At 39.6% G+C, this 121,896-nt stretch overlaps 3 protein-coding genes across 5 annotated transcripts; 2 read left to right on the top strand and 1 right to left on the bottom strand.

The window, feature by feature from the left end:
* The first annotated feature begins 27,523 nt into the window (after nucleotides 1–27,523).
* atp11c (ATPase phospholipid transporting 11C) lies at nucleotides 27,524–76,260 on the top strand. 3 transcript variants are annotated; one of them, XM_059345856.1, is made up of 31 exons: nucleotides 27,524–28,054; nucleotides 43,457–43,576; nucleotides 45,088–45,177; nucleotides 51,369–51,449; nucleotides 53,272–53,379; nucleotides 54,461–54,589; nucleotides 55,248–55,336; nucleotides 55,929–55,979; nucleotides 56,396–56,460; nucleotides 56,558–56,639; nucleotides 57,141–57,291; nucleotides 58,361–58,558; nucleotides 61,002–61,178; nucleotides 62,116–62,327; nucleotides 62,898–62,969; nucleotides 63,060–63,133; nucleotides 63,237–63,340; nucleotides 63,427–63,608; nucleotides 64,515–64,781; nucleotides 65,135–65,312; nucleotides 66,726–66,828; nucleotides 66,925–67,070; nucleotides 67,382–67,441; nucleotides 68,175–68,302; nucleotides 69,849–69,984; nucleotides 70,086–70,151; nucleotides 70,278–70,381; nucleotides 70,498–70,654; nucleotides 73,568–73,676; nucleotides 75,146–75,180; nucleotides 75,480–76,260. In XM_059345856.1, the coding sequence occupies exons 1-29, from the start codon at nucleotides 28,028–28,030 to the stop codon at nucleotides 73,670–73,672; spliced, it is 3,462 nt and encodes a 1,153-aa protein (XP_059201839.1). In that variant the 5' UTR covers nucleotides 27,524–28,027; the 3' UTR covers nucleotides 73,673–73,676; nucleotides 75,146–75,180; nucleotides 75,480–76,260. The 3 variants fall into 3 exon arrangements, with proteins under 3 accessions (XP_059201839.1, XP_059201838.1, XP_059201840.1); XM_059345855.1 differs by having other exon boundaries at nucleotides 75,146–76,260; XM_059345857.1 differs by lacking the exons at nucleotides 73,568–73,676; nucleotides 75,146–75,180 and having other exon boundaries at nucleotides 27,525–28,054.
* Nucleotides 76,261–79,155: 2,895 nt separating this feature from the next.
* mcf2a (MCF.2 cell line derived transforming sequence a) lies at nucleotides 79,156–113,251 on the top strand. The gene is made up of 30 exons (XM_059346039.1): nucleotides 79,156–79,626; nucleotides 85,995–86,063; nucleotides 86,155–86,269; nucleotides 86,662–86,752; nucleotides 88,223–88,342; nucleotides 88,817–88,933; nucleotides 90,441–90,590; nucleotides 91,249–91,364; nucleotides 91,452–91,566; nucleotides 91,729–91,848; nucleotides 92,683–92,874; nucleotides 92,965–93,156; nucleotides 93,838–94,009; nucleotides 95,947–96,023; nucleotides 97,256–97,341; nucleotides 97,454–97,520; nucleotides 97,696–97,811; nucleotides 99,409–99,478; nucleotides 99,583–99,675; nucleotides 99,938–100,030; nucleotides 101,043–101,168; nucleotides 101,273–101,494; nucleotides 102,802–102,894; nucleotides 104,723–104,801; nucleotides 105,298–105,361; nucleotides 106,665–106,765; nucleotides 107,175–107,287; nucleotides 109,429–109,541; nucleotides 110,766–110,869; nucleotides 110,974–113,251. Exons 1-30 carry the CDS (start codon nucleotides 79,512–79,514, stop codon nucleotides 111,012–111,014), a joined length of 3,342 nt encoding a protein of 1,113 aa, XP_059202022.1. The 5' UTR covers nucleotides 79,156–79,511; the 3' UTR covers nucleotides 111,015–113,251.
* Nucleotides 113,252–113,580: 329 nt separating this feature from the next.
* Nucleotides 113,581–120,682, bottom strand: f9a (coagulation factor IXa). Its single transcript, XM_059346040.1, has 8 exons — nucleotides 120,232–120,682; nucleotides 119,823–120,004; nucleotides 119,709–119,733; nucleotides 118,127–118,240; nucleotides 116,084–116,218; nucleotides 115,708–115,991; nucleotides 115,447–115,570; nucleotides 113,581–114,629 (listed from the first exon to the last, which is right to left on the bottom strand). Exons 1-8 carry the CDS (start codon nucleotides 120,338–120,340, stop codon nucleotides 114,031–114,033), a joined length of 1,572 nt encoding a protein of 523 aa, XP_059202023.1. The 5' UTR covers nucleotides 120,341–120,682; the 3' UTR covers nucleotides 113,581–114,030.
* Between the last annotated feature and the right edge of the window lie 1,214 nt (nucleotides 120,683–121,896).

The following is a 121,896-nucleotide window of genomic DNA, read 5'->3' on the forward strand; positions in this document are numbered from 1 at the left end:
GACTCTGTGTTTGTCACTCAAACTGATGTGAAGGTTTCAACAAACCCTCTTAGACACACTCTGTAGCATTGCACTTCAGAAGTCCTCAGTAAAATATCTTAGGATATACGTTGTTATACAAGCCCTTAAAAGTATTGCTATTCCTCGCATTTACTTTGAGATTTTATCACTCTCTACAGAACTTTTATACTGTAGAATAAATTATGTAGCACTAGAATAATGAGTACTGGTCTTATTACACAAATATTGTGAAGGACATTTAAGAAATAAGGTAGCAGCAGAATTTGTAGCAGAAGTTCTCGCATCCTTTACCTCCTTTTAGTAAAAGTAGGATTAAAAAAACACTAATACTTACTGTAGTTGCAAGCCACTTTAGCTTCTTAAAAATAAACAAATAACATCTTATCATCAAAATATAGTTAGTCATCAAAGGCAAAAGTTCTCATAGTGGAACAATGCTCCTCCCATTCTGTTACATTGTTTACTGTTTTATATTATTGCATAATTATTTGTACTACCTTAAGCAGTTTTTAGAATTACAGAGTTTTTAATGCATTTTAAAGACATTTTAGGATTTAAAAAAAACATTTAATGTGGTGGCAGAATTTTTTAAGAATTGAACGTTTGTTTTAAAGACATTTTTAGATTTTTTTTTTGCTGTGAAAAACTTAATAAAAACATGAGGATGCAGTGATTTGCAATTCCCTTGCAACCTACATGTAATTGAATACAGTACAAAGACAAGGTATCAAATGCTCAAACTGGGAAAGTTTTCTTTTTGTTAATATATAATTGTTCTGAATGTGATGCATTCTGTTTTTAGTTATGTTCACCCAACTTTTTTAGAATCAGGTTTGTACTCAAACCTTTTACTTTATCTTTTACAAAAGAGATATCAAAATATTAAAAGTTTACTACAAGTAAAAAATGTAAAAAAATATTGCAACAGTGCAATGGCTCCTCCTATTCTGTGTTTTATTTATTTTCTTTGCTACATTATTGTATAATTATTAGTCCTGCCTCAAGCAGCAATGTAATGTTGTAATGTGTTGCTAATTATACTTTATATGCTGTTGGGTAGTTTGATATACAACACTACATATAATATTTTATTGGATGATGGCATGTTTTGTGTCTAAATTCTGGTGGAGTGAAAAGTGCAGTATTTTTCTCAGAAGTATGATAAAAGTACAGTACAGTAAATTAATTAATTAGTAATTAGTTACTTTCCACCACCTATTGTTACTGTCATTGTTATGATTTGATTACTGATCTCTGTCTCCAGGAAATAACAAAGCATTGGACCTGCTTCAGTAGTTTGTTTGTTTCCTCAGTAAAGTGGTGAGTGATAAAAGAGGAATGAAACATGACAGAGACAGCAGTAAACAGTTATTGTTTTAAAAAGGCTCACTGGGAGGAGGGATCATTATAGCTCTCTTGGGACCCCCCCCTGTATATACATTCACATATGTGCATGGTTGTGTTTATGTATTTTTCTGTGCTCATGTAAATGCCCATATGGGTCTCTGCTATAAGCATGTGCGTCAGTTGTTGTGGGCGCTAAACTGGGCTCCCTCACTGGCTGGTGGGGTCACTCTGGGAGCCACCGGGCCCCACACAATGCCCTGGCAGCAGTGTGGCTTTTACTAGGCCTCGCGCCGCTGGCTTTACGAGAGCCAGACAGACGGATCCCCTTCACACCATAAAGCCATCAACAAGGGAACAAAGAGGGCAGGTGCTGAGGGCTGCATTGAGAGCTCACCTGCACCCAGCGGGGGAACAGACTGTGTCCAGCCAAGCCAAGAGGCCCTCCACATTCACATCCCCACTCATCAGGCACTAACAGGCTAGTGCGGAGAAACCATTTGTCTTTACAGAAGAGAAGAAGTTGATAGTGTAGACGATGACACACATGTACAGTATATGCTGCGGTAAATGATTTTGTTGAATGAATGTTGGCTGCTGTAAGACCCAAAACAGGCTACAACAGGTTGCTGCTAAACTCTGTAATTATCAGCATTTGACAGGTTGTGAGAGTGAAGGTTTCTGGGAGCCAGCCAATTAGGACTGCTTTCCAGAATTTTTTTTTAAAGAGGTAATTTTAGAGGAGGGGGAGGTGCGTTATCAGGTGTTTGTGTCTGTAAGGGTGTTAGCAGGGGTTTACATAATAAGAAAATTAAATTAGAATGGTAAAGATTAGGGGGACGTCAAGCATGCAGGGACCCCAGAGATGAGGCAGATGGTAAAGCTTAGCAGCGAACCACAGCCACAGGTAGGCATGGCGTCGGGCAGTCAGGCAGGCAGGCTGTCAGCGGGGGCAGACCAAGAGCTGCCGGCCCGGCTGAAGTGACAGATGTGTGGTGAATCTTTAACTCTGCTAGCTCCCTACTGTCACCGCATCTGTCCCCACGCTCCACAAGGTTGGCTCGGCCCCCTCCTGTGAGAAAGAGGCGACTTAAAAAAAGAGAGCCATCACTGGACTTATTGATTAGCCCAGGCTGTCCTGGCTGGCTTCATTTAATGACCTCTGGGAGTCATTATTGAAAAGTCATTGTCTTTGTGATTATTTCACACTTTCTCTTACCATATGGGAGTCCTTCTTTTTGCAACCTCAAGGGTGAAATCCGTAATGTGCTTCAGTGCAACAGAAGCGCACTTGTTGGCCGGCTGAAAATAAATCTGAAGATATTTGATTTTTGTTTACATATCTAATCCTCTTTTTTTTTTTTTAGAAAATGAGGTCATGCTGGGGGACATGTTCAAAAACAATAACATAAATAAGAGGCCAGCGTATGCTCTCAACTGAAACAGCAAGCCCTCTCATTGTCTCCATTTAAATCCTACTATAGAAAAACATATCACTGACAGTATGAATGATACATCCCACTTTATTCTCATTTATACATTTGGTCTAATCTCCTCAGACGGCCCAAATGGCAGGGACAGTGTCCCTCTCTCTTTCCCCACTCAGCCATGGCACTGGCAAGAGATGGTTTATTTTAATTGAAAATTAGCAAAACAAAACAAGGGCAAGAGGATCCCTGAATGGGGCCCCTTTCTCCGGGAGCTCCTGTGCCGTTGAATAATGCATATGGGAGAAAGTAAACAGCAGCCGCGGGCCTTGCTGGGGGAACAATGGGCCGCACACAGCCCAACCAGGGCGCCTGATTTTATTACTGGCCTGTCAATCCCCCCAGCCTGGGAACTGTGGGACCTAGGCCAGGCAGCAGCTGCTGACCGCTCCACACTGACCCAACAACCTGCAGGATAAAACTCTCACACCGCTGCATACCTCCACTGACTGCACTGTCCACTCCTAATCTGTCCCGTCACACGCTCAACATGGGTGCAGATGGAAAAAGGAAGAGGGCTGAATTGAATCCATTTCCTGTTTGATTGGATAATCCATTCAGTCTCGTTTATCTCTACTAATCTGAAGTTTTTACTGCAGGATATGACATTAGATTTAGATTAAACCAAGTTGCTGAAGTTTAATTTGCAGAACTTATTTCAAATTAAAGCAGACTTTCCTGTCAATATTATTTAATTTGCCGGGTTTTAGATCAACTTTATCCCATCTCCGAGGCAGTGGTCTGAGGTCACCGTGGCCACTTGTAAACTTTTTCCTTCCACTAGAACATTCTTTGTGTGTTCGTTCGCTCTCTGGGCATTGAGATTCTGGTCTTGCTTCTGGCTTCAGCCAAGTCCCGGTTGCCATGCCGACTGGCAACTGGTCTCCCAGGATGAGTAATGATGTGATGTGGCTGTGCTCTAAAGTCCCAACAAAGACCTTATTACCGCTGCAGCACCTCATAACACACCATTGTTGTCAAGTGCTCCTGATATTAACCTGCCTGCACCGGGGCTTCCTCCCTTCACAGAGGGAGTGTGTGTGTGTGTGTGTGTGTGTGTGTGTGCAATCGTGTAAGCATTTTGAGGGCTTCTGCTGATGAAAGTTAGTCAAAAAGAGCCACCCTCGGAAGTTTGCTCTGAATTTAGTTGATAATTTTCAATAAGATTCATCATTTTAATTTTCCCACTTGATTTATTAGGTTATTTAAATTTGACCCGTTTAAAAGATAAAATCCAGACTGCTGACACTTTTGCTTACTCATTTCATCGTACTGTCTTTTATATAATCAGTTGCTACATTTAACTTCAACTCAGTGTCAATCTTCCATATTTCAAGACCTTACCAAAAGAAATCCAGGATCTCCTCACCTCTGCAAACAGCGTCCCTGAGCCCGTGAACCGTCCACAGTGGCCAGGCCCCAGCCAAGTGTGAACTGCCATAAAGGAGAGGTTTGTATATGTGTGTGTTTGTGTGTGTGGCTGTGGACTATATAGGCAGGGTGATGCCACAGGATGTTTGAGTGTTTGACTTGGTTTAACAACATCCTCTGACAGAGACACCACAGGCTGCAGATGAGGTGAGAGATAAGAAACAACTGTGATCCAGGCCTTCACCCCCGGCCATTGTACTGCTTATCTCTAATGTAGCGCTATCTGCTAATAATGGGGAGGAGATAGAGGGAGGGGTTGTCATTGATAAAGGACAAAAACACTATTTTTTGTTAATTAAGGTGTGGTGAAGGGACACTTTACAGTAGTAGATAGCGATTTGTGCACTGTAAAACCCAATGTTGATTGTTTGTTATTATAACTAATTTTTCCTTTTCAATACAACAAATATTTGTACAAAAAGTCATTTTAACTTAAAATATTAGGTCAAATAGCAAGATTCATTTGAGTTAACTAAATTGTTTTTGTTGTCTCGACATCAAATTATTTCGCAGCATGGAAACTCAAATATTTAAGTTGAAACAAAAGTTGGGTTTTACAGTGTGCCAACACTTACTTCATAGATGGTAAAAGCAAATTTCTTTGGCAAATGTCTGCAGCAAACACACTCTTTTGCTGATATACGCACAAAATATGTATTAATTCCCAGTCATATCACATTCAAGCACTAAATATTATTTTGATGTGTGCAGATGTCTTAATGGCTTGTTTTAGAATGGAGCCCTCTTTGTTTTAGCCTGATGAGGCGTACACTCAGGTGCGTCACACAGGATGTCTTGTCCTCTCCAGTTTCCCTCATCCAGCCGAGAAGGGGTGCGCCAAGGAGGTTATCAGCACAAAATCACCACTCCAGCTCCAGACTCCACAGGCGGGGGAGGGGGAGGAGGGAACTGCGGCCCTGCGTACATCACTGTCGCCGTGGGAAACCGCATCCATCAAATAAAGTCAAGCATTTACCTGTGTGGCTCAGGTGACAGTGGGGGAGGGGCAGAGGGGGGGAGATGTAGGTGGCCCAGGGGTGAGAGAGTAACCCTGACCCTGTGGAGGTAGTGGTGAGGAGGTGAGCATGTGGGGGGTTGTGGGAGGAGGAGGGGGGTCTGCGACGGGCCAGCGCCCTGTGGCCTCTGTCCTGGAGCCAGACAGAGGATTGTGGGAATATGCCTCCTTCTAACAGGGTCAGCTGTCCCTTGGGAGACAGTCCCCTTTCCGGGAGTATCACCGCCCTCCTCCTCCTCATCTTCCCAGCATTACCACAGCAGGACTGGTCGAACAAGTTCAAACACACTAAGACTTCTTCTCTCTGTTGCACATTTACTTGTAGCATTCCAAAAAAAAAATTGTGTATAAAAAAGGGAAAGTCCTTCAGTAAACCAGCATTTATATAAGATTTCAGTGAGCACAACTAGCTGCAAAATGCATGCATGCATATTTACTTGTGTGCACTCACATGGCTGCCCGAGTCAATGAGCATTTTCATCTGTAAAATGAGCAGGGTGTGGCATTTCATCACTGGCTATGTCATATTTCATAGAAAAAGTCTTATTTCAAAATTCTTAAGGAAGTAATTAAAAATAAATCACCACCCCCACATTTATTAGAAACTCTGTTATAGATACTGTAGAAGAATTAATTACACTCCGAAGTCATTAAAAGTAGACTACGTCTCCGTTTTAATTACAATCATTCTTTAATGTGATCACTTTGAAAATTCATCATTTTGCTCATACTCTAATGAAGCTAACTTCCATCGCAAATACCGCACGATTCTTGTGACATATGACATATTATTTATATTCAGTTTCCACCTGAATAAATCACTCCTGTGACAATGCAAAACAGAGCTGAAGACACCGCGGTTGATAAGAGGGATATTTGGTTACACCTGGTGATATGTAGATAAGATTAAATTTGAGACAGAGGGATGAGGGGATGTAGGAGGAGGAGGGGGGGAGGGGATAAAGGTTTTCCTCACTAGTGCATGAAGAACAACATCTAAGGTGGTTGGGGCAGGGGCCAAGGGGCTGTCAGAAGACCTGGTCTGTGTGCAAAGGTGATGCTTGCAGCTGGGTGTTAAGGCTGTTGGTGGAGCTAATCCAGAGATTAGACAGAGACAGGCTCCAGGACAGGGACAGGGTCTGCTGAGAGCGGGGCAGAGTGGATGGCCGACGGGGTCGAAGGGTCGTGTTTACCTGCGGCAGGTATTTCCTCTGGGAACTGATAAGACTCAGGGAGGGGAAGTGCTCTGTTCCAGGTGAGTGCAGAGGGGCCCGCAAAGTGACACCATACACAATCCCTACCTGAGCCCCCTCCCCTTCAGGCTCCACCCCTGCATACACACAAACAGGACAACTTTATGCCTCATGAGCTGACCTGTTTTTTTGAAAACATACCCCGAAAACATGCTCTTCTCAACTCAACTCAACTTTATTTGTAAAGCACTTTAAAACAACCACAGCCGCAACAAAGTGCTGTACATAAACAAACAGAACAAGAGACAATGAAATAAATAAAACAGGAATAAACACTAAAATAAATAGATTCATTGCTTTTTTAAAAAACTATTTAAAAAACAATAAATAAAAACAAACCATAAAACACTAAAAACAAGAGCAGAGTCTCGTGCGTGGTTAAAAGCCAAGGAATAAAAATAGGTTTTAAGATGAGTTTTAAAAATGGACAGTGAGGAGGCTTGTCTGATGTGCAAAGGTAGCTTATTCCATAGTTTGGGGGCTGCAACAGAAAAAAAACAACACTTTATTAGAAGTATTGTAGATGTACTCTAGTTTTCACTCCCATATATGACCAGAGGCATAAATATAGACAGTTCTGCTGCACCGAGGCCTCCAACAATGTGTTAGCCCTTACAACTGACTCAGACTGCCACCTCAGAAACATACCTTTATTTCAAAGAAAAATTAATGTCAAATTAAAAAGGAAAAGTAAACCCATACTTGTCATGGTTTTCTTTACTTTTTGTTTTGTTTTTGGGTAAATATTCATAGTCAGTAGCAATCTTAACAAAGTTAAAAGCTACACGGCTGCTCATAAAGTTGGAATAAATTATTTTTTATATCTTTCCATGAAATGATTGTGTCAATGTGATTTCTTAAAGAAATAAAGTGCAAATCTTCTCAAATAAAGTGCATATCTTCTCGAAACTTTATTAACCAATCTCAAACATATCACAATGAAAATGAAACCACAATTAACAGAGGATTGTGTCCGCCTGTGTATAAAAATTATAAGTATTTTTCATTACTATAAAAAAGCTAATCAATTAAATTAATAATTGGGTATTTTTTTGTCACATACACATATGCATTGGTGATTGCTGGATAATATGTATAATGATGCCGTCTGTCTCTATATGATGATGTGACAATATGTTATACATTCCTAGTTTGGGTGCAAAATATAAACTCAAATCTGACACATTGTTGGTAAAATACTACACCTTGAACAGGATCTTCCATCATAGATAATTGCTACATCAGAACATGTGCACAGCAACTTTTACTTCAGAATGTGAACTTTTGTTTTAATGACTATGTTTTAATATGTATTCTATTTATCTTTGCACTAAATGTTGCACTATGTTTTATTTAGTTTCTATGCTGTGCATAACTAGTAACTAATGTCCACTGTGGCCCATAATAACAACGTTACATCACTGTCTATTACTGTATTTAATGCTAACTTTTTTTGTTTTTGTCCTTCGTCTGTTCAGATATCGTGTGAGGAAATAGACTGGATCCTTATCTTGCTGCTTTCACCTGCTACTGGCAGATGTTTTGCTTTGTTAATCTGTTCTTGTTACTACAAAAACCTTTTAGGATATCCTAGTAATTCCTGCTGTTAGTATCTTCTGGCACCACTTTTCTGACTCAGTGTTTTTGTTGACTGAATGAAATGAGCTGAGGTGAGTGGGCGGGTCTTCTTTCAGGTCTATCACTGGAGCAGGCAGCTGTTATATGGCTGAGGTGTCACCTTGTTTGTTTTCCTTCTCTCTTCCTCTTCCTCTTCCTCACCTGGCTCGGCTCTGAGGCCCTGCCCCCAGGTGCTGAGAGGAGTCAGTGAGGTAGAACATGTTAACAAGCACAGCCTGGACCACTGTATTGAAAGACACACACGCGCTCCCTACACAGTGGTTAACAGGCCGAGGTGGGGAGAGCTCAGGGCTGGTATTGATCATATGTCATTTTAAGGGGGCCTATTAGGCTCATTTCCAGGTTCATACTTTTAGCTTTCTACTAGACAACATGGTCTCACAGGAATCTGTGAAATAGCCACGGATTCGCTTAACTCAAAATCCGTGGAATAGCCACGGAATCACTCAAATTTCCGTGAAACTGACACAGATTTCGCTACAATGCAAGTTAATGACAGTCATATCCCGTGGCTATTCCAACATACAAAGTGATTATGTACATTCACTGAGTGAATATTTAGAAAATAAAACATATATTTCTCGCTAGAAATGTGATCAAAATCCATTTTTATGCACTTGACTTTATACTAAGTCAAAATATTGATTTTTTTCACAAAAAATGAGAGAACTGTCCTCCATGTTTTTTGTTCTGACCGCCGCGACCTTGAAAGTCACATGACTTGGAACAAACCAATAGCCACGGGATATGACTGTCATTAACTTGCATTGTAGCGAAATCCGTGTCAGTTTCACGGAAATTTGAGTGATTCCGTGGCTATTCCACGGATTTTGAGTTAAGCGAATCCGTGGCTATTTCACGGATTCCTGTGAGACCAGGTTCCAACAAGAACATATTGATATGCTTTAATATTCAGAAATCTTTCTTTTCTTCTCATTCTGATCATAGCTACTGCACCTCTATTCACCATCTATCTGAGAGGCTCTGTTGTGTCACTTTTTTTTTCAGCTCTGCTCCCACAAAAGCCCAGATTTGTCACTGTTTCCAGGTCTTCCTCATTTGTACTCTACTATCTCTGTAAGACCATCACTTCACCTGGGAATACAGCTGCACTTTCTAGGTAGCGCTCATAAAGAATGCTCCAGCAGGAATGTGATCATTTTGGGTGGAATTAACAATATTGACCACCAGATTAGCATGTAGCTACATGTAGCACTGAATGTAATGTAAACACTGCAGTGACAAGTCTGGAGCAGAGGACAATATATATAGAAACTCTGCACAAACTGATGTCAGTTTGAGCTGAGAGTTGAGAAAAATGTTGGAAATGGAGTGAACGGTGGGAAACCTGCAGTTGCTCACAGATATTACTTTTATATATGTTTACCACATAATTTAAACCAAGGACCATGTATCATATGAACATCTGACATTGTAAGATGATATACAGTACAGGACACACACCTTCTCATTCAATGCGTTTTTCTTTATTTTCATGACAATTTACATTGTAGATTCTCACTGAAGGCATCAAAACTATGAATGAACACATATGGAATTATGTACTTAACAAAAAAAGTGTGAAATAACTGAAAACATGTCTTGTATTTTAGATTCCTCAAAGTAACCACCCTTTGCTTACTAGAATATAAGACATGTTTTCAGTTATTTCACACTTTTTTGTTAAGTACATAATTCCACATGTGTTCATTAATAGTTTTGATGGATTTACAATGTCAATAGTCATGAAAATAAAGGAAACGCATTGAATGAGAAGGTGTGTCCAAACTTTTGGCCTGTACTGTATCTGACAGAAAATTGGGAAAATTATAGGTCCTCTTTAAGAAAAGGTTTAAGTTTGAATTGCCACATTTTCTGCAGTAACTAATCTGTTTATGATCAGATTTGAAGGTCTGGCCTGTTTCCTTCACCTCCTTTCAACTATTCCAATACATTTTAGTAATCACAAGTTGCTAAAAAGTATTTAGATTATGACAGCCTCAAAGGACAACAGCTTGGACAACTGTGGAGCAAAGTTGGTGCATAATGCTGCAAGTAATGTTTTGTTAAATGTTATGTGAAAATTTCAAGGACTCAAAGATGGTTATATCTCAACAGCTGCGCTCGTCAATGTGCGGCCATTGTGTTATACAAGATCTTTGGTGTGTATCTTCAAGAGTTGGCGAAGCTGTTATCAGCAGAGGAGGTGAGAGTGGTGTGTGAGGTAGGTGTGTAGTGGTACACTCCTCCTCTTTTCTCCTCTTCTCCACCTCCTCATGCCCTCTCTTCTCCTCCTCCATCTCCGCAGAAAGCCTCATTAGCGCCGAGGAGCTGCTGAGGTAGCACACGGCTGCCATTGTGGCCAATCCAAACATCAGGTCCTCTCCACCCGAGCCCCCCACTTCAGAACCCCCAACCAAATCCCATTTTCAGGCTCCGCAGCTGCCCTGCTCTGCCAGAGCACTTAGCCGTGTCATTCTATCCGGCTCTCCAGGCCTCAGAGGAAACAGGCCTGTTTTGTGCTTGGCAGTCTCTGATATGACTCCAGAAATGGAAATGAAGCCATGGATCTTCATTAGGAGAGGCAGGTGTCCACAGAGACCCAGCCCAGGTGAAGGAGCTGGGAGGGGGCTGCTCGGCGAGCGAAGGCGAAGCTGGGTGAAGGGGGAATTGGATTGGTGGGGCTTTTTTGATCCTTAAAACCCAATGATGGTTACCCCTCTATATACACACTCACATACACACTTCTTCGCCATAGCCCTCCCCACCCCACCCCGCTCCTCCACCCCAGCACTTAATTGCCCATGTAATGAGCTGCAGTGAATGGGATTACTTGTGTGGAGGCACTTGAGGACCCTGTGCATTGGGGGCACCTCCTGCAGACCCTCATCTCCAGGGAATACATTTAGGATGATGTTTTCTATGAAACGCAGGGGCAAAAACCTCAGCTCTCCTCGCTGCATCTGGCCTAGTTGCATTAGGCCCACCACAGCTTCCCGCCTGCTCCCCCACCCTCTCACCCCCTCGGGGCCTTTTGTTTCCTTAATTATTCATTACAGAGAGGTGGCCTTCGCTTTGAAACCTGTGGAGGTGGATGAGGCTTGGCGCTGACCCACGAAGCACCAGAGCATCCTAGAGCCTGAGACGTGTCTTTGTGATAGGACACCTGTTATTTCTCCATCCTCGATCAACTTGGCCCCCTTGCCTCTAACTGCACATTAACAAATCAGAGGGGAAAATAATACCCACAAGTCTTTGTGTACTTTAATGTAATACATGACACCAAGATTATGTCCATCTGTTCTTTCTATTAATTTGATATTTGCTAAAATGTTTTGTAATCACATACTTTTTAAATGATGCAAACTGAAGACACATTCAGAAGGCCGCTACTTTGGAGCTTATGCAAATGTTATTTTGTGAGTTCCACAAACAGACTGTACTTCCCCGCTAATGTGTGTGTAAAGTGTGAAGAAGCGCTCTCCATGGTGCCCAGGGCCGCTTCTCTTCTCACGCTGTTTTTGGTAAAATATTAGCCCCCGCAGCCCTGTGCAGGGCGGCTGACAAATAGAGGGCTGTTGTCCCCCTTCTCTCACAGGGCTGAGGGTTAATGATCCCAGTTTCGGGGGGTTAAAGCCTGCCAGTAGGCCTTTCTCCTGCACCCCAACAGATGTTGCTAGGACTTTAATGTGGTTATCAAATCGGAGTGCCCTCTGAGCCCCAGGAGCTCATTGTGTTTCGGTGCATTCCAGGGCCTCGCCGTGGTGACAAGGCATCCCGGGGGCCAAGCTGGGCTCCTGCTGAGTCTTCCAGCAGCCCCTCAGAGCTGACAGCTAGGGCTTCCCCTCTCCCCACACCACCTCCACCTCCGCCAGGCCCTCTCTGTTCCTGCCCCTGATCCTGTCCCCTCAGTGTCATAAAGTCATCCTCCGTCTCCCCTCGATCCCACAGTGGCCCTCTCAGTCACGCTGCTCTCACAAATAGGCCCACTCACTCTCACTAGCCCACTCACATTTTTGGTCACACACATTAAGCCCACTCAAACACACATGGGAATACGAGCAATGATTTAACGTATTTTAATACTATGTTTGCATCTCTGTGGTGAAGCGTTGTTCAAACCCACACAATTTTATATACAATTAAAGTGAAATTCTCAAAGATTGAAAACATACCAAATATGTGTAAATGTGATGCATTAAATTTGATGGAAAGATGCAGCGTTGAAAAACAAGTTGAGGGTTTGAATATTCATAATAATATATGTAAACAACATAGAGCTTTAGTGAGTAGATGGAACAAGTGTTTGTGTTTTTCAAAATTAAAGCTACTTAAGACGATAAAAATTAGAAAAAGTTCAGACTACATCTACCACAATATCATTAAACAATTATGGCCAAAAATTTCACAATAATAATATCATTGCCACCCTTATAGAAAAAATAATAATAATTACAATAAAAACTGTGTCAGTGAAATTCATCTTTAACTCTGTAGGAAGGTGAAGAGCAACAAAACTACAAAACAGAGCGAGAATGGAAAGAAATTAGAGGCACTAGTTATTATTTATACAATATAATGATATGTTTATTTTTAACATGATATTTGTATTCCATTTTTAAAATGTCATGTTTAGCGTCAAAACCAGTATATTGCCTGTATTATCATATAAATGTGTATTCTTAGCCGGCGACCTCTAATGGCCGTAGTATTTATGACGGGAGAAAAAGTCAGGTAATGTGGTATAAAGAGCGACAAAGTCCCAGCCCTGCCAAAAGAAAATAATTAAATGTATATTTCTGCAAACCCAGATACGGTTGCATGAAAAAAATGTCATTGTCTGTATGAAATGCACCAGGCTGATGGTGCATTTTTTTACGTCAGAGTCACAGTCGGTGGCGGGAGGAGGTTGTTGTGGATGAATTGGTCAAAAAGAATCAGTTTTATCATTTAAAGTTAACCTGTAAATTAACTTCTGGAAATATGTTACCTATGTCAATGAATCCAGTATTTTTTTCAAATCTTCATTGAAAATGCAAGATTCAACCTTGATATTTTTTCTTGAACTAAACCAAGTAGTTTTGTTTTAATTCACAACATTAACCATGTGTGACCGTTTAAAAATGTGTTCCCATTGGCAAACAACCATTGTTTGGGTGTGAGAACGTGTCTAAAAGTATGTTAAGGGGTTAAAGGAGGAGAAAGATAAAGATGTCCTTAAAGCTTTTGTGTCTACATGTAGGCTATACCTCCTTCTCTGGTAACTTATTTCTTAAAGAGGTGCCAAATTACACTTGTATGAATAGAATATTTAGAGCAAGTGGGAATTCACACCTTGCACGTGTGATAGTAGGCGTCTAATGATTTCTGTTTTTTAGCCTAATGATTAAAACATTTATACGCTTTATATCAATAGAGCAAACACTGCGGTAAACATATTGTGACAGCTCATTTGAAATTGTAAACAGGTCGAGTGTTCCTAGGTGTTACAAATACTTCCCAGATGAATAGGTCATGGTCTTGGAGGCGATACTGGAGCCCTGGGGTCAACCTGGGCTTTCTCTTCTCCTCTCTGCATGTACAGTATCAATGCCAGCAGCTGTGGGATTGTTTGTACACAGATGCAGGGGTGCTTGATGATAATTGCCTCGCAGCTGCACTCCGGGGATAGAACTGGGTGGGTTTTTTTCCCCCTCAGTGGCTCATATTGTCTGTGAAGCGTCAAGAGCAGGAATGTGGGAATTAAAGTATTCTGTAACTCAATTAAGGACTCTTCCCCCACGGTCCCCCCGAGCCTTAGCTGCTATCCTACACCTTGTCTGTCTATATGAGAGCCCGTGGCCTCTGCAGCCTCAGTCACCAGGCCTGGGGCCTTTACTGTTTAACTACTGTCAGGACTGGGGACATTGTAGAAAAGAGGGATTTGTTACGTGAAAATGTGAAGGTAAGAGGGTATATGAGGTGGAGAAAAGACAGTGAAGTGGAATAAATGGGGAATTACTGTTCCACAGAGTGCTGCTAACGTGGTTACCACTCAGAGGTGAGACACTCATTATAGCCATGAGTCATTTTTCATAGGCTGTTATCAACTCACTGTGCACAGAAGATGGATGGATGACAATTACGCTGATGAAAACCTCACATACTCTTATTGGCAGGAGCACTCAGCAAAATCATACCATTATTTTTGAGTTTTCAAAACAGCGGCTATTTTTTATATGAAGTGTCGAGAAAAACACATTTGAAAAACATCTTTTTTGCTTTTATAGCTTTTTCTAAATATGAGGAAAAGTGATTTTAATTGTAAGGCAAAAAAAATAAATAAAAAATATCATCGTGCCATTTCTTCTAATTTCCCCCAAACTGCTGCAGCCTGCTACTTTGAACAATGATAGGCAACAATCAAGGTGCTCAATTAACTGTATAACGATTAAGACATCAATTACCAAATTGATTGATGAGGCCAAATGATCCGATTCATTTTCTCCATCCAGCGTAAAAATTGAGAGCAGCAATATGAGAAAATTTGTTGATTAATGGTTCGAGTGTGGAAGCTCTTGGCAATGATAATATGTGCAATTTAATATGATAGAAAAACTGCTTGAAACACTTAAAAACTACTAGAATGGAATGTGCAACAGGATTAAAATATAAGAATTAAAGAGAAAACACAAACAGATTTGTAGTTTTAAAGTAGATAAAAAATAGCTCTAATGAAGTTTAAAATAGCCATTAATAGTTGAATTACTTTTCTTTAGGTTTTTTTGTCAATTAATGCTTTGATTGTATAAAAGCAGTTAATGTATCAGATGAATGTATTTCTTTTCTGTGTTGCCATTGATGCTGATGATGTTCCTCTGCCCCTCTAACAATAGCCAAAACAATGTTTGAAGAGCGCCTTGAGACCAGCTTGGACTAAGGCTTTAGTTTTTATTCTGTTCATGTTGTCAATGTGTAGAGGGATAATTGAAGCGATCCTTGACTATGGGATCTATTTATACAGAGCATAATTCCCTCTGTATTCAGGCATTATCATGGTGTCAGAACAAGCACAATGGCACAATAAGGTCAATATAATGAAACTCCAAAACAATATGGTGTCATTCGTATAATAAAAAGTGAGCCACTCCCGGTTTGTTTGGTCTTGTAACAGCGTTTAGGTTATATGGAACTTATTGCAAAAGGATCATAAACATAATTAACCATAATCATATAATATATATACACATGTATTTTGTGGTGAGATTCTAACAATTATTATAGCATCATTCCATGAATATATATATATATATAAACTCTTGTTAAAGTTTTTCTGACTTTCAGTTTAAATGTAGGAAAAATAAAACTTTTATGATTTTCTGTAATAATAATGTTTATATATATATATATATATATATATATATATATATATATATATATATATATATACATATATATATATATATATATATACATATATATATATACTACATATATATTTTTTATACTGCTTTGAGGGTTTCTTACAGTTTTTTCTTCAGTTTTGTTGTCATTTTTTATTTTTTAGCGCATTTTTGTTATATAAATATAAATCTTTTCCTGAAATCTTTTGATAATTATAAGTAGTAGTTGCAGTTATAATAGTAGTTGTTGTCTTTTTTGTTGTAGTTCTATTGTTGTAATACAATAATAATTAGCATTTTATTACTAGTACTAAACAGCCCTTATAACCTTTTTTATTTCTATTTGTGCCACTTTGACTTAATTTCTTTATTTTCAGTTTTCTGTTATACTCAACAGCATCTGGAGCCAAAATTACATCAGTTATCCGCTTTTTCCCATTAGCAATTTGACAAATACCCCCTTTATAACAGCCCCATATCATTCTGCTTGACTTTCCCCCTGGGCCTGAATTCAGTTATTGATTGCCCGTTCAGTTTCACTTGGAAAAGGTTGATAAAAGGAGGTTTTCACTTTCTCAATTCGATGTGACAGCTCCCTAACAAGAATAATGGAAAGCGCCCATTCACAGGCAAATCAAGCTAATCCAGCGTGCCCCTCCACTCTCAATGGAGAAGTCACAGTCCTTCCCGGCCCATTCCATCACAAGCCTCTCTCTTCAGAAACCTTCAAAGTTAGCCCAACTCCTCCAAAAGACAACATTGCTCTTTGTATGGCCCTCTCACTCACCATCAAATGGATAAATAGGTCGATAAATGTATACAGAGTCAGAGGGGAAACAAAACTGAAGCATATAATCGGTTTGTTTTATGTGTAATCTGATTTTACTGATTCCCACTCCTTAATCTATTTGTTGTCAGCGGCTGATAGATAAATATCATGAGACCTTTTGGTGTAAAAGAAAAAAAAAAAAAAACCCTTAACATTTGATAACCACATAATAAATAAGAATGACATGCATGATTTCATTTGCATGTAATCCTCAATTATATTTCATTTATCTTCCGATTTAGAAAACATCAGTTTAGCAAAAGTGTCTTTAGTTACAGCGGCATGTGTGATATTAGTAATAGCCCCCCTCCTCTCCTGTTCCTCACTGGAATGAGCTGTGGTTTTTCTCCTAATCCCTCTTTCTGGGCAGAAACCAGGTGACAAAGCAAAGGTGCGTGTGTGTCTGAGTGAGTCACAGTAAGTGAGTAAGAGCGCATGCATGCATGCATTTGTGTATGTAGGTGAAAAGGAAATATCCCTTAGAGAATACAGGGGTATGATTGCAACTTAAACTATGCTGTAGGTCTAAATATACTTTGTAGTTTGTAACTGTGACACTGTGGGTCTTATGTTGCACCATCAGGTGCAGCTGGGACACTAAAAAAGGCTGCAGAACAGTATAATGTAAAATATCTTTTATATATGGCGCCCACAGCAGGCTCATTAATAGAATTCTGTCAAAGCTCCCAACAAAAGGTGAAAATAGCATAAATAAACTGAGTGTAACTGATGCACATATTTACATTTTAAAGAATGCTCCAACTCATCGTCTGTTTTGCCTGCAGAGGTCTCATTCACGTTTGACTTAACAAGACAGAACAATGACTTTGTAAGACTTTGGTTAGGCCATTAAAGTGCCACAGGTTTGCTCCCATTCTGCTTTTAGAAGAGAGAAAAGGGAGATTAACATGATTTTGCTTTATCCACCACATATAAGCCTCAAAACCATAAAACACAACCCAAAGGCATCCCCGTCCTGCTCTGAATGTGCACTTGTTACTGCTCTCAATTCGGCTTTCAGTCCCCTCTAAAGAGACAAGGCCCAATCACAATATTGTCAAGGCTCTGTTGGTTTTCTGGTTCAAATCCTTGTTCACGCTGTTTGCTGAGTACTCATCTGCTGTGACAGCCTTCAGACAAACAGTGAGTCCTGAAAGAGGTCTCCCACAACCAGATCTTTCCTGCTGGGCAGCGGCTGAAACGTTCCTTTCTCTCTCCATCAAGTGGAACCCAGCCTATTGAGTTGGCCCCTGGGATCCCTCCATTGAGGTGGGCTATGGGCCAATGCTTCGCCCCTCCTTGCCCTGGGCCACCCTCATTCTTCCAGCACACCTGTACCCCTAAACCCCATCGTGGGAACCTCAACGTTGCCTCTGCCACCTGAGCTGCTCGCTGTGCCAGCTGGGCACATCTGACAACACCATTGGGAGTCAAAGCACACAGAGACCAGAGATAGTCACAGCGTGCCAGCTCGTTTGAGCTCTTAGAACTTTTTTTTTTACTGGAAAGCTGTCGTGTTTATTGAAGTCAGAGAGATTAAGGAATCTCTGCGCAAGTTATGAATCAAACTTGTGTGTCAGGTTGTGATCTATAGCAACCATTTGAGATTTGCATATCTGAAAAATACACTCACAAAAACACATTTTCATCCTCAGATCGCAGTTCTCCCTGCTTACTCACAACCTCCCTCATGCACCCCTACCCTCTAAATCTCCATGGCACACTGCAAAAAATGGCATCAATTAATCAACATTCATGAACCGTTTACTTGAGCTCCCCTTTGTGTGTTGCAGGGCCTAATCCAGACAGAGACCAGGCTGTTCTGCAGCAGTGCAGACTGCGTCACTCCACCCTTTGTGGGAGAAACCCATCAACTGGTGTTTCAGGGAAATGTCTCCCCCCACTGAGAGCTTAACCTTCCCCCTCTCTCACCCTCTTCCTCTTGTGCCCCCTCGGTACTCAGGGCAGGAAGCTCTATCTCTTAGAGGAGGCCATCCATCTATCTTGCCTCTTCCAATCCAATTCACAGCCGCTCCACATGTATGAAGACATCTGTCCATATTTGATCAGATATTCCATTTTGCTGCAAATGATCCCACCCTCCATCCCCACCCATGAGGGAGGCAGCTATTTAAATGTGCTGATACTTTGCTGCATAATAACCTGCCAATTCTTTGCCTTGCAGAAGAAGCAAGTTTAATTGGGCTGTGCATTTAGAGCCCTTCTACAATTACACAATTACAGCGGAGATGCATTTCTGCACGTTGCGATGTTTGCCCCAATTTACTGCACTTTTCATACAGTTTAACACTGGTTCCCTTTTCAGAGGATGCAAATTTGGCTCATTTGGCTTCAAATGAAGCATAATTGCTCATATTGAAATCTACACCTTTCTACAAGAGGTTCCTGCCAGTTAGTTCTCATTAAACCTAAGGAGAACAAAAATTCCCAATTCCATTTCAGCACACATGCCATCTGTATCATCTTGTGTTAAAAGCAAGGAAATTGGAGACAAAATGGATGCTGAGTGCATGGATGGAAAACTTGAAAAATCAGTTTGTTCAAGTAAGTCGGTGCAGAATAGACCTTTTTTTTCTCTCTCCCTGAAGTCTGTTTTCTAGATTTCTCACAAATAGCACCAATAGGAAATTTAGTAGAACTGTTTTAGTGAAAAAAAATAAGGTACACGGCTGATTAAAATTTAAGCTATTTTCATTGTTTTCAAATAGAGAATGTGTTTGCTGCATGCAACCTGAAAAAGCATTCAATTAAGTGCAGCCTAATTAGTTCGAAGGGCATGTACGGCTGGCCTCTCTACATTCAAAACACAGAATAGTGTGTCAACCCCGACATGTGATCACCATCAAAGTGTTTTCGACTCCTTCCTCTTCTTTTATATCACTGTCTTGAAAGTTATAGAAGAAAAAAAAACTCTTTTTCTAAAAGACCCTCTGAGTCTGAAGTGGTGGCCTGAGCCCTCTCCAAACAATGCCTTACAAGATACTGTTTAAATTCATATCCGCTCTTCCTTTCTTACAGGGAGACAACACAACAAACCACTGACCCACTGATACACAATTAGAAGTGATGCGGCAGTTAAGGCTACAAGCAACTCTGTTTAACCGTCTGTCTTTGACCCTCCACCATTGAATAAATATAATGCCCCCAATGAGAGTAAGACACTGAGGTGGAGTGAAAAGGGAGCTGGGGAAGATTTTAAGCCACACATAAGTAGTTAAAGACCTTTATAGAGTATAAAACCATTATCCCTGCTGAATAAAAATAGGATTTAGTGTTTTTTCCACTTAATTTAAATCAAAAGAGTCCCCACCTTACATATTGCACTGGTAATGTAATGGAGAGAGACCCACAAAAAAGGCTTTGTGGCTCTGACACCTCCTATAGTGGGACTGTGTTGTCCTGCGAGCAAAAGGGAGAGAAAGGTTTTTCTTCCCTGCGTTGCTATCTGCTAACACATTCTAATTGATGCTGCTGCATTCCTCCACTGGATGCATTCAGTGAATAACGAGCCTTGGACTGAATACCCATGAATTGGTCCCCACCAAGCAAAGCAGTAAAGCCTTTGGTCCCCCATCCCTCAGCCTCCCCGCACCGCCACCATCGCAACCACTACCAAGCACCACCTCCCCTCCAAACCTTCCCCAAAGCTCTACTCTAGCTTCACCGCCCATTAAAGCACGACCATTGTGCAGAGATGCAGTCCACAAAAGCTGTCAATCTCTCCGGGTCCTCCAAAGCTTGGACTCACACAGACTGGAGTGACAGACCTCCCCCCCTTCCCCTTCACCCCCAACCCACCCGTGTTCCCCCAGAAATCCTCTCCCTGAAAACTTCTCAGCTAACTATCCCCCACCACCCTCTCTCTCCCTCTCTCTCTCTCTATCCTCTCTCTCTCTCTCTCTCTCTCTCTCTCTCTCCTCTCTCTCTCTCTCTCTCTCTCTCTCTCTCTCTCTCTCCCTCTCTCTCTCTCTCTCTCTCTCTCTCCAGCCCCAGTGCACAAAGCATCAATCTGTCTTCAGCCCCAGCACCCTTGGCCCTTTGTCCCATCTGCAGGTGCCTCTGAAAGCACCCACGGTCGCCCCAGCCTCTGCGCACGCCACGCCTAGTCCAGGGACAGGAACTGCTGACAAAGGCCCAGTGTGGGAATGAGGGATGCGTGGAGGGAGGGAAGGGGGTGTCGGAGGGGGGCTGCTCTAAGACAGATGGCTGGGGAAGTCTCCCAACTCCTCCACAGGGGCTGTCAGTTTGAATTCAGAACTACGAAAGAGACTCGCAGGGGATGAACCAGTAAAGGAATGCCCACTAAATTCATCTGCTACTGTACACTTCATGAAGACCCATCTCTGGATATCAGATTCAGCTATCTGATTCCATTCATATATTTAAAAAAAATAATGATAAAATTAAAATATAAAGGTTCCCAAATTCGGGAAATAGTGGGGTAAAAACAAATTAAATTAATCTTTAGTATATCCGAAATCTGAAATTTTCAAACAAAAAGCAAAATGTATTATTCTTGTTATCCCTTGTAACTTACTTTTATTTTGATATAAAATGATCATTTTCATGCAATTGCCTTCTGATAAATATTCTGTTTTTATTACGAACACACAGATGATCATACTAAAATACCATAAAGACATATATACAGTATGCAGTATGCTTTTAGTTTGCTTTTAATTTGATCCTATTAACATGCATGACATATTTTGTTATTTATTCTATGCGGTGTCTTGTGTTGTTCTTGTCTTCTGCATTCACTTCAGGATTTGAATACTAAAATCCAATCACAACATCTGAATAACCAGACTGGATGGATGCTTTGATATTGTGTTGATGTGCAACATTTTTCATTTTCAGCCCTGAATTGCACTTCTATTATGATAATTAATCTTCAAAATTCTAAGTAAAAATCCAAGATTTCTTCCTGCTATTAACTTTATAAGAGTTTAACTGTAGTCAGCTCTGCAGACCTGCTCCACTTTTTCCCCCCAGAGCAACAAGTTAGTTACATCTCATTGATGTTACTGGGCTGCCACCATGTGGACATGCATTGAATTACAGCAACCAGTTGATAGATGAATGTATGAATGCACCAAATATTCTGTATACGCAGTACTGAATGAAGTAAGTGATCAAGTAGAAGAAAAATATCACTCTTTTTTATCACTCTAGCATTCAAATGTATTGATTTGGTGTATTTATTTATTCACATGAACAACAGCTCAAGATTCACCAACTTAATCAATGTTACTTTAACAATTACAGTACAGGCCAAAAGTTTCGACACACCTTCTCATTCAATGCGTTTCCTTTATTTTCATGACTATTTTCATTGTAAATTCATCAAAACTATTAATGAACACATGTGGAATTATGTACTTAACAAAAAAGTGTGAAATAACTGAAAACATGTCTTATATTCTAGTAAGCAAAGGGTGGCTACTTTGAGGAATCTAAAATACAAGACATGTATTCAGTTATTTCACACTTTTTTTGTTAAGTACATAATTCCATATGTGTTCATTCATAGTTTTGATGCCTTCAGTGTGAATCTACAATGTAAATAGTCATGAAAATAAAGAAAAACGCATTGAATGAGAAGGTGTGTCCAAACTTTTGGCCTGTACTGTATATCTTCACAGTTATGACAATTAAAGTGTTTTGCTTTTCTGAGCACTTGGACAGCGTGTTGTTGGATTCAAGTTTACAAAAGAATCCACATGCTCCATTTAGTAGCAGTTTTGTAGCTTTCAGTTCGTGGTCTCAAACGATTTCCTCTCCAAGGTGGTAGATGAAGCTGCTGAGGAAGATCATGTTACATGATTGAAAGTTCTTGGAAAGCTATTGAGTGAGCTCTACTTTAACTTTGTTACATTAAAGGAAGTATAAAGCTGGGCCAGAATATTCTATCATGTCAATGTCAGCCACTTTGAAAGCTTTAGAAAGTTGTAATGTGGTATTGAGTTTATATATCATATATATCTTAATGCTGTAGATTTATGCAAATATCCAGTACTCTTAGTTAAACTGTAGTTCACTCAGTGCTTTACCCTTTCTGTAAAGGATCAAGGAAAAACAGACAGTTATTCTCAAAATTCAGCAAACAATAAAATAAAATTAATTACACAATTTGGCCACATGGTAGAGCTAGAGTCCAACTTACAGCCACTTATGTTATATTTATATTGGTGATATTGGTATAGTAACTGAATATAATACAGTGAGAATTACAGCAGCAGTAGCTACAGTAATAGCCTCAATAATAATAAAATATGATTAGTTCTGATGATAGTGCATGTCAAGAAGGACCGCAGCAGCAGGCGCAGCCCCAATCTGGGCCCAATCATGATCCATGGTAATGTAGGGTAATGTAGGGTGTGTCAAGCCATATGTATATATATATATATATATATATATATATACAGTACAGGCCAAAAGTTTGGACACAACTTCTCATTCAATGCGTTTCCTTTATTTTCATGACTATTTACATTGTAGATTCATCAAAACTATTAATAAACACATGTGGAATTATGTACTTAACAAAAAAGTGTGAAATAACTGAAAACATGTCCTATATTCTAGTAAGCAAAGGGTGGCTACTTTGAGGAATCTGAAATACAAGACATGGTTTCAGTTATTTCACACTTTTTTGTTTAGTACATAATTCCATATGTGTTCATTCATAGTTTTGATGCCTTCAGTGAGAATCTACAATGTAAATAGTCATGAAAATAAAGAAAACGCATTGAATGAGAAGGTGTGTGTCCAAACTTTTGGCCTGTACTATATATATATATATATATATATATATATACACTAACAATATTAACAAGATTTTACAGCTCAAAAGGTCCAAATAACTGCCACTTACCTTACTGAACTATGTTTCAGTTTTTGACCATACTGTTTATGTAAAAACTTACAAAACAACAATCTTATCTGCTTGTGAAACTATGAAGGTCAACTGGTTTTGTTTTGAGGCTCAAAAATAGGGTGTGTTCTCACGTTTGGTTGACAAGTCATAGTTTCCACTGAGCATAGAACATAAACCACATTGATATATAAATGATCATGATCATTCTGTGTTTTGTGGTTCAGAACTACCTCACACCACACAGACACATGCAGACTCATGTTACAGCTCACTTAGCTGAGGCCATAGATAGCACAGAAAATGTTTGAAAGTTATCAATTCATATCTACAGTATATGTTGTAACTTAGGGTACCATAACTTCCTCTCTTACTTCTCTTGCCCCAGTTTTCTTTAAAATTGACCACATGTCACCAACAGGAAAGACGTCAATGAGGCAAAAATGCAAACCTGTTGCCACATGCAAATAACTGCCAGAGTTCCTCCTGCTGTGATACATGCAAAAACAAATCAGCCTGTGAGAACCACCAGAGTGTCACATTTCTGTTTTGTCAACTACAGCATGCATGCTTAAACACCATTTTCATTTCACATTGCATGTATTGCAATTCAGGATATCCTCCTTTTATGCACTTATAATATAATTTTTGATTCAAAATAATGAGAATTCACATGTAGTATTTCCAGACATTAACAAAACAGGCTAAAAGTGACCACTGTTAACCTCAGATCTCCCAGACATTACCCTTTCCTGTTCCTTATTCCACAATATTTCAGCTTATTCTGCACTTCTTTGCTTCAATTTGTGCTACAATAGCACAATTTTTTACTACATCTGCACATTATATGTGATGACTCCAGTCGACAAGACACGAATACAGCTGTGCTGCTGTATAAAAGCACAATTTCAACTTATCAGTCTACCAAAATCCATGAGGTATTCTCTCTGCATATTTAAAACTATGAGTAAGAAGTGAGACTTTTGAGGCAGAGCAGTCTGCAAACTTAGATCATTTAATTTACTTCCAACATGATACTTAAAAATGACTCCAAATGCTGAGCCCACATTTATTTCCAATTCACTTTTTGAAGGTGCACATCGGTTGGCACCAAGCTGTGTTAGACCTTAGACTTATGAGCCAAAGAACCGCTAAAGGTCCCTTTTGACTGAACAAAAGCAAACAAAACAAGAGCAGATGGACATTTGATGTCGGAGCTCAAAGATGAAGATATTTTAAGCACCAGATCAAATTTACATCAACTTGCATTTATGTAATAACCTTTTACATTTTGTTTTCGTGCTGTTTAGTCTTAGTTATTTACTTTTTTGTAAATATTTTTTATCCAAGCTTCTCTAGAAAGATGTCAATGTTGCAGCTGTTATATTAGTATGCATTATATGTTGGAACACCATCCAAATGGACCTGCTCATTTCAGGGAATCCATTATTACTCATGTTGAGGAATAATTAAAATCATATTTCTACAGGCTGTTTATTTTTTACTGACTTTATTATTAGTTATATGTCTTAGTACACACTTTATTTAAAAAAAGACTAAAACTTACTTAAATCAACTTATTTAGGCATTTAGTTTAAAAAAAAAAAATCTATTTTTACTACTTTAATTTCCCTACTGTTCAGTTGTTCTTTTACTCTTTGTACATTTATGAATGTTTTTATCTTGTGTTTAAATGAAAATTATGATTATTTATTGTGTCTTCTAATGCTACACTGTAAAGCTCTTTAAACTGCATTTTATGTATGAAAGGTGCTCTACAAATATGGTTATAATTATTATTATGACCTGTTATGTATATTTTCCAACAGCTGCATCCAGTGGTGGAATGTAACTAAGTACATTTACTCAAGTACTGTACTTGAGTAAATGAGTAAGTTTTATGCAACTTTATACTTCTACTCCACTACATTTTGAGGCAAATATTGTACTTTTAACTCCACTAGATTTAGCTGCCAGCTCTAGTTACTTTTCAGGTCAAAATTTAACATAAAAAATATTATGAATTTAAAGAGATTATACTTTTTATTTATTTATTAAACCTCATAACAGTTTATTAAGTAGTTAAAATGAGCCCTTCCTTGAGGAAGTGAATGTTGCTTATATAAATGCATCAATAATAATAACCCAATATATATTTGGAATATATACAGTACTGTGCAAAAGTCTTAGGTGTGAAAAGATGCCTAGAACAAATGATGCTGGTTTGAAGGCAAAGGGTGGGCACACCAAATAGATTTTTATTCTGTTCACTCACTTTGCATTTTGTTAATTAATAAGAATAAACATTTCTATTTTTGAAAGCATTCTTATTTTACAGCATTTTTTCACAATTTCTCTGAACCTGGATCTGAACCACCAGTGGCTGCATCTTATGGCTTTGCAGATATCGTCACACTGTTAAAACAATCGCCTATGTCATTTTTTGTCAATTTTTTTTTTGTTTGTTGCCTAAATCATCTCCTCATGACGCGGGCCACCTATGGTAAAATCACCTCCGTCCTCAGTTGATCAGATCATGTGATTTTATCCCTTTAAGATCATCACTTCTTTGACAATTTGCCACATTCATAGACATCAGATAAGAACCCAGCAAAGAAGAGCTAGAGGGAGATTGTTTAGTTATCAGTTTAGTTTAGTGTTTTATTGTTTTATTGGTAACACTTTATTTTGAAGGTGTCTACATAAGAGTGACATGAGTGTGTCATAACCCTGACATGGGATGTGTCATGAACATTAATGACACTTTGAAGTAACATTAATGCTCATGATACTTGTCATGTCATGTTTCTGACAGGCTTGTGTCTCTTATGTAGACACCTTCAAAATAAAGTGTTACCATATCTTGCTTAAGTCACAAAGGCAAATTAAAAAAATTGCCTAAGTCATTTATTTCTCTTAAGTTACATAACAAACACACAGTGTTATTACTGTGCCAATAGCCATCCTTTGCTGCATCCTTTTTGAGTGAAATGGTCAATAAATGTCATATGTTACACTTTTGGTGAAGTTTTTTGTGTTTCCTGCAAAAGAGTTAGGCGATTATTTTAACAGGGTGACGTTATATATGTATAACTTGCCACATCAGTAGCCATTTTTAAACACAGATTAAAAACCTATCTTTTCTCTACAGCATTTGGTTGAGTTGTGTGCATGTGTGGTTGTGGGAGTGGGTGCACATGTGTGAGTAAGTAAGTGTATATGTGGTGAATATGGAATAGCTTGTCTACCTGCACTCTTCAATTAATTTGTAATCGATTTTTGTTTGTTTTTTCTGTGTTTTTTGTTGTTGTTTTTCTTTAACTGTAACTATGTGTATACATTGTGAAGCACATTGAGTCTGCCTTGTGCATGAAATGCGCTCTATAAATAAAGTTGAATTGAATTGAATTGAATTGAATATAATATCCACCTAAAGCTTATTATCCTTCTTCTTATTATAAAGGGTGGGCTGTCACTCCAGGAAATCTCTCCTGCATCCTCTCATACATTCATATCAGGTTTCTTTTCAATGCTCAATCATCCTTGAAGTGCAATCAGTGGCGGTTCTACACAGGGGCCTACAGGGGCCCCTGCCCCTGTAAAGAAGCCTTTGGCCCCTGCTGTGGCCCCTGTGTCAAATTAATAATAAAATGATCAATTTATAACAATGAACAATGAAACAATTCTAACCTTTTTTTTGTTCAAACAATATCTCATTGTACACAAAAGAAACCCAGAATGTGTACATTGTATAATAGTTTAACTCTATGGAGTCTTATGGGGCTATTTTGTCCATTTTTGTATCCTTTTCATGTATTTACATGTCTTTGTAAGTCATTTTGTGTCTTTTTTGGACATTTGTGTCTTTTTTTTGGTAATTTTGTGTCTGTTGTTGTGTCATTTTTAGTTATTTTGTGTCTTTTTTTTTGTCATTTTGTGTCTTTTTTGGTCATTTTGTGTCTTTTTCAAGACATTCAAAGATTTTGAATGCTTAAATATCATCTTTGCCATTCTTTCATGTGCTAATGTGCCCCTCTGATTAAACACTGGCCCCTCATTGGCCCCCACAGTAAAATTGGTCTAGAACCGCCACTGAGTGCAATCACAAACTGCCACCTTATAGGAAAACATTGTAGTTCTTTAGATCTCAGACCACATTACCCACAATACACCGTGAGCGAAAAGTCGCCGCACCTTCCCCGGGTGGAGCTTGTGAACGTGGGAACGTCTGTGGGTTGCTGCTGCTGGAGTAAAAATTGTTTGACAGGGAGGCGAGGCGACCTGAGCAGGGGGGATTGAAGGGAGAAGTTAGTTTCTAGTGTGTCGCCGGCAGTTTGCGAGTCAACGGGAAGGCAGCCTGGAGAGCTACAAATGATTTGTACCAGTCTAAGCAACAGGGCACGGAGCGACATGTCAGGGACTGTCTCAGCCTTGAGCGGAGGGAAGCGCGACTAGTACACCGCAACGCGGAAAATATTCAGGGGGGAGAATGCGAATGGTGCGAAGATACCGAAATCAAACAAAATGGAAACGATGTAGCGTCGCTGCGGCATTTCACATAGCTAGAACTAACGTTAGAGTAGAGAATAGATAGCTAAAGGAGCTAGCAGGTCAACTAACATACATGTAAAGTTATTCCCCGGAGAAGCTGAAGCAGAGCCCGGAGGCGTCTGTTGAATCAGAAGAGTTCACCAGTGTTGCGGAAAAAAAAGAAGATAAAGAGAGGAAGATGCTACGGAGAAGGCTGAACCGTTTGGTATGTGTGCCTGGCATCAACACCACACACACACATTGTTAGCTTATGACATCCTGCTGCTCCTGCTAGCGTTTTTAACTGCAGTGATTCTCCATGAAAGAATGTCAGCCGAACATTTCCACTCATTTCCCGTTCCCTCGTTTTTTTTTTCTTTTCCCTGAATTCGTGAGAAACTTGCAACAAACTGTTACTTCACCCTGCCTGGCAACACTAAACAGCTGTTGTCCCACTTCATTGCTGCTGTTAGTGAGCCAGTCAGCTAACTGCTAGTTAGGTAAGTTCTGCCAGCCAGGAAGTCACGACAGATGCAAGAGAAGAAGAAGAAGAGTACTTTATTAATCCCACAATGGGGAAATTCAACCTCTGCATTTAACCCATTTTTTTTGTTGCCTAAATCATCTCCTCATGATGCCGGGATTTTACCCCTTTAAGATCATCACTTCTTTGACAATTTGCCACATTCATAGGCATCAAATAAGAACCCAGCAAAGAAGAGCTAGAGGGAGATTGTTTAGTTATCAGTTAGTTAGTTTATCAGTGTTGTCTAAGGTGTCTACATAACAGTGACATGTGTGTGTCATAACCCTGACATAGGATGTGTCATAAACATTAATGACACTTTGAAGTAACATTTATGCTCATGATACTTGTCATGTCATGCTTGTAACAGGCTTGTGTGACTCTTATGTAGACACCTTCAAAATAAAGTGTTACCATATCTTGCTTAAGTCACAAAGGCATGTTCAAAAAATTGCCTAAGTCATTTATTTCTCTTAAGTTACAAAACAAACACACAGTGTTATTACTATGCCAAATAGCCGTCCTTTGTTACATCCTTTTTGAGTGAAATGGTCAAAAACTAAACAGCAACACTAAACAGCTGTTGTCCCACTTCATTGCTCCTGTTAGTGACCACACCATGCAAGGAGCAGTGGGCAGCACATTACTGCGCCCGGGGAGCTGTGGAGGGGGGTTAGGTTAGGTGCCTTGCTCAAGGGCACTTCAGTCCTAGACCTGTCAGTACCGGGATTCGAACCAGCGACTCTCCAGTTACAAGCCCGATTCCTAACCTCTAGGCCACAGACTTCCCAAGTTGGTGTTAGCTTAACTCGGAGTCATAAAAACTACACTTTGAGGTCACACTCCTGTCATGTTGTCTCACAAGCCACCATGTAAAGTCACCCTCTTCACGGCCATATCATCTAATGTAAACTGAGCCCCACCTGTGTATATAAAACAAGCTGAAGCTCCATTAAGAGAGCATCTGACAGTCTCCAGTGATCTGTGGGCTGCTTATCTCTGGGGTCCCTAAAGCTAAAAATATGCACTCTATTTAAAGGCACAACGACCTGCATCAAAAGATATCCTTATGTAGCCTTTATGGTTAGAAACAGAAACAATTAGCTGATTTATCTATGAATGGATTGACAGAAAAATTATGATTAATTCACCTATTATCAGCCAAATGATTCATACATCACTGGTCTACCCTTTTAAATCAAGGGTGCACTGCTATCAGATATTGGGTTGATAGTGACTCAAGTATCAGTGACAACAAGGTTAATTTATTCAGTACAAATCCGATATTTATATACTTTTATTGACCAATTTGATGCTGCATTTAAAAGGTTTACGCTTGTAATTTTAGTATATTTATTAAGATCTACCAAGTTGCATAATTTATTATTTTAAAATGCACACAAATTCAGTAAATCAATATCTATTTGTTATATTTTGTTTTGCAAAGTTAGAAAAGCAATGGTTAAGTCCAGCCTAATGTTGCACTACACATGAAAGAATGAACCCACTGACTTCCACACACTGAGGCACACAGCTTATGAATTAAACTGGTAAAGGATCAGTAGCTCGGTATCAACCGCTGCCCAAATCCCAGGAAAAAGTCAGATAAATGCATCCCTATTATATATCTGATGATTTTCTGCTTTTCAATGTTTTAATATCAGTTTTTGATGGATTTAAAAAAAAAAAAAAAATGCTGCCCTGCTTGGGATGCGTAATAGCTGTTTGTAAAAGAGCTACAGCCCCTCTTTGCTTAAATGATACTTTGCATCCAGCCGCTTAATTTATTCAATATAAGAAGTTGGTATTGTGCCAGCGTGAACTGCTTTGACATCATATTTTACGACTGGTCAATTTAATGCTTACCCTTTTAAAGTTCACCCATTGGTTTCATTGCCCTTCTCTTGCGTTAATCAGCCATGAGTGGGCTAGTTGGAAATGGAGTAACTATCCGCAAGGCCAGGTTTATAAATGCTAAACCGCCTTTACTGCCTCTTTATCATCCTCTTATGCAGCAGTAACCTGTTGTCACCAGTGGGTTGAATCCCCCACAGGCTATGTGAGCAGTATAGATACCGACAGTGAATAAGGGGAAGCAATATAATAATTATAGTGCCTGACCCTCCTTCTAGCCTCTCTCTAAGTGTTGCCAGGTCAGCTGATTTTCCTCCTTCTGGAGAGGATTGCTGCTGTAATTTCTCTCCAGTGTGAGCTGTAAATAATATTTTGTGCGGGGCAGCCAGCCACACTGTCATTGATGCACACAGTGGCGTTATCTGAGGCTCTGGTTTTCTGCCTCCTGATTCTCACCACCCTCCCCTTTCCCATGGGGGGTACACGTGCATCATGAGGAGAGAGAGGGGGGGGTGGCTGCTCACACCAAAAGGCAGCAAGGATGCTTTATGTATCTCACTTGACTCAACCACTATGATGCACTGTGCCACTAAACCATGAGTGTGTCTTTGGAAAATCATTAAAGATGGCTGTGGGAACAAGTGGGGCTGGGCTTTTCATCAGGGGGGGAAGCTCCAGAGGTTGTAATGCTCTGACAGGAATGCAAAATCACACAGTTGCCTTTGATGTTCGCTCAAGCCCTTGAAGGCTGCAGTATGATCTGTGAGAGGTGGAGCCTGGCGGAAATGTGATAGTATTCATTGTGGGAGCCCCTGCCTTGACTGCAAGCAGAACAGCACCGGCACATGACAACACCATCACCCAGGCAGCACCTCGGTATCCTTTTTTTTTTTTTTGCACCATGGTAACCAGAAGGCCTCCTCCCACTCTCTGACTCGGTTGAAATCACACGTGTGAACTTTCTGCTTTATATTTTGATTCTGTTGTAGTAATGTAGCTCAGTAATGAAGCACAATGAAGCTCGACAGGTGCTCTTCCCCTCTGCACAAAGGCAGGAAATTGTCACGCTGACAAAAAAGGAATTGCTTTGAGTTTGGACAATACAATAATAGGACTCTGAGCTGAAATAATTAGTCATTTAAACACTTAAGCGCCCAACAAGTATTTAATTATCAGTTAATTGTTGAAGTCTTTTTATTTAGACATAAACGCCAAACATTCTCTACTTCCAGCTTCTCAGTTTTGAGGATTTGCCGAAGACTTTATATGCTACACATATTGAACTGTTTACAATTTCACAACCTTTGTTTACAAATTCTTTTATCCTCTCCTCTGTGCTCTGTGAATTTTTGTCAGATGACTTTTGGTCTCAGCTGATTCCTTCATGGCTCCCTTGCTGTGCTGAGAACAGGATCTGGTTTGTGCATATTGTTTATTTTTGGCAAAATTGTAAATGAGAACAAAGTGATTTTGATCACTAATTTTTCCAGAGGCATTGCCTGTATTTTTCCACAATGATCATTTCTTTTTTCAGTTTCTGGGTCTTATTCTGTGGAGGTGGGGGTTTATCATGTAAATCTTTGTCATGCTGATTGAGTTGTGTTTCATGGCCTGTGTATAGTGAAGTCTCATACCTTCTGCCTCTGCTCAGGGAGCAGCAGCATTCAGGTCGTCACCTCTCTCCCTTCTGCCCCCCTCTCTAGCTGTCTATCTATCCTAATGCACTGAGGCCTGCCGGTCTGAGATCTGCCTCTACTTGACTGTGACCCAAGCACTAGTAAACAGGCTCTTACCTGGCAGGAGATGTTGTTATGTGTGAGGGGTTTGAAGAATTGCATGTCAAATGCCTTTTGAAGCCCCAGGGCTCTGTAAACCTGTTTCTCAGGTCAACTAAGAGCAATCGCAAGTCTGAAATGTACACACAGACTGGCATGCTCGCTCTAACAACTAAGTGCAGAAAATGTTCATGCACACAGACTACACACACCTGCACATTAAGGTGATTTTGTGCGAACGTAAACACACAAGGTTGAATATATACTCAGAGACTTTATTTGATTTAACTCTTTTCAGGGGAAGCTGAAAAATGTTTTGTTCAACGATAAATGAGGCTGTTTTTGTACCTGGTGCTATACTACACAGTACTTCTGTCTGACCTGCAAGTGTTGGGGTAATGGATCTTCCTTTTTGTAATGTCAAATGTATCTGACGCTTTTTTCATTACTGTATTTGGCTTTGCTGCATTACCTACCATACAACAGAATGCTAAAAAATAGTATTTTTTATATTACATTCAGGTCAGTCTTCCTTCTATATTCTCCTAGCACCTGTTGTTAATGTATTAGGGGCTTTTATTAACCAGTGAGTAACAAGAGTCCTCGAACAGAGTCGTCACTCTTGGGTGAGCAGTTAGGTTAAGAGTGCCATCTGAAGGCAAGTCCATTCAAGCCATGTAGGACCATTTGATTTATCAAGGCCGTTTGATTAGGAGAGATGCGTATTGATTAGAGCTGTGCTCAGTTTTGCCGCCATCCGTCTTGCGCCGTGAATTGGCTTGCAAACAGAACTGCTTACTCTGATTTCTTTCTCTTCCTTCCTCTCTCCATTTGGTCTCCTGCACTCTGCCCAGTAATGGAAACCCAGCCAAAGGAGCTCATCTGCAACACACAGCAGGATAATAAATATATTTAGTGTGGGGAGGGAGGCAGTGTGAAGGAATAAACAGCCGGCTGAGGGATAGCGGGGCTGATGAAATATAGTGGGGGAGTACGGAAAGCCCTGCGTGACTCAAACCTGAGAAACTGGAGTGAAACCAGGGGGTGGACCTGTAGCCTCTTTGCACCTCTCCATCTCTTTCTCCACCTAATGGACAGACTCTTTCAGGCTTCAGTAGTGGCTCACATTGGAGTGGGCAGGCCAGGTTGGATACATGGGGACCACGGATGGCTTTTTGTGGCAATTTTCCACTTCCTTTTAAAAGCTAGGTTGAATTCTCAGTTTGTACCTCTAAATAATTCAGGTTGCTTCATTTATTTTGAATTCTCCTCACATAGCTCCTCCTTTTCCTGACCCACGTATCCTCGCCAGGCTAGCGGCACTCAAAATGCATCCTCGTCATCCATATATGTATAAAGGCTCATCCAGAGATTTTTTTTGTGCCATGCTCCAGCTCTAGCATTACCCAGAGAGCATTCGCAGTGAGATGTGAAGAGAATGCTGAGATGTGTGGGGGGATGTTTTTTTTTTGTCTGTGTCTATGTCTCACTCTCTGTGTCTGAGCACGGAGGAAGGAGGAGAGACGCCAGCATCTGTGATGTTCCGTCATCCCAGTTTTTTTTTTTATTGTCACCTGAAATGATAGGGTACTCGCTGACACAGAGAAGAGGAACAGCAAAGTCCATGTGAGGATTTAACGAGTGCTGGGAGACATACGAACATGCCCCCTCCCACACACGCTCGCATGAACACCTAGGTTAAACAGCCTACAATGATTATCTCCACCACAACTCCCAGCGAGGCAGGAGGTATAGCTCAGTCACAGGGAGAAAAATGAATCTTTTTAATGTGGTCACAGTTCAGTGGGAGGAAAAGCTTTGTGAGGAAAACCCAACCCCAAATCAACCATGCCCTCTGAGCAGAAGAAGGAAAGAGCCACATTGATTCTTGTCATTAGACCCGCTGCCCTCGTATGCAGTGTCTAAGGATAATTAATTGAATAGCAATTACAGCCAGTGTAGCTCGGTACATTATTAAAGATAATGTCATCAGTGGAGCTGTAGCTGAGATGGAGATTTTTTAAAGCTTGTCAGCATTAGGATGTACTGTAAATGCCTTTTTGTTGGTATTGCATGGCTCTCTGCCAGACATAGTGGAAGAGAGGGGGGGATGAAAGCCATTGTGTTTTGCAGTTTAGTTAAGTTATAGCCCATGCACTAAAGCAGCTGGATCAAGCACCTTCATCTAAGTAGCTGAATCTGGTGATTTGTCGCACACACGCACACAAAAACAGAGTACAGAGAGTATGTGCACTTGGGTGGAAAAACCATACTCCATTTATGGCTACACTACTTTAAATTCTCTTTAATTATAGATTAAAGTGTGACTAGGCTGCTGCTCGAGATGTGCTCACTTTTCCCGGTCTTAGGGCAGAAAGTGGTGGAGGTTTTCTCCACAAGAATCAAATCCACTTTTGTCATTCTCTCCAGGACTTAATAAGCTAACATGTCTTGAGGATGACGGCTATTGGGACAAAGTTCAAGCTGGAGGAGGTGGGGTAACATATAATCTCTGAAGCAAAACCAAAGCCTAACCAAATGAGTGCTTTAAGACAATAAAACCAGTTATACAATAACTTGCCTCCTGAAAACTGTTTCTAGTTTAGGCTACGTTCGTGTCTTCTATTTAGTCTATGTAAGGCTCTGTCTTGAGGAACAGCGTGTCTCACATACACAAATAACCACAGACCTCTGTCAGCAATGTGGACATGCATTTCCTGTTGTAATGTTGAAAACCATTCTTTTTAGGTTTTCACAACATTTCTTTGTTATTGTCTATGGCGTCAAACAGTAGCTAAATTAGTTAAATAGATTGTCCACAGTTCTCACGTTTTCCTCCAATGATTTACATAATCTGTATTCACATTGTAAACAGACCGAAACCTATGAGTAGTAGTGATTTTGGTGCCTTTCATTTAAAGATGTCTAGCCAGTTTATTAGCAAATATTGGCCAATCACATTCACATGCATATCTGTAACTATTGCTATCAAAGTATATTATTTCGGACATATTTATAAAACCTTAAAACCTGTAATGCAGAAAATGTTGCTTGGGGTGATTTGAACATGCTATCATATAGCTATTATTATATTTGTATTCATTCTTTATTTAAGTTGTCAGAAATTGATTGATACTGAACATGCAGTACAATTTAGTTAGTGATTTAATTCTCTTTATTTTAATTTCTTTTTTAATATCTTAATGTTTTAATTTCTAGGATTGACAATTGCAAAGTATTATGTTGTATACTAATGTTAAATATTAATTTGCCTTCCTATGTACCTCTGCATAGTCATATGGTGCAAAATTGGTGCACAATCCACATGGAAACGGTTTCATTCTTGGTAAAAAATGCTCTATATCAGCTGCCATATTGGTAATCTGTGAATATTTTCCCCTCTAAAATTGGTATTGGCATCACTCCCAAAAATGCAATCCCGTCCCTTAGTTGGACTGATCTTATGGCCACCTGTTAGATATTTCAAAATTTGTCCGCAGACTAAAGACGTTGCAATAGTAGTTAGCAAAATATGTGTCTGCGGCTTTTTGAGGCAACCAAATGATTCAGGAAGCAGCTCCCAGTACGAGGTCTAGATGAGTTTCCCCTCCTCCCCATTGTCGAGGGACACGGTGTAATGTAGGCCAGTACCAGCCCATGGTACAGTACACTCTGTGTCTCCTACAGCTGCAGGGATGCTTGTAGAACAATGAGCCTTTGCCTATCCACAACAGCTCCTTAGGATCAGCCCTCAGTTCAAGTTGGACTATTATTACTCTGTGGGGCTATTCAGCACTGTGAGCAAACAGCGGACAGAGGAGAGAGTAGCCTCTGACATGGGCTCTGCAGACTATGCCATAGGCCAAGTGTTGGTGGATGCATGATGGAGGTAACACCTGTTTTAGATTCACTGTAATGGCTCTGCTTTTCCTTGACTTGCTAGCCTCAAAGTATGGACAAGTTCTATAGCAAACCAACCCAAAACAAATTGAAATGCACCCACTTGTGAATGATGTTTGTTAGATATATTGAGGGTAAAAAAGCTCAAAGTCTCATTCTAACCGAAAGAAGCAGTATAATTAATGTTCTAAAATGTTTAACAATATTTTCCTGTGAGACAATACGGTCCTACTGTATCACGTAAGATGGTTGAAATATACTCAATTAGACTTTCTGTGTAATATCTGTTACACTTGAATAAAACAAAGGATAATTTGTGCTGAAATTAGACTAATTAGCCCATGTGAAAAAGCTTTATTAAGAACTCAGGAACTGCAACAAAGAGGTGAGTTCCTCTTGTAGTGACTGAAGTGGCAAACTTTTTTTGGCTTGACGTTAATGTGTGTCTATATTTTCTTCAAAAGGCAATGTAGCCTCTGTAAATTCTCTGCAGCCGAGGCAATGAGTGCTTGGATGTGTAATCAAAACTGAGAGAGTTACAATTAGTGAGACAGAGTGAGCATGCTGGAAGAGGACAGGCAAGTGGGCTGACAAGAAAGAGCGAATGAAAGAGAGGCGAGTGCCAGATAGAGTACTGCAGTGACTAACAGCATTGACTCAACGTGTGCATCTTTCCCCTTGCATTCAAACATTCATCACTCAACTCTATTCAGCCTGTCATAATAGCAACTTTATGTTGCAGTTAGGCTCTTTTTTTTACTGTTGTCATCAACATTTCTTGCAACGGTTTACTGGATGTTAGGCATTTATTCATTCCATTACTCTCAGAATATCATTTGATGTTTAGGCCGGGGCTTACTCTAATGTCATAGATCTTCTCCGGGGACCTTCTGTGCTGTGCTTTTTCTTCTATGTGGCGAGAGGAGAAACTGCTAATATACTGCATTAAGAGGCAGATAAGGTTGACCTGTGATGAATCCACTTAAGCTGAGAGCAACATCATAAAACCTGATAGGATAGATAAGATACAGCTGAAGCAAATGTTGTTAAGTAGTTGAGTATGATAAAGGACTAAGCCACCCACGCTCTTCAGCCCACTCTTCTCATGTGCTGCTACAACTGAATGAGGCATTAGATTGTATGCAGCTCGGCTCATTTTGTGCAGAGAATTACATGAAATGGATATAGAGGTCAAACAGGAACATGGACTTAACAACGGTTCTGTCGTTCTCAGTGTAGCGCTGAGCATTATTAGTACACGTGCAGGACATAAAGAAGTACAAGCATAGGTCCCCAGTGCTCTCTCTTCTTCACACAGCTCCCTCACACCTCATTAAATGTGTTTAAGTAGATTTTCTGAGTGGATTTCTTTAAAGCTTAATGGCACAGCTCCTGCATTCCGTACTGAATGAGCTTGTGTGTTTTTCTCCCCTGTACCCAAACCGAAACCACAAGAGCAGAGGAGCTTTAGCAGAGTGTATTCTTTTGGGCTCACTTCTTTTCAATTTGCTTCAGCACTTTTGTAGGAATAAGTTACAGCATCGATTTTGTTTGACCTCAAAATCTATTTGTGTCAGGGTAAATAACATTCCCTGTGCCGATGTCACACCTGCTGTCACTCGCCTTTTTCCTTCTGCGCATCGTGGAAGCATCTTTCTTCACGGTTTGCTTACAGAGGCTTGTCAGTTTTACTCGCCTGACAGCAAACACTCCTCGTCTGGAGATACATGTGTATGCTGCCGGAGCCACGCTTCAGTTAAACCTTGACACCAGGCTTAGCAACTAAAGATGCGAGCATTTACTGTCCAGAGCAGTCCTGAGAGGCTGAGCCACGGCACTCTGACAGACTCGCAGGCCATAAATGGCAACATGTTTATGTCAATGAAGATGGGCTACATCAAAGGAAAGGAAAGTTTTAATCATGTGTGACTCACATGTCCGTGTCACCTGAGGGTCATACATGATATGTGACCAACAAAGGTTAAAGTTCAACCTGAGTATCCACTAATCAGCAGAACTGATTGATGTCTCTCAGATGAGTGATGATCTTTGTGAATAAAAAAAATGATTTCTTATGTAATTCATTTTATTTTTAGATGCGTAATGAATCAAGTGAGTAATCCTAAAGAGTCTCACTTTATCAGTTTGTCCCTTTCACCAGCACATCTGACTGACTTACTTTGTATTTGGTTCTGTTATTTTTTTTTAGCAGATTCGTTAAACAACAGCAAATTATTGCTTATTATTTTGATACTTGATGCATTTTCTATGACATTATTTTAAAAATATGACACATTTTCCTAAATGTGTGGAAGATATTGAAGTATGATAGATATCATGATGCATATAAATTGATAACAACAAGAACATACTAACACAATGATAAATAGTTCATTCACTCAGCTTTATTGTTCGACTCATGCATGCCTAAGCCCCGAAAAATAATTTTGTTAATACTCCAGTGTAGCAAAATCAAACTATTGTCTTAATCTGATGACTTTGTATTTGTGTGCATGAATGTAAACATAGTCAGTTTATGGCTGGAAATATTTTTTTCTCTATAGTATCACTTTAAACTTCAAGTTCAATTTGTTCTTATTTAAATGAGAAAATACTTTTCATTTGCCGTGAATTTGATTTACCCAGGAGTTTACAAAAATGAACTGTACCATGTGGTTATTTCATATAGACTCTTTATCTTATCTTGAGATCCGAAATTATCTATATCAGAATAAAAGATTTTGGCATTATTACTCAGCCTTATTTGTAACTGTAGCTTTTCTCAGTTTTGACCTTTTTCTCACTATCTATGATGGATTATTTGAGAAAATAAGCCTGAGATTTGGAGCCCTACTGATATGGAATTTTTGAGACCAATGCCGATTTTAAGGGGTTGACCAGAGTTAATACAACATCTCTCTGATAGTGTCAGTTTAAACTTGTATAATATTATGTTTTTAAAAAGTTCCACAAGGTTGCTTTGTCAGAAAATCATTGTGTTGGATTGTTTTACAGTGTGCATGGCCTTGTACTTTTGTGGTTACCCAGTGTTTCTGTTCAGCTAACAGCATCCAGATTGTGACAAAGCGAGATAGTCACTGAATAGTGAGATGGTGTGACAGGACGCAGTGTCATCAGACCCGAGTCATCACTGGGACTTTGGCAGTGGCTGAATGCAGTCTTATATTACCCCCACTCTCAGTGAGGAACCTATCCCCCCGTCCCATCCTGTGCCTATTTCACAATTTGTGCATAATTTAATTTAGAGCATAATTTAATGTAAAGTCTCAGACTCACTCAATTCTCTAATGCACCATTTGTTTCTGACTTAGCAATCACGGCTCGGCTCAATTGAGCTTTGTTTGTTTGCTTTATTGATCTGCGTTCACGTTTTTGAAGCTGAAGCTTTTTCATCTGGGATGAATCTGCTGCTTGCTATTGACATACTGGCACTTGACTCTGGGCCACTTTTGCATTACTTGCTTACATCATTGGCATTGAATGCTTTGTTTGACCTTTGACAATGAGGTATAGATAATGCAATCAGTTCTATTTTTCCTTGCATTAGCATTTCTTGTTTGGCCTTTAGCGCACTATTTTTGAGATGAGCATTGCGATCACGTAAAAAATGAAGTGGGCCTCACGGTCTCACCCTCATTATGTTTTACAGTGAATTCGCCACTAAATCAATGGCCATTCAATAGTTATTTTCTTATCTTTAGGACCCCAAGACATTGGCTACTTCCTCATTTTATATAGAATCTCATTTTCAGTGTGTGTGTGTATACCAACATTTCCTTTTTCAGGCACAGTACTTGTTTATGTAGGTTTTTGCATCAATGTTGCTTGTGTATTTATCTGAAAGGCCAACGACCTTGAAACTGTGCATTAGCATGGCTCTCGCATAATCAATCCTAAAGAGATGGGCACAGGTGAAAGATTGGCACTAGCGGAAGCCAGCCAACTAATGCTTTTGACTTTCTGACCTGTAGTCCCGAATGTACAAGCCAGAGTCCTTTGCAGGTCCTTTGACTCAAGGCTAATTTGTTTTGTAAATTGTTCCGTACTTGCATTTTCTATTTTTGCGTGCACAGCCCTTTGTACATGATTGCTTTTTCTGGACCCGCATTGTCTCCTAATGTTCTATCGCTTGTTCGCTCTATTGCATTTCTGGAATGTTTGTAATACATGTGTAGATGGCATTTTTCAGAAGAAGGATAACCGCCAAAAACACTGCATCTGATTCAAATAAATGAACAAAGTAGTCCGTGGGGGTGTTGTTGGCTTCCTGCTCCTCCTGGGGGCTGCTTGTTGTTTGATAAAGAAAACCTGGATGTGCTTGTGTCCTTGGATGCTGTTGTACTTCCTTTCTCTCACTTTTTCTTCCTCCCACTCGCTCCCTTCATCCTCTGGCAGCCAGGTCCGTCCGGTCCTGCTGAAGGAGTGTCAGTGTGTGCCGCGCGGGTAGGGGATGGTAGATTTGACAGCTATACTGAGGTGTGAACATAGCTGCTCATGCATAAGGGAGCATTATGTAAGCCTGTTGGCTCCCCTCTCTAGTCTGGACTGGAGAGACGATGGGAAATATTTCGGAATTAAGGCAAGGAATTTGGCCTTTTTTGTATGTTATTTGGCTGATAATGAGGAGCAAATTATTGCATAAATTTATCTAGACTGTGTTTTTTGTCCCCACATGCATAAATTAGTCTTCCAAGTGTTCAAGTCTTTTCTTTGATCTAACCTCTTGTCAGCAACAGAGTGCGCAGCTCGCTGTCCAGGTGGCCGTAATTCACACTTTCCTTGGCGCTTGTCCAGGATCAGATGTTCATGGTAATATTTCCCCCCAACCCACATGTTGCTGGCCTTTGTATTAGTTGAGGCAGATCCCCTGCCTGCATAACCTTAATAATTTACAAGCACAGTAATAGCTGCACAACTTGTACTTGAACTAAGAGCACAACTGCATTTAAAAAGTGGTGGATAGGGTCCTAAGTTGCATGAATAGTTTGAAACATGCACAAACTGGTTTTACTGATGCTGATTCTGACTGTCAGTTTGTCACTTGTTATTGTTCAAGAGTGTTCAAGCATTTCACAATCACCATTTGAAATATTGCCTTTAACTGATGTATGTTGTTACAAACGTAGTGCGCTGAAACCCAATTTAAATACCTTGGACTCATTCACAAAGCATGCATGAACTTGCTGGTGGGAAAAAAAACAACAAATCTTCAAGTTACATTCACCAAAATGCCTCAGTGTGACTGTGACGCTTCACTGAAATCCATGTCCCATTTTCTCAGCGTAATTTAAATGTTGGCACTGGAACAAGGAGAAAAATAAAAATATGAGTTAATATCACAGCATTGCACCTTACAAGATGCAGCTTGTTTGTGGGTAGACAAGCTTATTAAAAAAATAATTTGTTCAGGTGTGCCCTCTCTGTCTCCATGAATCCACATACAACTGAAGTATTTGCCAATTTTCCCTCTGGTTGAAAACAGCAGATAGAACTCTCACCAATCAGGGACCATTTATGAAATGTACTGTCAGCAATACAATTTCCCACAAATACCTCATGTTTAATAGGACCTCATGATTCCTCTTAAAGGGACATTTTTCCAGATCTTCATAAACCTATTTCTTTCCTTAATTCATGGGAGCAACATTGAATGACAGACACATACCAGGAAATGTAGGTATGACTTTATTCAAGCACTGATCAACTGCTTATCATTGTAATATCTTGTAATGTTTATTTACTCTTGAAAGAGGTGGGAGTGGTCATCTTGCCTGTTGAGATAAGGAACATGCTTCAGGATAACAAATAAGGAGGTGAAAGCAAATTTGGTTGTCGTAGCTCTGGCTGATCCAGAATACTGGCTTTGTGGCTATCACGATCCTCCAGCCCTTGTGGCTGTCCACCCAAAGCCTCAGGATTCCTTGTGTGTGGGATGTCAGGAATAGAAATTGAGGCCATTGAGAGAACAGCATAGGCCAAGTTTTCTGGGCTACACTCTCCAGGACAGGAAATGTAGTGTGTGTGTGTGTGTGCGCTTGTGCACTGTTTGGATTAATTCAAGACTGAATGTAATGATGTTGAATTTTAATAGCACTGATGCACTAATTTGATGTAGTGGATCTTTGGTATTTCTACGTCCTTTCTTTAACAGACTCAGCATTGTTCAGGTATGACTGATCCACCTGAAGCCACTTAGAGATGGTATTTCTTTGGCATTGTTTACTTTATTTACAGGTTGATAGAGTAAAGCGAGACTATAAATGTAAAAGAGAGAAAGAAGAGTATGACATGCAGTTAAGGTCTCAAAGGACCTGGGATGTTGTCAAATGAGTTGCCTCTGATATACAATGAATGGGATATGGGACATATTTTTCCACCAGTCAGTTTGCATCCAGTGGGCATGCAGTACTGTGTCTAGCTGCAAAAACATTTTGCCAAAAAGCAAAGTATTTTCATAAACAACTTAGTTCAAGATGAACAATATATTTAAAGATTTAACAAAGTGTTCTGTATGAATGTCTTCACTTTATAGTTACGATTTGTAGTTTCAGCCTCGGGTACTTCACCCACGTAGTGCAGCAAACTGGTTATAAATTAACAAAAGAAAAGGTCCTACCTGACAATTTCCTTAGCTTCTTTTTGGGTCATCATTTATACTGGTAATTGTGACATTTTATTCAGGAGAGCTTCTGTAAAGTAAAGTTAATACAACATCCTGGCTTCCCTGTCCTGCATTGTGATTCACCCTATCTGCCTTTTATGGAAGAGGAATGTCCCGGCCACTTCATGTTGAGGCGAGTCCAGCATGTCTCTGGCTCCTCACCCGACTCCTGAAGTCTTTCCTCTGTCGGACACTTAGCTCGCGCGTGTGTGTGCGCACTTATGAGTGTGTGTGTACATATCACCCTGCCATCTGCATTACGACAAGGCAATTCAACCCATAAATCTTAGCACGGCATTTTTCTCCTGCCTGCCTGCATTTACGACTCGTTTATCATCGACGAGTGACCACCGGGGAGAGAAAAAAATAAAGTTATAGACCTCGCACAATCACCGTTTTGGCCTGTTGACCCATGTCATACTTCCTCTGTCCCCTCCCTAACTTATTGGCTTGTGCTAAATTGTAGAGTGTTTTTATTAATTTTCTGCACCATAGTAGAAATTCTAATCTTCTAATTCTTGACCTGTGGTTTGAGGTTAAGACCTCATCAGACTCAAAGACTTTTTATGGCCACAACAAATCCTTTGTGATCATTTAGGATTAACTGCACCTGAAATAACAATGCACCATAGAACAAGTCTTTTGTTTTCATTGATTTATTTTACATCCCCCATGCTGCAGATAGTGGTTCACATTTTGGCTTACCTTCAAGTAATTACTGTTTCTTGTATGATAAGCATTTTATATTTCGGTAGATTAAACTGGACTTGTTCAGCGTCTAATCCCTGTTTAAGTGGAGAGACCTACTCAGAATTACTAACATGTCCTCTCTTTCTCTTTTCATCTTTATCTCTTCCCATCTCCACCCCCCTCCGCTGCTCCGTCCTCCAGCTTGGTGGTGATGAAAGAAGAGTTGACAGTAGGACAATCTATGTTGGTCATCGGTCATCTTCCACCACTGAGGCTTTCATCCCACCCAAATTCTGTGATAACAGGATTGTGTCCTCCAAGGTAAGAAAGACACTTGCATGCACAGTCTGGCTATACACCAAGATGAAATTCATATAGTTCTGTTTGTTTCCCCCACTCCTCTGCGTATTATGTTTCACCTGCCTTCTGGCATTTTTCTCCTCTTATCTAACACTTGGAATGAACTATCCAAGAGTCCTGAGCATCCCCGTGTCTTCCCCTCTTCATTCCTCCTCCCGCTGCCTCCTCCACTTGCTTGTCTTCGCTCCCAACGGAAAGCGATTATTTGTCTGTCAGGGGAGCACTGGCTGTGGCAGTGAAATACATGGCTGCTATTAATGTTCTGGCAGTGTGGGCAATTCAGTGGTTTTCTCCCTGGGCTCTGATATACCACAGTCGCCTTCCCCCTCACCTAAATCTCACCCCTCAGTCCTGTGTCAGCGACAGGCTCAAGCAGGGGATGGCTAGCTTGCTTGCTTATGGATATGAAGGGTGAAAGTGATGAGAAGAAGGAAGCGGTGTGATAGTGAGACGGCGGTGGGATTTATAGTGGTGCAGAGGGTCCCAGTGAGGATGGGCCAATCAATTTGCTCCTGCCAGTATGTCAGGGTAAACAGCCTTTAATTACCCCGGCTGTAGTGTTTATGCTCCTCCATGCCTCTGCTCTCCATCATCCTGTTGCTTTTGCACTCCGCAATGACCAATCTCCGCCTCTTGCCTCTTTGCTCTCGTTGCTACTGCACCACCACCCTTCGCTACCGCAACCCCCCTTTTCTCATTACTTTCACTCTCTTTTCTCTCTGGCAAAATGAGATGGGCCATTCTGCTGCCGCTGCATTTCAACACTATCCCCATGCAGACATTCCCCTTTATAAACAGTGCCTTATTGCTCTTTCTGGGCAAGTGTGTGTAAGTGCGCGTGCCGGCACGTGCATGTAATTGTGTTTTTTTCACCCTGCTACTTTGTTGTATGGCACCAAGTTACCAGCAGGATGTTGTTGAGCCGTCTCTCAGGGATTTAGGCAGATAAAAGTGTCGCTTCAGACCTGATGGTATCAGCAGTCATGGCCACTTAAAAAAGAACAAAACACACAAAAACCAACCTGATAAGTTCATTGGCTGAGCATTCAAGGGTAGCCAAATTAAGGAGATAAATCACTAATCTGAATCAATAGAATACCTGTGGTCCCCCAAAGGGCCGTCTCCCTAGGCAGTACAAAGAATAGAGACTTGAAGCCATTGAAGTTGCCTCTCCTCTCCTCTCCTCTCCTCTCCTCTCCTCTCCTCTCCTCTCCTCTCCTCTCCTCTCCTCTCCTCTCCCCCCTCTTCAGCTCAGACAGAATGCACATATGCAGGAGTCTGTGAATATTGAATGCCTCTAATCTCTCTCCACTTGCCAAGCTTTCCTTTAACCTCCCTTAGTTCTGTTGAAAAATATCATGCCTGAATGGGAAAATTATACAGAAAGGAGAAGTACAAAACAAACACAAACTGTAATACCCGTTTTATTTTTTTCTTTGACTTACAGCTATATTTCCTCTTTCCTCCCACAGTATACAGTTTGGAACTTTCTACCAAAGAACCTGTTTGAACAGTTTAGAAGAATTGCCAATTTCTACTTCCTTATCATCTTCCTGGTGCAGGTGAGGAGTTTGTGTGTGTGTGTGTGTGTGTCTGTGTGTCTGTGTCTGTGTGTCTGTCTGTGTGTCTGTGTGTAAGCCTGTTTGTCATTGTCAAAAAATGACTAAATGGATGCCTGTTTGTGACTGTGCTGTTGTGTGTGTCTGTCTGATATCTTTGTAAATGAGTTAATGTGTCTCATCCAGAACCTGCGGACCTACAGGATGTGTGTGTGTCCCCTGTGTGAAAAACAAGTGTGACAAAGTGTGACCATTTGCATGTGGGCACAGCAGGTGTGAAACAGATACTGGATGTGTGAACTGTACACTGTGTGTGCAATCATAGCAGCTTTCAAAATTGTTATCACTTCTCCTTTGGCTTGAGTAGTGTGGTCGATGTGTGTTTTTTGAAGTTTTTTAAGAGAACAGATCTGGTCTTTGTTTTGCATCCCACATACTGTTTAACGTTCTGCATTTTTGCTGTTTTTATGTGGCCATTTTAAGAAAAACTATTGTTTAAAGCAGGAAATTATGCCATGGTATGAACAAAGAAAAATATGTAAGTTATTTATATATACACAACTATGAATACATGTACGTAAATCCCAATAGTTTGTCTCTATTTGTACATTCATTTAGTACAGCTGTTACTCACTTCTTCTAACATTTTCCCTTATTATCCCAGAGCCGTGATATCATGTGTGAGCCAATTAATGGATTTTTAATGGGCCTTTAGTACCAGGACTCAGGAGCATGTCGATTTTATTTTTATCTAACATGTGGGTGTGGAAATTCCCCAGAATTAGGCCACAAGGTTCAAAGGATCAGTCTGTTATTGAGGTTGTTTAATTTTGACATTTAGTGTCTCCATTAACATAAAGTTTTGGGCAATCCCCAAAACATTTGTGCAAAATAGAATTATGCCTTGAATTGCATATCAGTTTTGTTGTCATTGCTTCCGCTATTTTATGAAAAGAAAAGGTCATCTCACTAGCTTTATGTTGGTCTTATGTGGCAATCTGAAAAGTTTACATGTCTTTCACAGCCTGTGTTGGGTTGCGTGGGGTGCCCTATTCTAATGAGTGGAAACTTTGAGCTGGCGAAGAGAGCTGACTAAAATGCTTTGACTGGTATCCGTATTCCCCAGCTCTGTGCTCTAAAGTGACCTCTCCTCTCTCCTCTTTGGGATCTGGCAGTTGTTGATTGGTGTAGGGAAACAGAGAGAGACAAGATTGGTGGCTTGCATCTGTACTTGCTCTTCCATCATCCCTCTCTTTCTCTGTCCCTTTTACTGATCCATGGAGATGGAAACAACCTCTATCCTTTTAGCAGTAACCCAAACTATGGCGGCAAACAGCCCTCTAGTGTAAACAGGTGCTGGTGTTGGGTCTGCTCAGGAGGGATGTGCTCTATCTAGTCACATACTGACTGAATGAGCTCACAGAGTGAGTGCTCCCAGAAGCCTGTACTGAGAAATATCTGCTGTTGCAAAGTAATTCCATCATTCTTAAGCCAATAGCAGATCAATTGCGGTGTTTATTTCCCCCCTGACTCTTGTTTTCACCTGTATTTACAGTTGACAGTCTTTATTTTCCACTTTGTCTGCTTTAACTCCATAAGACCCTCAGCTGATGCATAACGGTGCTGGGTTTTGGACAGTTGTGATCTAATGTGTGAAATTATTGTGAGCGATGCAGAACACTTATGTGGGAGTAAACCACCAAGCATGTTTGCATCACTCCCACAAACACACAAGGATTATCAGTGTGCGATGTGTGCAGCGTAGAGTCTGTTTGTGTGTGAATGCATCGTATGTATGTGAATGCGCTTGTGCGTGTTGATGTATGACTCAGTGGGTGTCCTGGGTTTGCTGACGGTGTTTACCCAAGCTGCAGCATGGTTGGCGTTTCTCCACTAATCCAGCCTCTCTTGAGGGGCTCCTTATCCCAACCACTCAGTTGTTCCCATGCAGCCCGCTATTATATCAGAGCGAGAGGATGAGAGCGAGAAACAGGTACACAGACTCCGTGTGCACTCATTCTGCACTCGCATCTCGCAGACAGAAATAAACCTTCTCACTTCCCCTGAGAGGCTTCATGCAAATGATTTACCAAAAACCAAATGTCATGCATCCTCCAACTCTGTCCTACCCTCCTTTTGTCTCTCCCTTTGTCATTTGGTCTCATTCTTTCTGTCGTTCTTTCTCCCTTTCTCTCCCTCATTCCACCCATCTCTCTGCAGCGTTGCACTGCTGACGTCAGCAGCCAGGAAGCCCTCTGTACTTCTGAGTGCCACAAATAGACACAGGCTGATAAAAAAGCACCACTCTGCTATAAATAGCCCTGCATGTCTTTGCTTGAATTTGATCGAATGGAAATAGAGCGCAGTGAGAGAGTAAGAGAAACGGTGATGAGAGGGCAAGAGAGAAAGGGAGAGAGAGGGGGAACGAAAGGGCAAAGGGGTAGGAGGATGCGAGGGCCCACAGCGCTGCCCTGGGACCCCGGGGACCAGCTGTCTGTCGCTCACTCTGACACACTTCCCGGCTCAGATGGAGGGCTTTGTGCTGCTCCGCTCTGCAGCTCTGATATCACACCAACACATCAGCAGCAGCGCACAGTTCACTCCTATTGCTGTGATGTTTTGGCTTTCATTTGGTGCAGAGGAGGAAAGGTATTCGGCCATCTGGAAGTTTGTTGTGAATCAGCGTGGATAAACTGTGAAAGAGAAGCTCTGCAAGAATCGTGTGTTGTTTGGCAGAAGTACAGTAGCTGAAGGTTTTGTGTAGGTTTAAGTTTTCTCAGGAGGTTGCTGTTGCAGTATTTTCAACAATGATACTATTGACGCATTAAAGGGCAGTTTTCACCCTCACGCTGGTTTCAAAATTGATGGCTGTCCTTGTTACAGTTATGTCTGTGAAGTGTGCTTTCACACGGTATTTTAGTGTGAGATGAAAGAATGCATTTTTTTTTAGAATCACTGTTTATGAACTGATACTTAAAAAGGCACCACCATCATTTATCTCTTTTTATAGTTGTCTGTGGTACAGTTCCCATTGAAATTGTCATAAAAATACCAAAGATAAATCAAAAGCAAATCAATTCGTTGAAACATGGCTTTGTAAAGCATTCTCTCTCTGTGTCGTGGTCACCCTTTGTCAGGTTTGGCCATCTGGCTGCTGCATCAGAGGGACATGATGTCCTCAATCCCTCCTGCAGGTGCTTTTTTTGCTTACTGTGATCAGCCAACCTTCAATCCAGTCAAAGAACTAGGTAAAAAAAAATGCTCCATCATCTAGGGCTGGGTGATGAGGAGAAAATCATATATCACAATATTTTTTGATCAAGTACCTATATTGTGATAATTCTGCAGAGTTGCCTTTTGATGCTTTCACAAACTATTTACAATTTTAATTTTAATTTATTTGATAGGGACAATGCAGTTAGCATAGATACAGGACATGCATCTGATGTACTGCATACAGAGATATAGCTTCAGCTAATTTTCAACTCCCGTCCCTAGTTGGGCTTTTACAACTACATACAAAATCACAATACTATAAAAATCCAATATACAATTCCACCATCTACAGAATAGAATAAAATTACAAACAATTACAATATACATTTACCCTGAGAAAAAAATAAATAAATAAATAAACCCTGTATAAATATAGGTTAGAGTTTAAAATCATCATAAATCTATACAACAATAAGGAATAAAATTAGATTTTTGATAAATAATCAGGAGTAATGTGGATAAAATTACTAAGTTGGTGTTGTATTTTGCGCTTCATAATGTGCTAAACATTTGAAATGGGAGACAGGTCTGGACTATAAGTTGTTGTCTTGATGGCAGCATATGATACTATCTCAAAATTTGCAAATTACCCATGATGCCAAAGGCACTAACACACCCCCATACCATCACAGATCCCGTCTTCTGCACTTTGCACTGGTAACAATCTGGATGGTCCTTTTCCCCTTTAGCCCAGAGGACATGATGTCCATGATTTCCAAAAACAGTTTGAAATGTGGAGTCATCGGACCACAGCACACTTTTCCACTCTGTGTCCGTCCATCTCAGATAAGCTCAGTTCCCAGAGAAGTCGTGGTGTTTCTGGATGCAACAAATTGTATCCGTATTCCAAATGGTTCCAGAGCCCAGGTAGAGAGTCTCAAATATCTTTGTACAAATCAAATATATTATGTTTCAAAACGGCGTCCCACCTTTTTGCAACCAGGGTTTTGATAAAACAGCATGAACAATCTGATAAGCTCAGAAATTAAATCAGTCTTATGTTAAAACACCACTTCTTTCATATTATAACATATATTATATATACAGTACAGGCCAAAAGTTTGGACACACACCTTCTCATTCAATGCGTTTTCTTTATTTTCATGACTATTTACATTGTAGATTCTCACTGAAGGCATCAAAACTATTAATGAACACATATGGAATTATGTACTTAACAAAAAAGTGTGAAATAACTGAAAACATGTCTTGTATTTTAGATTCCTCAAAGTAACCACCCTTTGCTTACTAGAATATAAGACATGTTTTCAGTTATTTCACACTTTTTTGTTAAGTACATAATTCCACATGTGTTCATTAATAGTTTTGATGAATCTACAATGTAAATAGTCATGAAAATAAAGGAAACGCATTGAATGAGAAGGTGTGTCCAAACTTTTGGCCTGTACTGTATATATATATATATATATATATATTATATTATCCAAAATCTAAGACAATATCCAGTCTCATAATACTGATATAGTACAAATATACTGCCCAGCCTTACCATTACATTTCTTCATTTTTCATCACATCTGTGGAATGCTTTCTCCTTTAAGGATCTGGCAGAACAGTGGAAGGCTGACACGAGCAGGGTCAACTCGGGGAACAAGCTTTTCTCGAGGCATTTAATAATCCACTTGCTACATAGCCTATAGCAACGTGCAAGGTGTAATGAGTCTTTAACACAGAGCCTCATATAACATCCTCATGGACACACACCGCTCTTTTGAAGCATCGAACACTCTCACCTCTGGCTCTCTACACCTGAGGCTACTACGGCAGAATCATTACTTTTGCTTCTGTCTCACTGGAATCGCCAACCTCTACAAATATAATGCAGACTCTCCTCTGAATCTGCACTCCTCCAAATGGTCGATGTGCACCAGTCCATCCCTGCCTTGTAATTGATTTATCCTGCAGTTAATTGTAATCACAGTAAAGCTTGGGTAGGATAGCAGCCCACTGCCCTTGTACTTTTCTATGAGTGTGTGTGCATGAGTAGGTATGGATACAGAATGTGACTGTGTGTTCACGTCTGTCTGTGATTACTGGGCAAGCAGCAGGCTTTCTTTCATTCTCAGTCCACGCACAGGTGAGTAAAACACCGGAGACTGCTTCAAAACGCATCTCCTGCTCTTCCTTGAGCTGATGTCTATCTGACAGCTTGTAATGCTCCTGGTCAGAATACCAACGAGCTGGATGTGTCGTGTCTGTGCGTGCTGGAATATGCACTCAGGCTCAGGGGGAGACCAGCGTGCATTCTGCAGGATCAGAAATGCCAGGCTAAATCCATCTTATGATGGTTTTAAGGAACACACAAACACACAAGGCCATTTGTGTGCTGAGGCTTTAGCTGGGAGCCTTAGTCAGGTGCTGCTCCTAAACTGCTTGTTTGGGATTACCTGATCAATGGTCCCACACTTATTCTAATTACACACAAAAATAAAATGCATACACACATACCGAAATGCTAGATTCCCTCTCGCACTGTTCGGGCAGGTAAGGTGAGTCTTTGTGTTGGCTGTCTCCGATGCCTTGGCAGAGACACAGAAGTGTTGGCATGCCTGCAGATTAAGCACTCTGCCCCTGGCCCACTTGATTAAAAGTTCTGTGGTCCAGAACCTCCCTCAATCCCTTCCAGAATGTAAAACGTCTCCCCAGTGTTTCCTACTGATGAACAAATTTGAGGAACAGTAGAAGTGCCTCACAGAAACAGACTACACCCTGCATTTAGAGGGCTTGCCCCATCTTCTATACAAAAACCACACACTCCTCCCTCTGTACCACTACAAAGTCTCACTGTAGCCCATGTGTGTTTGTGGTTACATAGTATTCAATGCATAGCTTTTCAATTTAAAGGCTTTATGGTTACTGTTGCATTTCTCTGAAGTCTCTGTTTCTTCCTCCTATAGGTGATAGTGGACACCCCCACCAGCCCAGTCACCAGTGGCCTACCCTTATTTTTTGTGATTACAGTAACCGCTATCAAGCAGGTAAGACACTGCCTAATGAGGCTGATGATTGTTTCTAATATACATGTTATTGTTATTGTTATTTCTATTGCTGTGTCCTCATTTCCTTATATTGTCTCTCATTGCATTTTACCCTTCCTACCTCTTTATATAACATAATAAGTCCCCCTGCCTTCATAACTCCCTTGCTGTGATTTTTGTATAAAGTACGTGACTAATGCTCTCTTGGGTCTTGTATTAATGTGTTCCACTGGTGAATTCTGATTGGGAAGAAGACAAAATGGGCTCTCGGGGAATGTGAGCAAATGGGGAGAGAGAGAGAGAGAGAGAGAGAGAGAGAGAGAGAGAGAGAAAGAGCAAGTCTATTACAGAGATACAAATTATCAAGGGGAAGGTCTGTTTCTTTGCCTCTGTTGCTTCCATGTCCCAGCTTCAGATGTATTGTTCTAGCATTGGCTTTTTAGTTAGTCTACTGCTGGGGCTTTGAAATGCACAATAGAGCGTTGACTTCCTTCTGAAAATATATGGGACGCACTGATAGCACTGGACCGCCTTCAGCCAGGCTTTGAAGTGGGACACCAAGGCGGTCTGCCCGACTCTATTAGTCATGCTAAGGTGAACTGTATAGTTCAACTGACCATCCGTGGGAATGCCTCTCCTCCCTCTCTTCCCCTTTCATCCACCTGGCATCATTTCTCTGCATCCCTCAACCAGACTTTCTCTATCCTCCTATCACCTTTTCCCGGTAATCCTGCTTTCTGGCTCCAGCTCTGTCTTGGCACACTCTCTGGTTTCCCTCTCTACCCGCTGCATCTCTGCACCATCTTCTCTATCTCCATCACTATCTATCTAAGTACTTATGAAGTCTACACTAGGCTTTGTGCCTCATTCTGCTGCAGCCCCAGGATTTCTTTTTTTTTTTACCCGACTCAGTATTATTTCATGGCATACTGTTCCAATGCACTGCTGGACAATCACTATCTCATTCTGCTGCTGCAGGCACTCTTTTCCACATTATAATGAAATACTTAATGTAAAGATTATATTGTATGCACAGACTTTTCTTTGTGTCTTACCATAGCCGTAAAAAGAAGTGGATGTATCCACCATGATGCCACCCATTGGTTTGTGGAATACTATTTTGGCCATCGCCATTCTGTTGTTGTTGTTGTTGTTGTTGTAACCACAGATGCACAAAACTGGTCTCAAGCCGGAAGGATGCTATATTTATCGCTTGTGCAAGCTAACTTGATTAGCAAGATGTATCCATATTTCAAAATGATCAGCAGACTCTTTAGAGTTTCTTTTAGTACAGCTGAACAAGACATTCTCAAGGAAACAAATGTTACAATTAACTTTGATGAACTGAAATTATACTGTGAAAGAGTTCTAGTTCAAAGTTCAAAGACAAAAACAGACTCAATTACAAGGAAGACTTACCCTGTAGCATACCCTGCTTTATTTTAAATTAGACCATAATTTACTAAATGAACATTCTGCTGTATTGGAGAAGACTCAAAACTGGAGATGCTCTTTTCTGAGCTAATACACCAAGTAAGGAGTATGGCCATTTTCTCATTGTCTTTGATACAATCTGTATCTGTAATCTGTAAACATTTTTTCTTGGCAACAACTTCTGGCCTTTAGAAAGTATGCAGGTTTAAGGCGCTTCCGCATTGGTTTCACTTCTCAGACCTGGAGGGTGCAGCTTGTGTCTAACACTCTTCCCTTTGCTATTAGTGAGAGGTCCTGTCAATATGATGCCTTTGTGCTGTCCATCAGAGACAAAATGCTGTACTTTTTGTTGTATGAAGCAAATAATGCAATTCTGATTTTGCCATAGGGCTATGAGGACTGGTTACGGCACAAGGCAGACAACGAGGTGAACAAGTACCCAGTGACAGTGCTAGAGCAAGGCCTGAGGATACGGAAGGAGAGTGAGAAGATCAAGGTACCTTTCAGCAGCCACATCCACTGGAATAAATATTTCCCTAGAGACATGGCCAGGAAGAAGCTTCTGGCAGCGTGGCATGACTCTGTTTGGGATATATGCACAGGGGAGAACAAGCTCTGTATGCTGAACTGATTAGATGTTCAAACATGGGTGTGATGGTAATTCATGTATCCAGGGTGTTGTGTGCAGGTACTCCAGTGCATTCTTACCTGCCTTCTCTAGGTAACAGTATTTTGTCAGTATGTTTAAAGATTAAACATGCATCAAACATTACATTACATTACATTACATGTCATTGAGCAGACGCTTTTGTCCAAAGCGACTTACAATAAGTGCATTCAACCTGATGGTACTAGACATAGACCATAGGAATCGAGTAAGTACAGAACTTCAAGAGCTAACTGTCATCGCTAAGGAGTGCTATATGTTAAAGAAGAAAAGAAGAGAAAAGAATAAGAGCTTTTTTTTATTTATTTTTTTTATATATCTGTTAGGTGACCATGACTTAACCGAGGTATTGTTGGAACCATGTTTTCCAATAATTAGAGTCCACCAGATGACTCCTAGTAATGGTAAAGTCTGCTGGTGCTGCTGACACCACTGAGAAGCAACACACAGTTGTCAAAACCAAAACACTGCTGCTTTGTTTAACACTTTGGACAGCTGCTTCATGCACAGGAGGATCACTGCAGGCTACTGCCTGCTGATAAATGGACTAGGGTTAAAATAAACATTTAGCGAGCTAAAGAGCCAGCTTTTTTTTAATCAGTAGTTGGCAGACCCAACCAGAGCTAAAAGGAGAGTGAATATTGACCAGTAGTCAGACTGAGCCCAGTTTATGCTCTATCTTTAAGTAGGCAGTGTCTTGCTAACAAATTTGCCACAACAGCTTGAAAGGGAATTGGCAGTGATGTAAGTTTATTTTAGATTCCCTACTAGAGAAGTTGCTTAAAGCTATGATTGTTTAAACTTCTGTCACTCATCCTGTGCCAAATCTGACTGATCTGCTGCCTCAGAAGGAGGAAACAAAGTGTGAAAAGTCTTTTCAAGTGGTGTTTGGTTGTGATCCTTTGATCAGGTTGGAGATGTTGTGGAGGTGGAGGAAGATGAGACCTTTCCCTGTGATTTAATACTGCTGCAGTCTAGCCGAGATGACGACACATGTTTTGTTACCACAGCAAGTCTGGATGGAGAGTCCAACCATAAAGTAAGATGCTCCTCTCTGCTGTCCCTTTTCTTTTAATAACAGAATGGTTGTAATTTTTTTCTACATTTCTGCTTCAAAGAATAAACTTAAATCTTTGGTTTCCATTAAATTATAGGTATAGTTTTTTTTTTTTTAAATGTGAATGTGATGCTTTTTAGGATTAGGAAAGCATGTCTATATCTATAAATATTAGGGCTGGCCAAAATAATTAATAATAATGATAATATTATACAATTTATATACAAGCTTGGAAATAAAATGATATCAGTCAAATACATTTGACTGATATCATTTTTGGCAATTTAACCACACTTTAAATTCAAGTGTGAAAAACTGAGACTCAGTTGCCTGTTTGTCTCTCTTAACTAGTAAGGATTGGTTAATAAAGTTTGGTTATCAGGCAGAAAATAAGTAAATACTTTTCTTTATATATGTGTTATTTTCAAAGATAGTGAAGTTGTACTTGTCAGTATTGCTTGAAAGAAAGTTAAAGTCTCTCTTTTGTCTTGTCGAGTGTTATTCACAGTATGTGGGTAACTTTGGTCTTCCTATTTTCCTTTGTTGTCTTTGCGTGTGGGATAGAGGAAGGCATGATCACTTGACCCGAGCTCGTCTGTGCTCACACTCTTGTCTTTCTTTGCCTCTTCCCCTTGTCCAGACACACTACACAGTGCCAGACACGGAGAAGGACCTGGAATCTCTCAACGCCACCATCGAGTGTGAACAGCCACAGCCTGACCTTTACAAGTACGCACTCAACATGTGGCCCCAGCAGATTTACACCACAAGCTTGAGTTGCCTGTGGTTTGTTTGGCAATGGATTCACTGAATGCCATTGGAAAATACCCCAAGTTACTCTTATATTAACATGTGGGTTGTAATGTGAAGAGGTCGGCGATAGTCAGCCTGGTATCTCCAGGAATCTTTGCTCTGCCCGGCATTTGATTCTTATTCCCTTGTAGGAATCTGAGCTCAGTCAACAGGCAGCCTTTGGCTCCCCCTTAGGGCAGGGAGTAGAAATATTGTCATTTACCCAGACATCAGAATGCTGTTTGAGACGTGCTAGAGCTAAGTAAGTCATGGCGCCAAATTCTTGCTATTTCGAGTCAATAAAATTGACAGCGTTCTGCTGGCTAACGACCAGTAATTATCTGGCTCCCGAACCTTTGCACCTGAGTGCTTACTGTTTTGTTAAGTAAATGAACTGAGCATGGATTTGGATACCTCAAGTTCAAATCCGCTCTAGTATTAACAGATTGAATAATATATGCAAAACAAATATCATGGCCTTCTTGCAAATGACTTCAGCCTCTGAGTGCGTCTGTGATTTTTGTTCCAGGTTCGTCGGCCGTATGCACATCTACAAGAATGATCAAGAGCCTGCAGTGAGGTAAGAGCACTCATGCACAGCCATCCGAGCCCCCTTTAAGTGTGCGCAAAATCAAAACACAGTTGCTTAAGCACTCATTTGTTTCCCTTTGCATCACCAACAAATCATTATTCCATTGATCCTTCATTGCAGACAAGCATTAAAATTAAAACAGGCTGGCATGGCTTCAGCCACTTCTTCCAAAGCACTCCCGCTGGCATTTATCATTGACTGCTTTGTAATGGCCATATAAACAAATGCCAATGTCCTTCTCAAGAACACTGGAACTGGTGTAAGCCCAGACTGCAGTCATACAGTGTATTGTCACTGCGTATTTCAGAGTGGATGCCAGCTCGCCTGCCAGGTTTCCATTTAGGGAATAGAGGAGCGTGTGGATGTATGACTAAACTGTTTGATCTACTGATGTGATTTTGCAGGTCTTTGGGCCCAGAAAACCTCCTGCTGAAAGGGGCAACTTTAAAGAACACTCAGAGAATATGTGGTGAGTCAAATAATATTGATTTTTATTACAATAACTTATTTTAGTGACGGTAGCTTAAAAGCTAATCCCTCTTCTTCCTCTCCTTTTCTTTGACAAGGTGTTGCAGTTTACACTGGCATGGAGACAAAGATGGCTCTCAACTACCAGGGAAAGTCTCAGAAACGCTCTGCTGTGGAAAAGTAAGTTTAGAGGAAATGGTGTAAACAAGTTTAAAATACGAGACATACAGTACCTCCTCCATCAGGAGATACCTTTCCCATAAAATTGCTATAAAACAGTTTTTATACACAAATAAAAACATCCTAGCGCTCTGATAGTTTTGTTTTGGGTTTTTCTTGCATCATGATTGCCCATTCACCCCCTTTTTGTTTTTCTTTTTATGATGATGTATGTGAAGTAAGTATGGATGTGTAAATGTAGGTATGCATAAAAACACATGTTAGGGCGTCCCGGTGGCTCACACTGGTAGAGCACTTACCATGAAGGCCGCGTGCTTGCTGCAGCGGACCCGGGTTCGAATCCGGCCTGAGGTCCCTTTGCTGCATGTCTTCCCCTCTGTCTCCCCCTTTCTATCTGTCTCTATCTAATAAAGCAGTAAAATGCCAAAAAAATAATCTTAAAAAAAACAAAAAAAAACACATGTTAATACCACTCATACTCATTAATGTGGTTTCTCCCAGGTCCATCAATGCCTTCTTACTGGTTTACCTTTGCATATTGGTGAGCAAGGCCCTAGTGTGCACTACACTCAAGTATGTGTGGCAGAGCAAGCCTGGACAAGATGAGCCGTGGTACAACGAGAAAACCCAGAGAGAGAAGGACACCAATCTGGTGAGTGCATATTTTAGCAACCCGTCTGTCCTTGTTGTCAGATAAATGAACTGTGAGTTAAGTGCATGTAGAGCACCGCAAACAAAGCCTTACCAGAATTACTGCTGCCAGGAGAAGAGTTGCTAATAGTTCCTGATAGCATTACATCAGTACACAGTATAATGTTTTTATCGGAATGTTACCGTACCTAGAAGGACTGTGTTATTACGGTAAATACTTGGAGGCGTGTAGTTGTACAGTTGAAACCAGAAGTTTACATACACTATATAAAAAGACACATATGCTTTTTTTCTCACTGTCTGACATGAAATCAGACAATCACTTTTCCTGTTTTAGGTCCGTTAGGATTACCAAAATTATTTCTATTTGCTAAATGCCAGAATAATGAGAGAAGGATTTTTTTAGACAATTGCTACAAAACAATTTGGGAAAGCCCAGATGATGCTGTCATGTCTTTGGAAGCTTCTGAAGAAACATAAAACAGCCAGGTAACAGTTTGCAAATGCACACAGGGGCAAAGACCTTAATTTAAAGACAAAACTGTTATATGCCAAAGTAATAAAAAATTGTCTAAAAAAATCCTTCCCTCATTATTTTGGCATTAAGCAAATAGAAATAATTTTGGTAATTCTAACGGACCTAAAACAGGAAAAGTGATTGTCTGATTTCATGTCAGACAGTGAGAAAAAACACATATGTGTCTTTTTATATAGTGTATGTAAACTTCTGGTTTCAACTGTAACTTGTCAGGTCACAGTTCCATCGTATTAAAGTGTTTTACAAGCCCTAGGCTCTTCTGATCCACGCTAATAAAACTCCACTCAGCAAAAGCTGACCTGCATTATGGCATGGTCAATTTCATTGGCTGATAACCTTTTTCCTTAGCCCTCAGTGAACTATGAACTTTGAGATGCAGCCTTGTGATTTCCATTATGTCTTCTTCACATCAGGGCTACTGTTCTCAACCACAGCACATGATTTAGTTATGCACACAAAGTGCAATGTCTTCAAGTTAAGATATACTTTTAAATACAGTTGTATGTGCCTGTGTTCTATTTTTTTCCAACAGTACCTAAAGATGTTCACTGACTTCCTGTCCTTCATGGTGCTCTTCAACTTCATCATTCCGGTGTCCATGTATGTGACCGTTGAGATGCAGAAGTTTTTGGGATCCTTTTTCATCACGTGGGACAAGGACTTCTTTGACCCTGAAATCAAGGAGGGGGCACTGGTCAACACTTCTGACCTCAACGAGGAGCTGGGACAGGTGAGGGACATGGGCAAATTTAAATTAAAGAGAATTAAATGGCAGACGTGATTTTTCCAAGTTTCAAGCTGTGTATTGTCATGTGCACAACAATTACAGAGAAGCAGATGTTGGCAATTAAATTCTTAGATCTAGCGCTCCCTCAGCAAATGCTCATTAAATATGTATAAAAAGAATATGAGTCATGGTAAATGGAAATCTAAGGCATAAAATAGTGCAAAGTCAAAATAAAGGGTTGGACAGTAATTTTAAAATGAAGAAACGGTAATGTAAACAGTAGGGTTGTGAACGATTGTTATGCCCCAGTCTAGGGGGTCTAGAGCACAACATGAAAAGGCCCCATCTTTCCCATCTCCCAAGTAGCCACAAACAAAGATAAGTTTGAAGAATGGGTAAATATTTATTTACAAAGAGAACTTAGGTAAATACAAATATTCTTCAACTTAGGGGTGGACTAAAGCCAAAATAACAAACAAAACAATCCTATCTTAAAAATAAGAAATTTCCCTGAGAAACCAAAAGATACAAAATCTTACCTCCCTACCTACTTAAACAAGAGAAAACGAGAAACAAACCTGGCAACCCACCCTTACTGCTCAAAACAAGGGAATTAAGTCCAAAACCACAAGTTAACTCAAACAAAAGGTGTGAACCGGTTGGGTGAAGAGGAGGATGAGGAAAGTGCCTGCTGCCCCCGACGGCCGCCATCTTGGCTCCATTTAAACCAGGTGGTTCCGGCTGCAGCCAATCCCAGCAATCACACCGTCGCTATGGCACATCCCAATCTGCATAATATTGAGGTGTGGAACCTCTCCACCAATCACACCAAGGCGATGGCACACTCCAATCTGAATATAAAAAAAGGAAAACAAAAACACAGGGCACACATACAAATGCAGTTTGCTAAACAATAACTATAATAATGACCACAGTCATAACAACGATACACCGATGCGACCGGATATTCGGTTTTAATCGGTTGTAGAGTCATCGATCGGGTATCACGAGACTTGGAATCGGTTGGTGGCTTCACAGTTTGCGCCGGCGCTGGAATAGGGTGATGGTGTCCTCCAGACTTGCTCCGTTTCAGTGAAAGAAGCTCCTCTCTTGAATAAACTCTTCTCTCCAAAAAAGTATCCATCAAAAATAATAGAAAAAAAATACATAAAAACTTAGCAAATTTATGCAAAAACAGAGAGCTACCAAACTATGCTGCTCCTCCATGAAGCGCATTCCGGAACACGTCTAAACACATCTAGATGCGAGTCGAATCGTTTATCACAGAGAGATGTGCAACCCTAGTAAACAGGGATGTAGCAGATATGTACAATACTGGTCAAAAGTTTTAGAACACACCAACTTTTCCAGAATTTTATTGAAAATTATGCAGTTTAATGTCTCAGTGTACTCTGAAATTAATGCACATTTGCAACATTTAAAATTCTTGATTGAGCATGATAGTGTTTTGAAAGTAAAAAAAAGATTCAAAATCACATTTTATGTTGGACTAACTAAAGGACTAAAAAAAGACACAAAATGACAAAAAAAGACACAAAATTACCAAAAAAAGACACAAAATGACTTACAAAGACATGAAAAGAATTCAAAAATGGACCAAATAGCCCAAGACTTCATAGAGTTAAGTTGTTAACCCATTTCTTGTTCCCTGAAAAAGGCCTACTTGTATAATTCTGAAATGTACATTATTTTTCAGTTTTGGTTAAGCTTACCTTTTTTTATTTACCTCTGGCAGTTCACCACTTACCTTTGTACCCTTTCAAGCTGTTCATTTGACTTGAACTGCTTGAATTTCAATAAAAAACTGGAAAAATTGGGGTGTTCTAAAACTTTTGACCAGTAGTGTATGCCTAATGAGAAGTAATACTATATATATATATATATATATAAGTGTGTTAAGTGTGTAGATACAACATTATCTTTATGCCATTATTTCAATTGTAAAGGGAACTAATTTTATACTTAAATCGCTAAAATGTAATACATTTAAAAAAAAATCTAAAACTTCTATTTTACACTGCTTATAGTGTAGCATCTGTTACAAAAATATGTCTATTTCTTTCTGTTTAAATACTTGAAATAAAGCAAGATAACAGGTCCATCAAAATATGATCTCAAGATAATTTTGTACAGTGCTGCTGTAAAAATGAGCTGGATATAATAACACCACATTGGCTCTGCTGTCCTGAGTTCGCCTGCTTTAATAGCACTTCAAACTCAAACAGTGCTGCCATAGATCAGTCACACTTGGTTTGCCAGATGATTACTTCAATTAAAGGTGATGCTTCGTTAAACTGATGAATGCAGTGTAATTCTTTCTGGGAGTAATTGCCTCATCTTATCGTTGGAACCTGTTAAATGGGAAACTGAATCTTTATGGGTTTGGAAGAGTCTGTCATGTATTTTTTTATCACACTGCCTGCAGGTGGAGTATGTCTTCACAGACAAGACAGGCACCCTCACGCAGAACAACATGGAGTTCATAGAGTGCTGCATCGATGGATTCCAGTACAAGTACCGAGACGCAGGCTCAGGCTCAGAGTTGGACGGATTCTGCGTCACAGATGGACCTGTGAACAAAGTGCAGGAGAAAGCTGGCAGGGTGGGTGTTGTGGTGTCCCTCCATCTGTTGCAGAAGTCACACATGCAGCAACATATGGCCATTACATAGCTCTCTGCTCAGAAAGACCCTTCACAGGTCACCCTCATACATTCTCCTTGACATGTCAACATATGAAGTCAACATGGAGGGGGAGCAAAGTGGCCATGTGCTCTTGACATGAGCGTCTGATAACACTTCACAGACTGTTGCGCTTTAACACGCTTGTTGATAAGAAGTCAATTTAGACAAATGGTCGTAAATTCGGGGCTTTATCTTAACTCCAGCTTCTGTATATGGCTCCATATGCGGCTGTAAATGTATTAATTATTTTTAGTTTATAGTCGTTCACTGCAAATGATTTTTACATCAACAAACGATTCTTGTCATTAGTGATTAATCTGCCATTATTCCCCAGATTAATTGTTTCGTCCATGAAATGTCAGAAAATGGTGAATGTCAGTTTCTCAAAGCTTATGTCTTGTTTTGTCAGTCCAAAATCCAAAGATATTCCTTTAACCCATTGAGGCCTGAAACGCCTGTAAAACCTCTAAAAATAAGCCCCTACAACCTGAAGTTTTTCTGGAAATTCAACAGAAGTGTCAACGCTTCTACTGAATAATAGATTTTTCAGCCTCTGTAGCAGATAGAAATGAAATTCAAAAAGTATTTGAGAGCCAATTCAAATACTACAAAACGACGTATCCGCTTTCCAGGCTTCAATTGGTTAATGTTATGTAAAACAGAGAAAAGCAGTAAATCTCAACATTTAAGAGGCTGAAAACATAATTTTCTGATATTTTGCATTGAAAATTTCTTTAACTCTTTATCAATTATCAAAATATTTGTCTGTGGATCAACTAATCGATTAGTCGACTAATCTTTGCATCTCTAAAACTGATTTATTTAAACGCTATTCATGTTTGTGCTGTGTTATTAGGAGAAGGAGGAGCTGTTCCTGCGTGCCCTGTGTCTCTGCCACACAGTCCAGGTGAAGGAGTCCACAGAGCAGGGTCAAAACCTGGGGGACGGACTAATAGACCAGGTGGATGGCTTAGGGGTGGATGGAGAGGTGCTCCATCCACCACAGGAGCAGAGAGGCTTTATTGCCTCCTCACCTGATGAGGTTGCTCTGGTCAAGGGTGCCATGAGGTAAGAGATGGGCTGTTACCATTTAGTGAGTTGAAATTGTCGTAGAATTAATTTGAAGATGTATTAAAATATCTGACATATAGCAGTTTAAATATGCATCAATTATGTTTTGATAAACACACAGAAATCTGACCAACAGTCACAGTCTCTTTAAAGGAAACTTCTGCTTGATTGAGATATGAGCAGCTCGGATTTGGGAAATCCCAAATGTGCTCTTATATCAAGTGTTTTTCATAACAGGAAATTACAGGCCGTGAACCTTAGTTACACAGAAACGATGACACACCAACCTGCAAAGTAAAAAGAGAGAAACTGGGTGTTGTCTCTCAGTGTTGATCTGACTTTTGGATTCTTCTGACACCTTTGGCATCTGAATCTGTTTTTTGATACTTGCTAAATAAATCCTGCACAAGGCTGCTATTCGAATCAACCTGGTCGTCAGTTGTTTTTCTTTAAAGACTTTCTACAACAAAATCGCATTGTAGCAGTTGTTAAAGAAAATCAAGCATGTTGTTTGGGTCCATTTGTAGTTTAATTACAGCATTTGTGAATATTTGTCTCCATCTGCAGGTATGGCTTCACATTTCTGGGTCTTGAAAGTAAAACCATGAAAATCCTCAACAGGAACAATGCTATTGAAATGTAAGTCAGTTATTTCGCAGATAGAGTATTTATTGATATTTTTTATATTTGCATTTGCAGCTTTTATTATATTCCAATTCCCTCCCAAAGGTATGAACTCCTTCACGTGTTGAACTTTGACCCGGTTAGACGGCGAATGAGTGTAATAGTCAGATCCAAATCAGGTGAGCTTCTGATTAACGTCACATTTATTGCAATGGCCGTGATTTAGCGTTGGCCCTTAGCCCTCATCATGCTGTGTTTTTGCTTATCTGTATTTGTGTCCAGGTGATACACTGCTCTTCTGCAAGGGAGCGGACTCTTCCATCTTTCCCCGCGTCAGACAGGAGGAGGTCGAAAGGATACGCATGCATGTGGAGCGTAATGCAACAGTGGGTGTCATAAGCAATAAAATTACAATGATCCCAGGACAGATTACATTGTTGTGGTGACATTGGGTGCTGTGTTTACTGTTCAGGAGGGCTACCGGACACTGTGTGTGGCCTACAAATGTCTCAGTGCAGAGGAGTACGCCCAGGCAGATGCAGGACTGAGGGAAGCTCGACTAGCTCTGCAGGACAGAGAAGAGAAGCTCATGGCTGTTTACAACCAAGTGGAGACTGGCATGAGTCTAATAGGAGCTACAGCTGTGGAAGACCGGTGGGTGCTCACACAGCATAACCACACACCTGCTGATGTTTAAAGTTGACGAATGTCTTGTCATTTCATTATCTCCCATGCTGCTGTTGTCCTTCCTCTCTCTGCTTCCTCTCATTAAAGATCGGTGCCAAGAATTTTAGGGGGCTCTTAATCTCGGAAATCGCCTAAAATTGATAGGAGAGGCCAAAAGTTAGCAGATGCTAGCAGTAAACAATGTGTGATAAACATGCTGTTCAGACTCTGTTTTTTTTTTTATTGCCTCTGTTTTGCTGAAATCAACTCATTTCTCCTTTTTATAATGTTAATCTACTTTTTTATGCAATCTCACACTTTCTTTGCAGTAGCAACTTTTCAGCTATCTTTTCCTGCTTCATGTTTTTTTTGTGATTTCACCAGATACCTGGGTGTTTTTGATGGGTATGAACTCGTAAATATAAGATCACATTGCCATCTTGTGGTCAACATTGGGTACTGCACCACAATCTAAGATTATTGTTTTATGAATTTAGAAAATACCTTAACACACATAAGTATGCACCAATACAAGGCCATGTTTATGAGAACGTGTTATGTTGAATAAAGGAATAGTGACATTGTTGCTACCAATGTGTGTGTCACAATAAGGAGTCCCTTCTGACATCTGTCTGAGCTAAGAGTCTCAACCTTTAGTTAAGTCTCATTTGCATGAGAAAAACAGCCGCTTTGTTCGAGCATTGTGTCATAAAGCAGTCTCCCTTTGCTATCATGCACTTGCTCTCCTGTGAAAATGAACCTTGATGTGGTTTTTGTTTAACTGGTGACATTCTACTACTATGTCTATGTCTACTACATACTCTCCAGAGTCTTAGAGTTAGTGTCGTAATCTTTCTCTTTTCTCATGACTTATGTTTTGTCCTCATCCCCCAGGCTTCAGGAAGAGGCAGCAGAGACCATGGAGGCCCTGCAGGGTGCAGGCATTAGTGTCTGGGTTCTAACGGGGGACAAGATGGAGACAGCAAAGTCCACCTGTTATGCGTGTAGATTGTTCCAGAGGAATACAGAGCTGTTGGAGCTGACAGTGCGTACTCTGGAGGACGGAGGGAGGAGGCGGGAGGAACGGCTGCACGAGCTTTTGCTTGAATATCACAAGAAAGCCGTACAGGATGCTCCACCGGTGAAAGCAGGCGTCACCAGGTTGGCACCCAGACTTAGATGATCTGTATTGAGGTTATTATATGATGCCCTGATCTTGTATTAGGGTGATTATTTAACCCATTGAAGCCTGAAAAGCGGATACGTCGTTTTGTAGTATTTGTATAAGCTCTCAAATACTTACTGAATTTAATTTCTATCTGCTACAGAGGATGAAAAAAATCTATTATTTAGTAGAAGCGTTGACACTTCTGTTGAATTTCCAGAAAAACTTCAGGTTTTAGGGGCTTATTTTAAAATCGCCCAGAGGTTTTACAGGCGTTTTAGGCGTCAGTGGGTTAATCAAACTTATTGATGAATAAACTTCAACTAATTTCCTTGTTCTGTTTTTAAAGGTCGTGGTCTTCAGCAAACCAGGACTACGGTTTCATCATAGATGGAGCCACTTTGTCGATGGTGCTCAACTCCTCCTCTGAATCCAATTCGAGTCGCTACAAGAACCTGTTCCTGCAGATCTGTCAGAACTGCACGGCTGTCCTCTGCTGCCGCATGGCTCCTCTACAAAAGGCACAGGTCGGAACAATCACTTAATGTCTTTAAAATGTGCTCTTCTTTCTAGTTCTTCATTGATGAATTAAACATAATGGGCCCCATTCACCAGTTTGTTTTTTCTTAAATTTGTTCTTAAGAAAGTACCTAAGAAAACTCTACATTCATGACGATGTTCTTAAACTGCAGAATTTCCCGTACATGTGTTTTTATAATGATAAATCCCATTCACCCACTAAATTGCAAGATATGTGAGTTAATCCTAATTAGCATCAGTAAACTCCCCGCAAATCTCCTGAAAAGGGCATGAGACTGCAGCACTGTGTGTACACATAAACTGAAAAGAAAAGTATAGACTTAATTTAAGAATGCCCTACAAAAAAACAAAAGTCTAAGCAGGGTGCAGCATTGGACTCAAAAGGGAAAAAAAGTGGAGGTAATTCTGCAGAGAGTGATGCCAAAGGAGCGGTCATATTTAGCACATAAATAAATATATAAAACAGATCTACTTTGGACCTGTAAATAGCACGATCAATCACTTATTATTGGACATCATGGTTGTCAGTTAACATACTTGATGTGGATTTAGGTGTTAATTAATTATATGAGACCATAATGCTTTATAAAACAATCAAAACATTCTAAATGATAAAAATCTAAGTTAAATCTTAGAATATTATACGACTGTATAATCAAAAACCCAGTAAAAAATTGATACAGCACTCAATGTGCATAAATGTGGTACTTTAATGTGTGTAGATTCTGTTCATACCTGAGAACATTTCCCACACAAGAAAACAGTGGTCACAAAATGTGTGAAAAGTCTGAGTGGGTTTTTAAGAAGAAAATTACTTCTCAAGAGTTGTTAATTGAGGCTTAGTGGTTTTCACAGTGAATACTTGGTGTAAGAGCAGATTTGATGTTGCCTATATAGTGTAGGAACCTTTTGGGGGCTCGTCAGGTATTTTCCAACCGGAAGAGGAAAAACAGTTTTGACCACGTTATGCTTCGTGCAGATGTGTGTGTGTGTGAGAGAAAGTGTGATTTAACCCATTGAAGCCTGGAAAGCGGATATGTCGTTTTGTAGTATTTATATAAGCTCTCAAATACTTTTTGAATTTCATTTCTATCTGCTACAGAGGCTGAAAAATCTATTATTTAGTCGAAGCGTTGACACTTCTGTTGAATTTCAGTTTTTCAAAAACTTCAGGTTTTAGGGGCTTATTTTAAAATCGCCCAGAGGTTTTACAGGCGTTTCAGGCGCCAATGGGTTAAAGCATGAGATGTGAAATAAATGGACTTGTTTGCATCTGAACTGAAAAGCAACTGGACTCTCATTCATCCGTCATGGCAAAGTCAAAGCATGTCAATTAGTTTTCCTGTTGAAATGCCTCAGAGTTTTTAAATTGTTTCCCCTCTGTCTTGCTCTATCTTTAGATAGTTAAAATGGTGAAAAACTCTAAAGGCAGCCCGATCACCCTTTCCATTGGAGATGGTGCCAATGATGTGAGCATGATTTTGGAGGCTCATGTTGGCATTGGTAAGAAACTTCCCACTCTGTAACTATTGTTCCAAATGAAGGGAAGTGTGACCTTTTGGTGAAGCTGGTGTGAGATATTTGTTCTCTGTGTTTCAGGCATTAAGGGTAAAGAGGGTCGGCAGGCAGTGAGGAACAGTGATTACGCCATCCCCAAACTCAAGCACCTCAAGAAACTTTTGTTGGCTCATGGGCATCTCTACTATGTTCGCATTGCACATCTGGTGCAGTATTTCTTTTACAAGGTAGGAGGAACAGACGCCACCTTGACTTTATTTTTTTTATTCTTCACCCTAAGAAGTTGCTTTGGGTTTCAGCAAAGTCTCTATTTCCCAAACAAAACCACATACTAACTTTGAGGATTATGTTGTGAGACAGATTTGACAGAATCAATCCTCTTAACAAATTAAACCGTTTTTTTAAGTTCAGCTTGGGTTAATGTATTGTATTATTGTCCCTATATTATAAGCACATTGGAAGTCATGAATGCACTGAATGTCCTTTGATGTTTTTGTGCATCAGTGTGAGCCTTTTCTCTTTCTCTGTTTGTCTGCAGAACCTTTGCTTCATCTTACCTCAGTTTTTGTACCAGTTCTTCTGTGGCTATTCCCAGCAAGTGAGTATGTCCTGAGGCCCTTTGAGGTTCAAAGATGTTCTGAACATGAAAGGAGGCAGACTCCCTTGAATCCGCACCTCCTTGTCCTTCTGAATGCCAGACTCTTTCCCTCAGATTGTCCCACCCTGAGTGCCCCCTGGGATGTTTGAGCTCTGATTGATATGTTTATATACTGACCCACTACATAGCACTGTTAGAATAATACAGACGTGTCATTTTCTGCCACCATGGTACATTGTATCTGGATATCATGTATTCATGGTGACGTGCTTGTGTGTGTGTTTTCACACTGTTATAAACACAATAACATAATAGTGCATTATAGAAATTAGATGATCTGATTACAGTTTGGAGCACATTGTTAAATTCACTTTTCTTTACCGAGACGTGAGGGTACTTTATAGATGTTTCATGGAATTGCATTCATATAAAAATCGCTCCTAGAAAGAAATATCTGTTAATTGTGCATAACCTAATCTAGATTTATTTTATTTTCAAGGATTATTGATCATGTTTTGGCATTTGTGGTTAGGGGTGAATATTTTAATCTCCCCATAAATACACGAAAGATGGACATAAGCTTTCTTATATGACACATTGTATGTGTAAGTATGATGGTGTGTATGGGTTTTGTCCTATCCATGATATTAACCCCTGGTTGCCCCATCCCTCCCCCTCCTCCTCCTCCTTCCTACAATACCCTCCCCCTCCTGCTCCCCCCCTCCCCCCCCAGCCCCTGTATGACGCGGCCTATCTGACGATGTACAACATCTGCTTCACCTCTATGCCCATCCTGGCTTACAGCCTGTTGGAGCAGCACCTCTGCATTGAGGTTCTGCTGGACAATGCTACCCTCTACAGGTAAACAGGGGGACATTTGCTCATCTGCAGTTGTTAAATTGCTTCCTTAACCCTTTGATGCACAACATGGGTCTAAAGTGACCCTACAGAGATTTTATGTTATATATCTTTGCAATAAATGATTATCATCATTCAGTATTCCAGGTTTCCCTCAATTAGTTTGTTTTTGGTCATCATACATCCTAATTTTATGTTTTCCTTAATTCATTTTTTAATAAAATACCCTTTTGTTTCGCTACCCTTGTAATGCACAACATGGGTCAAAAATGACCCATATCCATTTTTAGCTAAGTAGCTTGCAAAGCTAACTACTAAGCTAACTTTTTGGCTAAGTATTTAGCTAAGGAGCTTGCTAAGCTAACTACTTAGCAAAATTATTGGCTAAGTAGTAAAATGGAAATAATAATTATTATTATAGATTATTATTAATCATAAAATAAGTTGATATTAAAAGATGGAGCACAGAGGCATTAAATAACGTGGGTCATTTTTGACCCATGTTGTGCATCAAAGGGTTAAATTAATCTTATAGAAATGGATAAAATAGTTAGATAAATTAGTGTTTTCATCACTATTTTGAATGGCCAGTCTGTATTTTTGCATTGCTGGTCTACCGCTGCTTCGATGGTTTAGTTTGTTTGTGTAATTATGTGGCTTTGGTGAATCTGAACTAACCCTTGAAGACAACAAATTCACACATTAACACAAGCAAACTAACCATCGAGGCTGCGGCAGACCATCAACTCCTGTGTTCTGCAAGGCAAAATTACTATTTTCATCAAAGGAGTCTGGTGGCTTTAGCGCCATCTGCTGTATGTAATAAGTACACTACTGGTCAAAAGTTTTAGAACACACCAACTTTTCCAGAATTTAATTGAAAATTATGCAGTTTAATGTCTCAGTGTACTCTGAAATTAATGCACATTTGCAACATTTAAAATTCTTTGAGCATGATAGTGTTTTGACAGTAAAAAAAAAGATTCAAAATCACATTTTATGTTGGACTAAAGGACTAAAAAAAGACACAAAATGACAAAAAAAGACACCAAAAGACACAAAATGACTAAAAAAAGACACAAAATGACTTACAAAGACATGAAAAGAATTAAAAAATGGACAAAATAGCCCAAGACTCCAGAGTGAAGTTGTTAACCCATTTCTTGTTCCCTGAAAAAGGCCTACTTGTATAATTCTGAAATGTACATTATTTTTCAGATTTGGTTAAGTTTACCTTTTTCTATTTACCTCTGGCAGTTCACCACTTACCTTTGTACCCTTTCAAGCTGTTCATTTGACTTGAACTGCTTGAATTTAATTAAAAAACTGGAAAAATTGGGGTGTTCTAAAACTTTTGACCGGTAGTGTACCTCATACAACCTCACTGCTAAAAAACTATCCCTTTTAGACTTTCATTACATTAAACATAAGACGTTTAATTATCGATAAAAATCAAATATTTAGTTTCCTTTTGTTAATTGAGAAGATTTGAACGAGACTTTATAATGACAATAACTTTGTTCACCTTTCTGTTTCTTACTTTCTTTAGAGAGATCGCTAAGAACGCAATGTTACGGTGGGGACCGTTCCTCTACTGGACTTTACTTGGAGTCTTCCACGGCTTGCTCTTCTTCTTTGGTGTTCGATATTTGTTCAGCAACCCAGCACTGCAGGATAATGGCCAGGTTTGATTCAGTTCACCTTCTAAATGTGTGCAGTAATTAAATCACTTGATTAAGCATTGTCTCCCTAAGTACACTTTCTCATCTGTCTTATTTATATCCAGGTTTTTGGCAACTGGTCATATGGAACAATTGTCTTCACTGTCCTTGTCTTCACTGTCACACTTAAGGTAAACTAATCCCTTCAATTTTATTTATTTTGTGAAACTGCTGATTCAAGAACACACACTTTCATGAGTTTGGAGAAGATATACTGACATGGCGTGATATTTATTGACTTTTCTTTTTCATTCCAGCTCGCTCTGGACACACGGCACTGGACATGGATCAACCACTTCGTCATCTGGGGCTCCCTGGCTTTCTATGTGTTTTTCAGCTTCTTCTGGGGAGGAATAATATGGTTAGAAAGCAGGACAAGATAACAATATAGTTACTGTAGCTGATCTACTAGAGCTTTCTATACAACCCCTGTAGCTCTCTCAGTCAGTGTAAACCAAACTGTTCCCTCTCCTGCAGGCCTTTCCTGAAGCAGCAACGTTTGTACTTTGTGTTTGCCAACATGCTGAGCTCGGTGTCGGCCTGGCTGGTCATCATCCTGCTCATCCTGCTCAGCCTACTGCCAGAGATCCTGCTTGTGGTGTTCCGCAAGCCCCGCGGGCCCCACGCTCGACAGGTAGAGCTGAAACACACACACACACATGCACCTGGACTCTCACACGTTTGCACCCTCTCTCTCTCTCTCTCTCTCTCTCTCTCTCTCTCTCTTTCTCTCTCTCTCTCTCTCTCTCTCTCTCTCTCTCTCTCTCTCTCTTTCTTAATTCAATTCAATTGGCTTTATTGGCATGATGTAACACTATACATATTGCCAAAGCAAGCGTCAGAAAAAAAAACCTGATAACAGTAAGGAAAGCAATATTTACAATAAATTATTATAATTCTATTATTCATTTTAAAAGAAAAGAAAAAACTAATAACAATAAAAGAAAGCAATATTTACAATCATTGAATTACAACCAATCTATCAATTCAATTCAATTCAATTGGCTTTATTGGCATGACGTAACAATGTATATATTGCCAAAGCAAGCATCAGAAAAAAAGATAACAAGATAGGGAAAGCAATATTTACAATAAATTATTATAATTCTATTATTCATTTTAAAAGAAAAGAAAAACTAATAACAATAAAAGAAAGCAATATTATTAATATTAAGATTATTATTATTACAATCAATATATAATTTATAATATCATTCATACAATCTAGCTGTCCCAGCAAAGAAGAAGAAAAAATAAAAATGAAAAATAAAAACAAAACAAACAACAGCTGTGTGTCACTCGCTGTCTCTCAGTTTGTGACAGGCAGAAACATAGACTGCTGCTCATCTACAGCTCTGTGACTCTTCCCAGAGGAGGAGCTTTCTCTCACTCTCTCTCTCTCTCTCTCTCACCATCTCTCTTTCATTCCTTTCTCTCACTCTTCTGCCTTCACTATATCTGTCCCAGATTTACGATGCTCAAACATATATTTATTGTGACAATCTAACCATTGATTTTCCCAAGGGTTTGTTGTTAATGGAGCCCATGTTTAATGTGGGTCATGTATAGTTATTAGAGGGATTTAAATCAAATTGTTCATATATGATTGCAACTGAAGTTTTTTGTTTATGCGTAGCAATGTTTTACTGTCAAGAACTTTTGGCCTCCACCAACAACTTCCTCGCCTCAACCACATTTTTTGGAATATAAACAATTTTTTTATCCTGCTGAAGTCCAAACACACACACCCCTGATCCTTTAAAACACTCTTTTAGCAAGTGTGACACATGAGCTAATGTTTAAACGTCATTTAATATAATGGGTGGGGTCAGCTAGTCACTAAAATCACATGTGAGTGAAGAAAATTACGCCCCCAACTTCAAGACAAGTAAATGGAAAAGAAAATATTTTCTATACATATACTATATCTGGTACATACCAAGAGATAACTATTGTCGAAACTATTAACACAGGGTTAGACTTGGAAAAAACTTTCCACTTATCCTTATCCTGGGCAGTTTTTTCTCTCTGTGCAATTGCATCTCAGAGGACAGTTTGATTTCCCTCCCATTTCCTCTGGAAGACAACTTTCCCAGGCTTCTTCTGTTGTTTCAATTACCTCCCCATGAGCCTAATGTGTTTTCCAAGCAGCTGGAAATGTTTGGTGGCATACGCTGTGCTGTTTGGTGCGTTCCACACTTTATATTGTGTCTAGACCTGTTTTATGTGGGAGAAGAAATAAACCAAACTAAATGTTGTGCACATATTTGAGGGCAGTTTTGTACAATATATATATATACATCATATGGTGATATTTTTTTAATTACTTATTTCTGTTTGAGTGTGTATCTTCCACTTGTTAAAGTTGCAGAATCAATCAGAATTTTCACAATGCAGGAGCTGGCATATTGAGGATTTTGCAGTCTACATATTACATATGCTATAAGTGATACAGTCCCCTCCCCCCTACTCCCTTTTTACTTCTTTTCCACCTTTTCAGCGTTGTTTTCCTTAATAGTGCTCTCGCTTTTGCTCTTCACATTCCTCTTACCCTGTCTCACCCTTCTTATTTGTTCTCTCTTCTTCTCTGGACCCGCCTTCCTAAAGATGAAACATCGGCTTCCTTCCTCGGGGACTTCTACTATCTTCATGTTGTCGCAGACCGCTAGCACTCACAGCTTCTCGTGGAGTGACTGAGGTCTATTTTTCTTTCTGTCAGCTCTTATACTTCCAAGTCTCTTCCTGCAGAGTTTCTGTGTCTGCCAGTCTTGCTTGTTTCCTACCTGTTGTGTCCTTCCTCTCCCACTGTTTGCCTCCTTCCTCACCATCTAAAGTGACTCGGGTTGGCCCTTTTGTGGTGTTTAACTGTCCCCACTCGGTTGGACAAATTAGATTAGACAATACAGATGAATGATAGGGAATGCTACCCTTGGAGGGCCCCATCTGTTAACTTTGACATGAGTGCTTTTCATTAGATGTTCAATTGGATTGTTAATCAGTGGGCCGGTGTGTGTGTGTGTGTGTGCACAAGCAGTGCGGAGTAGGACCGGGTGTCCAAACGTGCAGTCAGTCTTCCATTCTTGTCTGTCCAGTTGTATCAGTCAGTGTTTCCTCCCAGCTGCCTGTGCTGCTCCAATGCCTGCTGCCTCCGCATGTCAAGTCGGGTGAATGCAGCACGACAAAGCACCCAAACTTACCTGCATGAGGCTCGAGTCAACAACCTCACCCTGGATCCTCACCACAAACCCTGCAGGCCAATGCTTTTTCTCTGCACAGCGTTATATCGTACATGCTTTTTAGAAATGTGCAACGAGCTGTAGTCTTAAATCAACTTTGATCAATTAATATAGAGCCAGAGAGGAAAAGGTGTCTAAAAAAGGCACCAGGACTGATTTTCATTGTCCACCTGTCCAGTGTTGAAGTCTTTGTGTATGTATATGTCTGTTCCCTGTGTATATATGTTTGTCTGTGTGCAAGACAGAGGCCAAGTTTGTATGTGTTTGTCAGCGTAGTGATGTCATTGGTGTCTCTTGCCTCACCCTTCTAGAAGAATCCGGTTCAGTCGAGCGCGGGGGGCCAGCAGTCTCCCCGGTCTTCAGCCAGGCCCCTGCTCATGAGAACCTTTTCAGATGAGTCCAATACTGTCATTTAAACAGGTACCAGACCACCTTCAGGCCATTTAAGCCAATCAAAGGCTCGCTCCCCCCCCAGCCAACCTCTCCAGCTTCTCCGGTCCCTAACTCTGAGTTTTAACAAGAGAATCAAAGGCATAACGGCATACAGGCCACATTCAGAAAGACCCCGTGTGTTCCTCTGTGTTGTGTGAGCTGATATTGGCTGGCTGAAGAGATGCACCTTTTCCATGTCTTTTGTCAACATTTTTAATCAAAATGTGTAAACATGTGATTGCAACTCAAGACCTACCCTAAAAACATGCTCCTTTCAGCCTCCCTTTTGAAGCCCCGCTTACATTACCTTCTGCATGTGCTTTTAAAAACCCAATTTTAAATGTTTTTAATTTCAGTTCATTTCATTTTTGTACCAGGGATGTCTGAGTGTGAGGTGTCAGTGTCAGTCTGCGTGGATTGTCGTACCTGACCATGTGAAAAAAAAAGCAGCGTTGGTCTGTGATTATAACTTCCCCAGTCTGACATTAATGTACCGTTTGTAACGTTGTGGTGAGGTGATGGTCGTTTCGTCATGTGTGCAAACCTGTGTTGGTGGTCAGCGTCTGCTTACTTTGTTGGCAAAACATGTATGCATTTGTGAGTGTTGAGCTTAACTCACTGCATGATGTGACATTTCCCTCAGACAATGGTCCTGCATTACATAAAGGGGGTGGCAACAAAAAGAAAGGAAACATTTCATGATATAAATGTTTTTAAAAAGTTGTAGAACATCAAAGGTGCCAAAATGCCAAACATCAAATAAATAAATAAATAATTAAGACATTATGAAATGTATCAGAAAATGTGAAATCATCCATTTTTAAAACCCAGCTCATTATTATATTTATTATAATTGTTATTATCATTATATGTATTTAACAATCATAATTCAACATTTTCAAACTGCTGGAAATTAATAAAAATATAACTGAAAACTGTTATTATATATATATATATATATATATATATATATATATATATATATAAAAAGCAGAATTAAATAACATTTTCTAATTAACAGAGTTTTAAAAATGTGTTGGGTTATTTCACAATTTCAGCATTTATTATACATTTTGTCAGTATACATGTTTATGATATAATGTCTTTCAGACCTGGATCTTATGTCCAATTCTTTTATACAGTCAGTGGTTTTAACTTGTCTCAACCACTGTTCAATTAACCCACAAGACATCTTTAAAGTCCTAATTTATGGCCACAATATCAAGAACTCTGGAGGTGATTTGGAGTAACAGTGCTGCTTCTTTAAAGCTTTCAGGGGACTTGATATTGTATTAAATGTAAAGGTGTTTTCATTTTTTTTGTCCACCCCCTGTAGGCAGGACTGAATGTCACACCTTCCCATCACTGTTGACCAGGGTCATCAATATCTGTTGCATAAGAATTGCACCAGAATTGCACTAGCATTCACTGTTTAACCTGCATTTCTATTCTCCCAGTAGCTGTCAGAGGGCGGCCTCCTACAAATATCCAGGTAAACGCCAGTGAGATGGAGCTAATTAACTTCTGTGTCTGTTTAATGTCCCTGCTGAGCTTCAACAGATCAGTAGACTTGGCTGAAACTGGGAGCATACTAATTTCTGCTTGTCTCTGGTGGCTGGGAAGTTGTCATTTTTAGTGTTTTTTCTTTTCATGCCTTGTGCAACTCTGACAATCACTTTTTATTGTCTTGATTGATGATTTTTTGCTGATTTTAAGGCGTCTCTTCCTCTTGTTGGCACAAGCTCACGATGAAAACCTTGAAGTAAAATCTGTCTGCTTGTGCGTTTCTAGATCGCGGCGGTCACACCACTATCCTACAAGCATCTGAAGGAGCGCGAGTGAAAGGCAGCAAGGACTCACAACAACAGTGGAATCAGCCACTTTCAGGGTCCCGTACCAGTCAGGTCAGAGCCGTCTGCCATCATGCCTGATCTGAAACCAAGAGGAGGAAAAAAAAAAAAGAAACAGAGAGATGTCCTGACTGGGGGGGAAGGGATATAAAAGGGTTTCACAGTCTTTGGACATGTGTCTCTCTGCTCCGTCCTTCTCCGCCCAATCCCAAAAGCTCCTAACCCCCCAACGCATGCCTGCAGAGCAGTGCCCTGCATTATTTTTTAAAATATCTACTCAGATGACAGGCATGACTTTTCTTTCTTTTACTTCTTTTATAAAAAATACTGTACTAGCTTACAAATGAATGCATACACGGCTGCCTTGTCAGTAGCTCTATCCAACTGCTGTGTTTTAACAAGCAGTGGTAATAATCTCCACTCCAAGAATGGTTCACCTGCATGAAAGAAGGCTCAAAAGAACACTTCACTCCACTGATGTTCAGTCACTGTAATCCGCAAAGTTTTTAATTAAGACGTAATGATCTCATTCACTCAAACGGTTACACTTTGAGAGGTTATTCTACTTCACAGTTATTTTCGCTTTTCTCAACGGTTATTCTTTAAACGGTTATATGTTTCAGTAAATGCACTCATCGACGGGTCCAAATCATTTAAGATGAAAAGTTACTGAAGGTGATTTCAGACTGTTAGAACATTTTTTTGGTTTATAGATGATTATATGATTTTGTTTCCAATGATGAATCTGCATTTTCTATTGAATACTAAGATATAAGAGGAGTTTATGATGGAGGCCATATTCAATCCAAAAAGTGTGTGTGTGTTTGTGTGTATATGCAAGATTGAAAGATAGATTAGAGATTTTAAGCAATGAAACATTGCTCAGAGCGTAACCTAAATCGTCCAACCTCAGAGATCATTTAAGAGTCAATTTAAAGATGAGAAATTTAATATATGTGCTGTACTGTGTATATATAGGTTAGAGATGTATGATAGCATCTGCTCAAAGCCAAAAAGATGATGCGACCCAATTCTGTCCACACTAGTGTGACCTGAAAGTGACAAGTCAGTGTGTGTGTATGTTTCATAAGTGCGTGCTGGATGAAAAAGCGCCGTGTGTCATGAAAACCAGGATTACTTGAACCTCGTTGATGTAGTTCTCTCGGACATTTCCTGCACTATTAAGGAAGCTGGTTTCTTCGTTAGGTAGATGGTCACAAAAGGCACATGAATATATGCCTGAGCACACACATGCACATATCAGATAGATGAGAACAACACACACAGTAACCACACACAAAAATGCACACATGCACTAAAGCCTAAATGAGGTATTTATGTTCATTACCCATTATCTAGTTTGCATCATTTGTCTCAGGCAGGCTGAAGTTGGAGTGTAAAAAAATAAAAATCAACTCCAGTCCTGCAGAGTCAACATAGTTAATGCCACTGTGAGGCTCCACACTCCATCTCTCTCCTGCAGTTTGGGTCAAATTTGCGGGCTGACAGGATGACTGAGTGGACCGTTTTGTTCCTTCCTTTAACTTCCTATGTGTACTGCTTCATACATTCCATTTAAACATGCCATGATTTCAAACACTTTTAGATACGGTTTCTGAATATTGTTTTCTGTGTGTTTTTTTCCACAAACATGTATTGTCTGTTTGACATATATTTATTGTTCAGTGTACTTTTACTCACAAATGTTATACTTTTATTACATAAATCTTTTTTTTATTTTTATTGTGGAGATTGGTCGGCTTTGTGCCAGTTGAGTTAGTCTATGTTACTCCAGCCCTGATGTGAGCCGTGCCAATCCTGTTTAATAGTCTTTGTCATACATACAAAGACAGGCAGCCCCCCCTGAACGCACTCCCAATACCCCAAAATAAAAATTAAAAAAGCCACTTTTATCAGGTTATCTTAACTCTTGGTTCCAACCCGATGATTCATTTATGTTTTATGTTACATAATCTGCCAGTATGGTGATTTTGTAGTTTACTACCACACTGATCCCTCCTCAAACAAAAACTCCAGTACTGACCGACATACCCGATACAGTGCATCTGCAGAATGGCATTCATAACACCAAATGGAGATTTAAAAAAATTAGTTAATGTTGATTTGTTCTTAACAAATGAAAAAAATACACATACCTTTCAGCAACATTTTCTACTAAGACGGCTTGTTTTTCCTGATGAACATAAAGGAGGCTGTTCTTTACTCTGCCACATGTCAACTCCAGACTGCACTGTGCCGGGGACACCGGATGTAAAAGGACACACTGAGAGGGGCTGCCTGCTTTGTTTGAAATAAAATTATAAAACCTTTAAGTGACATCAGAGATGCTATTTTCAGAGCTTAAAAAATTATCTTGGAATCTAACGTTTTGCCTGTCTAAATGAAAAGTATAAAAGAATGGATTGTATTTTTAATGCAACCTTTTTCCAGCCACTTTTTGTAAGAAAATCAAAATGTCAAAAAAAAAAAAAAAAAAAAAAAAAAAAAAGCACGAGAGGCTCAGTGGTTGTGGACGCTGTCCCTGTCTGTGATTGGGTGGAGGTGGACATCTTCAGGCACCTCAGCATCCCTGCGTCATGCAGCAGGGACACCTTGCCACCTCCAGCCCTTTGGGTCTCCAGCCTCAACACTCCAAACCTCCAAGCTGAATGTACCTCTTTGAAACTAGTATGTTCAAAACCTGAAGATTTTCTGTAATAAAGCAGAATGTTTTGAAGATAATCCAAAGTCTACTAGTGCTCTGTTACACCGAGGGTTGTGTCAGCAGGTTCTGTCTGATGTGAAGACGTGTGTACGTGTGGGCGGCTGAGCGTGTGTATTTGTGTGCATTTGACCACACTAAGCAGATGCTGTGCAGTAATGAGATGGCTGAGAGGCTAAGCTGGATCAGCTGAGTGGCTGCGTATCAGGACGCCATACTGCTGCTCTCCCACTGCTCCGTGTGTGGCCTCAAATCAAGAAAACATCAAGCGCTGTGAGTCACTGTAGAGGAGGGTGACATCCATTTATATGCCTGTTTTATCCACTATAGCCTCTACTGTTAATGAGCCCTCCATTCAGAGTAGTTGTGGGCTTTAGCAGTAGGGAGCTGAGAAAGGCTCAGTGTATCAGTATGTACACAATGACACCCTTTCATATTTGTTCTGTTTGAATGTGATTGTTGTGTATTAAAGGCTGTGCTTCGCATGGGCCAAACTTGTTGGCTGAGGGTGCGGTAGATTTTCATTTTCTGTTTACAATAGATCTATTCTCCGCTCTGTGTGCATCTATATTATGGTAAAGCTGCAGAAAGTGGGGACATGAACACAGCAGCCAGGCAGCCTAACAATCCAGCCCACTGTAGTATAGTCAGCACTATACTGGGGGCATAGAAAACAGCAGAAGTGAGCATGAGGGAAGTGAGAGGAAAAGTTGGGAGGGAGTTGGCTGTGTGTCATGAGCAGACTCTTGAGCTCTGCTCGGTGCAGAGCTGACGCACTAAACCCAGAGAGAGAGAGAGAGAGAGAGAGAGGGGAGGGGCGAGAGAGGGACAGACAGCAGTGGCCAGATGGAGCCTAGTTTGTTTTGAAGTAACTGCTGCTGAGGGCAGGACAGTCTGCCTGAACTGGTGTGTGTGTGTGTGTGTATGAGGGGGGAAAGCTTATTACACCCAGCCTGGACAGCAACAGGACAGCAAACCACTGTTTCTGCTTATTTGGGTAGGTCTTCTGTTGTAACTGCTGCTCAGTGTGGAGGCCCTCTATGCAGCTCAAGGTCAGGAAGATCCAGCAGCAGCCTCTGGGAACAGTCCCATCTGGATACTGGGACCCGCAGAGGCAGGTTGGCATAAGTTTCCATGACACTATGCAGGGCTATAGGACTCTGAAGAGGATGTGAGGCCTGGACTGCTGTCAATACCTCCCACGACAGCGTCTGCTCCCCCCAGCCTGATCCTGTGCCGAAGGCGAAGGGAATGGGCCCGGCCTCACTGCAGGAGGAGAGAGAGCCGGAGAAAGAGTCCAAGAGGGAGATGGAGGGCTACCGCTGCCTTCTGCAGGCTGGCTCCGAGCTGGAGAGCATTCTGCAGCGTGAGTACTATGATGCTGACTGTCCTCATTTAACTTCCCGTAGCCACCAGCAGGCTTTTGAATATAATCCTGTATCTGCTCTAAAAACTATTCACCATTACTACATTTGGCATTGTTATTCTCAGCACAGTTCAACAGCTTTAAACCTAAAATCACTGGAGCGAAAGTCCATTTAGTTTGATTCACAGTGTTCATTTGTGACTTCTGAGAATCATTAAAGAGGTAACTGGAGAACTGCACTCTGTATCTTAGGTTAGTCAGTGTTATTGATGGGACGGTTCCTGCAGCTTCGCTCCAACACTGAGCCATTGCAGGGATTATGTCATGCTATTTTAAGCCATCAGATGGATAGATATTTATCCAACGTGATCATTTGTTGCCCAAATATCTGTACATGTGGGTTGTAGATCATAGTGGCACAGTGATGGTGAGAAAAATGCATGCAGCTGATGTCAGCTAACCCATTCAGTGTTCAGTAGTTCAAATATGTTGTTCACAAGGAACATAATGCAGCTTTTATGGTATGTTGTGATATATATTGAGTTATCAGGCGAATTAAACTGTCAACACAATTTATACTAAAGCAGCAACTAAACTGACTCTCAAAAGGAAGCTTTATGGTCATTTTGACACAATACTGTAATTACCACAAGAATTATCACAAACAACACCACACTCAACGTTTGCTAGCCATCACTCTAATGATGTATCTTTCAATTGACACAAAAAAATTAGAATGAAGGTAAGATGATGGACAGAAATAGTGCCTGATGTGGCTGACGGCTCCATGGAGGAGCTTCCTCCAGAGGCTAATGTGATTACTCTGGGATCTTGGCAGCCTTGAGTTATTGTTTAATTGATGGCCCTTTGCCTTTTTCTGTCTCCTGTGACTTCATTGTACCTGAGCTGGGGTGTGTAGGTAACAGAGACAAGGCTACGCAGAGTTTCTATTTATACCAAGTGACTTTTTTTCCCTCTCTGTGTGAAATGTGAGCCTTACTCTCTGGGTTTGTCCTAATCTGCTTACAGGGGATGCAGTGGTGAGTACAAAGAATACGCTGCTGTATGAAACAATAACCATAAATTCATTATTCACCTCATGGGTAATGATACGTTATCCTTTTACTCGGCTATTGCCCTCTCCCCTCTACACCACAAGTGTGTGAGCCGTCTTTGGCTCATTTAAAGAATGTGAGCATGTCAAAGAAAACCTACAATATACACAATTCTCATGACACAGGGCCTCATGACTGTTGTTGGGCCTCATCCAATAGAAAACTGTTCTCCCCTCGGAGTACAATCCAAATCTTCCTTTTGATGTTGTCCTACTTATCAGTTAAAGTCTGTGTAGTATTCCATCTCAGTACAGTAAACCATGAACAAACATCATTTTCTCTTCTCTGACAGGAATATGGTAAATTCCCCACACTGTTAATAGTATATGACAGAAAGCTGTGTGAATCATTATGAATCACCACCCACTACAAAGGCTGTCTGCCTTAAGTGTCAGCTAAACTTCAACAGATTTTACTCTTACTACTCATATGTTCCGCTCAGTTATTCCCATCATGCACACTTCAACTATCTACAACACTTTTAAATGACAGTCCAACAATTTCTTGTCCCTTACACTTTAACTGACGGTGTAACAGCTATTAGTGCTTATGCATTTTTCAGTTGCTTACATGGCTAATGCCAAGTTTCCACTGCATGGTTAGGCTCTGTTCGCCTGGACTCATTGTTGGTCTTTTCGTCTATTTAATGTTCCACTGTTACCTGTCAATGTTAGCGGGATTCTCAGCTGATCGCTACTGCACCAAACTATCATGACATCATCTTCAACACGTCGGTCACTAAATCCTTGCATCAGCAACCAAAAAGTGCAACTTCTTCACTTCACCAGTTGTACAGCAAAGTGTACAGCGTAGAAAATCTGGGTCAAGGGAATAACATATTGCGGTGCTATTGATGGTAGCTCGGCTATTAAGAAACTGCAAGTTTATGCTGCATGTCCTTTGTTGTGCTATTGAGGATTTTCTCAGACCTTTCAGCTGACTACAGTGTCTTAACTCCACCTTCTAGTAAAGGCTCAGTACACTGGGAACCTCCACAGAGGTGGCAAAATGTAACGGGATTGAGTAGAGCCGTGTTGTACCATGCAGTGGACATCAGTCGGCATTTCAATTGCTTTCATCTCTTACTTTTCAGCTCACAGTTCAACTGTTTTCAGCACTAACTCTTCACATACTATATCACCTGTATTTCTGCTGCCTACAGGGCTTTCAGTAATAAAATAAAATGTGAAATGCTTCCAGAAATGACACCTCAAGACCTTTTATTGGCTAACCATCATTCACGCTTCAAATCCTTTCAGTGTTTCAACTTCAACTGACACTTTCACTTCTTTTAGTGCCTCAACTCCCACACTCCTCATATACAAACAATTAACCTTTAAACCTGTGTACTCTGTATGCTGCTGCATTTTTCAGCATAAATGAGCGCAGTTTCCTTTGAAATGTTGCCTTTTATTCTAGTTTGCCTTGCTTTTGTGCAGTAGATACCAAACATGTCATTTTATATGATAGAAGGTCAAATGAATCATGATGAATCACTATACATCACAAATAAAACCAGCCTAAAGCACAGGAAAAAATAAAATATTCCTCCTTCCTCAGCACAAAATATTGTGATCTAATAGCATCAAATATCACTCCAGGAAGGATCTGATTTCTTCTAACTGAATACCCACATTACTGACACAGAAGCTGCCCAGCCAAGATATGTGCAGCTATTGTCTAGGGTTTACTATCTAAGCCTTTCTGGTCTAAAAGCAATCTAGTTTTCATGTATCCCAGCGGGTGGAATCCACAATTTTCTTTCACCCTTTTCTATCAGAATGCAGCCACCCACCAGTCTAATCCCCTTAGCATTGAAGCTTTGTTTAGCAAAACATCTCATGACCTAAAAGCGGTGCGAAGTTAGACCTCTGTGTACTGTGAACATGTTTGTATGGGTAAGAGGGGATTTCTTACTCTGCAACGGATTACATGTGTCCGCTTCTCGGTCTTTACAAAATCAGACTGAATACGACATCCATGCAGTGTGTGTGTACTCTCTACACTGAAACCAGCCTCTGTCTGCTGCCGTCCTCTATGATTCACTAAGATTTACTGTACTGTGTGAGTAAGGCGTAGTGCTGCAACATCAGAATAGAAAAGTATAATGTTTTACCTGTGAAAGGACCAATCTCTGTTTTCTGCACAGAACACTTCAGATAATATTCAGACAGAAGTCATGTTCAAACAGCCTCAACATGTGGCTGTAATTTCCTGTAAACCTATTTATACCAAAGTTTTATGGTGCCTGTAAAATGTATAAACGCCTAATTTTGTTGAGATGTTTTCCCCCATTTATTATTGTTTAAAAAGGCCTATAAACTCCCCCCTGATTCGGTGCTGTAAAGGAATAAAACATGAAAAACTGCAAGGGGGTGAATGTTTTTTATAGTATGTATGTAATGAAATCAGAGTAGATGGTAATCACTGTTTGGACAACAGAGATAAGCTCCCTGCCTCAAGCTTTGTATGCAGACTGAAAGGATTGGTCTTGGAGTCTGGATCTGTTTGACTGGCAGCAAATCTCTGTTTCCATCCACACACACACTGGCAAACATTCTTCCCTCTGAGTGTGTAAGAGCAGAGGAGCAAACAGAGGTTATTTGACTTTCGCCTGTGCACACTGTCCTTTATGTCAGCTTGAAAGGTCATGACGCAAGAGAACACAGCGTTTCCTACCTTGATTACCTTCAACTGTTTTAAATGTGTGCGCATAAGTGAGTAATTCATGCTGAACGGTGCTTTATACTTTATAATAATCCTTGTTTGATTGACAGAGTGCAAGGCTTTTCTTTTGGCAGGTTGGTAGTCCGGCAGGGTGAAGGGAGAGTACAGCACCTCCACAAATTGGCAAGTTTATGAACAACACTGCAGTTTGCAGCACAGGCTGCCCTTCCTTTGAAAAAAAAAAACACAGTAGAGGTCCGCAGTGTGTGCTTATGAATCAGTTTTTCATTTTTGTTTTTACATCAAGTTGAGTCTATTTAAAACTGTTTTAATATCCTGTGTTTTATAATAGTAACATACTATGCCCTGTATATTGCAGTTATCCCAAAGGTAAATGTTGACAACATGACTTAAGACCTGTCTCTGCTTCCTGAAGGTCTTGTGGTGCAGGGTTTAGCTGGTTATATAACTATTACAGTGTGACGGTAACTTTAGCCTGCATCCGTGTTTGCTAAGTCCAGCCTTTGGTCCTGCTGTGGCCCGGCTTGGCTCAGCTCCTCTGTTACAGACACATCAAATATTCAGCAGGTACCAGTAGAGCTCATTACCTGCTCCCTGACAGCACGGACACTGTTACTGCAGTCACATGGAAAATAACACCTCCTCTCTCTCTCTCTCTCTCTCTCTCTCTCTCTCTCTCTCTCTCTCTCTCTCTCTCTCTCTCTCAATTGGCTTTATTGGCATGACGTAACAATGTATATATTGCCAAAGCAAGCATCAGAAAAAAAGATAACAAGATAAGGAAAGCAATATTTACAATAAATTATTATAATTCTCTCTCTCTCTCTCTCTCTCTCTCTCTCCCTCTCTCTCTCCCTCTCTGTCTGTTTCTGTCTCTGTCTCTCTCTGTCTCTCTCTCTCTCTCTCTCTCTCTCTCGCCCTGCCATCGTTTCCTATGTTTTCTACTTCTCTTCTCCAATTCATATTTAATGTCTCTATCCATTATGGATGAGGAAATGATGATTTGCGGGTAAAATGACTGCTCTGTTGATCTGGTGCTTTAACTGATGAGCATTTGGTTTCATATGGTGTTAATCACTTAATACTGTTTAATTTTCATTCCTATGTTTGTCGTTAGTAATTCTTCTTTGATGAGAAAGCCTGAAAGTAATATTAAAGTGTCACTTAGATAAGATAATCCTCTCCATGCATTAGATCATAGCATATGTAAACACTCTCAACATTTCTGCTTTCTACACATGTGGCTGAATGATTCTTGGTGCAGCAAAGGGCAGAAGAAAGCTTCTTTTGATCTGCACTGACTGCTCTTTAAGAGACTGCGTGCATTTATTAGCCACTCAGACAAGAACTCTAATGGCACCATGCATGAGACGGCCGGCCATCTGCCAGTAAACTTCACACTACACCAACATCCTTTTAAATGCTGTACAGTAAATGAGCTAATGCACTTTAATGATGTCACTGTGTAATTTGCACCAGATGCAGGATTTACATTTGCCAGAGTAGGACAGCACAAACAGCTGCATCTGCTGAGTATTATCATGGGACATAAGTTAAGAAAGCACAGAATTCTCTATTTTCAGATTAAAGCTGATAGCTCCGACTCTCTGTCTTAAAGGGGACATACTTTTATTTTGGTTTTCTACTTGAACATGCTTGAATGTTGTAAAAACACATAATTGTCTCGTATTGTCTGTCTGAATATGCCTCCATTAACCCTCTATCTGAAATACTGTTTTAGTGCCTGTTTCTTTAGGCCCTTCTTTAAGCCTTTATGTCTGCTCTGATTGTTCAGTGGGTTTCCCACATCTGTCCTCTCTGTACTGCACCATCATTACAGCTGGGGAAAGAGTAACAGTAAGACTTTAGCAGCACTTTTCCCTCCATTTCTTTATTATCATATTCATATACAGAAGAGGTACAAGCAGATACACAGACAACAGAAAAGAGAATTTAAAGAAAGATGAAATGAAAAGAGACAAACCCATAAAGAATAAAACTCACATGCATAAATGCATCATTTTATTGTAATTAAATAACTTAAAGTTCTTTATGTTTTTAACATTAGATAAAATGGTACATTAAAGACATGGAAATAACTTTTTTATAATACGGTACCTTTGAATGTGAGCCCTTTCATGGCAAAACTGCAGTGACAAAGACCTGAGTGAAGTTTTCATTGTGGAAAAACCTTTAAAACATTATTTTGGCCATTCCTAGCTAGCTAATAGGCACAGTATTTCTGTCCATACAGGATCATTTTGCAGAGCTTCCAGAGCCTCTGAATGCCATTTACAGTGTCAGCAAGGCCACGCACAGAAATGTCCACAACACAGCAAAATGAAAAGAGAAAAGGCAGAGGGCAGAGTGTCTGCAGCTACATACAGTGCCACACACTTCAAGAGGGTCATAAGAAGATTGAGAGGGATTATTACTAGGCATTGTGCATTAGGGAAATCCTACTCATTGGGCCTTTAAGTAACATTTTGTTTATAATGGAGACCCTCAGTTTTCCAGCACACACCACTCCCCTCAAGCATTTATAAATTGTGTGTCTTCCTCCAGAAGTGACTGTCCCTGTGAGCTTAAAGGAGGTGGGAGGCTACATAGAGAAACAGGTGGCATATCTGTCAGGTGAGGCATTGTTTAGTCATCACATAATAGTGCCTTTAGTGTCCTGTAATTGAATTTCTCAAAAACAAATTGATTGCTTCTGTCTTCCCAGGGGGCCGTGGGGAAGACTCCAGTGTCATCATCACCCTCCCAGAGTGCTCGGCTTTCAGCGACATTCCAGAGGAAGCTTTAGCCAAAGTCTTTACATACCTCACTCTCATCCCTCGGTGCGTCGTGCTTCGTCTACTCCTGTCTGATTCTCTCCCTCTCTCTTTCTGCAGTGCACCAAGCTGCACCAGATTGTATTCTGATCACAGCTGGCCCACACTGCTTCATAGTGTCAAATGTCCTACTCATGCCCTCTATGTCCAAATCTGACTCTCCCAAGGGAGCAAGGAAGTTTAAATTGGTTTAGTCCATGGCTTTTCCCCTCACATGCCATTGCAGTGAATTTTGAATGATAAACAATAGATATATGTACTTTTAAAGCATCTATAAATGACATAATTTGACTGCCTTTGAATGATTATCCTCATTTTCATGCCTGATAGCTTTAAATGACCAAATCCTCCATGAATTCACACAATGACATTACAGCTGTATGCAATTTGTCTTGCAGAACGAGGCAACCCGGAGTAAAATTTATCATCATATTAGACCGAAGGCTGGATACATGGGCCTCTATCAAAACTGCACTTGCCAGGATTGCAGTGAGTTTCATATTTCATTTTTCTGTTTTCATCAAGGCCATTTGTATCTAATCAATAGTTCTAGTAATCGGTTCAGACAGCACGTATATGACCAATCATTGCTTATGTGCTTCAATATGGCTGAGTGTATAGGCTGATGTTTTATGTATGAGTCCCTGTCCATGGTGCTAAATAACCTGAGCAATACCTGGTCAGCACACAACTGATCAAACTACTGTTTGTGCATGCAACCAGAGGGTTTTTCCTACTTGTAGTTTCATTAAGGGGAAGCGGAAAAAATTATCTGTTATTCTGCACTGGATGTCCCGTTGCATATTGCTACAAATGAATGAGTAAGCAAAAATGATTGATGACGCGGAGGAGAAGGATGAGGAGGGAGGAAGGCGGGAGGGAGCGCTGCCACCCTCCGTCTGAGAGGCAGAAGCAGCAGCAGCAGCAGCGCTGCGGCTGTGGTCAGGCAGCCGGAGTCAGCTGCATACCTTAGCTTGGCACCGATTTCCACCGGACAGGGCGGGAACTTACATTCACCCGAGATGGCTTCTAACACCATGACTGATTGCTTTTACCGGCGGGGAATGCCGAAGATGCGCCGGAGCCCGGTAACGAGCTGCTCATTAGTTTTATTGGCCGTGTGAAGAGTTTGGGGAGAAGTTTTTGTGGGCGGGCAGGGTGAATGCGGCAGTGGCTCCGGCTGTGGCCGCTGCGGGGAGTGGAGCACTGCGGTGCAGAGAGAGCGCACCTCTGCTTAGTGATGCGACTAAGCGGCTGTGTGTGGAACCTAAACAGACTGATGTGTGGCTTTCCTAATGCATGTTTATTCTGAAATCAGAAGCTTCAGTGGTTGACCCTTCGTGGTCGAGTCAGGACAAATGAATGTCAGAAGTTGCGTCACATGCAAATGCATGCAATAATGCTTTCATGACAAAATACATGGGAGGCAATGTTGCATATACATCCTGCTGCAGAGGATGCTTTTACAGCACTTAATGATTCCATGATGTAAATGTGCAAGTAGATCAAATTTCAAATTCAGTTATTTCAATCATTTCAATTTGCAATGCAGCATTAGTTATTTGCACTCCTCATCGCCTCTGCAGTACGGTAGTTCAGCTAGACCTCTTGTTAAAGAGTCTGTGCAGATGTAGAAATTCCTACACAGTCAGGCAATGACCTTAAAAGACCTGAGGATGAAAAGCAGCATATTGCACGTGTGAATGTTGAAGTGACTGAACCTTGAATCCATTAGGCTGACATTAATCGTCTGAGTGACAGAATGGTTAAGACCCGAAGTCTCTCATGTCAGATGTGGAGGATGAGAGCTTGTTAATGTTTTTCTTCTCAGCTCATATCTCTTCCTGTGCCAGTATGCTGACAGAAATAAGTCTATGTTGCATCCTGAATACAAAGTTGCATCCCAAATCCCACCGCAGCATCATCAGTTTGACAGTGATCCTCTCTTCCCTCTCCAAGGCCTCCTTCCCTGGGAACCTCCACCTGGTCTTGGTGCTCCGACCCACCAGCTTCTTCCACCGCACTGTTACTGATATAGGCTTTCGCTTCAGCCAAGAGGACTTCATGCTCAAGATGCCAGTAAGGCAGCTCCTCCTCAGTTACCAAACATGTCCCACATCACAACAAGGTACACCTCGTTCTTGTTACAACCCTGATCTCCATGAGTCACAATGTTCTGTGGTGGACACAGCCAAGAACACATGTTAATGTCAAGGATGCATCTTATATTTCCGATGATCAAAGTTCTTTCATTTGTGAAGCATCAACCGTAAAATAATATTTGTCATGCCATTTCCAAAGACTATCCTGAACAACCTTGTGCACAAGGACCCTTTAATAGCATTTAATAATACCTACACGGTGGCAAAGATATTTTCTACCCCAAAAATCAATACTTCAAATAATATATAAAATACAAATAAAAAAATAATAATTTCAAAACCACTAGGTAATGATGTACATAAAAGGGAAAATGAGACATGTCACCCTCATAACTTTGATCAAAGTACAAGGTGTTCTTTGTGAGGTCTCAGATTTTGTCTACACCTTTAGGTGGTGATGCTGAGCTCTGTCACAGACCTGCTGCGCTACATTGATGAGAACCAGCTGACTTCAGAGTTTGGAGGCACTTTGGACTATTGTCACAGCGACTGGATTGTTTTAAGAACAGTAAGCTATAATTCAACCCTGAAAAACACTGGGAGCTAACAAGAAACAGTATCATTCTTAATTTATCGCCCTGTTTTCTTATTTTGTTTTACACACACACACATATATATATATATATATATAGATATATATATATATATATATATATATATATACAGTACAGGCCAAAAGTTTGGACACACCTTCTCATTCAATGCGTTTCCTTTATTTTCATGACTATTTACATTGTAGATTCATCAAAACTATTAATGAACTCATGTGGAATTATGTACTTAACAAAAAATTGTGAAATAACTGAAAACATGTCTTATATTCTAGTAAGCAAAGGGTGGTTACTTTGAGGAATCTAAAATACAAGACATGTTTTCAGTTATTTCACACTTTTTTTGTTAAGTACATAATTCCATATGTGTTCATTCATAGTTTTGATGCCTTCAGTGAGAATCTACAATGTAAATAGTCATGAAAATAAAGAAAATGCATTGAATGAGAAGGTGTGTGTCCAAACTTTTGGCCTGTATTGTGTATATATATATATATATATATATATATATATATATATATATATATATATATATATAAATATATATATTAACCAGTTTGATGTAGCTGCTAATTAAAAATCTGCATATTTGAACATGTAATATAATACACAAGAAATGCATTAAATCCAAACAATCTTCTCTGAGTTCTCAAGCATGTTCAGTTTGTTTACATGCACTTAGCTGATGCCGTGTCTCTCTTCTGTGTCAGTACTCCACCAATGGCTCTGTGTCTTAAAGGGATACTTTGGATTATTTAAGTGGAGTTGTATGAATTGCTCATCAATAGTCAGTGTGTCACCACCAGTAGGTCGCGGTCCTTATGCCCTCAGTGTGGTGAAGCACCAGGAGTACCGACACTTAACAACACTATTTCAGACACCTTTACAAATCAATATCAATTTAAGTGGACTGTAAATTTAAAATATGTGACCTTGCTGTCAGGCAGCCCTTTCCAACAGGGAATTGAAGCCATTAAATCATTTTATGCTGTTTTCAAATCCCGCGGACACCTTTGACAAAAACAGTTATTCTACCTCGCAGAACACGGGAGTTGTTGGTTGACTGCTGCCTCTAAGGTTTAGTTTGTGTTATTGTGTGATTTCGGTGATTCTGACCTCATTTAAATCCTCTCACAGTAACACAAACTCACTAACTGATGGAGGCAGCAGTATACCAGCAACTCCTGTTTTCTGTTAGGTAAAATTACTGTCTTTGAGTCTGGTGGCTTTGAAGAGAGCATAGATAGATGATAGATAGAATACAAATAAACTGATTTGAATAGATTTTTTTTGTTGTTATCTAAAATTGGTTTTGGTGCTGCCTCTGTCCTCAATACATAGTACAATACAACCCTACTTCAAAAAATCCGAACTATCCCTGAGGACTAAAGAAATTGAGCTGCTGTTCGTTCTGTTCAAAAGTCTCTGTATTTATTTGATTTTTCTCCTTTGCTTCCACTACAGGCTATTGAAAGTTTTGCTGTCACAGTCAAAGACATTGCACAGATGCTACAGGGCTTTGGCACCGAGCTGGCAGAGACGGAGCTGACTGATGAGGGGAAGGCCATCGAGCATCTCCTTGAGTCTCACACTGACAAGTACAGGAAACTCAAGGTCAGGTTTCAAATGTTTTCATACAAGATACATACACTACCGGTCAAAAGTTTTAGAACACCCCAATTTTTCCAGTTTTTTATTGAAATTCAAGCAGTTCAAGTCAAATCGGTACGAAGGTAAGTGGTGAACTGCCAGAGGTAAATAAAAAAAGGTAAGCTTAACCAAAACTGAAAAATAATGTACATTTCAGAATTATACAAGTAGGCCTTTTTTCAGGGAACAAGAAATGGGTTAACAACTTAACTCTATGGAGTCTTGGGCTATTTTGTCCATTTTTTAATTCCTTTCATGTCTTTGTAAGTCATTTTGTGTCTTTTGGTGTCTTTTTTGTCGTTTTGTGTCTTTTTTTGGTCATTTTGTGTCTTTTTTTAGTCCTTTAGTCCAACATAAAATGTAATTTTGAATCTTTTTTTTACTTTCAAAACACTATCATGCTCAATAAAGAATTTTAAATGTTGCAAATGTGCATTCATTTCAGAGTACACTGAGACATTAAACTGCATCATTTTCAATTAAATTCTGGAAAAGTTGGTGTGTTCTAAAACTTTTGACCAGTAGTGTATATTAAGTGTCAATTTTTTAATCTAGTCGTATATTGTAAAATACTACTTTGAATGCTGCTCATGTATTATATAAATGGTCCTCTGTTTGACAGGATGCAATCAGGTCTGTGTCAAAGGAAGGTCGTCATCTTCTCGCAAGCCTGGAGACCTCCGGAAAGGAGGACGACTCCCAGTGGGATGTGAGGCTGGACTGGGAGACGGTACAGAGGTAAGGCTGCCATCTTTTCTCACATTTATAATCTCAATATTTTACTGAGAGCTAAAGTAAAGTAGGAAAATCTAATCTTTATTTCAGGCTTCTTGCTCAGCTCAGAGACATGGAGTCAGCCTTCGATGGCTTCTTTGAGAAGCATCATCTGAAGTTACATCAGTACCTGCAGCTGCTCAGATATGAACAAAGCTTCCAGGAGGTAAGGCTCTTTCAATTTTGAGCATTTGATGAAATTGTCTTGTGTAATCCTCAGGCTTAAGGTTTAATGTGAGTTATAATACCGCTGCAAGCCACCAGGGTTTATTTTAGACTTTTTTTCTTTGTAGTCTGTGTGTATCTGATGGTGTTTTTTTCTGTTTAGATGGAGTTGTGTCTGGAGCATCTGACGGCTCAGGAGAGGGAGCTGTCTGTATCTGTTGACACTCTGTCTCAAACGGAACAGGCTCTCAAGAGGTTGGACGGTCTGGAATCAAATGCACAGGTCAGTGTTGCCAATATCGGCATATAAACAGCACTTAAATGTACACATATTATTATTATTATTAGTTTATTTAAAAGGGGACAGTGCAATTTCATAAAACACATGATTATACATGGTTAAAAAAGCCAGAGTTAGCCAGAAGGCTAGTTTTCATCTGTAGTCCCCTGGCCATGATGTAAAAAAGCAGAGAATTACGAAACAAAAAACGAACAAACAAAAACAAACAAAAAATAAAAATAAAAATAAAAATAAAAATATGTACAATATACAAAATACATATACAAACACTTAAGATACGATTAAGAAAAAAAACGTATCGTTCCCAACAACTGACAAGATATATTGGACCAAAGAGGATGAGGTGGATAAAAAAAGATGAGATAATAAACAGGAATGTGGACAAAATTAACAAATAAAACAAACAAACAAAAAAGCTTTTATTTTCCTTACTTTTCTGGGGTTGGGGTTTCTTTCGGGAGGCTCTCTTCCCGGGAAGAGAGATGTCGAATGTGAACTTGTATCACATACAACATCACAACATAACATTTTATCATAACATCAAAACAACACAACAGTCTTATCTTTTAGTGTTGGCAGCTGTAGGTGTTGATAAGCCACAATTTCAACTTTTTTGTGAAGGCCTTGTATGTTGTTAGCAGTTTAACCTCCTCAGGTACTGAGTTCCACACACTTGCACTCCTTACTGACCAGGCCGACTTACTGAAAGTGCTCCTGCGCAGAGGAATATAACAGTCACCTCTGACATATATAGATATAGTGGCTTCAAGACTCATAGACTATTTTTTTCTTGTGTGTCTCTGTTGGCTCCATCAGGAGGTGATGTCTCGAGCTCAGATCATCATCCTTCACGGTCACCAGCTCTCTGCCGGTCACCACTACGCCATGGCTCTTATTATGCAGCGTTGCAACGAGCTTCGCCACTACTGTGATACACTCAATGCTGCTCTCAAGACCAAACACACCCGTCTTCTGCAAACACACCAGCTGCTGCTTTGTCTCGGACAGGTATCAAGACGTGTATCTATGCATGCACACAAACACATCAACATTCACAAATGTCTTTTCAGTGATCTGATGTAACCTCTTCACCTTCAGGCCCAAACGTGGTGTGATGATGGAGCGTATCTGCTGGCCAATCAGCTGGTAGATAAGTACCAGTCCAAGGAGGGGGCCCAGGCTGCTCTGAGGGACATTGACAGGTTCCTGGAGGGGGCGCCGTCTGTGCTGAGCTCAGGGCCCGACATCGTGGCCATCGAGTACGAGGCTGTCGTCACGCCTCAGCTGCAGGTCAGGGACCATATCAATCATTTTTTACTTCTACACCTCTGACTGGAACAATTAAACTTGTGCTCTTTTTGTTTTGTTTTTTACCTTGAACTAACATAAGAGTTTATAAAAAAAATGTCAAGTATAAATAGTGTCAAGTACTTTATAGGAATGGGACAATGTGAGATTTAATGTCATGATTATCCTGGTCATAATAATTGAGAATCACAATATAATCCTGATCATCTTCAACATATTCTTAAAACTCCTAAATTGGCAAAAAAAATAAAATAAAATACTGGAATAATTTTACCTTACATTTTATGAAAAAAACATTTTTTTTATTTCATGACAGATATGATACACATCTTTTCAATAAAAAAAAAATTAAGAAATGATAAATTGTAAGGTTTCACCTCTCTAATAAAGGATAATTAATAAGTAAAAAAATAGAAATATTGTGTGAGTCTGTTTTTTCTATAGTAATTATGTTTTTTTCCAAAGATAGACTGTACAAGTACAAATATGTCACCATGTTCAGTTTTTATGTTTTTCATTGTGATCTGCATTAAATTCATATATCATCACATCCCTGCAAGTATAGATTATGACCTTGTTGCCATGATTTCCATGTTTATTTTTAATATAGGCACTATTTCTAGATTTTACACCACAACTGAATATCCCACCTCTGTCTGTTAGGCCCAGATAGGGAAAACGTTTGATAAGCATGTAGCAGTGCAGCAGATGATCCAGAGCCGACAGACTTCTCTACGGAAGCTGGCTGATAAACATGTGAGACCGATCCAACTGGTGGCCCCCAGGCCTGAAAACCCACCTCGCTCCAAGTCCCCACTCTTCTCCCCGAAACATGGTACAGTACACACACGCACACACACACACACACACACGCACACACGCACATGTGATGTGATGATCTGTTTTGCAGTTGCAGGGTTTGCACAGATTTTTAAGAGTAAAATTCAATTCAATTCTTTCAAGGTACCTAAACTAAAACTCTCCCGACTCTTGAAGTCTTTTTTTATTTTTTTATTTACTTTTTATTCGTTTTTTCTTAGTAACATACACATAAGTGCCAGTGGGCACAAGAACATACAACATAACATAAACATAAACATAACATAACATAACGAGGGGAGGATTGTGCATTAAGTAAAACAGCAGAGTCAACATAAGCACATCATACATAAAAATATAAGGATGCTGCTTGGACTCTTGAAGTCTTAATCATCACATCTATTGTACATTTTTACCATTAATGCAATTGCGCCAAATACACAATTAATTAATACCCACAGCAATCAATGTTTGCATCGGCTATAACAGCAATACAGAAATATCTGTATCTGTTAAAAAAGATCAAAATTATCAGACTATCCCTGAAGAATATTTACAGAAGAAATGTCTACATAATTACATTGAAAAAAATTGTGTGACACACCAGGAGACCAACAAATATGACAATCGGATTGTTTGTTTTCAAATTTGGTGATTATGGAGTAAAAAACACAGGAGTTCATAAAAAACCAAGCATTTTTTCAAGGAGCATATTCAAAGTCAAGCATATTTCTATTGAATTAAGCATTTTCTAATCTTTAAATACTTTGTATGAAGCCTGCAGTTGAATAAACAGCTTTTATCTTTAGTTAGCTGCCCTAGTTTCCAGCATATACAGTAGGCCTTCTACAAATAAGCTAACTACCTGCCCCTACCTGTGCTTCCCAGGCCTGGTATGGGGTCTTGTCTCAGCTCTTATGGCCTTGCATTAATCCCTCCCCCCCTTGCATCTTTCCTTTAGGCACCCTGGTTAAATTAACACATCACAGAGTCCCACTGAGTAGGCCTAAGGTGTTTCTGAATGGGCTTTGGGGTTAGAAGGCTACCTTTACAAACAGGCTGGACCCAGGGTAGAGGGTATAATTAGTCCGCTGGGAGACACCTGACTGCTCTATTAGTCAGAATACCTGCTATAGAACCATATGTGGTTCATGTACATTAAAGAAGCTTTCATCTCCCTTTGTGTCTCAAGGGAGGTTGCACAAAGCTAACCATATACAGTACAGTGGAACCCAATTAATACTGTGTGTGTTATCTGGTGTGTTTCTCTTTTTATTTCAATGTATCTATTGTGCCACTGAGTGATATCCGTCCACTGAGTATAAATCCACATCGGCTGTCCATTCATGTCTTTAAGGTTTTGTTCTCTGCAATATGAAGCCGTACTAATGAGAAAAAGAACAAGAAAGAGAATGAAAGTGATTATGAAGCTCCCCGTGACACGAGGGACTGCAGCCATTTAAAAAGAAGAGATAAAGGGAAAAGTGGTTCGCTTTGATCGATTGGATCCGTTACATGCATGCGTGCACGTATATAAGCGTATGGACAGATGTGCATGCATGCCACTGATGAATGTAACATGGCACATGCAAGGGCACAACACTCAGCTGAGCTTGGACTATCATGTAAGGACTCAGCTGCTAGGATCAAAAGGACACTGCCTTCAGATCTTTACATACCCATTAGCATTGATTCCCTCAAATGTCGATCATTTCTGATTCATGTTTTTTATAGTTCTTGAGGAATTAAAAAGGTCACAGGCAGGGCGAGCAAATCCCTTTGAGGCCATTGTGTTTGGTCATAAAAAAAACCAATTGTTCTTGATTTAGTGTGGGTGCTTGATTTACTCCTCACCGTGACTAATCAGATCATATGGTGATATACTGTATGTGAATTACTCCTATAAACTTTGACGAGCTGCTGCTGCTGCATCTGATTATCTCTCTCTTACAGGTGATGGTTTGAAGTTCACATTCGACATCTCTCTGCCCGGGAAGAGAGCCTCCCGAAAGAGCCCCAACCAGAGAAAAGTAAGGAAAATAAAAGCTTTTTTGTTTGTTTGTTTTATTTGTTAATTTTGTCCACATTCCTGTTTATTATCTCATCTTTTTTTATCCACCTCATACTCTTTGGTCCAATATATCTTGTCAGTTGTTGGGAAATAGGATTGAGGAAACCTCTAAAATTAATTTATCTGACTCCAACACAAAATCCTCACCTATTTCTCCACGCCGATCATTTGATGGGGAAAGGATGAGCAGGAGACGTCCCAGTTCTCAGTTTAACTTCACTTTATTACAATATGTCAAGAAATGTGCAGTAACAGAGTCTCTGGGTTCAATCTACATTTCCCTGACAACACATAGGCTGGTCAGTTCGTGAAGGCTGGACCCAGTCTATTTTCCCTGAACCCATTTTATAGCCTAGCAGAGGTCAACCTACTAAAAAATGTAGGTTGATCTCTTCCAGAAGTGCCTCCTTTTGATCCGCTGATTTGTCAGTTTTTTCAATACGTGGACACGTCATGTCACCAAGCAGAGATGTCATGTATCTCACTGCTTAGCACATCATTTCCGTGGCCTGACCTGCAACAAACCTTCAAATCACCAACTCCTGCCTTGATACAACCTGCAGAGATATTACTGGAGACACAGATTTTGCAATATCCATATAAAATACAGTACAGGCCAAAAGTTTGGACACACACTTTCTCATTCAATGCGTTTTCTTTATTTTCATGCCTATTTACATGGTAGATTCTCACTGAAGGCATCAAAACTATGAATGAACACATATGGAATTATGTACTTAACAAAAAAGTGTGAAATAACTGAAAACATGTCTTGTATTTTAGATTCCTCAAAGTAGCAAACCTTTGCTTACTAGAATATAAGACATGTTTTCAGTTATTTCACACTTTTTTGTTAAGTACATAATTCCACATGTGTTCATTAATAGTTTTGATGAATCTACAATGTAAATAGTCATGAAAATAAAGGAAACGCATTGAATGAGAAGGTGTGTCCAAACTTTTGGCCTGTACTGTATATCTTTTTTGTGATATTAGAATCTTACTCTAAATAGGGCAGAGAAAGTTTAAGCAGATGGAGTAAATGTATTTAGTTTAACCATAGTTTATACACACATAGATAGTGACTTACGTCCACAGAGACAGACACACAGATTATTCTAACACAGTATAGTAACATTTCCTTTAAATCCCAGCGAAAGAGTCAGTGTTGTTGATCTGTTGTGTGTCCAGATAGAGGTGATCCACGACTACCAGGAGAGCCGGAGCTGCGTGTCCTACAGTCTGGATGGGGAGGACAGCCCAGATCTCTTGAAGCGGTGAGGAGGAGGCATCTGCCCTTGATACTGTTTACTTTGTGATTCTCTTTGTTCAGTCCTGATGATGCCCCCTGGCCCTCTCTCTGTCTACTCCTCTGTGTTTGTGTCACAGGCATGTGATGAGGGAACTCATAGAAACAGAGAGAATATATGTGGAAGAGCTGCTGTCAGTTCTGCTGGTGAGAAAACACCTTTATCCCTCTTGTTTCATGTTACACAAAGTAGAAACACTGAATGATGTTTGTACTGTATGTTTGTTGTCGGTTAAATGCATCCTGGTAATACTGCATATGCACAAACATTATTCCAATAAACTTTCCTTCATTTATGTTTTGCTGCGATTAAATGTTGCAGGGTTACAGGGCTGAGATGGATAACTCGGCTCTGTCAGGGCTCCTGCCTCCCATCCTGCGGAGCAAGAGAGACATCCTCTTTGGAAACATGCCTGAGATCTACAATTTTCACAGCAGGCAAGTGATCACACCACACATAGACCTGTTTGAAGTACAAACACATGTATGTTAATGATGCAAAAGTGTCAAAACTCGAAGAAAAAAAGAGTTAAATGTAAGCTGACTGTTCGCTATATATGCATTCAGGGATCAGTTAGTGTGTAGTTTACCATATTTGGTAAAGTGATTTTTTTTATTTTACTTTGAAATGTTTGCAATGTGACATCTAAGATTACAGATGAAGATCTTTAAGTGTGTTTACGCCAATTTAAACAGAAAACTGGTGCCTTGTTAACACAAACTATGCTTAAGGTTGGCACAGCAAGATGTTTTTGTTTGTTGGCTTTACGAGAGGAAGTGTTTGTGACTACCTTTGGCTGAACTACAACTAGAGTATCAAATTTCATCTCTTTCTGCCAACTGAATTGTGCCATTAGAAAGCTCACCTTCAGTGGTGGAAAAAGTATTCAGATCCTTTACTTAAGTAAAAGTACTAATACCACCCTGGTAAATTACTCCACTACAAGTAAAAGTTCTGCATCCAAATCTTACTGAAGTAAAAGTAGAAAAGCTCATTTAATTACTTAATATACTGTTAAAAGATTTAATTAAAAAAATGTTTAATCACTTTACATAGATCATACATATTATGTTAAATCTCGACCTGAAAAGTAACTAAAGCTGCCAGCTAAATCCTAGAGTAAAAAGTACAATATTTGCCTAAAAATGTAGTGGAGTAGAAGTAAAAAGTTACATAAAATGGAAATACTCAAGTAAAGTACAAGTACCTCAAAATTGTACTTAAGTACAGTACTTGAGTAAATGTACTTAGTTATATTCCACCACTGCTCACCTTATCATTGGGGTTCCCTGTTGAGTTTTAGACTTTAAGTAGAGTTGTGCAGGCCTGTCAATGCTGGTACATTATCCACTGATCTACAGGTGGTGGTTACATGCAGCAATGTGCCAGCAAAGGAAGGAGAAAAAGAAGACTGCAAGCTAGTAAAAACATGGTTATAAACAATGCTGAAAATCAGCTTTGCTTGTGTTTTATGAGGAAGGAAATGCACTTGACATGTTTGTTAGACCTCAAGGATAAACAGAATGTGCTCTTGGTGGGTAACACCGAATGAGAACACAATTTTTATTTGTTTACAAGAAACATCACAGGGGAGCTTTAATAGTGGAAATATACACAGTGGAGCTTTTTAGTGTTGGTGTTTCTGCTCCAGTGTAGCCCCAGACTTCCTCTTGAGGTCTGTGGCTCATTTTGTTGACATTTTGGAGCTAAATACACCATGGTAGCTGGAAATAAATGTGTGTTACTAAAAGAGATGAATTAATAGATAGAGTGGTTTCTGTAGCATGGTCTTATGTACTGCCCAGCTCTTTTGGGGAAAGGAAACAGCATAAAGCAAATAGATTTGTTAAGTATTTATTTAATAGATTGGTCGTACAGATCACAATAAAGGGACTGTTCATACATGGCAAACACTGGAAAGGATTAGTGTCTGTCCTAACAGCCAGTTATTGTATTCAGGCTGATGCATGTGTGGGTTACTACAGGTTAAGATGGATAAGTAATTCTTGGCATTTGACCTTTCTGAAAATCCAGGGTTTTTCTCCAGGACCTGGAAGGATGCCTGGAGGCTCCTGAAAGTGTGGGAGCTTGTTTTCTGGAGCGGGTGAGATGATACATTTTGTTATATTGTCTAGCGTCTTTGTATTTTAATTTTGTGCATAATTTCTTTCCATATTTTAAACAAATGTGTCTCTCCTCTCTCCACAGAAAGAGAGTTTCCAAATGTATGAATGCTACTGTCAGAATAAGCCGCGCTCCGAGGCGCTATGGAGACAATTCTCTGACTGCAGCTTCTTTCAGGTCAGTTTTGCCATTATTTTTTACTTTCACACAGCAATTTTTTTTTGATTCATTTACTGTTTTGGTGTCATGTAAGATAGTTTTACAACATTTCAAATGTTGGCTTGGCTTCATATAAAAATGTGTAATTTTTCTGCTTTAAACTGAGTATTACCTCAAAGTGAGAACAAATATTCTTTCAGATTTAGTTACATTAAAAAGCTGCAATCTGTCATTAACAAACTTTACGACCATTGTGCTTGAATCTGTCTTCCTTGTGAAGGAGTGTCAAAAAAAGCTGGAGCACAAACTGGGTTTGGATTCATACCTGTTAAAACCAGTCCAACGCCTCACCAAATACCAGCTGCTGCTTAAGGTTAGAAAAAGGTTGACGTCCTACCACAAACCATTGTTCTAAGAAATTAGCCTCAAATGTTTAGTTTACTGTATACAGTTTTAACCATCAGAAAATACAGCAAATAATATCTTTAGTGTATACCAAATACTTGATTCTCCTCTTAGGCCTCACTGTATCATTAAACACCAATACCACAAAAAAAAGGCAAATTTCCAGCACGTGTGTTTGATAGTTGTAGATAATGTAGCACTTGATTCTGATTCCCTCCTTTACCTCTAATGCAGGGTTGTCAAACTCTGGCCCGTGGGCCAAATTTGGCCCGCAGTGTAATTTTATTTGGCCCGCGAGGCAATACCAAATTATTATCTTATTATTGTACTATAAAAGCTGACCCGCCGGTATTATTCGGCGCATTTACCGCTAATACTACAAATCCCACAAATCCCACAATGCCCTGCTGTTGTTTTGGCGCGTAAATCAGGACAGGACCCAGAAACGCGCTCCTCTGTGACAGTCGTCATAGCAACCTCAAGCTAGATCTGTCTCCGAGCTACGCCTTCCCAAAAATGGCGAAAAGAAAGGCAGAATTTATTAACGTGTTGAAAAAGTTTATTTTGATATTTAAATCAGAAGGATGCAAATATAAAAGAGGCATACGATTTTTATTTAATTTTTATTTAATAAATTAATGAAGTTTTTTATTTGAAATTTGATTTTGCATGTCTGCACTATTTAGTTATATATTGTATGTTTATAAGCGTTGCTGGTTCCATATTTAATGTTAAAGCAAAACATGTTTGGTATATATTAAAAGGTTTATTTGTTCAATGTTGGCCCGCGATTTTATTCAAGTTTTAAATTATGGCCCATTGTGTTTTTGAGTTTGACACCCCTGCTCTAATGTATGATATAAGGTTTTACCACTAGAGTGTGCTGTTGTGTAGCTCTTGTGTTCATGTGTCGTTTTGCATGAATTAGTATGTGCAATGTGTGTTTTCCTACATGTCTGTTCTTTTGTTTGTGTTTTCAGGAGCTTCTGAAATACAGTACAGATTGCGAGGGGACTTCAGAACTGCAGGGGGCGCTAGCAGCAATGCTGGACCTGCTCAAATCAGTCAATGACTCCATGCATCAGATCGCCATCACAGGATACGAGGTGAACAGTCAAAATGCATCTCAATTTAATGTTCTCCAATGAACATTTATACAGATTATATACTTTACAACAAACACATAAATTCCTCCTTTGATTATATGCAGGGAGACATTTTTGAACTGGGCCGCGTGTTGATGCAGGGATCCTTCAGCGTGTGGATCAGCCATAAAAAGGGCCCCACACGCATGAAGGAGATGGCTCGCTTCAAGCCGATGCAGAGGCACCTCTTCTTGTATGAGAGAGCTTTGCTCTTCTGCAAGCGCAGGGAGGAGCACGGAGACGGCTGCGACAAGACCCCCTCGTACAGCTTCAAGCACTGTCTCAAGGTAGTCTGGGTCTTTGTTTGTGTGCGTCTTTGGTTACAATAAGAGGTGGAATAATACCAAAACATTTTCCTCAAAAAGTACAGTACTTGAGTATATTCCATCTCATGCTACTTTATCGTTATTCTTTTTTTTTTAATTTTATTTATTTTTATCCCATTTTTAATTTATTTTATCTTATTGCATCTTACTGATCTATTGTTTACTACATCTCTTTGTATTGTGTTATGTATTTATTGTTTGTGCAGCACTTTGGAAACCTTGTGTTTGCTAAAATTGTGCTATATAAATAAAGGGGATTGGATTGGATTGGATTCTCCACTACATATTGGAGGCAAATATTGCACTTTTTACTCCGTTACATTAATTTGACAGCTTTAGTTTCTTTGCAGATTTAGATTATTAACACAAAATATGAATCTACTAATAAAATAATGATGTATTATTATACATTAAGCTACCAAGCATTATATTAAGTAATTAAAATTAGCTCTAACTTTACCAGCCACAACTTTAAATTGATTTATAAATTAAATAATCACCAATTAAGGTCTACTAATTTAATGTATATACTTTTGAAATGCACCATTTTACATGATCAGTATTTTTATTTTTATCACTTTAAATATATTTTGATCCCAATACTTTTAAGAGTTTGAGTGCAGAACTTTTACTTGCAACACGTTTATTTTTTATATTTATTTATATTTTTCTTTACATTCATACGCTAAGGTATTCCTAATTTTACTTAACTTTAGTATTTTTCTACTTGGAGACTATTTTGCCAGGTATTTCTGTCTATGTGACGTAACTTTAGCTAATAACATTATTTCCTCTGCTTTATGTGCAGCAGGATTCTCCACTCTTTGAACAGCATTTTTCTTTAGGAAAAAGTATCTTGGTATGGGATTTCTTTTTCTTTTGGCTGGTTATAATTTAAGCAATGGAGTGAAATATCTTCTGGAGACGCCTAGTTGATGTCATTGTCTGTGTTGTTACTTTTTAACAAGTGTCATTTGCCCAGCTGGCCACAGAACCTGGTGTATTCCTGTAAGACTTCTTTTGTTGTAAGTGTTGATGTGCGGAGGGCGTCGCAGCAGGTGTCACACCAACAGCTGCCGCTGCTGCTCTTGATTTATTATTGAGGATCTGGGAAGGAAGCAGTCACACAGCGGAGGTGTGTGTGAGTGTTTGTGTTCTGACAGGACAGATGTGTTACATGATGTAAGTCTGGTATATGACGTGCTGTTTGTGCTGCTCGTCCTAATGCTGTGTGTGTGTAGCTGTAAACAGTGTATGTCTCTTGGCAGATGACTGCTGTGGGGATCACAGAGAACGTCAAGGGAGATGTGAAGAAGTTTGAGATCTGGTACAGTGGCAGGGAGGAAGTGTATGTGGTTCAGGTAAGGAGTGGATGCATGCACTTTCAGTAGTTTAAAGGCGCTATGTGGAATTTTCAGGAATAGTCTTCGTTAGGGGTGTGCCATATCGTATTGTTCACGATAATATCGGTATATTTTTTTTATGGTTAAAAAAAATGCATATCATGATATTGGCAATGTTCTTACTTCTTGATGTAGTGGTTAAAGTTGTTTTAATCATAAAAAGCTACTTACTCCCTGTCGCTAAACACAAGCAACTTTCAAAATAAGAGCACAGTGTGTTAAGAGAATCCACCACAGAATTTACAAGAAGACTGTCAAAATAAGATGCCTTAAATGAAACATACAAGAACCTTTATTCTCCTTTACAAAATTTCATTAAAATATGCCCCCAGAACCCCTAAATTTTGTTTAGGGGTTATTTTTATTATTTGCTCATACTCAAGAGTCAAGAGTAATTTTTTTTGTATTTGGCAACTGTTGAGATTTGCACTTCAAACTACGTTTTAGATTTTTTATTATTTATACAGACTTAAAAAAAAAATCATATTTTCTATGTCTTTTAAAGTATTTCCTAATATCGTCAAGAATATCGTTACCACAAAAATAGCCTGAAATATCATGATATTCTTTTAGGGCCATATCGCCCACCCCTAATCTTCGTTATTGATGGCAATGGTGGCCAAACTGCAGTCAGCATCCTGTTGCACTCGCACTCCTGGGCTTAGGTTACAGTTAGCTAGTCGGCAGCCGCAACCTTGCAGCATTCCTGGCTAATAAAAAGCAATAGTTAGTTATACACCTCTACTTTGTACCGTTACATCATTTATTGTTGTTTAAAATCAACATAGTTTGTCATAATACAGAAGTTCGTATCATGGATCATCTTAGCTTGTAAAGTAATTTGGCAAGATAGCCAAATAACGTATCTATTAGCATAGTATTTTGCTAGCGATAACATTTAGCAAGCAGCAAGCTAAGGGAATAAACCTTTATGAGGAAATTTAAGTGAATATATGCAGGTTTGGGGTTGTTAGTCAAATTGACCAAAATAGTCAGATTACATGAAACTTGAAAAAATTAATTATTGCCTTAATCCGACTATAACTGGACAACTGAAGTGCAGATAAACGTGTTAGTCCGACTAATGTCAGAGTTCTCCAACTCCGATTAAGACACCCTGATAATGCGATTGGAAAAGGATTTTTGCTGGTTTGTATGACAAGACAACGCATGTGCGCATTTTCCACATGCTCCACCCCCTTGCTGGCGTATGACCCCGGAACAAAAACATCCAAGAAAGCCGGTCACAGTAGCGGGTCAGTATCGACGGCACAAATTGTCGATCCGAAGACAGGACTGTTGTAGCCCTCCAACAGCATCCGGCGTTAATGTCTACCCCTCAAAGTCAACGTCCATCTTGTTGTTCTTGTTTTTCGAAAATGCCAGTTTCCCGCCTTTCTCCACTTGTTTATTATGACGTAATAGATCAACCGGAAGGGGGCTGTATTAACCTGCTAAAATGAAGCATATCGCCACATAGTGTTGAGGAGGACGACACGTTCCCATCAGTTATTCGATTTTCTCAGTTGCATGTAAACTGAGACAAGGACAGAAGTCCAATAAGATGCCAAAATTAAATTTTAAGCATAGCTCGATTAATTTGTGCATGTAAACGCACTGAATGTGTGGGCTCTGGGAAAATTCTGATGGATATTTTATACTATAGACAAATTCATTGTATAAACTGTACACAGTAAATAGCCAAGCAGAAGAAATGGCAACATTGTAGCTAAAATATAAAATGTTGACACTGACCATCTGTTGTAATGAATCTGTTGTCTCTCAGGCTCCGACACTGGAGGTGAAGATGGCCTGGCTCAATGAGCTACGGAGAATCCTGACCAACCAGCAGAAGCTGCTTAGAGGTCTGTGTACAGCTGAAGTTAATGAGGGATGGATAATCTAAAAGCAAGGTCCACTTCTTTTCATTTGAGCTTCGAACTGCATCTCATGACCACAGAGAACATGAGATGTCGTTGAAAGCTCTGAAACTTGTTAGTGGATATTTTTGCTTTGATTCTCTTCATTATTTTCAGTAGTAGACTGATAGTCCTAACTGCCACATTGACTACATTTCTCTTCACAATCTGCACATGTTCATGTTGCACAAGGAGAACAAACAAATATGTGCAACATATATGGTAAACATACGATCATTCATTAAACTTTTTATATAGGGCTGAGACAAAACTCCTGCTGTACAACTACTGTACAGCAATGTGAAGCTGGGATTGCTGGGCTGATCTGTGTCACTAATGAATAGTGAATGTACATGCTCCAAATGAAAGTGAATATTTAAATTTAAACTAAACTGAAAACCTGCACTGTAAATAAAATGCATGACCTCCTCTCTTCTCTCAGATGAAGCATATCAACATGGCCAAATGGTTGGACACATGCAGCTCTCCCCTCCACTCTCTGAGAGGTCAGTGTGTGCTGGTTGTTTACTGATGCTGTATTTACACTCGTGTGTTTGGTGCATGGCTGTAGGCTATAGTTGCACAAACATACAAACACACACAGGCATATGCAAAACACACACATGCAGTCACAGCACTTCTATCTGCATTTGCTGAGTTTTCATATCAGATCACAGCTTGAGTGAATGTGATATCATTCCACGTTGCCCTGGTAGAAGCTTTGTGTGTTAGTGGTGTGTGAGAACGGGCCCAGGCCCCACTCTGTCCACTGCTGTCTGGTTGCCTATCCCCACTCCTCCCATCCCCCACCTGCAGGGGCATGCGGCCGTCCAGAGGGGTCCCCAGGGGCTGTCTGCCGGGGCTGGACTTTGTCTCGCTGTCGGCTGACGTGTTTCTGTGCCTGCGTTCCCGGAGCCCCCGTCCCCGAAGCCCCCGGCAACGGCCCCGGCCGCGCCCCCGTCACCGCCCCCAGCGCCACTGACCTGCCCTAACGCTCAGTGGTAAACTCAGTCTGGCTCGGCTCACCTTGCCCTGGCATGACCCACCTGGCCCTGCTTGTGGGCCAAAAACCCAGGGCTGCTGTGTTTGCATACTGATCGTCACCTGCACCTCCTTTTTATAACCTCCATCCTGGTTCATAACTGACCCCCCACAATCCCTCCCCGCGTTGAAAGGCCTGTGTCTTAGCAGCTCCCCCCATGACATTTTAAACATGGTACAGAAAAAAAATGGTGTCTGTTGATCTTACTTCTGCATCTCAGATTTGCTATTTTGCATGTAATACAAAGGGCAAAGAAAAGAAGAGTTTGGTTTTCATTCCATGGGTTTTTCTAATTTCTTCATGACCGCTGATTTCTAAGATGGGGCTCGTTTTTTGAGATCTAATTTAACTATTGTGGAATTTGCTTTCCAAGAACCATTCTGACTCAGCATCTAATAATAGAGTGACTAAATCTCTAAATTTGGATCTTGATAAATCGAGGCCAGATCTTTGCTTGTGTTTTTGACACTTGCAAACCCTCACATCAGTGAGTCTGTGAGTCCTTCTTCCCACTTGTACAGAGAAGCTTGCACATGGCTGATCTGTGCTCTGTGTTGCAGTTTGGCTGGTGCCTGAATGGCTGTGTGAGAAACAACAGGACAGAGTTGTTCCTTGTCACTGATCTGGGGCCAGCGATACTGTTGGAGGCGTGGATGAGATTCAGGAAGTGACAGCTGACTCTAGATTGTGTGGCTGAGGATAACGTCTATCCTGAGCGTGTCTGATGACTGTGTTAAACATTTAGTGATGTTGTGTTGTTCCCCCAGCAAGCAGCAGAGGGCGTCAGTGAGCTCAGAGGACACAGAGTCGGGGAGGAGCAGTCCAGACCCCCAGCCTCACTCCCCTAGACACCAGCACAACCGCAGGAGTGAGTAAATCTTCTCCACGCACATTTATGCCACAATCAAGTAGATACTTAGTAACTAAATCACAGAAAATGTCATGGGAATTGATGCAAATCATATTTGCTTTGCACAGTATTGAACTGCTATGGCTGATTTTTCTTCATAAGCCCTAACTGATGTAGATACTTTTCCCCCCTTCAGCAGTTCAGGTGTACTCTGACATGAAGAACCAGGTACATCGAGGAATTTGGGGGAAAAAGACTCAACTACTGAGATTAGCTTTTGATTCTACGTTCTTGTTAATTTGCCAGTAAGTGACAAAGGGATCTTTATGAAGTTGATATAGTTACTAAGTATCTACATGGTGCCTTTAGGGTTTAGTGTTTAACAGATGCATTCACCAGTACTGTAACAGTGCTGTGTGTCTCACAGGTTGGCCCGGAGCTCACCACTCGGTAGACATCTGCGAGGGTCTGGAGGAGTGGTCTGGAGGTCGGGACGCTTTCCACCCATCTGACACAGAGGAGGAGTTTATGGTGCAGCTGGTGAGTCCAGCAGTGTTTGAAGAAGTACTCAGATCTTTTACTTAAAGGAGCAGTATGTGGGATTTAGCAGGATCTATTGGCAGACATGTAATATAATTATCCTCGCTATGCTTTCATTAGTTTAAAAGCCCCAGAATTGTTTTTCGTGACCTGAGAATGAGCCCTTGATATTTACAGGGAGTAGCACCATCTGTTTGCACAGTGGTCCAAACCAAGTTCTGGCTCTAGAGAGGGCCTTTTGTGTTTTTTAGGCCATTGTAGATTCTACCAGTGGTGGAAAAAGTATTCAGATCCCTTACTTAAGTAAAATCACTAATACCACACTGTGAAATTACTCCAATACAAGTAAAAGTCCTGCTTACTGGAGTAAAAGTACAAAAGTATCAGCATTAAAATGTACTTAAAATATCACAAGTTAAAATAGTTGTTATGCAGAATGCCCCCATTCAGATTGTTTTTTTACATTCCAAATTATATTATTCATATTATTGGTTATGCATTTATACAAGCAGTGTTTTTTCTCAAGATAGGGCTCATTTAAACAACTTAATATACTGTTATGAGGTTTAATAAAAAAAATGTTTAATCACTTTCAATTGATCATGTTTTTTATGTTAAATCTTTACATGAAAAGTATCTTAAGCTGACAGCTTAATACCGGTAGTTGTCTTAAAATGTAGTGGAGTAGAAGTATAAAGTTACATAAAATGGAAATACCCAAGTTAAGTAAGTTAAGTACACATACCTTAAAATTGTACTTAAGTACAGTACTTGAGTAAATGTACTTAGTTACTTTCCACCACTGAGTTCTACTATGAGTTTGGAAATGACCACTAGATGGCAATGTTAAAGTATAATAGTAGGATCTTCTTGTTTCGTATATCAGTATCTTCTCTTAAAGCAGTAGTTCTCAACCTTTTTGAGTCGAGACCCCCAATTAAAATGCATGTTGTCCGAGACCCCCGCTCACTGAACAGAATCTCACACGCACAATTCAGATAACCCAAAAAAGAAACAAAATGACCAAAAAAAGACACAAGATGACTAAAAAAAGACACACAATGACCAAAAAAGACACAACTTGACCAAAAAACACTCAAAATGACTAAAAAAGACTCAAAATGACCAAAAAAGGAAACAAAATGACCAGAAGAGACACAAATTGACCACAAAATGGTAAAAAAAAAGACACAAAATGACCAAAAAAGACATAAAATGACCAAAAAAAAGAGAAACAAAATGACCAAAAAAAAAAAGACACAAAATTACCAAAAAAGGACACAAAATTACCAAAACAGACACAAAATTACCAAAAAAAGACACAAAATTACCAAAAGAAGACATTTAATGACCATAAAGACTAAACACATGAACACTTTAACACAGTGGAGACAGAGCTGACTTCCAAAATGATTTGGCGACCCCCAGAAATCATCTCGCGACCCCAATTGGTCTGGACCCCAAGGTTAAGAATAGCTGTCTTAAAGTACAAAAAATGTCGGAAAAGGTGGGCCATCGGATCAAGAGGGGTGAAACTGCTGCTGAGCCCTGTCATATCTAACTTTATACTTTGTAAGGTCAGGTCACATTTTATTACCAAACAAACTTCTGCATCCAAGTTCTTCCAAGAATGCTTCTTTTCTCTGTTTTCATGGGACATTTGACATTGATAAACAGGCAAAAACATGAGACATGTTCTTTCATTTCATTACGATTTGTCAAATTATGCTTCTGTGTCTCCACACCTAGATTTTTGTTGGTCACTTCTGTATATTTCTCAGTTGTTGTGTCCATATAGTACCTCAAAGTCTGTCAGGACAGCTAACTCAAGTCTACAGAAGGTTCACAAGTTTAATTTAAGAAACAGCATTTGCTGTCTTGGATCCAAACCTTGGATTGTTATTATTATGTTATCTCTTCCCGCCAGGTTGTCCAATTTAAATGAAATACTTAAGACACCCTTCACTTTTTGAACTTCTTGTTTTATGTTATTTGTGTTTTAGTTCTATTTTGATATTTTGTGCTTGATTACTTTTATTATGAAGCACTTTGTACCTTTAGCTTTGAAAAGTTCCCCATCAAGTCTTAACTATATAAATAAATCCTCACTTTGTTCTTGACAGTTTTCCTGTCTGTGTTAGTCTCCAGGACGATACAGGGCTTTGGCTGACTGTCTTCAAAATGGGCCAGACAGCATCACTATCAAATGTGGAGACGTCATCCAACTGCAGTGTGAAGACAACAAGGGACGCTGGTGAGTTTTCAGCCCGTCAGTAGTCATGTTTCCATCAACACATTTCCTGTGCATTTTGAAGATTTGCATGAGAAAACTTTTCTGTTCAGGGAGGCATTTTTAGGTTGTCCCTAGATGTTTTTATTTTTTCTCTGCATAATGAACTTTATTACTCGTGTCTTTTTTTATGTACTGCTGATTTTAATGAGTTTTCTCTTTCTTGTTTCTGGTGTGTGCTTTACAAATAAAATTTATTATTATTATTATTATTATTATTATTATTATTATTATTATTATTAAAAGCTTGAAATGCGATAAAACTTTTTCAAGCACTAAACGGGAGATGGAAACACTTTTTCTGAATAAATTCTGACGTAGCGAACATTTAACTCACATGACTGATACAGCTGTTTACACTGACATGAAATAACAACTATAAGTTGCCCAATTTAATCCAATTCCGAATAGCAGCTTTTTTGTTGTTGTTGTTGCAATCTCTTCTTCTTCTACTGTTTACTGATGGATCAGCCTACAGCAACACATTACACTGCCATCTTCTGACCAAAGTATGTTTTGTAGCAGCTTTGTTTATTTGCTCTAAAGCAGTTGATGGAAATGTCCCTTATTTGCATTTTCTTTAATGCAACATTTCAAAATTTGCTTAGACTTTAATGGAAATATGGCTAATAATAATAATAATAATTCATTTATTTATCATTATTTTTATTATTATCATTATTTATCATTATCATTTATAGGCGCCTTTCAGGACTCTCAAGGTCACCTTACAATAAACAATTAAAAACAAAACAATAATAATAAAACAGCAATGGCAGCAATAATAAACAACAATGAAACAATTACAAATTAGAACAATAAAGACAACAATGACAGTAATAATAAACATCACTGAAACAGTACAGAGAAAAATTGTGATTTAAAAATTATGAATATATTAGGGATAGGCTAGTCTAAACAGGTGTGTTTTGAGATGTGACTTGAAAGTTGACAGTGTTGTTTGAGAGCGGATGTACTGAGGGACTTTGCCTAATGAGGCTTAGTGATGAGAAAAACTATCCCACATGTGAAAGGATAATATATAGCAGAAGCAGCTGTATAAGGGGTGTTTTTTTAAATGTTTTTTTAATGTTTGACACTGAAACCCTGCTTAGCTCAAAGCAAATGTAAATCCAGACCTAGTAACAAAGTTTAGTCATCGATCTATAATTGTTCTCCATCCTTCAGGCTGGTGAAAAACCTGTGTCGGCGACAGGAGGGCTTCATAGCAGCAGCCAGCCTGCAGCTGATTCTTCTAGACAGCAGTCAAGGACACTCCTCCAGACTCGGGGGTAAAGACAAGACACTGGCTTCCAAGATGACAATAATAATATGTTGAGTCACATTATTTCTTTACTTTCATATTCCTTTTAATAGTCTGTATATTTTCTTGTAGACCCTGGGAACCTGAAGGTGAGGAAGCTCAGCTCCCCGTAGAGAAGAAAGCACAGAATCTAATATTTACGTGTGGATGATGAGCGGACAGAAGGAACAGGTTGAGCCATAGCTGTCTCATAACTGACCAGCCACCCACTCCTCGCTCCCCGGTGATGTCTTCTTTCTCTTGCACAGTTCAATCATTAAAAGGACAAATATGGGAATCTGGAGACTGGATTTTTCTCTCAAAATGACTGACAATCCACTGGGTTGGTGTTTTCTGACGGTGAAGTTGGGCTGTGGCACCAGCGCAAAGGCTCAGGAACTGTTTAGCTCTCTTGGACAATCAGCAGCTGATTAGGACCCGGATTGTTTTTTTGTTTTCTTCCTTTTTTTTAATCGGTAAGGAGGATCTTCCATCTGTAATAATTATAACGTCAGGATGTGATGTCGCTGCTGCAGCAGTTGGTCATTTCCCAATCTGTGGACTGTGAAGCATTTTTCAACCCTCCCTCATTCCAGCTAGTATTCCAGATTCAAGTATCTCCGAGTGTGTTTGTCTCCGTGTGTGCTGGATGGATGGTAGCCCAGGACTTGCCTGAAACATTTCTTAAAGCAGAGACTTTTGTACATATACGGTATCATTTTTAACACATATTGGACCTCAGCATTTCATCTTTGTGTAGTTAGTTGTCCATTGAATTACATCATTGTATTTTTCTTACATTTCATTCCTTAAAGGCACTGTAAAGTCTATGAATGCCAAAATGTGCCATGCCATAATGCCTTTTTTATTCCTGCTCTTTTGGAGTCTCCTGTACTGTTTGCAAAATCAAACACTCTGTTATTGCTTTAACCTGACCTCACAAATATTCAACAGGCACTTTAATAAGGTGGACAAAAAAAATCCACCTACTGTCTACTGAATGAGTGCTTTTCTTGCCGCTTTACCTCTCACTGTGTATTTGCTCTTATTCATGCTGTTATTTCCTTTGTTTATTCTTGAATGTATGATGTGTTAGAGATGCGGGGGGAGATATACCCCCTGCATGCAGACAGCAGTCGACATGTCAGTGGTGGTAATGTAAGACACGAGCGGACATGATGGAGATGGATGGCAGCGTATTCCTGTGTGTGCTGCAGAGCACGACGTAGAGAAGGTAGAGCGAGGCAGAGTAGAAAACAGAGAGAGAGGGAGATGATGCTCCATGTAGCTCTTCATCACGGAGGCAGATTGTTTCCTCCTCAGCATTACAGCTCAGTTAATCTTGGGTTCCCCATTAAAAGGGATCATACAGCCAACATGAAATATACCCTCTGTGTCGAACGCTTAATTAAATATTGATTGCAGACTTATATGAATTTACCACATCAAATCGAGGCCTCAGTCGGAGGGCTGCCTTTGATTCGCTGTGTTTGATATGGAAATGAGTCTAGAAAGCAGCAGGGGCTGATCCGCACTACACATTTCCTATGTTGTTAATTTATTTATTTTGCTGTCATGTTGTTCCTTCATATTGTGAGGTATCTGTGCAGCTCTGAATTAAATAACATCTCCATATAGTTACAGGAGCAACGTTTGTCTGCACATAAAATAAACATTTTAATTCCTTTTTAGCTTATATGACAAAAAACTTTTTTTTTTTTAATGTAACTGTAATCCAAAATGCTGCAGATTTTGCACAGATTTTCCAGGTTGGAAAACAAAAAGAAAAACCTGCTTGAAATTTTTCAGTATCCTGATGAGCCAAGTAGCCTGAGTGAGCTTGTTGCTGAATGTTTCTTTGAGATGAAAATGCATGGCAACTGAACAATAAGCAGGTTTGTATTGTTAGACGGTCACTGTTCTAAACTGGCTTGTTTTTGTACAGCTTCAGTTCTGTAAAAAATAAACTATTTATTGCAATAATTGTTTTGGTAATTGAAATAATACAAGACTTGTTTTAACATGGTGAAATGTTTGTCTAAAAAACTAAGGCTGCTTTTTTTTTTTTTTTTTTTTACATGTACCCTGATTTATTTCATTATTTCTGTATTTTGGTTTTAATGAAAGCCAACTTTGGAAATAAAGTTGTGCAGACTTTTCTCTTTTTGTCTAATATTATCTGAAGCTTGGATCCTTTTTGTTCCTCTGCTACTGAATACTGAATACCACCTCTTGTAAAACATTTATTTACCAGCAGATGGGAGTGATGTCATTGTAAACAGTCAGTGCATTGTAGGTATGACATGAATTTAATGTTATGCATTTCAATAATCAATCCATGAAAGTGAATTCAAAACATTTTATACATACTCGTATATCTTTTTCTTATATAACTGTGCTTCAAGGATGTAGATTATTTCTATAGTTAATTAGTATGGTGGCATTTAATAGCAATTCAGTCAATGTAAGTTACACATTTTTAGTTACAGTTAGTGATGGGACGGACTGTGCCGAGGCTTCGGAGCGTGTCAATACATTTTAATTTTATGAAGCGCGTAACGAGGCTTGTTTCTTTAAGGGCGAGTGACGTCATTGATAATGTTTGAAGCCTCACTGGTTCAGGGAATGGTTTGAGTGTTGGCGTGATTTATGAACAGTATATTAAGAAGCGCAATGGATCCCCGCAAAATTGAGTCCAAGCACAGTGGCAAAATGATTGTTTAATAAAAATGAATAAAATCAACATTATCACCCCAGTATTCATAGGCACAATCACTGACTCATCTTTAGAAAACACTGCAACAGTTTTAACATAAACATGTCATGTCCTATTGGATTTATTCAAACATTGACTGAAATCATACTGACACGTTTTGACTTTTACCATTACCCATAAATGAATCAAAAACAGACTGAATGAATGAATGAACCACACAAAATTAAATTAAATTGTTCTTGGCAGTGACACTATTGCAAGACAGCCAAGAGGCCATCACAAATAGTTGAAATGACAAAGGTTTTGACCAGCAGGGGGTTTGTGAGCACATGAAGCCTCAGAAATGAACCTTTTTTTTTGAACCAATTGGATCAAAAGCTTCAAGGCTTCGTGGGGCTTTATCTGGCCATCACTAGTTATATATTACAGTATATTTAATTTTCCGGGCCAGGCTCTTCCACATCTAATGTCAGCCTGTGCTTAGTTTTTCCCATGACATAGGTTATCCAGCTGTAATAAAGGGACACACGCGTGTACACACCATATTTCCCCTTCTTTGCACATTCATCCCCCCAGCTCACAATGCCTGTCAGGAACCAGGTGTCGTCATCAATACTGTTCGTGTGAGGACCTCCACTGTCCCCCTGACAGGCATCTTTGAACTCATCATAGTAACCTGCGCAGAACATGTAGGGAGTGATCCTGGAGCTGCTGCTGCGCTTACACTCTGTCCGATCTGTGAAGGGAACATCCACCTGCTGCAGATTGTCCGCCGTGAAGCCAAGAAAGCGTGTCCGGCCCCAGCCGCTGACCGTAGCTGGGGAAGACCTCTTCACCAGGGCCTCAGTGAAAGCCATGGGCCCTATACAGATGGGTCGGACTGTTCTGGAGAAGTTGATGGGGGTTTGGAGGCACAGCAGGGCGATGTCGTGGTTGTATAGGCTTATGCTGCTGTTGTAGCGTGGGTGCAGGTGCTGCTCCAACACCTCATAATCCTGCTCAGTGCCCTCGTGGATGTAGACATTATGCTCCCCTGCAGATAGAGATATTACAGATATCACTCATGTAGATTTTCTCAACAATAAAACACAATACAGAATACAGAAATAAGGGATATTTTAAAACAGCTTGTTGATCAATTATCAAAATTGTCGACTTATGTATCCACAAGTTAATTGACTAATTGTCGCGTTATTACACACCATGAGCTGCAGCATGGAGTATTATGATAGTTGTTTTTTTTTAAAAACATTTTTGATTGCATACTATACTATATAGTTATATAAAAATATGAAGAAAAAAACACCACCATATTATAGTATGTCAAATAAAAGTGTAAATGTAAAACAAACAAAAAAAGCCATGGTATAGTATGTTGTAAAATGCAGACTATTAGAATTTGTCCAAAAATGCAAAAAAAAAAAAGCCTTAGGATAGCACCTTGAGCACCACCCCGTGGTAATAGTATAGTATGACCATAAATATATAAAAAACACCATAGTATAGTATGTCCAATGCCTAAAAACGCTTTAGAATAGCATGCTGATCATGGTGATAGTATAGTATCTTCAAAATTATCATAGAAACCAAACCAAAAATTAAAAAAAAGCCATAGAATAGTATGTTGTTAAATGCTGAAGTTTGTCAAAAAATGCAACAAAAAAAAAAGGCTTAGAATAGCACGTTGATCATGGAAATAGTATAGTATGTCCAACATTATCAAGAAAACACCATATTGAAGTATGTATAAAAAAAAATCAATTGATTGACCAATCATTTAAGCTCAATTTTGCAGAACAATATTACATAAGGCCTTAACAGAGGTGACAGTCTGTGGCAGTGAACCTTACCTACTCTGACAAAGAACGAGCCTTGTACCTCCACCAGGCAGTGAGCAGCAGTGATGACCCACCGCTCGCTGAGAATAGTACCCCCACAGAATAGCCGACCACTGCGACGCCCTATCAAGGCTGCCTGAATAAAAGAGGAGCAGAAGAGCTGTGAATAGCTACAAGAAAGTGAACATAGTGCAGCTGCTGTTTCCTCACCCTTGTGTATTTCCAGTTATAAAACCTGATATGAATCAAAAAATGTGTACTTTCATACAATACCTGCCATGGGATCTCTCCTGGATTTACCACCCGACCGCCTACAATACGTTTAAAAGGCCGACGTGGCTCATCAATGGACTCATCGTCATAAATGTCTGTGAAAGAGGCATTTGTGGTAGGAAAAGGTGTAGAGGTACTGGCTGGAGTCGAGGAAGGGAAAGCAGTCGTGGTGTTGTAGGTCAGTGAAGTGTCGTTCTGCATGCTTGCATTCCGGCGGTCGAACAGAGACCTGGTGATTACTGAACTCACCTCAGTCAAAGCAGTTCTGCCACATGGAAATTCAACTGGTGATGTGAGAAAAGAGGAGTCACAGTGTTAAATGTAGGAGTCATTATCATGATATTTAGCAGAGAATTCATTCTAAATACACTGATACCTTCTGGTTCACAGTCAACTCCATCCTCCATCAGAACGTATCCGCTCGCACAGGAGCATGTTGCTCCGAAGGTTCCCGCTGAATTACAGAAGTGCATGCACTCTCCATTGTTCACGTCACACCTTTTCTCTATAACTAGGGAGATAAAACACACATTAATCAAATAAAGCCCATCATTTAATTACATATACATAATAACATCTCATAACAAAACGTCATAGTATGTCGTCAAAATTTCATGAAAAAAGTCATAGTATGGTATGATGTCATAATTTCATTTAAAAAAGTTACGGTATGGTATGTTGTAAAAAAAACTTAAAAAGTCATAATGTAGTATGTCGTCAAAATGTATTTTTAAAAAGTCATAGTATAGTATGATGTCATAATTTCATTAAAAAATGTCAAAGTATAGCATGCCGTCAAAATTTCATGAAAAAAGTCATAGTATGATATGTCTTCATAATTTCATTTAAAAAAAGTCATAGTATAGTATGATGTCATAATTTCATTTAAAAAAGTCATAGTATAGTATGATGTCATAATTTCATTAAAAAAAAGTTACGGTATGGTATGTTGTAAAAAAAAACTTAAAAAGTCATAATATAGTATGTCGTCAAAATGTATTTTAAAAAGTCATAGTATAGTATGATGTCACAATGTCATTAAAAAATGTCAAAGTATAGCATGTCGTCAAAATGTCATAGAAAAAGGTCATAGTATGCTGCCCTACAAAGCCCAACTGCAGTAACTACATTTTTGGTCGTGGTTGTAACTAAAAATGAACTCCTTGATGTCTGTTTTAGCTTTAGATTTCAATTTTGCTTTATTTCAGAGAAATAATGATATAAAAATTGCAGTAACTGTAAAACTACTCTGTAACTCACCAAACCAAAGCAGACAGCAGTAATTGCACCTACCACAGTCTGCTTTGGATAAATATACAAATTTATACATAAAACCAAAGCAAACTGCAGTAAGTTCACTTACCGCAGTCTGATACATTGTAGCGTTGTATTTCTTAATTGTGATGAATAGTGAAGACAAGAATAAAATACATTATAAGTTTATTTGAAAGGGAAATTGTTATCTAGATAGTGATTAAGTAAAAAAATAAGATAAAATTATATTATGACTAAAATATAACATTACTTTATAGTATTAAGTCTAAAATACACAATAATTTGAATAGAGTTGTTAAACACTTTTAAATACACTTCTAACAAAATCAATTTGAAAATGTTTTATCCATTGAAAACTATGTATAAAAGCTGAAAGAAGACAACAACATTATAGTTACTGTACTGTGCTTTACAACCTTTTACAGCAATGCAGGAGCAGTTACAGTTACAGTAAATACATCTTTGGGGTCAAAGGTCAAATAAATAGTCATGATTTTTGAGTGTAAAAACTACATCATCAATACATGTAGAAATAAGTGTCATATCACTGACCTACCTATGACCCATTTGGCTGGCCAGTTAAAAAAGGTTAAAAAACTTTAACCCTTTACGTAGTTACTGCAGTTAGGCTTTATAGGGCAGTATAGTATGTCGTCAACATTTCATAGAAAAGTCATAATATATCATTAATCATAATTTCATGAAAAAAGTCATAGTATGACGTCATAATTTCATTTAAAAAAACAACGTCATAGCATAGTATGAAATCAAAATTTCATGACAAAAGTCAAAACAGTGCTGTAGAATAGAATGGTGATAATGGTAATATCAGTATGCATGTTGAAAATGCTACATTTAAAATTATTTATAGTCACCATTCATCGTGGGGGCACTTCAGCTGCTGTGAAAATGTTCAAAAAAACAAACAATCTAATTTTGGGACCTAAAACCAGACTGATGCTGCCAGCAGTAATTTGATTCAGAGACACAAGAAGGGAAAAACAGGCGTCTGGCTATTTTTCCCTCTGAGACTGAGATCTGATCAGATCTGATCTAATATTATCAGAATGTTTGGCTCATATAACATAAAAATCTAATTTCTTTTGATCACATTTTCAAATCGAGCAACAGGACTTTGACTAACCAATTTCACAGTTCAAGCCGGTGAACCCGGGCGGACATGAGCAGGTGTAGTAGCCGAGGTGGTCTTTGCATGTTCCCTGGTTCAGACATGGGCCTGGCTCACACTGGTTGCCATCTGAAAAAAATGCAGACAGTGCAGTGGTCATCCACCGACCGGAAGGTTGGTGGTTCGATCCCTGACCATGGCAGCCTACGTGTCAAAGTATCTTTGGACAAGATACTGAACCCCAAATGGCTCCTGATGCTGCCTTCATCAGTGTGTGAATGTCAACATGATCTCACAGGAATCCGTGAAATAGCCACGGATTTGCTTAACTCAAAATCCGTGAAATAGCCACGGATTCACTCAAATTTCCATGAAACTGACACGGATTTCGCTACAATGCAAGTTAATATCATATCATATCATATCCCGTGGCTATTCCAACATACAAAGTGATTATGTACATTCACTGAGTGAATATTTAGAAAATAAAACATATATTTCTCGCTAGAAATGTGATCAAAATCCATTTTTATGCAGAAACTAAGTCAAAATATTGAGAGAACTGTCAGCCATGTTTTTTGTTCTGACCGCCGGGACCTTGAAAGTCACGTGACTTGGAACAAATCAATAGGAAAAAATATTAACTTGCATTGTAGCGAAATCCGTGTCAGTTTCACGGAGATTTGAGTGAATCCGTGGCTATTCCACGGATTTTGAGTTAAGCGAATCCGTGGCTATTCCACGGATTTTGAGTTAAGCGAATCCGTGGCTATTTCACGGATTTCTGTGAGACCAGGTTCGTGAATGTATTCCCAATGGTGGCAGGTGGCAAGGTTGTAGGATAGCCACCAGTATGAATGTGTGCGTGAATGAGTGAATGAGTGAATGAGTGCAGTCTGTAGTGTAAAGCGCTTTCGTTTCGTTTCGTATCTGTTTATTTCGGTCAATACATGTCATCAAAACAAACCAGAAAAAAAACATTGATCAAAGTAAACAACATGTAAACAGAGAGAGAAAATTGATAATAGACATTTGGACCGAAAAGGCGTAGGCTGAAGCATAGCTTATTACGCCTTATTACCCTGTTACAACTCAAGTAAATTTAAAAATTAGAAATGTACAATGTACATGTTATTTATCAACAAAAGAAATAAGCAGTCACAAAAGAGAGAAAAGAAAGAAGCTTATCACTCATTACTCTAACTTATATAAATTAATCATCCTATTTTTAAGTAATTTTTTGAATAAGTTAATGGTATTGCAAGTTTTCAAGTCTTTCTCTAATTTGTTCCATAAATTAATAGCTGTTACCGTGGTGCATCGTGATTTGGTATTGGTTCTGGTTTTGGATAAAAGCGCTATATATAAGTGCAGTCCATTTACCATTTACCATTTACAATACCTCTGATTACCTCATTTTGGATCGTACTTTTATAAAGCAATGTTTGCTCAGTGTAAAAGTAGAAAGAGAAACTCCTTTACATGGAATTATGTCCATAAAAATACAGTTCTGCATTACAAGATGAAGAAAATCTCAGTCTGAGAGAATATTTGGACAACAAGAACAATAGACAAACATTATTAAAACCATTCTTACCTACATATCCTGTCCAGAACTCCATCTAAAACACAGAGGAAAATCTCTGGTGAGTGCACCCAGCAAAAAAACAAGAATAGATATAAAATAAAAAGAAGATAAATAAATACCCACTGTCTTTTTGTCATCCTCAAAGAACTCCCTGGCCTCTTCAAGGTCACATTTTTCCTCTATACACTCTCTCTCCAAGTTCCCCTCCAGCCACTCCTCAAACACACCAGTGTTGGCGCGTTTGTGTCTCCGTAGAACGCTGTCAGCGGTCTTACTGGACAGGAAAACCGGGCCGAAGGCTGGAGCTGGAGCCACAGTGAAGAAAGAGAAAGCTAAGTAGTTTAAAGTACCTATTCATGTCACATGCCACAACAACATAATATAGAGATATTGTTTTCTGTGTAAATAAAGCAAATAAAGAGGATGATCTTCTGAGTGGCACATGTATGGACAACACTCTAAAACTGTAATAAAGTCAGAGAGTCAGAGAGAAGCTTATAAGCATCATAAAGACATAAAAAACATAAAATACCTCCATATCCCAGCTGAAAGTCTAAAAGCAGCAAATATAACACAGATAAAGAAACTAGTGCCATTCCAAACAGCTTTAGGATCCTGACAACAAACACACACTGGACCATCACTCCAAAGTGCAGAGCTCTGTTTACACATGTACACTCACAATGTGTTCTGTCCTGAAACTCCAGTGTGTCAACATCCAGAGTTTTGCTTTGTTTATTTGTATATGAGCAGTGGGGATATGAGAACAGAGGACCTGTTAAATTCAAATGTAGATAACTCCTGGGTTTTCTTTTTCACTGTGAGAACAGGACTCACAGAAGAGACCCACTGAGTTTAGTGAAGGTCTGTCTGTTCCTATTCAACTCAGGCCTGTTTTCATGCTTAGCTTTAACAATTATATTCAGCTAAGCTAACCAATGATGTTATCTTCCATGAAAAAAAGAAAAAGCTGGAGTGACAAAAGCAGCCATAATAATATTAATAGCCAAATACATTAATTATTTCTGGTTATTTATCAAAGCTGGATTGCCTATTTATATAAATAACTCAAGTTTATATAATTTTAAAGCCTTTCAAACCATTATGATCAACAAGTGTGATATGAAAAAGAAAATGTTGCCTTATTGCTGTATTTAAGTATATTGTTACAATATTGTAATTGAACAACTTTACAACACACTACGTGCTGTGCAGAATTAATCATATCTTAATATTTCTCTTTTTCCTTCTTTAAATTCTCACTTTACATGTAATATAGATGTAGATAGAGTTATTTGGTTTTGTGTTTTTTTTTTTGTGTTCAGTGTTTTTTTCCCATTCATCACTTGAAGTGCTGAATATGTGATTCTGTGTGGCTGTACTTTAATTTCATTTTTTAAAACTTTTAATTCTATTCAACACATATGAGGGCAATACAGCAAGGAGATGCATATACAATTACACTTTGAACTAATTTCTGACAAAAAAACAAAACAAGAGGTGCTACACAGGTCCATGGTGAGGATTTAAATAGTAAAAAAAAAATGTATAAATTATATCTCCCTTTCTGTTGTTATAAAAATAAAATGTGCACCATTTCTGTAAAAAACAACAACAACCGGAACCAGGAAACTGTACTGGTTGTACATATAAATCTTGAATAAAATTATTGTGATCCATGCCAATTGATTGGTTGCACTGGGCTTGAATTAGTCATATTTTCCCCCCCTATTTTCATGATAAATTCAGCCTTTCTTTATCACTTTCTTGATGCACTTTGGACTTTTCACCACAAGATGGCGTACATACACCTCAGTCATTCAACACAACAGGACAAGACAGTAACAGAGATGGGTGATGAGAACACGTACCCCATTATTTATCACTGCAGCACAGAGACAGCCACAGTTTTCCCTCAGTCACAGAGCTGAGGGAAAAATAAAAACTCTGTTTAAAGCCTTTCTTATTTTAAAACTATTATCAGCAGCAGTGAACCCACAATATGTGTGTCTGAATAGATATCAGGCAGGGTATAGTTCATTCAACATTTTTAAGTGCAATCAACCAGGAAGTTGGTCTGACTCATCAGACAATTTCGTATTTATTAATGGACACTTTTGTATGTAAACATCGAGAATTCTTCTTTTTGGTCGGAGGGGAATCAATACCCAAGACGATGCTGATTCAGCGTGCCAGC

Source organism: Centropristis striata, chromosome 12 (genome assembly GCF_030273125.1).
Source record: "Centropristis striata isolate RG_2023a ecotype Rhode Island chromosome 12, C.striata_1.0, whole genome shotgun sequence".
In the NCBI taxonomy this organism is placed as follows: Eukaryota; Metazoa; Chordata; class Actinopteri; order Perciformes; family Serranidae; genus Centropristis; species Centropristis striata.

Excerpts from the sequence above, each read along its gene's own strand:
- atp11c (XM_059345855.1), top strand. The coding sequence starts at position 28,028 with ATGCTACGGAGAAGGCTGAACCGTTTG. Across the intron at positions 58,559-61,001 it reads TCAACGAGGAGCTGGGACAG|GTGGAGTATGTCTTCACAGA; the intron begins GTGAGGGACATG and ends CACTGCCTGCAG. Across the intron at positions 65,313-66,725 it reads CTCCTCTACAAAAGGCACAG|ATAGTTAAAATGGTGAAAAA; the intron begins GTCGGAACAATC and ends CTCTATCTTTAG.
- mcf2a (XM_059346039.1), top strand. The coding sequence starts at position 79,512 with ATGGGCCCGGCCTCACTGCAGGAGGAGAGAGAGCCGGAGAAAGAGTCC. Across the intron at positions 100,031-101,042 it reads AATACCAGCTGCTGCTTAAG|GAGCTTCTGAAATACAGTAC; the intron begins GTTAGAAAAAGG and ends TTGTGTTTTCAG. Across the intron at positions 105,362-106,664 it reads TCCCCTCCACTCTCTGAGAG|CAAGCAGCAGAGGGCGTCAG; the intron begins GTCAGTGTGTGC and ends TTGTTCCCCCAG.
- f9a (XM_059346040.1), bottom strand. The coding sequence starts at position 120,340 with ATGGTCCAGTGTGTGTTTGTTGTCAGGATCCTAAAGCTGTTTGGAATG. Across the intron at positions 116,219-118,126 it reads CGGCTTGAACTGTGAAATTG|TTATAGAGAAAAGGTGTGAC; the intron begins GTTAGTCAAAGT and ends TTATCTCCCTAG. Across the intron at positions 115,992-116,083 it reads AGTTGACTGTGAACCAGAAG|TTGAATTTCCATGTGGCAGA; the intron begins GTATCAGTGTAT and ends TCACATCACCAG.